Source organism: Hippopotamus amphibius, chromosome 4, assembly GCF_030028045.1.
Source record: "Hippopotamus amphibius kiboko isolate mHipAmp2 chromosome 4, mHipAmp2.hap2, whole genome shotgun sequence".
Lineage (NCBI taxonomy): Eukaryota > Metazoa > Chordata > Mammalia > Artiodactyla > Hippopotamidae > Hippopotamus > Hippopotamus amphibius.
Window position 1 is genome coordinate 73,130,385 of NC_080189.1, and position 137,958 is coordinate 73,268,342.

Sequence of the window (137,958 nt, forward strand, 5' to 3'; positions counted from 1 at the left end):
ACAAATAGCCAACAGAACTGGCTGGGCATAGGATTTTTAGATTGCATTCCTTTTTCTCCCAGTAGTCTATAGATCAGATGGCAATGCTAGCTATTTGTTAGAAACACCCAGGGAGCTAAAAAATACCAGCTCCTTGTGCCACCCCCAGATATTCTGATTTCATTCTTCTGGGATGGAGCCCGGTCTCATCATTTTCGGAAGCTCCCCACCTGATTCTAAAGTGCAGCCAGGGTTGCAATCTTGTGGACGCATTTCTACTGTGATTGTTTTTTGCTGTTGTCATTATTGTACTGGGGTCTAGCGTGGGAGATGAGAAGTCCAATCCCACTCTGATATGCCTGTCTTTGTAATTTACTTGTTCTTTCTATATAGAAGTCTTAGTATGTTCTCTTCGTGCCCAAAATTTGGGGATTTTTACCTTGAGTTTTTCTTATAAATCCTGACTAGAACCTGGAAAGTCCTTTTACTTGGGCTTCCTTTAACTCAGGGAAGTTTTAATTAATTAATGCTTTAACATAATCTCCCCTTTTTTCCTTCTTCTGGAATTCCAGTTTTCTGACAGTTTCCTTAATGTCTTTAACTCTTCCCTCACAATTTTTATCCCAGTGCATTTTACGTTGTGATATTTCCTTCGCTTTTTCTTTTAAGCTACTAATTCAGTAGTCAATAGCAAATATCTTCTCTCTCTGCTGACATGCTGAACCTCTAAACTTGAAGATGGCGTTATTGACATTTCATTAAGTTGCTTTGGCTTGTACTTACATTTCCTTAAATGCTTTGTATCGTTTCTATATTGAAATGTCCAGCAGGTGTGCTGTATCAGGAGCCTGATTGGAGGTTGATCTGTTTTTTTCTCTATTGATGGGCCCCTGTAGGTGAGTTGTAATTTTCTGGATTCTGCTCCTTGCAGCTAAAACCCCGCTGCTGGGGAACACTAAATGCCAGTAGTGCCACAGGAGGTAGCCTCTGTCCACATGGGCTGGCTGTGTTGCAGGTGCCAGGTTGTCCTTCCTTGTGGCTGGACGTCTTTCTGTTCCCTGGTATTCACAGGCCTCTTATCTTCAGGAATAGAAAATTCAACCTACTATTCCAACCACTACTGCACATGAAAAACCAGAGAAACCAAGCACACACAGGTGGACTCAGTTTGGCCTCTTTACCCTCACTCTCACACACACACCCTCATCAAAGCAGGATCATGTTAACTAAGTAAAGGAATCACAGCCTTCAGATGTTCACCATGGGTTCTCTAGCTCTGACTTCTGCCTTTTTTCCCAACTTGGAGCTGCATCTGTCACGGCTCTGAGAGCCCAAGGCTCACACTTTTCACTCTCCACCTGTCTGCTGGTTGCCGCGGCAGCTTGGCATGGGAGGGGTAGGTGGGTTGGAGTTAGAAGTAGAGGAACCAAGATTCATGAAGTCAGTATATTCCCGAGAAGTCTTGCTCTTCGGGTTCTAAACTTTTAAGAAATTGGCATTTGTTTGGCCTCGTCGCCAAATATTTTTCACCCGTGGTTCTCAGTTAAGGGGCTGTTGACTGACATAGGACTTGTTTACCGATTTCCTGTAATGCCACAGTAAGTAGGAGACCTTCTAAGCAAATTTTGTCATAGCTTGCAGGATATAAATTCATTTATATACATCATCAGATATAATTAGTCTGTGGTATGGCCTGTGCATTGATATTGTTTTCAAAGCTTGCCATGCGGTTCTGATATATAACCAGGTTTGAGAACCATCGACATAAATGAAAAAAGGCCCATGTTATTAGATATTTCTACAGCTACTGTTTATAGTAGTGTTTACCAAAGTGAGGTTTGAGAACTGTGTGAATCAGAACACTGGGGGTGGTCTATTTAAAATGCAAATCACTTGGACTCACATAAATGTAATGAATTCTTGGATAGACAGCTTAAAATTGGCATTTTTACCAAACTATTAAGATGAAGCTTATGCAAAACAAAGTTTTTGAGACCCACAATAAAAGATGTGGTTGAATTCCCCGTGAGGATAGAGACCCAGAACATATGAGGTACTTGCTAGTTACAAGTGAAACGCTCCAACTCTGGTTTAAAGTTTCCTCAAGGCCAGGTAGTCCAGATCACCCTCCAATATGTCAATGACATGGCATAAAGAAGTGAGATATTTCCACTAAATAGTTAACCTGGAAGCTCAGTTTAAGATGAGTCTATTATTTCTGCAGCGCCCCTCTCTCTTGTTCCTCACTTATTAATTTGTATTTTGGGAAGGAAAGGAGAGAATGGAAGACTCAAGGGAAGAGGAGAAGAAGGCAGTGCGCTCCAGAGCGCTTTTAGACATGGTTTTGCTGCCGACTGCTCGTTCATGCTTTAGACAGCATAAGCTATGTTACATACAGGTAACAAATTTACCTCAAAATCTCAGGAGCTTCACAAAATCAGTTGGCGTTTCTGGCTCATGGTATATATCCAACACGGATGGGAGGATGGCTATTCTCTACGTATCAGGAACCCAGAAATGACAGACGCTCTGCCATCTTCCCATACAACCACATCAACACAAGTTTTCAGCATTTGCTAGAGGAGGGGAAATAGTGTGGGCAATTTACATCTGATTTACCTGCCTCTCCCCTAAAGTTGTGTGTGTTACTTCCTCTCAAAGTCCCCTGGCCAAAATTAACCACGTGGTCCCAACCTAATTGTGTGGGAAGTTAGATGTTTTCTCATGAGTGCAGAAAGGAAAGAAGAATTGGATATGATGAGCTCCGGTGATCTCTGTCACACAAATATTTATTACGCACATACTATGCGCTAAATACTGGGCCAGGAAATAGGAATTAGCTGTCAGATAAAACAGTTATCTTCCTTCTTTCCTGGAGCTCACGAGACAACGAGGAGGAACTATAGATGTTCCACTTGCATAATATCAAAAGGCAGAGTTGTTAATAAGGCACATGAAATATGAATTTTACCCAGCATCAAACTTTATAAATTATTAGAAAGAAATATCAAAAAAATATGCTACAGCAAATATCTGGCAGACCTAAACCCATCAGATGCATCCTCTTATTTTCTATACTATGATGAGTTTTGGTTTTGGAGTGAAGGGTGCTTACTCTGCATGGCTTGAATTAGCAAAGGGAAGCTTCTTAGTGTCTGTGGTCTCACAGTTTATACGTCTCATCATCTCACAGTCCAGTTCTAGCCATGTGATTAACTTGCATTCATCAGCACAGCTGCTGTTCATAAATCCATAAATTACACATATTTACAACAAACAGATCAGATAGATCAGGTACATTTTGTTAAAAGCATTCCTAGCTCAGTAATCAGGAGCTAGTAAATTTCATCCATTAATATTTGCAAGATGTGGTTGGGATTAAAAGAAAAAACTATCTCAGGCGTTTCCAAAGTGGAAAGAATGTGTCACAGACCCACTGTTAACCTTTTCCTTTTCAGCACCTGATCAAGCAATCAAATAAAAGTAAACCTACTACGGTGGTGAGCACCCCAAGGGAAAGTGCATGCTGCTATAAAGGCAGAAACGACATGTCAGGGAAGTCAGAGGTTTATATGAAAAGTGGTGTTTGAACTGAGAATTGAACAGAGAGTAAGGGTTAACTAGGTGACAGAAGGAGAGTGAGAATTCTCCAGGCAGCGGTAATAATAGCCTGTGGGTTGGGAAGGAGCAGGCTTGCTTGAGTAGCTGAAAGAGGTCCATGAGGCTGGACTGTGAGAAGCAAGATAGAAAACAGGGGGGAAATTATTCCAGTGAGATCTGAAGGGCTCAAACCATGGGCAGGGCAAGATAGATAAGGGATCTTTATTTCAAAAGCAGAGAGAAGCATTGCAGGAGTTTTAATGGGTATGCACAGAGAAAGACAGGAGCATTAGAGGTGAGGAGAATATGGAAATAAGGGGGTGGGTTAGATAACTACTGGAGACATCCTAGCAGAGAGGTGATGGCATCAATTAGGACTGTGTCCTGTAAATAATAGAGTGGTTTGATTCTAGAGATGATTAGGAGGAAAAGTATCCTGAACTGGTGATGGATTGGATATGGTGATCTCACAGAACATTAACAGGGGTAGTAAGATGCATTTGCTTTATTTAATTAGGTGGTTCCCTTAATAATTAATCAAAAAGAAAGTAATAGCTAAGGGAATAAAAAGAGTAGGATGGTTTTCCCATGTACTTTCAAAGCTTTGCCATACCCTCACTTCTAGTTCCCCAGCTGCTGGCTAATGGCTGTGAGATTTGGGGCAAGTTGCTTATTTAATGTGTGCCTCCATTCATTCACCTTTAGAATTAATAACAGCTGCCTACATTAAATAAATCAGTGTATGAAGGTATTTTTCAAACTGTAAAGCAGGTTTATATTTATATATATTTCAATTATATATATATATACCATATAACTATAATATAATACTATAGTATTACTATTAAATATAATGGTTAAATCTCAGTTTTCTGAGCCAAGGCCCTGAAGAAGCTGAGGAAGTGAAGAGTGATGAGGCTCCAGTAATAAACAGAGAAGGGTAAATTCACAGTGGGAAATCTACATAAGGACAAGTAAGGTAATGTCAGGACTGACTGTTTATGTTTTGGAAGGTTTTACTGGAAGTGCATGTGCAGAAAAACTCAATTTTCAAGCAAATAACAATAATCACAGAATTGTCTTGCCAAGAATAAAATCTTAAAGGAGGGGACTTCCAAGTTTTTCCTTCTTTCCCAATTGTAGGTTTTTTTTTTTTTTTTTTTTTTTTTTTTTTAAGGTGTAAGATCTGGAACAGCATTCAGTTTCCTGTAAATTGTGCAGAGCAAGTGTGTGGTGACCTTTTTCCCCCTCAGATTTTGATCTAGTGGATATTCCCATGCAGTCTACAGCAATAAAGACATCTATAGCTGATCCTGAGACTCATGGAAGATGTTAGAGAAAGAAAGATGAGTGTGCCTTGAATGTGTGATATAGGTCTTCAGGAAAGGGTTGGGGAAGGGAACTTATGCATGTTCATTCTTTCATTTCTAAGATGCATTAGTTTTCACTTTTAATAGTTCTGAAACTGGGATGCAGTTTATGACTATTTAGTGCAGTATTTATTACACACATACACCCCCCCCCCGCCAATTAAATCTGATGTTAAATTCTTGCTGCATCTGGCAATGAAGACATTTTTGCAAGGAAATACAATATATTAACTTAGAGTGATCACAATTTTTTTTTAAGAATCTTGCCAGTAAAACAACAAAACAACAAATAATTCTTTTGTAAAAACTGTACCATTTTGGAGGGGATTTTTCAATCTTCATTCATTCATTCATTTATTCACTCAAACTTTAGTAAATGCCTACTATGTGCTGACCCTATCTCAGAAAAACAAGTGCCTATGTTCTGAGAGGGGAGGTGAGAAAGCCGTCTCATGCACAAAGGCCATTCCTCCCAGATAGCCCTGGATTGCCTCTGCCATGTTCCTCTGCCAAGGAATTTCTTTCCATTCCCTCTCATTTTCTCCTCTGGGCCTTTAATTCTCCAGACTTGGCTCATTTTAAAACCAGCTACTGAAGATCACCAAATCTCTTGGAGGAAACTCTTGACCCACTCTTGCCTAAGGTGAGGTGGAGGTCAGTGATTCTGCCCCTCCGCTCAGGAATCATGCCCATTAGGGTGTGTCCTTCTGTAGGAATAAATCTGCTTTCCAGAGGACCCCAAACCAACTACATAGTCATCAGTTTACCCCCACGTGCTTAAGATTAAGTATTCAAGAACGAAATCCATAAAAATTACCTCAGATATAAGGAATAAAGTTTGGTTTCCTCATCATGGCATTTAGGACTCTAAGAACATAGTGTAAAACAATATTCTCAACCCTTCCTTCCACTTGCCTACTCTATAAATCTGTGCAGCCTAGTCAAGCTGGTTTAATGTCTGACTCTGTTTATTACTGCCCAATGCCTTTAATCATTGTATGCTTCTATTTTTTTAAAAATGAAGAATAAAGTAAATTCAGTTCAGTGCACAAACTACTCAATTTTTATCTGATATACATAATGCATGTACACCTGATACCAAGGTACAGAATATTTTCAACACCCAATAAGGCTACCTCATCTGCCCTTCCATTTACCACCATCCTCAGAGAGAATTATTTTCTGATGTGTATTACCATAAGTTAGTTTCCTATATTATGGTTTGACTTAATTATCTAACAAGAATGAGATGATGAAAGGGAAGGGTCACGTGGAAAGGAAAGCATTTTTAGTTCTTTCTGACTGGTTCCCTCTTTCACTAGCCACTCCGTCACATACCAAGAACCATGAGTTGAGCCTCGGTTACCACTTAGCTATTGTGATGTCCCAAATTAATAAATATTGAATCCATTGCTTCACTGTTATCTTCATGTCTTCAATTATCTTCCCAGTAGCGTCTGTGAAATAGGCTGGCCAACCTGTGACCCAGGAAAGAAACGAAATATCACACTGACTTAGAGAGAAAGTATCTTATAAAATGATCTTTATTTCACATGAAGATATAAAAGAATTTTCTATTTTAATAGTATATACTGTGCACTTTTAAATGATACAAACAAGCCTCTAGAATGCTTTTCTGATTTGTGTAACTCTGATAGAGAAGTTCTGGAATGGAGTTCCAGCACGATGCCTCCCAAAATAGTCTTCCATTGAGTCAGTGATCAAGAGACTGAGAATCTAATTGTTCAGTGAGCTATAAATCTACCTACATATATTGTCACTGAGCTTATGTTTCTTTTATTACGTTTAGGGATATGACATGACAATTCATTAAAATCAGATTATTATGTCTATGACACCCTCTGACTGACCTGTATAGTAACACACACACACACACACACAGAGAGAGAGAGAAAGAAATGAGGTAAGTTTGAAAAAAACAATGTTCTCACCAATTTCCTACCAAACTTACCTCATGTCTTTTGACAATACCATTTGGTGACAGCTATGTGTAGGGAACCACACTAAATAAATAGAAAACAACTTCATTCTAAAGTCACTTACAATCTTTGATAGGGAAGATAAAAATATGAAAATGACTACTGCCTAGAGCCATGTCAAGATGAAGATATAGTTCTCCATGAAGAGAGGCTGCAAGTGGAGAGAGCGAAAGTTTAGGACAATGTGCTGGTGGCCCTCAACAAAAGAAATAGGATGTAAGGCCATAAGTTGTGAGTGTGAGAGGCCAAAGAGAGTCATTTTGGCAAAGGTACCAGGGATGTCTAGGTATCCTCAAAACCAAATATCTAGAACTGAAAAGTGTCCAAACTCATAAAGCACCTTCTATATCTACCATCAAATCTATTATCACTGAAGCTCAGAGAAAATAAGAGGTAAGAGCCATAAATGCTGTCAGAAACCTGTGTGGAAATACAAGGAGTCTGATCTCTAGGCTCAACAGACATAGCAGGAAATAATATTCCAAATGTTGCATGACCTTCTTTCCCTTTGGGAAAGAATGTTAGAAATAATACAAATCCTCTTTTCCCTTTGATTGACAGAACAAAACTTAGAAGTCATCCAATCTCAGTTAATATCAAATCAATTCCTATTAATAGAAAAATCCAACTCAGCACTGTATTTTCACTGGCCTGAAAAATGATGCTAAGAACAATCTGGCTAAAATTCGAGTTCAGCTTCTTTGCTTGTCTCTAGGTTGAACAACTGTTAGTCTTGTGATGTCAAGCAAAATTATAATTAAAGCACTAAATAGATTAATCCACACCTACCCCTGATGTCTTAAATGCACATTTAAAATTTATTTTCTAAGTATTTGTCAAAGAAATCTGCATACACATCTATACAACTCATTTCACCTACTGCATGATAAAACGGTTTGTATTTGCTTAGGTGGTTTTTAATTCATAATGGAAGGGGGAAAATGATTTGTCAGTTTTCTCAACCCATCTTTTTATATATTTTGTGGCTATATAACATTTCTAAATGGTTCAGATAAAGAAATGGTATTTTTTGCTCATTTTCCTCTCTTAGATGCTCATTTTATTTTTAATGTTTGAGCCAGTCAACTTAGTCTTACTCAGTGGAATGGAACTCTCTTGCCTTAACTATTTGAGTCAATCCAAAACTGCTTCTTGAGGAAATGTTTATGTTTGCCCATAACCCCTGAGCCTAACTTTATTTGGAAGGGTGGTGATCTTCCTTCCACGTGAAAACTGATAGCTCTTTATTTCACAAGGCACTCCATTTGAATTCTGAGCCACTCTTATTGTTAGAAGTTTGCCTTTATGAAGCTCAAACCAAGAAACAAATCATTGGTCCTTATCTGACATCTGAACATGAACAGAATTAGTTAAATGCCCCTTCCATACACAAATTATATACAAATATAAAACTGTTTAAGAAATCTAAATGAGATGCTTGCTTTTTGTTGTTGTTGTTAGTTTGTTTTGGTTTCATAATGAAAATGTCCAGGGAAAGTAGTTTTCTTTGTAGAGACAGAAGTGCCAGTTGAATGATAATGATAATTTTTTGACTCAAATTTCCCATTTGAACATCTCTTTCCTCCCAACTCTAGCCTTTGCAAATAAATACAAGACAGGATGATTACATTTGAAAAAGTCAACTTCATTCATCAATTATCTAGCAATATAAGTAGTTCACATATTAGAAAATTGGAAATATATGATCAGCCAGGAAGAAAAGATGTGTGACTATAGGATTTTTGAGCAGTTTGTAAAAATTAAGGGAAAAGGCACTTTCCTTTAAACATCTAACTTAAATTTCATTTCTCTGTGAATTTTCCTCCCCCCTCAGTTTTTTTTGTTTTTGTTTTAAACTCCAGTCATCATCGATTTCCCTTTAATGCTTTGCTTGTGTCATGGTCATAGCCCACATCTGTATTTTAGTTCAATGTGTACAAATCTGTCTCCCAGCTAGATAGTGGGCTACTGGAGGACAAGAATGTTAACCATTTATTGTATCCCTTGGGCCTGGAACACTGTGATAGAGCCATAGATATTATCTGACTTGAATTAGAAGTTGAATTAACGCCACTTCCCAAAGACAAGCTGAATAGATTCTATTGATTTGTTCCAAGGTCATGGATGTTGATGGTTTAGAATGAAACTGATTCAGCTTTCCTTGTCTCATCTAGACAGGCTGATTCTATACACACCATTCATGCATTTCATGAAAATATGTTCCTAAGAATATGAAGTTTTCACACTCGCAGTATGTATAATATTTGTATTTTATAGCTTATAATACAGAGTACAATATGGCTTGAGCGAGGGGATATTTTCTATGAAAATTGCTCTCAGATGCATACAACGGGTAGCCACACATTATCTCTATGAGTCATTTTCAACAGAATTCTAAACACAATTATTCATACAATTTTTAGATTCATACAATTTTTCATCATACTTTTTGATTACCTGAATATTTTCTCAAGATTTTTTCCTACTTAGGCAAAGAAACAACTATAAACACTGAAATAAAGCAAGCTGATTCTATTATACTATACTAGTTTAATAATAAGTCAAAAGTTTATTACTAGTTTAATAGTAAATCAAAATGAGCAGACTAATAAAAGAAATATATCCAAAGAGCAAAAGTATGTATTTCTGTGTCAGGTTATACACCAAGTTCACAAAATCTAAGCATAGAACATTGCCACAAGACACTGGTGCCATTGGATGATCAAACATATAGCACTTGACTAGCAAAATCCTGAAGTCATTCTAAAGAAACACATAAGCAAAAAGATATGAGGCACAGACCTGTAGGTCCTGGGTGTTTTACCTATGCCTTTCATCCCTCTGTTGATTAGCAGATTCCCACATTCCCTACCCTTCTGCAGAGAAGTGATATATGCCTACCTCAGGATGTCCACATAGCTGCCAAGTAGACTCAAGGAAACAATTAATGTAGGAATAGATTTCAGTGGTGTCAAACCGTCTCTGTCTTATTGCCCCTCACTATTCCTATTGATTTAAGGACTGAGTCTCAAAAGGACTCAGGATTTTAAGGGACATTAAATACATGAGAAATGTACTGAATTCTGAAGTCTGTAAAGCAGGATGCTTTGAAACTCTGTGTCCAACTAAGTAGCCTTTTATATCTTCTGAGCTTCAATTTCCTAATCAGCAAAATTAAAGAATGGAATTCAATGATTTCATCTAGCTCCTTAAATAATAAGTGGATTGGAATCAACTTCATCTACCTGGCTCCTCCTACACTCTTTAAAGGAATTTTCCATACCTGAAAACAAAGGGACACAGCTATCAGTGAGTGAAACTAAACAATCATCATCCCTATCTCCATCACCATCATCATCATGTGGTTATTGTTACCATGTTTTATGACAACAGAGCAGGTTTCTCTGAGTTCCATTCTCAGTTTCTTGGCGCAGGCAATTTGGTATACCTGGGGGTTACTGTATTTGACCAGTACAAAGGACAAACCTCATCCTTATGACCAAATACTTACATAACCTTAAGTGAAGACTTATTTGTATATTTATCTTTGCTGTATACTTCTGAAAGCAAGCCACCTTTTTAACACCTCTTTTATCACTTAAAACTTAAGATAATGATTACTACATATGTATGATAATAATGATGAAAAATTTAATAATTGGTAATTGGCATTTTATGATATTTCACTCAACTTTCTACATTCGTTTTGCATTCTTTTTCAATTAGAATGCTTTACATGAAGGAAGGCATTCTAGACCTTTTCCCAGGCTTTACTGCTATATGACAGATGCCAAAAAACACTAGAGTACTCTGCAACTCTCTAAAGAGGCCATATAAAATATTAGTGATTCTTTTCTCTGTATTCCTTATAGGAGGTAATCTATCATTGTCACATTTGAGTTTTAACTCAGGTTTTTGTAGTTTTTAACTATATTTTAGATATGAATATAGGAAGTCATATTATAAAGAAGGGTTAAACACAACCCTCTTCCATTACTCCAGCTGTTGAATCAAATGCTGCCAGCTAATGTAATACCTAACATAAATGTGATTTCCTTAGCCATTTATATCAACATTTTTACAGTGACACAAAAGTAACTTTTCAAAAATGCAAATCTGATCATGATGCTGCCTTCCCTAAAACACTTCAGCGGCATTTTACACTTCAGCGTTGAAGTTAAAACTCCTTAGCATGAAATATAAGAATATTTGTTATTTTTCCCCTACATCCCACATTGCTTCTCTTTGTCTTCCAGTGGAGGCTGCAGCTTTCCTAAAAGTACTTGCAGTTTTCAAAACATACCTTACTCCCAATACCCATTCTTGCCTCTATTCATGTTGCTTGGGCTGCCTGAAGGCACCACCTCCACCTCTTCACTTCCCCAACTGAATCAGAGGTTTCACATCCGGAAATGTCAACCATCCAGAATACTGACTAGAATCCAGGATGAAATTTAATAGGTCCTCAAATAAGCTAAAATCAATGTTACAAAGACTAAAGAGAGACCTAACTTAGAGCCTGTTAACTCTAAGTTCAGACAAGAACTATTATCTGGTTTCTATGGTTATAACAGATTAGAAATAGCAACTTGGAAAAAAGAAGTAAGCTGACAGATAAGCCCCAGTTATCAGCAAGAGTTGAAATGTGAAAAGCTGGGCAACAGAAAAGGAAGAGACCAAAAGAGTTTTTAAACTTTTATAAAATGTTAGACTATAGAGCAAGCTGCATCATTCGGAAATAAATTATGTTTAGAGTTTACTTAGTATACACTGGCAGGAAATATAAAATATTTCAGAAAGAATGTGATAAGATGGTTAAAAACCATGAAAGGAATGGTTTGTAAAGAATAAGACTTTATTATCTAAAGAGATTAAACTTATGTGGAATTGCATAATTCTAGATAAGTATAACATTACTTTATTTGGAAGTCTTGACATAACAAAAAATAAGTTGTTCTATAGCGGAAGATCTTAGTGGAAGATTCCAAATTACCAATGATCATATATTTCTTTCTTAATTGTATTGGATTTTGACAATACCTATTCAAAGGAAAAATAAATATTTATATGACATTAATAAGTTTTATCCTTAGCTATACCAATTCATGATATTTGTATTTAAAGAGAGGCATAGGGGCAGGTATCTATAGATGATAGCAGTTCTGGTTTGCATAAGCTATAATCTAAAAACTGTAAATACCTGAGGGGCAAGAAAATCAGGAAAATAGCGACTTTCTAGGTGCTCTGGTAAATTGGAATCCATGCAGTTGTAAGAATGAATTATAACTAAATTGACTGAAGAAAATGATGACTCAGAAGCAGTCCCTGCCCCGTCACAGTTCCCACATAAGATTTGAGAAAAGGGACGTTTGTTTTCATTAATGCACATTTCTGTTAAAAAAGGATCCACAGAATGTCTTGCATTGTATCACAAGAAAAGGAGAAAATGTTCTCAGTAATGAAGGGTCACTTTCTCTCTTAGCATTAACAATGATATCACTACTCATTTCCTTCTGAGCTATAACTGGAAAAGCCCTTTTATTTCACTGCCTATTACCTAGTAGGGGGAAAAGTAAGTTTCCTCTAAGTATTTCCAATTCATGCTCTCCTTTTTGATTTCTCCATTGTGACCTGCTTACATATAACACATTTCTGTGATTTAAGGTTCTTCTTTAATTCTTTTTTTAGCATCCCCCCCAAAAACACCATTTTGTCTACCTTTTGTACACATGAGGAAATATATACATTGAAAGGGAGTGAAAATACATATTCTTGGTAGCAACTTACTATTTCTCTTCCTAAAATAACGAATTTTTTAAAACATTAATTGGGCATTAACATAGCAAACATATCTAGTACATGACTAGAGAATTTATAAGTTCAGAAAATAATCTTCTTATAATAAGTCCTCAGTCAGTAACTTAATATCATCTATGTCTTTTCTACTAATCCCTACAACAATCAGATGTTGAAAGACAGTTGGGAGCCTCATTGCATATGAGAAACACTGAAGTAACTGTAACTGAAGCAAGGCTGTTCAAAATGGAGCCTGAATCTGGGTGGGGAGTCCCCTTTTCAAAACTATGTTGTTCACACAATCCAAATGACATCTGGGAGCAACAGCATCCTTAGACAAATTTCAGCCTTTCGTAAGGTTCTGCTTGAGTGAGAATCCAAAGACTCAAGTTTGATTCCAAGGCCTGCCACTTAACTTTACAAGCTGTGTGACCACAAGGAATTTACTTAACTTCTCTGTTTCAGTATCCTCAATGGTAAAGCACATAAGATAATAGCACCTGCACCTCATTAGTAGGAACTATGCACATTAAGGCACTTCACTTAGTAGAAATGCCTGGCATACAGTTACTGCTTGATAAATTGCTGTTATTTCTATCACTAAGGTGAAAAAAAGGCGGACTTGGTAATATGGAAAATCTGTTGAGGAATCCATTTCATTACCATTAGCTGATAACCTTAGAGAGTACACAATTATATCCTTACTCTCCTTAGCCACATATGGTTTCATTAGGATCATTTCAGGAAGAGGTATGGATATTTTTTATTGTTTTAAGCCAAGGATAACAGAAGAAAATACTTGAGTTCCAGAAATGCTGTCACTAACGGAAGGCTATCAGATGCTTGGGGCCACTCTCTAGCCATTATTCTTCTGAGACCAATGCCACACTAAGAATACAGAGAGAACCATGATGTAAAAACAGAAGTCAGTTATCAGTTCTGTGTAGTTTCCGTTCAGTCAAAAATAGTACTGTTTGTTTGTTCTTCCTTGTAAAAGGCAGCACAAAAAAGAGGATGGAAGAGTTTCAAAGATTTGATTAGTTCTGTGGATTAGTGAGCCAGCTGAAGTGAATAAAATGATTGGTATGGGACTTAAAAAGGAAACACTAACTCCGTTTGGATTCTAAATCAGATTTCTGAGATCACCTAACTTAGCTCAGTGAAAACCCTCTTCATTCAAAATGCTTTTATACAGAATAACATGGGAAATGTGAGTAACTATAAAACAAAACAAAACAAAAACTTAGATGTTGGAAGGATGTGATCAAAGGTGTCAGCAAAGGGAAGTTATGATCCTCACACAAACAAAATGTTAATAAATGTAGTGAAAGAAGTCTGAACATGGGCTGGGGATACAAACACCATACCTCTTTAAATCGGCTGGGTTGCATAAAAGAACCGTGTGTGACTCTGTTCTGCTCAGTGCAGTCTTCTCTCTCAACCAGCTAAAGCCTTGGGTTTTCATTTCAATTATTTGAGATCTGAATCTCCTCTTTATGTTTTCTAAAGAATAACAGTAAAATATTAAATATCACTATTTTGAAATGCTGTTGTTTGTTTTATCAAAAGAGAGTAAAGGGAAAAGTCATGGGAATGTGGATATTTGTAATCCTATGTGCCACACACACAGGCGACCCTTTTTGATTATTTTGCTAAGTACTTTACGTGAGTTATCTTATCAATCCTTACAATAATCCACTAAGGTAGATCTATTTTTTCCTGTTTTACAAATAAGAACATAGTCTCAGAGAAGTTAAGTAATTTGTCAAAATAAACTCAGTACTGTAGGAGGCAGAGGCCAACTCAGATCCACCTGCCTGTGAACCTTTGCTTATTGCAGTTTACCACATTGTACAGTCAGCCAGAGAGACCTTGGATAAACTCTTCCAGGGTCTCATTCCTACAGGGACCTAATGGCTAGCCCTCCAAGAGATGCTGCCTTCCTTCTAGGGGGGAAGGCATTGACCATTCCAGCCAACAATTGTGGGCAGTGTAAGCCTCTTGCGCCAGGCTTACTTCCTTCTTTTGTGAGGGCTGAAAGGTTCTTCTGATTCAACCTAAGAAGCATAAGACCATTGCCTCACTGAGCAGGAGAACAGTAATGAGCATGCAGAAAGATTCCTGGCAGAGAGGATTAAAAAGTAAATAGCATGTTTGGAAAGAGTATTTGAGCTTTAGAACAGAATGGAATTCATACTTTTAAGTGGAGGAATGTAAAATTTGGCACATAAACTTCTTGCTTAAGAAAGAAGTTATCAATCCATGCCCCAAGTTGTAAATAATTAAGCCAGATTCTTCCCGGAACCCAGAGGCTTCCTTATTGGTGATGACAGCACTCAGGACTTTGTTATTCCAGTCTGTTAACTAGCACTGACGATGGCTGGGAAGAGATTAAAATGACAATGGACACTGGAATCATTTTTGTTCCAGTTCAAGCTCCAATGCTGCTGTCTCATCCCCCACCTCCTAGGTTGGTAATGAACCTCACCACCTAGCTCTTCACTGAACAGAGCCTTATGTGAATTCTTAATTACCTCATGTACTTTGTTTTTTATATCTCAATTGCATTCTTAACTCCTCAAGGCCCAGGACCAAGAGCCCAGGTCTTTTCAGTCCTGGGATGTGATGAAATAGTATGAAAGTACTTTAAATGCAATAAGCCAAAATAAAGCATTTGGTATCATAAGCTTTCACAAGCCTACCATCATTCTGAGCAAACTGAATCACAGCATTTTATCACAGCAATGAAAAGAGCTGAGCCCTCTCACATTTGCAAAGCACTGTTCTAAGGGCTAGGCTTGTATTATTTTATTCAGTCCTCACAAGCGCTCTGTAAGGAAGGGATGAGAGTCTCCCCCAGTCTGACCTCAGAACCTACTTCCTTAAAATTTTGCTACTTTGCCTCCTACTGAGAGACTCAGAGCTAGGAAGAATTTCAAGTCTTTGATATACAGATGAAGAGGTAAGACCCAGAGAAAATAACTGTCTTGTTTATGGTTAAACTACTATTAAATGGTAGAACTGAGCTAAAACCTAGTTTTCTGGTCCTAAGATCAGACTTCTTTCACTACAACATACCTCCCTGTGATGGAAGGCAATCCATATACTATGTAATTTGGTTGCAATTTTAATGTTTTCGACGAAAACTGTAGTAATCTCGAAGTTTCTCAGTCCCTGGCATACTCAGTTCACGGCTTTATAAAGGAGTTATCCTTTATAAAGTGGTAATACATAACAACCAATTGTTTTAAAGGTAGCATCCTTACCACTTTATGATGAATGAAAATATATTTTTCAACTACTAAGTGGAGAGGGTAACCAAGAGCGGTGAGTGATTTGAGATTCTGCTTAACGAAGCATTTCAAGCAAGATTCTGCTTGATGAGGAATTCTGCTAGGATTTTTCCTAGCAGAAAAATAGAGGTTTAGGCTTTTCTTTGTTTTTGTTTTAATTTTTAATTTATTTTTACTTCCAAGTATTTCAAACATAAGGTACAGAATATATTGTTCATGCAAGCATCCACATGCAGAAATAACTAGGTTAAACACATAATATGTTGCTACCTATGGGTCAAAGTCCATTTAGAAAAAATTAAATTGCAATATAAACAGCCAATGCCCCATTATTCATCTGTTTCTTCCTCTCTCTAAATGCAATCACTCTTCTGAAATTGCCATGCATTTCCACATGCATGTCTTTTATACTTTTACTATATACATGCATGTAATCATAAATAATATATAATAATTTTATATACATAGAATGTATATGAAGGGCTACATACTTTATGAATCCTTTTTGCCTTACATTCTTTTCTCACTCAACATTATATTTTTGTTTTAGCTTTTAGTTAGAAAGCATTGTCTTTAGGTATATAAATTACATCCTTAGGTGTTCAGGCATATAAGTGCAAGCATAAGATATGATTATAAATTAAAAAAAAACATACTTAAATAGCAGATCCCCATAAGGCAAAGGCTGTTGTATATCTTAAAGTATGTATTTTGTAATCTTTAATGCAGGTGGTATACTTCTACAATAAAGATGAGAAATTAACATAATAAAATTGGAGTGGAGATGTAACAATAACATTATGTAAAGAATCAAGCTGTAAAACATCATGAGAGAATCCTAGGTAAGGGGAACCATCAAGGAGTGTAGAAAATTCTGAGTGCTCTCAGATCCCCGTCCTGCTCAGCCCTTAGGCTTATTGCGCATTCACTGCTTGTGCCTCTCCATGACTCCTGCCCCCACCTGCCTTCAACTCCTGTGCTTACAAAGGCTCTTTCTCTTCCCTCAGCACAGTTGTGAGTTCTAGCCCTGGCAGGAGCAGGAGTTGGCAGTGGAGCCTCCTTCACTTCCTTTCCCTTGAAACCTTGCCACCCTAACCCACCCCCCTGCCCCAAGACCTCTCCTACAAACATCTTCCCTTTAATGACGAATTATTTTATGCTTCTCACTTGTTGCATAAGTCTTGTTTTTAGTCTGAGAAAACTCCTCAAAACACTTTATTCTTCAGGAATGACCTGTCTTTCTGGGTGATGAGCTTTTTACTACTTAAACTGTTGAAATAAAATCTGATGATCAAAGAGTGGGCTTCTTTCAATTTTAAGTTTTCTGATCTGTGCTTCCAATGAGTTACGACATATTTTCTGGGTCAGATGGTTGTAATAATTATGACCAATATGAATATGACTGATATTCACACAAATTGCTTTACCAGTGAATATATCCAGCCATCTTGGAAATCATGGCATTGATCTAGCACCAGACAAGCAGCATAAAGAGAGTATTTTCAATCTATCACTACTACCAAAAGGAAGACCTAATGACAATAACAAGACTTCGAAGTAGGTATTCTCTTAGACTTTTTTCATAAAGTGCTACAAACAGTAAAAAGTGTGTTTTTGTATGGAAAATAAAATTGTTTATATAAATAGCCTATGAAAAACATCAAAAATCTATTGTACTACAGATTTCCATTTAAAAATCGCTGTAGTATGTAGACAGATTGGAATGGGCTGTCCTATAGTATAATCCTATGTAATATATAATCTTAGATAATCCATCCACAGATATGCTTTGATAGTCTATAATTTTATTGGTTAGAGTGTTTTAGGGAGACATATTACATCGAACCTTCTTGCTCCTGAGATTCTTTCCAATTACCTTATCCAATGTGTCAGAAAGTATTTTTTACATCCCAATCGTTAAAATGTTTATTTTTCTTCTAAAGAGAGGAAAAATTGTCAAAGTCATACTTTCATAGTTAATTATAACTGGGCCTTTTTCAAGGTCTTTTCCTGTACAAAGTATTTAGTCACAGAATTATTTCTACTTGAGCACTGTTTAAACATGGTTGTAGCTTTCCTAAGACATTTTTAAACACTGGAATGTTTTGGAAATACAATCTTCCTTATTAATATAAGAGCCCTGACCGTAAACTTGAGTTAATTCTGTTGAGTCAGGACCTACTGATAGATTCCTGAATTTACCCAGAGCTTTAAATGCTGTGTTCCAAGTGCCCTTTTGCCCCCAAGGAATCAAGGAGTGCATTAATGTAGTTGTCACTGTAATATTTAATAAGGAATCTTGTGTAAGATTTTAGAAACTTTCCATTTGAAGGTGTTTTTTGCTTGTAAATAATATCGACACTATCAATATACAAATGGGGCTGAGAAGGCAGGAAAGCTGGTCGATTGTTCTTATTCTGCATTCCCAGCACATAGGAAAATGGAATGTAAGAAGCAGGTAGTCCAGGGAGAATTACTATGTGCAACAGTTGAAATTACTGTCAAATGAGCTTTGAATCTAGCTAAATATAAATATAAAAAAGAACAACTTATGGTTAACACAAGCATGTCTGTTGTTATGCCACAAACCACAGGAGGAACAACAGGGATGAATTGCAGTAATATGGCAACCAGTCTCACTACTTTTCATGTTAGTACGTTGTGTAAATACTTTAAGATAGTAAACATACATTCAAGGCCTTTCTACATGTAAATTCAATGGTTGACCAATTATTTTTTTCTGCTATGTCTACAATTATTTGCTTACATGTCTAGTCCTCCAATGATAGAAAATGACTTCAGAATGGAAGATTTTCTTTGTTTGTGTCCCATGCCCTGCACAGTGCTTTAGACATGATAGACAAGCAATGAACGTTGTCTTCTCAGAACTAGATACCTCATATATTGTTCTAAGAATAATAGGTCTACTTCTATTCTTTTTGACAATAAGAAAAGAAAAGAATAGGAGGAAAAGAGGAGGAGGAGGAAGAGAAAGAAAAATAAGCAGAGGAGACTGACACTAACAAGAGTCATAATTAAAACAAAAAATTTCCATTTAAATTTATTTGGATCATTTCTCCCACATATGGTGCTTGACTTAGCACAAATTAGTGTTCCTTGAATGCTAATTGATAGTTTGGTTGATAACTGTAACCATATGAAGTCATGGTCATGTTCTAGGTGATCTTAGAAGGATTTTCAAAAACTCTTTGCAAGGATTACAAAGTTAGACATAAAAGCTTTCCAAACGTCTCCATGTTTTAAATGTAATGTGCAGAAGAGATCAATCAAGATGGCAGAGTAGGAGGACATGGAACTCGCCTCTCCCCACGAAAACATCAAAAAACCACCTACATGTGGAACAATCCTCACTGAAAACTAATTAGAAGAAGGCAGAAAGACTTCTGCACAACTAAGAAAGATACACACAGAATCAGGTAGGAAGGGAAGTGAAGTGATTAGGTCAGGACCTGTGCCCCTGGGAAGGGAATCAGAGGAAAAGGGAGGTTACAGGGGCAGAGATCCTCCATGGAGGGTGAACAGTTTGAGCCATTTATTGGGTGCCCCAACCCTGGGGTCCTACACAGGGGAGACAAGCCACCTAGGCTGGTTGGCTGGGACTAACAGGAGGGCTATCAGAAGACTGGACTTTGCTTGTGAGGAGCACGTACATGCTATCTTGCTCCCGAGGCAGGATGGAGGGCAGACTGAAGACAGCTCCAGTGGCTGCCCTGGCATGTGTTGGAGCCTGAGCAGAATGAATGGTCCAACCCCATTTATTCCATGTCACAGCACTGCACTGTACCTAGGTTGCCAACATCAGAAAGAGAACTCGTCTGTGGGATGCAGAGGTAACCTGGACGCAGAACAGCATCTGGGTGGGGTGGGGGTGGCAACTGTTGTCACATACTTAGGCAGTGTATCAGAAGCAGCCTGTAATTCTGATGGTGGCCAGTCCACCATAACCCACACCCCAATAAATACTGAGAGACCATGTGGGCCCCATCTGCACTGTGGGGAGACTTCACAACAAGGCGGAGGTGGTGCAGATTGGAGGGAGTGATCAGCTGTGTGGGATAAAGGGGACTCAGACATGAGGCTGAGTCTAAACCAGGTGAGGGCAACCACTGCAAGTGCTTACACAGGTGGCACAATGCAGGCAGCTTGGACCACTGCAGCTGACACACTGTAGCCCACACCCCACCATGAGAGTACCTGCATGGACCCCTCTTGCTTCAACAGTGCTCCTCCCTGGGGCAAGAGTCCCAGTACTGCGAGAGGAGAAAGCGCATACTTAAAGGGAACAGAGCTAAGTCAGATCTGACCCTCAGGGCTTCTGCTCCAGGAACTTGGGATCTGCCCTGCCCCCAGTAGGATGGTTACAGCCACTAAGCAGAGGGGAAGCCCTGCCTCAAACACAGCTCCAGCTCTAGCCACTCTATCTCCAGCCCCACTGCCTACTGAGGTAATGAGTGCAGGCATTATCTGAGGAAAGACATGACTTGCATCCACATCAAATCTAGCTCTCCAACCAAAGGTACTGGGCACAAGCAGTCTCTAAAGGGACACTCCTACATAAGAACCCTCCTTCAAGCTTGCAATGGGTAATGGTTTCACCTAAATTTATGTAGACAGAGAAAGTTAAGCAAAATGAGAAGGCAGAGGGACTGGTCTCAATTTAAAGAGAAAGAGAAAACCCTTGAAAAAACAAACAATGAAACAGAAATAATCAATTTAACACATAAATAATTCAAAACACTAATAATAAGAATGCTAACTGAATTAGGGAAATGAATAGATGGACAAAGTGAGAATTTAATAAGGAACTAGAGAATATAAAAAAGACCTAATCAGAAATGAAGAATTCAGTAACTAAAATAAAAAACATACTAGCAGGAATGAATAGCAGACTAAGTGATACAAAAGAATGCATAAGTGACCTGGAAGTTAGAATAATGGAAATCACCTATCAGAATAGCAAAAAGAAAAAAAATTTAAATAAAAACAGTTTAAGTGATTTTTGGGATAACAACAAGCAAAGCAATATTTGCATCATGGGGGTCCCAGAAGAATAGAGAAAATTGGTGATCAAAGATGTATGTGATGAAATTATGGCTGAAAACTTGCCAAACTTGAAGAAGAAAACAGATATCCAGGTACAGGAAGCACAGACGGTCCTAAATAAGACGAACCTAAACAGACACATACCAAGACATATCACAATTAAAATGGTAAAAGTTAGAGAGAGAATTCTAAAGGCATCAAGAGAAAAACAAAGAGTCATACAAAAGGGAATCCCCAAAGGATATCAGCTGATTTTTCTGCAGAGTATTTGTGGGCCAAAAGGGAGTGACATGATATATTCAAAGTGCTGAAAGGGAGAAACCTGCTACCTAGGATAATCTACACAGCAAGACTATCATTTAGAATAGAAGGAGAGAGAAAGAATTTCTCAGACAAGCAAAAACTAAAGAGTTCATCAATACTAAACCTACCCTAAAAGAAATATTAAAAGATCTTCTCTAAGTGGAAAAGAAGTGATCTATAAGAAAGGGAAAATCCCACTAGGAAAGGCAAGTATAGAGTAAGAGCTGAGGATCAACAACTTAAATAAGCTAGAACAAAGATTAAAAGATGAAAAATTGTAAAACTATAATTATAATAAACAGTTAAGGGATAAGCATGAAGATGTACAATATGACATCAAAAACACAAAACATGGGAAAGCAGAGTAAACAATGTAGCACTTATAGCATATGCTTGAACTTAAATGAGTACTAATATAAAACAAGTAGATATAGGTCAACATATATGAATCTCCTGGTAACCACTAATCAAAAACCTACAACAGATACACAAAAACAAAAGAAATGAACACAAGCGTACTACTAAAGAAAAGAATCAAAACAAAAGGAAGAAACAAAAAGAAAACTGACAGAGAAGAACTACAAAAACAACTGGAATATATGCAATAAAATGGCATAAATACATACCTATTAATAGTTAATTTAGATGTCAATGAACTAAATTGTCCAATCAAAAGACATAGGGTGGCTGATTGGATAAAAAAAAAACAAGACCCATCTATATGCTGCTTACAAGAGACTCACTCCAGAGCTAAAGACACACATAGACTGAAAATGAGATGATGGAAAAAGATATTTCATTTAAACGGAAACAACAAAAAACAGGGTTGGAAATACTCATATAGACAAAATAGATATTAAAATAAAGGCTATAAAAAAAAGACAAAGAAGGGCATTATATAATCGTTAAGGGACCAATACAAGAAGGGAATATTACACTCATTAACATGCAGGAACCTAATACAAGAGCACCTAAATATATAAAGCAAATATTAACAGACATAAAGGGAGAAATTGACAATAATACAATAATAGTAAAGAATTTTAACACCCCACTTACATCAATTGGCAAATTATTCAGACAGAAAATCAATAAGGCAACAGTGGTCTCAAATGCCACAACAGACCAGTTGGACTTAATGTATATCTACAGGACATTCCATCCAAAATCAGCAGAATACACGTTCTTTTCAAACACACATGGCAACTTCTCCAGGACAGATCACAGGCTAGCCCATAAAACAAGTCTTAAGAAATTTAAGAGAATATAAATTATGTCAAGCATTTTTTCCCCAACCACAACAGTATGAAACCAAAAGCAATCACAGAAATAAAAAAAGGGGAAAGCATAAACATGTGGAGGCTAAACAGCATGCTACTAAAAAAACCAATGGGTCAATGAAGAAAGCAAAGAAAAATCAGAAAATACCTTAAGAAAAACAAAAATGAAAACAGAACTTTCCAAAATCTATGGGATTCAGGGAAAGCACATCTAAGAGGGAAGTTTATAGCAATACAAACCTTCCTCAAGAAACAAGAAAAATCTCACATAAACAACCTAACCTACTACCCAAAGGAATTAGAAAAAGAACAAAGCCCAAAGTCAGTAGAAGGAAGGAAATAATAAAGATCAGAGTAAAAATAAATAAAATAGAGACAAAAAAAGAAAGAAAGAAAGAAAGAAAATATCAATGAAACCAAGAGCTGGGTTTTTAAAAGGAAAACAAAATTTATACATCTTTAGCCAGGCTCATCAAGAAGAAAAGTGAGAAGACACAAATAAACAATATTAGAAATAAAAAAGAAGTTACAACCGATATCACAGAGATACAAAAGATCATAAGAGAATACTACAAACAGTTACATGCCAACAAACTGGGCAACCTCAAGGAAAAGAACGAATTTCTAGAAACATACAAGCTTTCAAGACTGAATCAAGAATAGAAAATTTGAACAGAGAGATCACTAGTAGTGAAATTGAATTTGTAATTTAAAAAAACTCTCAGCAAACAGAATTCCAGGACCAAATGGCTTTACAGGGAAATTCTACCAAACATATAAGGAATAGCTAATACCAATCCTTGTTAAACTACTGCAAAAAAATTGAAGAGCACAGAACACTCCCAAATTCATTCTACAAGGCCACCATTATCCCAATACCAAACCCAGACAAAGATTACCAAAAAAAAGAAAATTACAGGCCAATATCTTTCATGAATATAATGCAAAAATCCTTAACAAAATATTAGTAAAATGAATTTAATAATATATTAAAAGGATCAAATATCATGATTAAGTGGGATTTATTCCATGGGTGCAAGGATGGTTCAATATTCACAAATCAATCAATGTGATACAACACATTAACAAAAGGATAAAAATCACACAATCATCTCTTTAGTCACAGAAAAAGCATTTGACAAAATTCAACATCCATGAAGAGATCCTCAACATCACTAATTATTAGAGAAATGCAAATCAAAACAATGATATCAACTTGTACCTTTCACAATGACTATCATCAAAATGTCTACAAATACCAAATGTTGGTGAGGATGTGGAGAAAAGGGAACCCTTGTACACTCTTGGTGGAAATGTAAATTGGCACAGCCACTATGGAAAACAGTATGGAGGTTCCTCAAAAAATTAAAAATAGTGCTACCATATGATCTAGTAATTTAACTCCTATGTATACATCAAAAAGAACAAAAAATGAAAACACTAATTCAAAAAGATACATGCACTCCAATTTTCATAGCAACACTGCTTACAATAGCCAAGATATGGAAGCAATCCAAGTGTCAGTCAACAAACAAATGGATAAAGATGTGGCATATATATTTACACACACACACACACACACACACACACACACACACACACACAGTAGAATATTACTCAGCCATAAAAAGAATGAAATTCTGCCATTTGCAACAACTTGGATGGACCTATAGAGTATTATGCTTAGTGAAATATGTCAAAGACCAATACTGTATGTTATCACTTAATGTGGAACCTAAGAAATAAAACAAACGAATGTGTATAGCAAAGTATAAACAGACTTGCAGATATAAAAAACAAACTAGTGGATGCTGGTGGGGAGAAGGCAGGTAGGATGGGCAAAATAGCGGTATGGGATTAAGAGATACAAACCACTATTTATGAAATAGATAAGTAACAAGGATATATTGTATAGCACAGGGAATTATAGCCATTATAATAACTTGAAATGGATTATAATCTATAGAAATATGGAAGCACTATGCTGTATTCCCTGAAACTAATATAATACTGTAAAGCAACTATGGTTTAATTAATTAATTACTTGAATGTGCAAATGATTATGCCTAATACTGGTCTTTATAAACCAAAATAACCACTTTGACAAATATCCTTCCCATAAACTGCTGAGTAAAGTTGCAGATTTTTTTGATCACTGTATTTTTTTGACTGAATTGAGTTAATAATTCAGTGTTTTGTAGTCAGAGAAACTGACAATTAAGTAACACACTAACAGATATCATTTCAAAGATTATCCACATCAAAGTGGCATGAGTTCTATCAGGTCTGGTACTCAGCCAAAATTGTAATTAGCAAGGTTTGCATTCATTATCTCTCCCTATCAATTTCTGCACCTTGTACTAATTTTGTTTTGCCCTTTTCTCAAGACAGTCTGTCCCCAAGTCAGTGACACATTCTTGGTACTTTCCATGCCTCCCTTCACCTATAAAAATAACCCATGTCCTTTGCTAATATGGATTTAACTATTGTGATTATTTGAGCTATGGTGCAAAATGCCTTAAATGATTGAAAGTGTTATCCTTCCCAGTTGCCATTTTTATTTTTAGCAGTGTCTTTCAGTGTCTTATACCTGGGGTGACCAACTGTCTCAGTCTGCCTGGGACTTTCCTGGTTTCAGCAATGAAAATTCCAGTCTCAGGAAACCCCTCAGTTCCAAGCTTGTTTACCCTAATTGCCCTGTAAGGACTATAAAAAATGACAGCTGGGGAAGACTTTCTAGCTTTTCTCAAATGCAGTTCCTAGTTGGAGATTTTTCTGCCTCTTCTCTCAGATCTCTGTTCAGGATGATGTACTTGACTCCCTCAGGAGTCCAGCATATCTTCTCTTTCCTCCCCACCCACCACACTCTTCAAGACAAATTTCCCAGATTTGCTCGGTGTGCTTTCTCGGTGATCTAAGCCTTCCATTATTTTAGTTTGCTCAATAAAAGACATTTGCCTTCCCAGGCATCTCAGTGTTCCACAAAAAACGGTCCAGATACATGTCATAGTCCTTACCCACAACACTCTGACTGTTGTCTTCACGTTCCCCACCTGTAGAAAGAGCATTCTTTATCTGCAATACTCAGATCCCATAATAACAACAAAGAAAACCCAAGGGAAATCACCTTGAGCAAGGTTCTAAGTCTGTCTTTAAGTATTTATGAAATACATGTTTACACCAATATGTTTCATTAGTTTACACCAATATGTTTCATTAGTTCTAAGCAGAATTTGATGATATGTCTTGCCTGAAGTAAAAGGACAATGTAGTGAAAAGGTCCCAGTTGTTTAGATTTGCCATCTCACTACAATTCTGCTCATTCTGTGGCTCTGGAACATCCATCATTTCTCAGGCATCTATGATTTGCCTGTGATAGAGAAGCAAGGAAGCACAATTTCTAAAAGGCTCATTGTGGGATTGTTTAAAATGCATTCAAACAAAGCAGCTGATTTCACTAAATTAAAAAAAAAAAATGACCAAATCATTTTTTTTTATGGGCTGGATTGTGTCCCTCAAAATGCATATGTCGAACTCCTAATCCCCAGTGATTGGATTTGGTGATAGGGTCTTTCAAAAGGTTATTAAGTTACAATGAAGTCACTAGGGTAAGCTTTAATCCAATATGAGAAAAGATTAGGACACAGACACATATACTGAGATAAAACCATATAAAGACACAGAGAAGATAACTATATATAAGCCAGGAAACAGGCCTAGAACAGATCCTTCCCTAATGGCCCTCAGAAGAAACGAACCCTGCCAAAGCTTTGATCTTGGACTCCTAGCCTCCAGAGCTGGGAGAAAATAAATTTTTGTTGTTTAAGCCACCCATTCTATGGTACTTTGTTATGGCAGCACTAGCAAACTAATAAAATTTTCTAGTAGATAAATACAGAATACAGTAAGTGGTCAAAATGAGCTCTCATTAAAGACAGACTTAGAACCTTGCTCAAGGCAAGAACCCGGGGTGTATGGATTAATTACTTGCATGGGTTTGCAGCTCTTACATCAGAACTTCAACTGTTATCCCCAGGCACACAGTAAACTTCTCAGCAATGCAAATGGAAATAAACAAAGGCTTCTCTAAGAGAATGAAAGGAGGATTTTACATTTTTTTCTTCCAACCTATCAGTGAAACCTCTTGAAAATAGCTTTAGGAATGTAACATCAAGTGCACTCTCATCTTCTCACGAATAACCTTGATCACTCATCTCTTATTTCACCACAACCCACAGCATTCCACTCCACCCTGAAAAACGTAACAATAGCTCCTCCTGAAGAGCATTTCTCCACTCAGACTAAATCATGAGTGTAACTGAACACATATTAAATAGGAACTATGTATTAAGAAAGGAAATGCTTATAGGTTCTTAAAAATGGAAAGGATGAATTGCATAATATGTGAGTTTTATCTTTATAAAGTTGTTCTGTATATAAAACAAGCAAAGAAATACACCACCTTTGTCATTGTATCCCTTTTGTATCATTTTGTCCTATTTTTCACTGATGTCTTAGAATCATCTAATTTACTTTGTTCACACGGCTGCTCTACTTTCCCCTTGGGCAGCATTTAAAGGTTATTACTGATTCAAAAGCGGAGATAAAGATCTCCAATGAAAAGTCAGATGGCTGAGAAAGATAGAAATACCCCTGACCTTGGACTTGCTTTCACAATTTCACTCAGAGAATTGTTCAAAGGATTTTGCCGTGATGTTTTCCAAGGGCAGATGATACCAGCCACTCAATCTTAACTACAGTTATCTCAGTCAGTCACTCTGGGAACTCCTGCTCTATCTCTCTCTCCCAGTCAGCTTCTTTCTGGCAGCCGTTGAGGTGCATTGACTAGGTTACAGGTCCTGCTTGAAAGTGAACAATTAGGAGTAACAGGAGATCTACCCCTGGACCTCCTGGGTCACGTGAACTCACAGTCTTGATGGGGTTTTAGATGGCTCTGTCATCAGCAATTTATAAAGTGGTACATGAAGGGTAGATTGCTGCTGAGGTTTCACTTACTTAACGTTTGATTTAGTGCAGAAGTTTATGGAAGCAGGCCCACTGCTCCGTCTCGTGAGAAGGACTCAGATGACTAGATTCTTGAATTACACTTGAGGGAAAAAATTTTCCTGGTATGGGAAATAGTTCTGAGGTTATCTTACATCACATTTTAAGTGGAAAATTGCTGTTGACGTCCCCAGCATCCACTTCCTCCCAATTCTAGGAACAGATCTCAATTTCACCTGGTGACCAAATGACTCCCAAACCCAGTGGTTTGAATGAGGGGGGGGGGGCATGTCAAGGACTGAGCATGTGACCCAGGGCTGACTAATCAAAGGGCTGCTAGTCACAGCCCTTAGTAACTGGTTGAGGGATGGACACAAAACCTAAATTAGCCTAATCAGAGGGACTCTTCTGATGTTATCGGGAAATACTCAGTATTGCCCTACCTATCAATCAAAGTTCATTCAGAAAACCAGAACCATCAGCAATGATATACAATAAGGATTTATCCTGATGCACATGTGAGAGCTGGTCAAAGTCTTAGCATGGCACTTTCTTCTGTCTCTGGTGCGGAGCCTGAAGTCATAGGTCAGGCTAAGGGAAAGAAAAAATGAACATCTGACTGAGGACTAGAATCAGCGTTTGTCAGTAACTCACACCCTTGTTGGTCCCTCCCTGACTCCAAGCCTGCAACCTTGCTGCTGTGGATAACCTGCAGGACAAATGGTGCTCTGGCTGCAGACTCACAGCCCCTCCACCAGCAAGCTGAGTCAGGAGCTGCAATGGAACCTGACCTGCATCCACCTTCTAAGAGTCACAATGGCTACTGCTCCACAGTGACCTTCCAAATCTTCCATAGATTTCTCTTGTAGCTAACCCTAACCAGAAATATTCAGTCAAGAGAACTCTGAGAAACATAGTTTAGTTTCGCCAAGCTGACACATTACAAAGCCACCACAGCCTGAAACTAGAACATGGAGAAATGTGAGGCTGGAGCTGCTGCAGCCATCTTGCCCGGGGAAGGGAGAACCCAGAGCTGCTGGGCTGCTTTGTGGAGCCCAAGGATGAAACTAATATAATCAAAGTCAGAGAAGGGTGAAAAACAAATAAGCAATTTGATCACACCCTTCAACCCCTGAATCCCGGAATGCCTGAAACCACCCCTGGAGTTTTCAGTTGTGAGAGACAATAAATTCTTTGCTCTTAAGCCAGTTCGAAATAGGTTTTCTGACACCAGCTCCCGAAAGACTGCTAAATGACAATCTTAACATAGGGCTGCTTTGTTTGCTCTAGCTGAAGTTTCTTAATAGTTTTAAGGAACAGTCTTAAGTAGCATTAAATCCATCCTGGAGGAAACCAAGCAACAGTTAATTTGTGTCTTATTATTGATCAGATAAGGAGAATCAAGGAAAGATATTTTCCATTCTTAAAAAGACCAGCAAAAAGAAAAAGTTTCCATTGTCTCTGAATAGTCTCCTTTTATTAGACCATAATCAAAATTTTTCCTATCTCCCCTTCACAATTTCCTTGCTTCCCACCATGATGTAAGGGGACTGAGTGAGCATTGGCTACATATTTTCTGGAGTAAAAATGTGTATTTTTTTCCTATAGAATGGATTTTTCTACTACACTAAGAGAATGTGGCACATAATTCTATTATGCCATTTAACCTAGTAAGTGTAAGGTCAACATTATACCAAACTTATCAATCCCAAATTCTGCTTAAATGACTGACTTTGGTAGAACCAATTTAAGTAAAACGAGTAATATCATCATGGCTAAGTTTGATTTTCAACTACTAATCATATTTATATAAATATGTTAAATGTCTCAGCACATTTCCAGGGTTTAAGTGTCAACTTATACATTAGGAACGTTTTAAATCTGCTTCCAAGCCCAAGAGGAGAGTCTCAAATGTCTCTAAGAACAGAAAAAGAAAGTCATAGATCTTCTTAGTCACCCCCAGAAGAACAATTAAAAAGAAAATTTGGGCAGAGGATGAGATATGAGACATTAATGTCAAAGTGAGGTTGCTCAGCTCATCACCCCCGTCAGATGCACCATTCTTTTAAGTGTGGAGCTCCTCATTGGAAAGAGAACATGTCTACCTTGTTAACAAGTGCTTGTGATCACTCTGCAGTTCTACGAAGCAAGTGAGGCATAGAGATAGCTGTATTGATCACATTAGAAACATTTTTTTCCCAATGGGAAAAATTAAGACATTTAACAAGTGCTGGGGCCAGTAAAAACAAGGCTTTCTCCAAAGATACCCGTATTTTGTAGAAACAAGTGCATATATTTTGCAAAATCATCTTAACACACAATAAATCTCAAACTATTAACCTATTTGTATGCAAATGTGTTTACATTTTAAATGAGATGAAGCGATCTTAATTATTTGAATCAGATTTATAATAAAAATTATTTTTCAAGCTTTTATGAAGTCATTACGTAAAAGTTCACTTTATATATATGAATAGAGCCATTATATAACCTGATTTGGGTTGTTTTTTTGTTTCCAATTTAAAAACTATTTTTTTTGATGGAATGACATAAAAATTTGTTACCTGGAAGTAAGGTTTCCTGGTTAAACAAAGATTCCGTTATTCCTGTAGAGATGAAGGAAATGTCATACTGTGGTCCTCAAAGTGGAGTCCCTGGACCAGAAGCAACTATATCACCTGGGAACTTGTCAGAAATGCAAATTCTCAAGCACCACCCCAGGCCTGCTGAATCAGAAATCTGGGGTGGAGCCCAGAAGTCTGTGCTTCAACAAGCCCTCCAGGTAATTCTGCTACTGCTCAAGTTGAAGAAACTCTGTAGTAGAGGTTGCTTGATCGAAGCCCTTTGCAATGAGATGGGAGCATGTTTGACAGTATGCTTTGGGTAGCTCCTAGTAAAACCATTGCTGGCTTTCTAACTCAGTATTCATAGCCATATTCTAGTTTGTTTTGAATAGTTGGTAGCTTTCAACTATTCAAAATAGTCCATATTGCATAACCAGTTTTAGTAGGCTATGTGAGTAATAAATGAGATAGTATCTGTAAAGTGCTTAGTGTGCTTATGTGTCCTCACACATAGGGGACCTTATTTTGATGTAGATACTTGGTATTCAAATTATTAGCCTTAGTTCACATTCTTTTCCTTCACAGCAAAATAAATATACAAAACCCATAAAATATCCTACTCATCATACATTTATAGACATTTAAGCCTAAGAGGAATTTAGAGATTACCCAGTTCATGCCCCTTGTTTTACAGATGAAAAAACTGAAGCCCAGGGAGGCTAAATGACAGGTCGAAAGTCTCTTAGGAAGTAATAGGAAAAGATTAGAAGCCACAGCCTCAACTCCTAGACTAGCATCTTGTAGAAGAAGCCATTCATTTTGGATTCACTACTACAACAGTAGTGCTTGCTCTGGAATTTTCTCCTTTGTCATTATTAATTATTATCCAATACTAATCTCTCCATCCACACTCCCTCATATACAAACTGATACTTTTATTCAGAATTGCAAAGCTATTAGATTTAAAGCTTTCTGACCTATATAGGCCTAGATATGCATAAAAAGAAAAGGTAAAATATGCATGCAAAAGCCACACATTTCTATAACATTTAGTGAAATATTGAAATATTGTAGTGTATACATAGTCACTTTTTATTTTGTGTTGTGGGCTAGTAAATAAGCATGCAAGAAACCAACTTTCAACAATTATGTTATTCTGAAGAATGTCTTTGGGTTAATGCCACCTCTTTAGAACTTTGGAACTCACTAAATTATACAATAGCACATGAAGGAAACTTCATACAGAAGAGGGGAGAAGAAATATGTATATGTAAAAAGAAAAAAAATCTATTTTAATTAGAAAAGCCTTCAGACATACTTTTTATTGTCCTCCTTTTCCTTTATAGTGCTTCAAATATTCCTTAGACATTAAAAACATTACAGAAAATATAATTTACAATAGCACAGTATGAAAATTCGTTTTGAAACTTCCAATTATGTACAGCATTGTACAATTTTGAATGTATTTTCTTTATTATATTTTCATATAACATATTCAAAGCTATTTAGTAGCAGTAACACTTTTTAGATCAACACCATCCATTAATGTATTCTGATCCTTCCAAAGACCTAGTCATCCCTAAGTTCAAAACTTCATATGGTATTTTCTACGTTAACGGACATGAAAGTGGGCTGTATTCATGACTGGCATGAACAGTTAATGACTCACTATTGCTTGCACCTTATTAATTGGCTTTCATATTAAGGCTTTAACACAAGGAAGTAGAGGATCTGTGGCTTACACGTAAAAATTACTACGTTGTAAGCTGAGCACTGAACAAAAATCTCAGCCTTCTGCATCATTAGGGGAAAAGCTTGAGGAACTGAAAGAACCATCTATGCTTTTTCCAGTTTCGAAATGCTTAAAGAAGTTTTATATTAATGGCTTTTGAGGCTTTTAATGATGTCAAAGATGGGATTTAAATGCCTTATTAATTCCTTTGATTTGCTGCCAAATGTTAAACGCAATTCGTGATTACTGAGCTAATCTTTTCTGGTCATGAAAGTCCATTATAGGAAGAAAAATATAAAATTCAGAAAAGTAGAAATGATTTATAAAAATGTTAGAATATATTTAACAGAACAGAATGTTTGAACATAGGTTTAAAATTCCTCTGAAAGGATATTACAAGATTATAAAATATCTTTGTGTATATTAATATTTAGATCATTGTTTCATCCTTAAATTACAGAGATCATGCTGTTCATTTTTTAAACTCTTCTGAAACTTCCCAACCACAATCACAACACATGATGCGATAAACCTGAAATGATTTATTTAATCTTACTGCCCTAATCAGCTAACAAGATCTCTGCCGTCTCAGATCCTAGAGCCTGGAAAAACCCAGTTATTAATTCCTTATTACCCTTTCCCGAAATTCTCTGGTTTGCTGACATGCTAATAAGATTCCAAGAATGTTCTAAAGAAAGCAAAATCACCACTAAAAATGACTGTGTTCTGAACTTACAAATTGTTTTTTTTTTCTTCTCCCTGAATTCATTTTCAACTAAAATAAATTCTGTCCTTAAATGTGTGTACATAACTCTTTGGGCAGGCTGTCTTCTCTTATCATCAAATATAAATATTAAAAGCCTTAAAGATCTTAAACCCTAATTCAAATCACCTTTGTCAGCATACCAAATACCCCAGGGTGGGTGTATTAAAAGCTCTAAAAAGATTCTGCTCTTACTTTTTAGCCAAATGGACATATTTTATTCAGGATCCCTACATAAAATCCTTATTCAGCTCATCCACATTACCTCTGAGCATATGTCTTTCCTTCCTTCACTCCTTCACCCTTTCCAGCCCTTCATCCTGGCTCCCTGCCTCTCCAGAGTTCTCCTGTCTGGGGGCTGCAGTGCACTGAGGAACTGCCTCCTCCACCCTCCCCAGACCAGAAGCAATGTCTGATCCTCCTTCAGGCTCATCATTTTTTGCCAGGGAAAACTTATCTGAACTCCCTCATCCATATGATGTCCCCCCACACCTATATCTCTTGGCACCTCAGCCTTTCTATTGCAGCTGGTATTGCAGATGCCATTTTAGAATTAACTGTATAATTTTCTATTATCGTCTCTATCACTTCAGCAGTACTGAAGTCAGCGATCATGCTGTATATTCCCCCATTATTAACCTCAAACATCTATGTGTCTGCTGCAGAGTAGGTACACACACTCCATCTGTGAACTGAATGACAATAAATGAATGACTGTCTAAAACACAGAAACATTGGCATGGGGCCAGAGGATTGAACATAGGCGTAAGCACAGACCACTTTTTAATCAACTCTCCAACAGTTAGCATTTATAGTAGCCCAAATATCTATATAATCTTTGTCTTCCAAAAGTTTTATAAAACACTCTGGTATGCACATACACACACATACACATACATGTGTTTACATGAATATGAGCACGCACACACATGGATATCAGTGTTTTGGTATTTAAGACTGCTGCAGTCAACAGGGATAAATCAGGTTTTTAAAAAATAATCCTTGTTTTTAAAAATCTTTGAGAGTTAAAGAACTACTCTGCACTATGATCCTGAAGAAAAAGTCCAAGTTAGGCAGGAATAGTTAGGTCTCAAGATGCTGGAGGAAGGTGGTAAAAATTCCAGTCAGTGGATGCAGATGACAGATTTCTGATAAATCACATTTTCTTTCTGGCAGTCTTTCAAGAGATGGTAGAAAAGAGCAGTAAGCTTCAATTAAAATGAAATTGTTACCATTTCCCTATGAGTTTGAATTTGCATTTTAATTTTTTAAATTATATTCCTATGTGCTATGTGTTCTTAAAAAAACCAGAGCCAGGTTTTGCAAACAGAAAACCCCCTTCACACTGGCTGTATAGCCCTGAGCGTCCTCTCTAGTCCTTAGTTTCTTCATATCAAAAATGGGAATAATGCTAGCAAACACCACTGAGAAATAAAAGAGATCAGTATAGAAAGCCTGCAGCCCTGTGCTTTACCACAGAGTATTGTTTGCTTCTCGTTTCTCCCTACCTGTCTGCTAGCAAAATTCCAGCATTCACTAGAGAGTCTCTAGATTATCTGGGTATCTGTGTGATGTAATTATGCTAGCGGTCACTTGTTTTAACTAAAAGAAATTAAAAATAACTTTGAAAGGGAGAGAGGGTTTTTCTTTCCTTTCTCAATAACAAAGCAACTTAATGTTTGCATTTGTAACATATGCAAAAATACATATTTGATTATAAAACCAACCCTTGGATTTTGTGTTAGGCTGTGCTTTCACCAGGAAAAAATATTTTTTCAAACATGCAAAAAAAAGTAATACTTTTCTGAGATTCTTTCCCTTTCACACACAGACAGACAGACAGACACACACCCTTTATACTCCTTTCTTACTCTACTCCCTCTTTCAAAAAACATACCCTTGAATTCTATACTTCCTCAGAAGTGGAGAATGCAGTTGCTCTCAAAACCTCTAAAGAATTTACTAGTATTAAAGCTCCGGTTAAGTCTCGCCATTGTTTGGTCACAGGGTTTTTCATTCTGTCCAAAGCTGATTGAAGGTCTTGTAACACATCTCTGTAGCTATTTCCATAGTGAGCACTCCAAGAATAGAGGAAATCATAGGCAGGTTTCCACATCATCTATAAAGAAAAAAAAATTAGACTGGAATAGTTTGAAAATAATTCAGAGAGGAAAATAGATGCTTTAAAAAAGAAAGGTTTAAAAGCCTCTTAAGACTTAAAAAGAAAATGGAATACCAATTGCATATATACTTATTTAATATCACAGAAAACATGTTTTAATAACTATAACTCCTCTGGTATGTCCCTGTGTTTCTAAATCTAAAGATTTTAAGATCAATGACCACAAGTAGGGCCTTTTTTTCTTGATCCATCATCTACACATTGCTCACTGTCTTCGTAGGAATATAAGATTCCTTGTGCAACTTTTTTATTGTAACAGATGTTATTGAGATAAACTTTTCACTCTCTGACAGACTTTTAAGGCTAATGTAATAACTCTTTTATTGTTACATGTATCTGTGGTGGTCTTTACCACACCATATATAGCAAGAAGGAGCTGTACAATATATCTAATGCTTTAAGTCATTTTGTTTGAGCAAGACTATAAACAAAGAAAAACGTAGCTTAATGATCAAGTCAATAGGAAAGCAAAAATATACTTCTCTAATTAAAAAATAATTTAATGATACATTTTAATGACCAAAAGAAAGATATTCAATACTTCATTATGCTTTCCCTAAGCACCTACCCATACCAATGACCTCATTGTTTCCATAGAAATAAATGTACGTCAAAGAGAAACCTCACACACAAGGGTATGGAATGGTAACCAAGGCAACCAGGCTCAGAGAGAATAGAGACGAAGACTAACCAAATAAGAAAAATTGTGGAATGCACACACACACACACACACACACATGCACATCCCCACCCACCCAGGTTAAAATACATTTTCTCTAGGAAAACAAAAAAATGAACCCTGCATTTATAATTGGAATATTTGGAATATAAACTTTGTTACTTGCTACTTATCTGGGTTCACTAAACTAATTCATTTGTGATTTTATCACTCTCAAAGTTTAGGAACACAAACTGTTAGCTACATATTAATCATGCAGAGTTGCTAAAATAGAGCTCCATTAACAGTAATATCACATGATGTAGGGCCTTGGGATACAATTCTGACCCTCCACTGATATCCCCATATACTCTACAACCGGAAGTTAAAAGAATGAAAGACCTAAATAAGAAGTTCTTTTGTTTCAATTCCATCTACATAAAAGGCTAGGCATCAGCCTCGAAGGGTAATTTGATGTTATTCTACTGGCAATCCTGGGAAGCCATGAACACCCATATTTTCACGTCTCTAGACAAAGCTCGAGTCTTCAAGGTATCGAATGGAAAATAATTATCAAAGCTAAACCCTATCTATGTGGTCATGATGCAGCAATGGAAATCATCCCATATTTCTGTACATAAGCTTTATCCTCATCAAGCTGATTCATAAAGAACTGTGAATGAGGTGTTCTTTCATCTTTTTTTTCTAAATAGTCACACTGAAACCAAACTTCCCAAAGTGTAGCTCCCACTAATACTCTGCAATGGAAGATGAGTTGAGGCATGTTAATGGAGCCTTTTTGCCATATTCAATCTTGCCTGTCACTGCAAAGATGCAAAAAGCACTAAATGAGTAGATTATTCTGTAGCAGGTCTATCCTAAGTCACTGTAAAAGCTTTGAGACCTGTAATCTATGTTGCATTCATTTAAAATCCCTGATGCTCAACTAGCTGGTACATTATTTTTCAACTTGTCATATATTGTCTCAAATAATAGTGTTTATAGCTAAAGTCTTCTAAGACTTTATTCTAAGCCCCTTAGTGACTGAGTCTGATAAAAAGATGTATTTGAAGATATTTTATGATAAATAGCAACTGAGAGCATTTCAGTACCAAGATAATGGACAGTATCACAGAAAACAGATGTCTCTTAAGAATTGCAAATGGGTAATTTACAGGTTGTGTACTACGATGCAGATTCAAAGTACATACCTTCACTAAATTTCCTGGGTAGAAAAGCTCTGCATCACATATCTTGCTGCAGCACAGTGGATTGCTATGTATAGAAAAGGCCTGAGGCATACTCAATCACGAAGCAGCCCCTTGGTGCTGTGGGAAGCAGGAAATACACCAAGGCGATGTGGGAATTAGAAACTATAGATTCAGAAGTCCAGTGATACATTACCTACTTACTTAGGCAGAGGGCCATATAATCCCCTCAAGTTCGGCAATTTACACTGATAGCAGGACAATATGGCCATCTCTTGCAATTCAACGTGGATAGATTGCTGAGTCCTGGACCCTAATGAGGACTTCTGAAAGTATAAAAAGACTTCCCAGGAGTCCTCTGCTTTAGTCAGAAATACAAGGAGGCATATTGCCTACACTCATTGGAGATCCCCTGGAGCCTAAATTATAAGCTATCTAGAAACAGGTACAGTGATTTTGGGCTAAAAACACTAGGGCAATGATAAACTTCATAATTTGTACTAAAATATGATCACAGTTTGCATCCCATTTTTGTTCCCCTTTGCAGCAAATTAAACCTGAGTATTCCTTCAGTGCAAAATCTGTTCTGCTATATATAACATCATTGGTGGCTCTCAATATAGATGACAGAGAAGCACCACTGTAGTACACACACAATGAAAATATCTGAAATACATTGTTGTTCATTAATTATTTCACTTATTAAATCAAAACTATTGAGCTACTGCTATATGGAATTCTGTTACAAAAAGTAATAAAGTGGTGAATATAGAAGAGCTCTTGTTTTTAGAAGTTTTAAAGCATGGAAGTGAGATAGACGCTTGCACAAACACTGGCACAGTGTATGAATAGACAGGATTTGATAACAAATAATGATTGAGAAAAACTCAAAAATTACTTGCATATTCTAATTCAGTGTAAGAAAAATAAAAAGATAGTTCCATCAACTGAGAAGCACTATGGTAACAGAAAGAAAGATGAGTTTTGATTTCAGAATACTGGGTTCACATCTGATTTCCATTGTGTATTGGATGGGTCAGAGTAAATTTATCAAATTATCTAAGCTTTGAATTTTTTTAATGTATAAAATATGGATAATAATCTCTGTGTCTGTGTCCAAATCATCTCATGAAGTGTCTGGCATATTGTTTGCATTTAATACTGAAATAGGATATAATGGTAAGTGGGTACTTTTTGAGTGAGGGAAAGATAAGCGGTCAGGTTTTAGCCTTCCTGAGTTTGAAGTAAAAGAGCGGCTCTCTCTCTTATTTCCAATTAGAAATTGGAATAGAGAGATGACCTCCAGGGTGCAGGCAAGGGTTTTGCTTCAGTCATGCTAAAATGATGGTGAAAGCATGAAAGTAGAGGAAGATGCCAAGAAAGAAAATAAAGGGATGAAAAAATTTAACTCTTAATTAAGTCTACAATTAGGGACCACAACTAAGAAACAGAAGTAATAAAAGGATGGAGAGAAGCTGGTGTCAGAGTAAAAGAAAAATGAAGCAGATTGCTCCATGTTGCAAAAGCTAAGGACTGAGAATATCCCTCAGAGGACATTCAGTGGTTTGCTGCAGCTGGCTCACACCAGCCTATTGTTCATATGGCCTCCCAATTCCATGTTCAGTGACACCACACTGGAAGGTTAAAATCATCCATGTTGGGAGTTTTTACATCAAGGAAATTGGCAAAAGCTAAAATTAGGGCTTTTTCACCCTTGAAGAACTTGTGACCCATCTACCAGCATGGCACTCGCTGAGGACATCTCTTTTCTGTTACCTCGAACATCAAGTGATATAGAAACATAAAGGAAAACTGAGAAATTTCCAGATTTTGGCAATTAATAGGACTTTGGTAACCCTGAAGGAGGCAGTTTCAAGCAAGTGGTGGAAGGCAGACTGCAGGTATGAGCACGTGCCAAGGAACTGGAAGCTACAGTATAAATGGGCATGTCTGGAATTTGGAAGTTAAAGGAAGAGAGACAAAACTAGAAGTAGAAGCAGTGGCAAATAAAAGTGGGTTTAAAAGGAAAAAACCTGTAAAAAGTAATACTAACTGAAAGGAGAGTTTAGTTTGAATCCTAACTTAACCAGATGGAGAATTTAGGGTTGTTCAGCATTAAACAGGTAGCAAATGTAACATACTCAAGGAGGAAAGTTAACTTTCTTTGGACAGAAAAGACATAAACACAGAAAACATTAAAATAATTATGGAGTTGGGGCATGTAATTAAGGAGGAAAGTGTCAAGAAAAGTTGAGAAGGAATGGGATCAAAAGCATATGTTGTAGTTATGTATTTGATATACTGATGAAAAATACTAAAATTAGGGATCTATGTTTTCCCTCAGTAAGCAAATCTCTGTCAGGCATAGTAAATATAACTTTTTCTATATTGAGATTTGCCTTAACAAGGCCTGATAGAAGTCCAGCTTTCATCAATGCAATAGTCTAATCAGCTGTTTGTTGTCCTTTGTGGTATAGATATACCACATTTGGACTCAAGTTCTTAAATACTTACATTTTTCTTTCTTCAGCATTTTTTTAAGCTCTTTATTGGAAAATAATTGATTTACACTCTTGTATCAGTTTTTCAGGTACACTAAAGTGAATCAGCTGTATTTATACATATATTCCCATATCCCCTCCCTCCTGCGACTCCCTCCCACACTCCCTGTCCTGGCCCTCTAAGGCATCACCCATCATCGATTTGATCTCCCTTTGTTATACAGCAACTTCCCACTAGCTATCTATTTTACAGTTGGTAGTGTATATATGTCTGCTACTCTTTCACTTCTTCCCAGCTTCCCCTTCACCCCCTGCCACCTCAACCCCGTGGGGTTCTTATTCTTGCCCTGTCACTGGTTTCATGAGTACCATTTTTTTTTTTTTAGATTTCTTATATATGGGTTAGCATACAGTATTTGTTTTTCTCTTTCTAGCTTACTTCACTCTGTATGACAGACTCTAGGTCTATCCACCTCATTACATATAGCTCCATTTCAGTCCTTTTTAGGGCTAATATTCCATTGTACATATGTGCCACATCTTCTTTATCCATTCATCTGTGGATAGGCATTTAGGTTGCTTCCATGTTCTGGCTATTGTAAATAGTGCTGCAATGAACATTATGGTCCATGTTTCTTTTTGGATTCTGGTTTTCTCTGGGTATATGCCCAGTAGTGGGATTGCTGGGTCATATGGGAGTTCTATTTTTAGTTTTTTACGGAACCTCCAAACTGTTTTCCATAGTGCCTATACCAACTTACATTCCCACCAACAGTGCAGGAGAATTCCCTTTTCTCCACACCCTCTCCAACATTTATTGTTTCTAGATGTTTTGATAATGGCCATTCTGACCAGTGTGAGATGATACCTCATTGTGGCTTTGACTTGAATTTCTCTAATGATTAGTGATGTTGAGCATCTTTTGATGTGTTTGTTGGCCATCTGTATGTCTTCTTTGGAGAAATGTCTATTTAGGTCTTCTGCCCATTTGTGGATTGGGTTATTTGCTTTTTTGGTATTAAGCTGCATGAGCTGCTTGTATATTGTGGAGATTAATCCTTTGTCAGTTGCTTCATTGGCAAGTATTTTCTCCCATACTGAGGGTTGTCTTCTTGTCTTGCTTATGGTTTCTTTCACTGTGCAAAAGCTTTTAAGTTTCATGAGGTCCCATTTGTTTATTCTTGATTTTATTTCCATGATTCTAGGAGGTGGGTCAAAAAGGATCTTGCTTTGATGGATGTCATAGAGTGTTCTGCCTATGTTTTCCTCTAGGAGTTTGATAGTGTCTGGCCTTACATGTAGGTCTTTAATCCATTTGGAGTTTATTTTTGTGTATGGTGTTAGGAAGTGTTCTAATTTCATTCTTTTACATGTTGCTGTCCAGCTTTCCCAGCACCGCTTATTGAAGAGGCTGTCTTTTTTCTATTGTATATTTGTGCCTCCTTTGTCAAAGATATGGTGCCCACATGTGCGTGGGTTTATCTCTGGGTTCTCTATTCTGTTCCATTGATCTTCCTTTCTATTTTTGTGCCAGTACTGTACTGTCTTGATCACTGTGGCCTTGTAGTATAGTTTGAAGCCTAATTCCACCAACTTCGTTTTTCCTTCTCAAGATTGCTTTGGCTTTTGGGGTCTTTTACTTTTCCATACAAATCGTAAGATTTTCTGTTCTAGAAAAATGCTGTTGGTAATTTGATATGGATTGCATTGAATCTGTAAATTGCTTTGGGTGGTATACCCATTTTCACAATGTTGATTTTTCCAATCCAAGAATATGGTATGTCCCTCCATCTGTTTGTTTCATCTTTGATTTCTTTCATCAGTGTCTTATAGTCTTCTGCATACAGGTCTTTTGCCTCCTTAGGCAGGTTTATTGCTAGGTATTTTATTCTTTTGTTGCAATGGTAAATGGGAGAGTTTCCTTAATTTCTCTTTCTGCTTTTTTGTTGTTAGTATATAGAAATGCAATAGATTTCTGCACATTAGTTTTGTATCCTGCTACTTTACTAAATTCATTGATTAGTGCTGGCAGTTTTCAGGTAGAATCTTTAGGGTTTACTATGCATAATATGATGTCATCTGCAAAGAGTGACAATTTTACTTCTGTTGCAATTTGAATTCCTTTTATTTCATTTTCTTGTCCAATTGCTGTGGCTAAAACTTCCAAAACTATATTGAATAATAATGGTGAGAGTGGGCACCCTTGTCTTGTTCCTGGTCTTAGAGGGAATTCTTTCAGTTTTTCACCATTTAGAACAATGTTGGCTTTTGGTTTCTCATATATGGCATTTATTCTGTTGAGGTAACTTCCTCCTATGTCCATTTTCTGGAGAGTTTTGATCATAAATGGATGTTGAAATTTGTCAAAAGCTTTTTCCACATCTATTGAGATTATCATATGGTTTTTATCCTTCAATTTGTTAATATGGTGTATCACATTGATTGATTTGCATATATTGAAGAATCCTTGCATCCCAGGGATAAACCCCACTTGATCATGGTGTATGATCATTTTAATGTGCTGTTGCATTCTGTTAGCTAGTATTTTGTTAAGTACTTTTGCAACTATACTCATCAGTGATATTGGCCTGTAATTTCTTTTTTTGTGCCATCTTTGCCTGGTTTTGGTATCAGGGTGATGGTGGCCTCGTAGAATGAGTTTGGAGTGTTCCTCCTTCTGCTATATTTTGGAAGAGTTTGAGAAGGATAGGTGTTAGCTCTTCTCTAAATGTTTGACAGAATTCACCTGTGAAGCCACCTGGCCCTGTTGGGAGATTTTAAATCAGTCTCAATTTCTGTACTTGTGATTGGTCTGTTCACATTTTCTGTTTCTTCCTTGTCCAGACTTGGAAGATTGTACTTTTCTAAGAATTTATCCATTTCTTCCATGTTATCCAATTTATTGCCATATAGTTGCTTGTAGTAGTCTCTCATGGTCTTTTGTATTTCTGTGGTGTCCATTGTTACTTCTCCTTTTTCATTTCTAATTCCGTTGATTTGCATCTTCTTTTTTTTCCTGATGAGTCTTGCTAATGGTTTATCAACTTTGTTTATCTTCTCAAAGAACCAGCTTTTAGTTTCATTGATCTTTGCTATTGTTTCCGTCATCTCTTTTTCATTTATTTCTGATCTGATCTTTATGATTTCTTTCCTCCTGCTCACTTTGGGGTTTCTTTGTTCTTCTTTCTCTGATTGTTTTAGGTGTAAGGTGAGGTTGTTTATATGATATTTTTCTTGTTTCTTGAGGTAGGCCTATATTGCTATAAACTTCCCTCTTAGAACTGCTTTTTCTGCATCCCATAGGTTTTGGGTTGTTGTGTTTTCATTGTCATTTGTTTCTAGATATTTTTTGATTCCCTCTTTGATTTGTTCAGTGATTTCTTGGTTGTTTAATAGTGTATTGTTTAGCCTCCATGTGTTTGCATTTTTTACAGTTTTTTCTCTGTAATTGATATCTAGTCTCATGGTGTTGTGATCAGAGAAGATGCTTGATATGACTTCAATTTTCTTGAATTTACCAAGGCTTGATTTGTGACCCAAGATGTGATCTACCTGGAGAATGTTCCATGTGCACTTGAGTAGAAAGTGTATTCTGTCGTTTTTGCATGGAATGTTCTATAAATATCAATTAAGTTGAGATGGTCTAATGTGTCACTGAAAGTTTGTGTGTCCTTATTTATTTTCTGTTTGGATGATCTGTCCATTGATGTAAGTGGGGTGTTCAAGTCTCCTACTATTATTGTGTTACTGTCGATGTCCCCTTTTATGGCTGTTAGCATTTGCCTTATGTGTTGAGGTGCTCCTCTGTTGGGTGCATAGATATTTACAATTGTTATATATTCTTCTTGGATTGATCCCTTGATCATTATGTAGTGTCCTTCCTTGTCTCTTGCAATAGTCTTTACTTTAAAGTCTAGTTTGTCTGATAATGAATATTGCTACTCCAGCTTTCTTTTGACTTCCATTTGCATGGAATATCTTTTTCCATCCCTTGACTTTCAGTCTATATGTGTCCCTTGGTCTGAAGTGGGTTTCTTGTAGGCAGCATATGGAAGGGTCTTGTTTTTGTATCCATTCAGCCAGTCTGTGTCTTTTGGTTGGAGCATTTAATCCATTTACATTTAAGGTGATTATTGACATGTGTGTTCTGATTACCATTTTCTTAATTGTTTTGGGTTTGTTTCTGTAGGTCCTTTTCTTCTCTTGTGTTTCCTACTTAGAAAAGTTCCTTAAGCACTTGTTGTAAGGCTGGTTTGGTGGTGCTGAATTCTCTTAACTTTTGCTTGTCTGGAAAGCTTTTGATTTCTCTGTGGAATCTGAATGAGATTCTTGCTGGTTCGAGTATTCTTGGCTGTAGGTTTTTCTCTCTCAGGACTTTCAGTATATCCTGCCATTCCCTGCTGGCCTGCAGAGTTTCTGCAGAAAGGTCAGCTGTTATCCTTATGGGTTTTCCCTTATATGTTGTTTGTTGCTTTTCTCTTGCTGCTTTTAATATTTTTTCTTTGTATTTAATTTTCATTAGTTTGATTAATATATGCCTTAGTGTATTTCTCCTTGGGTTTATTCTATGTGGGACTCTCTGCACTTCTTGGACTTGATTAATTATTTCCTTTCCCATGTTGGGGAAGTTTTCCACTATAACCTCTTTAAATATTTTCTCAGGCCCTTTCTTTTTTTCTTCTTTTTCTGGGATGCCTATGATTCAAATGTTGATGTGCTTAATGTTGTCACCAAGGTCCTGAGACTATCTTCCATTCTTTTTCTCTTTCCTGCTCTATGGCAGTTATTTCCCCCATTCTGTCTTCCAACTCACTTATTTGTTCTTCTGCCTCAGTTAGTCTGCTGTTTATACCACCTTGAGTATTTTTCACTTCGGTTATTTTGTTGTCCATTACTGTTTGTTTGCTCTTTAGGTCTTCTGAATCCTTATTAACTGTTTCTTGTATTTTCTCCATTTTGTTGTCAAGATTTTGCATCATCTTTACTATCATTACTCTGAATTCTTTTTCAGGCAATTTTCCTATTTCCTCTTCATTTATTTGGTCTTGCGGGGTTTTTTCCTACTCCTTTGCCTGCGTGGTGTTTCTTTGTTTTCTCATTTTGTCTAATTTATAGGATTTGCTGTCTCCTTTCCCTATGCTGCCTAGTAGTATTTCCTCTTGTTTCTGCCCTCTGCCCCCTGTGGTAGGGTTTGTCCAGTGTCTTGAGTAGGCTTCCTGGTGGCGGGGTCTGGTGTCTGCTTTCCGGCGTGTGGCTCTGTGTCTTTTCTCTCTTATGAGCAGGGCTCTGTCAGGTGGTGTGTTTTAGGGTATGTATGAGGTTAATATGGCTTTAGGTAGTCTGTGTGCTGATGGGCATGTTTGTGTTCCTGTCTTGTTTGTAGTTTGGTGTGAGGTGTCCAGCACTGGCCGTTGCAGACAGTTGGATGAGCCGAGTCTTAGACTCTGATACAGGGCTCTGTGAGAGTTCTTTGCAGTTAATCTTCCCTGTGTCTGAGGACTCCCTAGTAGTCTAGCATCCTGGATTCAGTGCTCCCTCCCCAGAGCCTCCTAACTGACTTCTGATGGAGTAGTCCAGACTTCAGAGGTTGCTTGTCCTGGCAATAAAGGGGTTTAAAGAAGACTGTCCAAACCCCAGACTAATGGCAGAGTGTTGAGTCAAACAAATACCAGTTATGTCAGGATCTTTGCAGTCCTTTCTGGTGTCTGAAGTCATCTGCTGGTGTTCAGGTGGTTCTCTTCAGCATTTTTTATTGTCTAAGATCATTATATTTTTCTTATTCAGACAGTAAACATATATTATCACAGGCAAAGACACAAATGGTAACTTGCATACATTAATTAACTATAGACTTTATGAAATTATGTCCAAATATACATACACATTAAGGCCACAAAGGATTCTAAACTTTGTAATAAATTAAAGAGAAAAATGAAATCATTTACTCTGGAAAAGTTTGAATAAAATGAGTAGAATAAATAATTTTCTTTCTGAGATGATCTAAGCTAAGTCCTCTAAAACTGGAAATGAGTTGTGGGCTGCCAAGATCTCTTCCAGGTTTATATTATCTTTTATCTATTCAGTGGTTTAAAAATAGTTCTTCTTTTTGCTCCATGTTATGATTTAAGGGAAGATATGCAGAAACTCTGCACTAATGCTTTGACTAATCAAAAGGAAAGCATGCTCTTGAGGGTTTTTTTTGTTGAATTATTCCTAACCACAAAACAACTTCCATCAGCCTTCTCATCTTTATCACAAATATTTGACACACAGGCATCATTCTTACCCCTTTACTCTTAGATTTTTTATGTTACTTCATGGTGTTTATGGGTTCATCTCTGAATAGGAAGCATGAGGCTGATAAAATCAGAGAGTTATTAATTTCTCATCTATGTGCTTTGATCTCTTTATATGAAGGGAAGCAGCATCAGTAAGCAGTTAATCTATCAAAGCTGAGTAGTTTCCAAACTCCCAGAATTTGTGTAGTAGAAATATGTCTTTGGTTTATCTTGCAGATACTAGAGGACAAATCAAAAGGTAAAGTAATAAGTGAGATGCCAAAAGAAATGAAACAGAATAGAGATAAAAAAATAAAGTTTTCCAAATTTAGAGTGCTTTTTCCCAAAAGCCAATCAGACTCAGTAGATAATGCACTAGATAATGAAATGCAACATGAACAAAAGCAATTCAGATTTGAACATAGCATTCTATGTCTTTTTTTAGCTAGTAAAATATGAATAGTATAAAGAATACAAGTGGTTTTAACTACTTTTGGATAATTACATTTTGCCACATTAAAGGATTAATAATCCACCTACTTTCCTCATAAAACTATTGGAGCAATGTTTCATTTTAAGTACAATTATCTGAAGGAGTATCCAGGCAAATTTGCTTCATTAATGATTATTATATGCATTTTATCTTCGGTGCATCATTTACAACATCCAGGTGGACCTTTCATCACCTGTAATTGGTACATACATAAATATTATTGAAGATGAGGTTGCCATTATCTTCAGAAAAGAAGGAAGACTAACACATTGGAGGATTTCCTTAGAAAGAAGAGGACGGTACTTCAACTTGGTTAAAACGTAACATAAGATTCTCTTGGAAAAGTCTCTTTGGGCACAGCCAGCTGTGTTTGCTCTAGAAATAACTGCTTGAAACTTCAGGGGTTAAGCATGAGCCACAGGAAGATAGTGGACCCATCCTTTGCTACTACATCAAAACAGTCTAACATCTTAGGAAAACCTGCTGGTCAAACTATTCTCACCAATTCCTAATTAGGAAAAGAATCCAGGTCACCTGGCTATAAAGACGAGGCCATCTGACTAAAGTAGTGCCACAAATTTATTTCAATATTAAAGTTTTAATAAATGCTAATTTGTCTTATAATTAGCTGGGCTTTGGTTTTCTGAAATTTCTTATAGTTTATGATCCCTAGTAATAAGCCTTGATAAAGGAAAATCTAAAATCTAATTGAAATATTAGTGTCTCTAAATACATTTTTAAATATCTTTGTAATATTTAACAATACAATTATTACTTCTATATGATTTTCAGTGTGGTAATCAGATATATAATGTAGAATTAAACCGAATATCATAGGAATATAATGTATCACCCCATGTATTACACTCTGATATCTTTTTTTATTCCATCATCTCAAAAAATGAAGTATGTATAAATACAGCTGATTCACTTTGGTGTACCTCAAAAACTGGTACAAGAGTGTAAAGCAAATATATTCCAATAAAGAGCTTTAAAAAAAAAGATTATAGCACCAGCATCATCGTACTGTACAAAATAAATGATAATCTAAATATTATGTCACTGTGCCAGATCTCTTACAAGCAATGAAGATTTGAGAAATTATTCTATACATTTTACCACTGGTAGATGAATTTTCATATAATACTTTTCCCTTTTCTAAGAAATTATAAATACATTTCTTATTGTAAAAGAACAGCAAACCATAGATTTAAGTACCAAGGCTAGAACTGAGCCAGACAATGCCACATCCTTGTGAGCAGAATCCAGGAGTTACAGTGAGTCAGAAAACCAGAAAACTGTAAAAGTTGAAGGACATTCCTTTTACTTTTTACAAGAGATATTGTCCAAGGAAAATTAAATGTTGTTAAACCAGTAAGAAAAAGCTGATCAGCCAGGATTTTATTTCTTGTTTTTTCCATGCATTAGCATTCTGCCAGTTTCTCAGAAGAGAAGGCTTAAAATCGTTGCTAACTTTCCCCTTACCTACATTCTTTCTATAGTTACTCTCGGCCATGTTACTAAAAAGTCAGTATACTTTATTGCGTTTTCCAAAATCACTCAGTGTCACACAGTTGTCAAGTTCACCTCTTCCTCTTATACAAAATAAATAATAATAAGATAACATATATTTAGCTATTAGAATGTGCAAAGCATTGTCCCAAATATTTCACATATATGATCTCACTTAATCCTCCAAACATCTGATGAATAGGATAGTATTATTTGCCTCATTTTACAAAAAAAAAAAAAAAAGATTCCTAAAAAAAGTCATATAACTTGTCCAAGGTCTTAAGGCTAATAGACGGTAGAGCTGGAGCAGAAATCCAGACAAGGAATCTTAACCTCTGCTCTGGCAGTCATTCAAGACTCTCCAAAAATATATATATATCCAACCATATCTCCCCCAAATTATTAAGACGAACTCTCTCCTCAAGCCCACATATTCTCCTCAGTGGTCTCTAGAAGTCATTATATCCAGAAGTACTGAAGTCCTCTTTCAGTCCTCTTCAATTACTCAAATATTAGCCATCCTTCAGGATTAGGATATACCCTCTGACAGCTCCTGCCTCTTTGATCTTCTGTTTTTAGTTAACTCTGAAAGAATTTATCATCAGTAGAGCACAGTGACTATAACTGTGAGTAAAACAAACCTGGATTTAAATCCTAGTTCTGTCAATTAATGACCATATAATTCTGGAGAGCTTACACAAATGCATTCACTCTCAGTTTGCATATCTATAAAAAGAGGATGGCTCTAATGTTTTCCTTACAGTTTGTTAAAGTAAATGAGATATTGTAGAAAATGCTCATAATGATTAGATGACACACAGTAAATATGCAATAAATTGCAACAACTATATCATTCTCATCATTAGTTATAACAGTTCAAATATTAATAGTTCACCCCAATTTCCATGCCAAATGAAACTTGGCTTTGAGAGAAAAAAATCATATTTTTCATTCTGTTTGTGTTTGTTTTAGCTCCTAGGTTCCAATGCTGAGAACTGATAATCCCAGAAAACAAGTTAACTGTACGGATGAATTAAATACTGAAAGCAGGCATACAGAGGCAAGATTCTAACAAGTAGAATAACTCCATATAGAATTTTTATTCACCCATAAAAATACAAATAAAATTAGCTGTTTGAGGATTACCTACCTTCTCATTTTTAATCTAGACTTAGAATAAAGTGCTCTGAACACTACAGCTGCCAGTCAGAGAATGAGAAAGGGAAAAGATTGTAGTTAGAAGATAAAACAGAGAATTAGATCCTCACTGATTAAATGGAGAGGGCAAGAAGACATGAATATATCTTGCCAGTTCCAGTGAGCAGTTTCTGAGATAAAATATATATATACATATTATAACTAGGAATGTTGACTTCATTGGGCTTTCATTGGGAGGATGGCACATTCTGATACGTTAGATAAGAAATCAGCCTCAACAGGTTTATTGGTGCCTGTTGAGGTGGAGGTGGAGCACAGTGGGTGTTGGTAGAAGGTAATTTAAAAGGGAAAGTGAACCTTTAGTGTCCTTGGTAAATAAATGTCCATATTGAATAAGATAGAAAGATCATAATCTTTATTGTTAGGGAGGGGACCAAGGTGAGAGAGTTGTTAGGGAAATTATTGTCATATATGGTAATAATGTCCAGAAGGTTAAGTAAAGAGTACATAATTTTGGTGTGTGACTATCTTGGCCCTGAAATCCCCAGCATTTCCATTTGTAAAATACAATTGTTTTTAAAATGGGCTATTTTTCTAATATTTTATTGAATCCTATTTTTTTTAATTAAAGCTCAGAAAAACTCCAATAAATTTTTATAACTTTCACAGGTAAATCTTGGCAAGAGTTAACATCTTTGTATAGCATAAGTATGTTTTTTCCCAAAAGAAATACTCTGAAAAACATTTTTTGTTTATAATCATTTTCCAAGTTTTATAATTTTGGTTTTATGTAGGAATTGCAATGTCATTAGAAAAGTTGAGAAACTTTTCTTAAAACTTTACTTAGGGAGATGGTTAATTTAAAAGTGCTGTTCTCAGAAGTCTCCAGAGAGAGGCTTTTTTCATCTTGGAAAAGAATAAGAAGTGGCCAAAAGTAATCAAGAAAAATCTGATAGACATACTATTACTAATCCATTCTTTAATTGACTGAGGCTTGATAAAGATGTTGAGGCAAATTTTGATAGTATCATAACATGAATTGTAAACAGAAAAAAGAAAAAGTGAAATGAGTTGCTTAAACTCCCCGTCCTAACCATAACTCCCAGCTCCACCACTCAGCCACTATATTGGATTGTGCAATGGTTAAAGGACTCCAAAGTCAAAGGCCTGTGCTCCAAACTTGGTTCTATTACTTGCTAGCTATGCATGTTTGAGCAAGTTACTTAGCCTCCCAACAGTTTAGATAACATTAGTATCTGCCCCACAAGTTTTTGAAATGTTACTGGAATAGTGCCTAGCACAGAGTAAGTGCCAGATAACTGTTAGATAAAATAAAGATAAAACAAAGGAAAAAGGGAGAAGTTGAAAAGCAAGGAAAGTAAGTGAAAAGAACCTGATTGTAGGCATTGGCACACATAGGAGGAAATTTCTAAATGTATGCCCACTGAGGAAGTGAGATAAATGGAATAAAAGCAGCATGGGAACCACAAGAACTTGTTATCTCCCTTCCCCAATTTCAATTTCCTCCCTCTGCACACCATAGCCAGAACTAATATAAATATGTTTTGAAATCAGCTCCTTAACTTGTAAATTGATCATATTTAAGAATCATCTCCTTCCTAGGAGAAAAATATTGTACAGTTATTTTTTTCAGAGAGATGGAAATCAGCATACATTTACCCTTTACTTTACATGGCCTAAAAGGTAAAGATTCTCATAGATTATCTGGAACAGCTTCAGGCCAATATGCCATGAATTATTTCCTAAACATTTAACAATATGCATCAAAGTGATGACTGTTTGTGTTAACCACAATAAAATGAAAAAAAAAATAGCCCCTAGAAAGACACATAGGGGCTTTCCTTTCTGCTTCTGAGTATTTATCAGCCTCAGGCATAGACTTAGTCATTTGTGATTCAGGCTGTGCAAAAGTAAATAAAGGAAAAGTAGGCTGTTTATTGGCCTCCATGAAGATTTGGGGGAGGACAAACTGTAAACAACCACAGTTAGAGAGAAGTTGGATACTTAACAAAACTCTTTGATAAATAACACTTCAATAAACGACTCTAAATAAAACCTTGTTGAAAACAGAGCTTATTAAGAAAAAAAAATAAGTCCTGATTTCAATTAGACAACTTTTTTAAAAGATTTTTTTTAGAGTCATTTTAGGTTCACAGCACAACTGAGAGGAAGGCACAGAGATTTGCTGTTTATCCCCTGCCCCGACACGCGCACAGCCTTCCCCATTATCAACATCCTTCACCATAGTGGCATATTTAGCACAATTGATGAATCTACACTGATGTACCATCATCACTCAAAGTCCACAGTTTATTTTAGGGTTGACTCCCAGTGTTGTACATTCTATGGGTTTGAATAGATATAAAATTATATGTATCCATCATTATGGTATCATATTGAGTATTCCTCTGTGCTCTGCTTATTTATCCCTCCCTCCCAACCCTGGCAACCACTGATCTTTTTACTCTCTCCATAGGTTTGACTTTTCCAGAATGTCATATATTTGGAATGATACAGTATATAGCCTTTTCAGATTGGGTTCTTTTGCTTAGTAATGTGCTTTCAAGTTTCCTTCATGTCTTCAGACGTAGAGAACAAATGTATGGATACCAGGGGGAAAGGGATGAGGTGGGAGGAATTGGGAGATTGGGGTTGACACATATACAGTATTGATACTATGTAAAAAATAGACAACTAATGAGAACACACTGTATAGCACAGGGAACTCTACTTAATGCACTGTGTTAACCTAAGTGGGAAGGAAATCAAAAAAAGAGGGGAGATATATATATATATATAGCTGATTCATTTTGCTGTATATTAGAAACTAACACATTTCAATAAAAATTAATTAAAAAAAATAAGGTTTCTCCAAGTCTTTTCATGGCTTGATAGCTTATTTCTTTCTAGTGGTGAATAACATTCCATTGTCACACAAGATTCCAATGTACCACTGTTTATTTATCCATTCACCTACTGAAGGACATCTTCGTTTCTTCCAGGTTTTAGTAATTATAAAGTTGCTATAAACATTCATGTGCAGGTTTTTGTGTAGACAAAAGTTTTCAATTCTTTTGGGTAAATACCAAGGAGCATTATTGATGGATCATATACCAAGAGTTATGTTTCATTTGCTAGAAACAGCCAAGGTGTTCCAAAGTGACTGTATATTCCCACCAGCAATGAATGAGGGCTCATGTTATTCCATATCCTTAATGGTATTTGGTGTGGTCAATGCTCTGGATTTTGACCACTGTAATAGGTCTGTATTGTATCTCTATTACACAATATTTTTAGTCAGTTAACTAAAATATCAGAGTAGCATATCACATACAATACTGTTCCTTTTTTATCCCTTAAATGTTTCTCATCTTTAGCTCATTCAATCAAAAGTGATCTGTAGGTTGTAATGCCCTTCTTAGTGTATGGAGATAAATGTAGTTTATGCAGAGGGAATATGGCTTCGCCTCTAGCTGGTCCTGGCTAAAGAGTCTTGTTTAGATAGTCAGGTTTCAGGAGCCCAGAGCCAGCCTGCTGAGACTTCCACTGTAGCTGCTAGAATTCCACTGACTTGATTTGATTCTTGACCCTTCATGGAAAAGTTGTCTTGTCCTGCACACCCAGCTGGTGTAGTTACTTCAAAGTAAGAAAACTTTCTCAAGAAATTAATACCCAGTTCTATGCTCAAAAAGGAAGTAGAGAATACAGCTTCTGCCTCCTATCAAGTCATCATCTAAGTAGAGAGATAATCTTTCCTTAAATGAAATATCTCACATGTTTACACTCATGTGAGAGAAAGATACAGAACATTTTATATATACTCATCATTGGAATATTTTTATTTAAGTCAATAAATACTGACCCATTTCTTTATGGTAAATAGAGAAAATATTTATCTAACTTACAGCTAATAGTATGCCTTTGTTTTAATATTAATAAAAAATTTGCATTTTAAATATTTACTTTGTTCTACACGCTGTCATTCTGTATTTGCTGTCTATAGTTATTGTATGCAAAATTGTGAAGGAGATAATGCTCATAGATATCTCTAGCTATCATGACCAAGGACCCCACACCATCTACTTTCTGAATGCTTTTTGTCACCAAACATTATTTACCACCAATGGCTAAGTCTGTGCCTGAGGCTGATAAATACTTATCATTATGTTCTTTTTCCTTGTCCTCACTGGGTCCCAACTCTTCCTTTCAAAGTTTATCTGTTCTCTGCCTCAAGTTCTTATAGCTCTACATACTAACTGCTTATCTAATTAGGTCAATTTATTTGATAAAAGGCCATATAAATATGCAATCGAATAGGAGAAATATCAATATATTTTAAAGGTTCTTAATACCTTTAAAGAATGATGTGTATATTTCAGGTAATATCAGTGGTTATAGGTGAAGTGACTTCAGTTAGCGGATCCTCTAGGACACTCTCTCAATCAATCCATATATATGCAGTGCACTCTTGGTTGCATTTGATTTACTTGGTCTGCAGTTTTTCACTATTTAGACAATCAGAAATCTTACCTCTACAGCAATATCTCCAGCTTTTCCTTGGTGAGGAATTTCATATGCCTCCATCTGTCGCTTTGTGAGTCGTACTAACTTTTCAGCTAGCTCCCTCCAGCCTTTTCCAAGCTTGACAGCTGAGGTCAAAATAGCAGCCTCTTGGACGAGATGTGCTACTAACCCTTGGCAATCAATCTTCAGCAGAGCCTGTAGCAACAATTGCATGTCATAATTAAAAGCAACTAATTTGAGATTTTTCTATAAATTAAATTCGTCATTACATATTCTGGAATCTGGCATCCTTGTTTTCACCACACATATATATGAATTTTCTAAAATTCAAAGAGTTGATTTACTTTTAAGCAAATCCAACAAGCAAAGTACAGAGGACACAGCTAGACCAAAATTAGGGGAGATTTAGGACTAACTCATTCACTAATTATAGGGCCTTGGGTAACACATTTAACTAATATGTTTCTTAATATCCTTAATTACAAAAGGAGGAAGTTGAATTATCCACTTCCAAATATTCCCTGAGGTTCTAGCAGTTAATAATTTATCAACCCAGGGATGATTATTCACTATACAAACAGTAATTTCTTTACCAGAGAACTGGCTACAGAATTTCTATTGAGTGAGCACACAGTTGCTGATAAACATTATTATATTTTTTATCAAAATGTGATTTAAAACTTCCCAGAATCATCTGTATTGCATAAAAATGAGACCCTCCAACAACCTTGAACAAAGCTATTGATATTTATGACTTTAAAAAAAATTAACTCTCTCCCTTCACCACCAATGTCATTATGCTAAATTTAAATCACAGGGTATCAAATATAAAACACTTAGGTTTCAACAATGCAAAATGGAAAACGTTCAGACTCTTTCTTTCTTCCTTAATTAAGCATCTGAGCTTTGTCAGTCAAGCATGTTACAAACAAGTCTATGAGTTTCTCTTTTGCCCTGAATATATTTTTAAAGTATGAGATTAGATTTATCTACATCTGTTTTCTGTTCAAATAAAAATGTTTGATAGCTCCTCATCATTTAATGGCACTTAAAAGCTTTATCTATATTATGAAACAATAAAAAAATGAATGACCAAGTAAGGCAACTATTAAAGTCCACAGAGTGGTCATTCTCACGGAAGCATTAGGAGAACTACCCATGGTCTCTATACCTAGACTATATTTATCCATAAATTTGTGGTGAGGAGTTATAACCTGAGAGAGAAGCAGCGCTGAGCCAGCAGGCCCCTGAAGGTGCTTTTAGTAAACTGTGCAGTGGGTTTAGCTTATCCTAGTTCCTTGTTTTAAGGAAAAGAAATTTGCACTTAGAGTTATAAAACCTGAGTTTAAAATCCAACTTCACATTTACTCCTAAAGTATAGGACTTACAATAAATCAAAAAATGTCTCTATTTAATGATTTTTAAAATGGATATGATGGTAATACTACCCCATCTAAGCTCCTATAATCAATATGAAAATTGAATTAGATGCTGAAGTGTTTACAGTTTCAAGTTCCAAATTACATAAGGACAGTCAGTCTTAATGTGTAGAGATGAATAAGGGGTTTATAACCCACATTCTTTATAAGCTCTTTTCCAGCTGCCCCAAGCTGGAATCCCAAGTACACAATCCAAGAAAAAGTACACTTACTACACAAATATAGTTTCAAGAGGTAGCCACTATACAATATGCTTCATCATCTTGTCAGATAGCCAGGCCTTAGCTCTTTCCATTCAGAAATTCAGAAGCCTCCACTGAGTCACAGTATGCAATTTTAGGAATTTCATAATTAAAAACTCCCTTGAATGAGCTCTCCACCAGCACTGTCTAGTTAGTTACCAAAGCTACTCAGTTACCACACACCAACATAGATCAGATGTAACCAGGCTTAGAACTTTCAGACCATCTGGCCAATATAAACTTTTTGCCACTAAGAGAAACAAGAAAGCAATTTTCAATTGAAACTCATGGGTCCAAGCTGAACATGAGCTATGAGAGGTAATGAGCTATTGCAAAATGCATGTGCAGCTTCAACCAGGTAGATCCAACAATGATTGTATGTGGCCCAGATTAGAAGAGAATGTAGCATACCATCATAAAACCACCTACTTAACAACTGGATATTGGGCTTTAAAAATTCACCCCTCTCCGTATCACTGTAGAATCATAAAAATAATTGAAGAAGAGGGATTGTTTTATATATATAGTTCTTTATTATATAAATTATTGTTAACATCACAGAATAAATTCCTCTCCCAAAATTTCTCTCCCCCTTTTGCACTTTGATTAAAACTTTGGTTCTCTACATGAACCTGCCTCATCTACATGAACCACTCATCTCTTACAGGGCACCAGCTTTGCACAGTTATAATGATATTTAGTACACACCAACACACATACTCAAACAAATATTTTTACACACACACACACACACACACTGTTAATAATTCTGTTTCAGGAAAACATAGTGGTTTTAGGTGTGGTTTTGGAACCAAAAAATTTTCAAATCCCATCTCTGATACTAACTGTCAGATCTTGGGCAAGTCGCCTAACCTCCCAAGACTCAGTTTCCTCTATTTGAAGGTGAAGATACTAACTAGACTTACCCCACATAGTGGTTAAAATGGCTAAATGAGAGAGCATGTATAGAGTATTAGGCAGAGTGCCAAACACATAGAGAACCCTAGAGGAGTGGTATATATCATTATTATTATTTATACAGTCTCTTTTTAGCCATTTTTACAAATACGCTCTTGATTTTTTTTTTACTTTTATAAAATACCGAATTTCCACATTTAAGGCAAAACAGTTCTTCATCTTTTTTATAGCTCTCTGCTGAGCCTTACACTGGGGTGAATGTTACATTGGAAAAAAAAAAAAAGGATTCTGAGAGTCCTATTAAAACATGAAGATTAAGAAGAGAATTAACAATATCATTTTTGTGTTACAAGGCACTGCACACAGAAGATGAATATTAAATTGCTAAAGTTAAGGACACTGGTGATATGTCTAAAAAACACTAAAAAGTGAACCTATAGCAATGGCCAAGTTAACTAGTTTTGTTTCAGTTTGCTCTTATTTACTTTCATGTAATTGGAACTTCTCTGATATTTTAAGAGCTATCTAAATATTTGAGAGAGGAACAGAAGGGATCTCTTAACTGTTATGTTCTAGCACAAACAGAATCTTTAATCTTCCATTAAAGGATGATCCTAGGGGGTCTAGTTTCTGGGAAAATCACAACTGAATGTCAAATCTAAGAAACTAGTTATATGATCTTGTAGGCAAAGCTCTATATTTGCCGTAAAGTAACTTCAATTTACTTGAGACTGCTGAGAATTTTGTAACTACTCTCATATGTTTCCTCACAAATACTGCCAAGTTAATAAAGTTCTCTATGGTAAATAAATACTGTGATCAAGAAATACTCACCACAGTAAGTTCATAAAGAAACTTTCTGGTATTTCGATCTGTATGACAATCTTCCTTTAACTTCTTTACAACACAAGAAACTTTTTCTGATTCTTTGTCTGCTTGTATTCGATCCAAATCTTCCAGTGCCAGATGTGAGTACCCCAGGACATCAGCTAAAACTTTCCAATCATGAACTTTTTCTGACACCAAGGTCAATACCACTGAGTAGATGTAAGTCAGTTTTTTAAGAGGCAGGGTAATTTGTTCAAGAAGATTCCTGGTTGTGAAGATATTATCTGACATAGACATTACTTGTTCCTTTGCAATCACCTTGATATTTTTGCAATGTAAAAGTCCAATCTTACCTCTCAGGACTCCCACATACCATTCTTTCACTTTGGACTGTCCAATGGCTTTTATTTTACCTTCCCCAAGAAGAGCTACTGTGTCCCCTTTGAAATATTCAAGTAAGTAGTCAATTTTGCTTTGTCTTAGCACTGTCTTCAGGGTTACCCCAAAGTTGGTAAAGTTCAATTTTTTGTCTTGAAATGTAGGATGTTTAACATACACTGTTGGTAATAAAGGAGCAGATTTCATTTCCTTCTCCTGAAAATCACCTGGCAGATTTGAGAGCCTTTTTAGGTTTGGGGCTGGATCAGGTGTTGTAATAAAGAACTGTGTAACTGGTCTACCATTGGGAGGCTCTATCTGAACACGGAAAACAAATAAGTGCATTTCTCTGGAGTCAACTAAAGAGAATAAAAATTGTTGATGAACTACTTGACCTGATTGCAACTGCTTTTGTTTAATTTCTTTTTGTTTTCCTTCGGCCTTTACTTCAAAATCACAATCACATGAAAAGACAGAAATACTTAAATCTTGTAGCTTTTCAAGTAAGAAGGAGTGCTTCCCCCAGAGCTGAAACACAACTGGAGATGTGTTGTGTTTTCTATCCTTCTTAATATCAGAGATTGTAAGCTTTCCTGGCAAATAACTATGTCCACAAACTGTGAAAATAGCAGTGAAACTGGGATGGATATATTTGGGCCCATATATTCCAATTGAGATGCTTTTGTGGATATAATTCCAAATGGTGGCAGCCGGTGACTGAGTACTTTTAGTTTGTGCAGCAACCACTAGATACATCACATGACTCAAGTCTACTAGCTTGACCTGGATGGTGTCTTTATAAATGTAGCAGTTGTTTAATATTTTGAAAGGGCCTTCTTTACCCAAGCTGTGTAAACACACCATTTCTGTCATGACTTGGCTGAAAGGATCCTTTTTCACTTCAGCCCCGATTTTCATCTCTAGCAAAATGGCTTCCATTGTGTTAAGGTTACTTAACATGATTTCCAACAGTGGGCTCACAGTGCATGAAAGATCATGGTTAAGCATTTGTGGAGGATCTAGAAAAGCCCTTAGAGATACCTCTTGGAATTCTCCCACAGCTACGTGGCCTTGGGGCACATGAACAGTGATATCTGATTCAGGTAATTGTACTGACCCTCCTTGGTGGTTTAATTTACAAACTATTGTAGTCTCTGCAATTTGTGTTTGGGACCATCCAGGACTCTGACTAATTGTATTCAAATCTAAGCAGGAGCGGGCCAGTTGTCGTTGACTTAACCAAGCCATTTTATAAGCCTCTCGATCATTTTGAAGCCATTCTAAGTCTTGTTCTAAGATCTGGTCAGAGTTATGTATATCCTGATGGGCATGTGCTGTGTCATCTAAAATGTCCAGAAGTTCTGAAACACTTTTAGATCTTCCAGATTTCCTTGAGGAAGACTGCCTAAGCAATTGATGCACGTGAAGTTCATCACCAGAGGAATCAAAAGAATTTCCAGTTTTTATTTCTCGGAAAAAAAGAAAAGGATCTTCCTTCAAGATGGAAATATTATCTCTCTTCTGGTTATTTCTTAGCTGAGTTATGTCATCCAAAAATGGATTAGACGCAGACAGTTCATTCCAGAATGGGTTCGTAGCACTGGAAGCATTATTGCCATGAAGTGGAAAATCATCTGGCCATTCGAGAGGCAAACCTGGGTCTGGACATTCTTGTTATTTAAGCAAAAACAAAGCAAAACAAAGATGAAGTGGCCTTCTAAGACACAACCAAGATTAATTTTTATTATAGCTTAAAAACTCAAGAGTTTTTATTTGCTTATAATTACTACAAAATTAATGCTAAATTTGGTCAAATTTTCATGCTGTAAGGAAAGAGAAATTGTTCTACTGAGTTACTTTGACCGTATGAAATGTTACTTTATCTTAAGACATTATGATTCATAAACAAATAAATGTTTAAAATTTAGATAATGATCATTTAACACATCTTTTTGAAAATGACCCAGACAACTTACACCTGTGCCTTGTTTTATATTTAATTTTCATGAGAGAATTCCTCTGAACAAACAGAATAATTTAGTCAATTGTCCAGATTTTTCTAAACATTGAATGGTTGGTCTCATTACATCTAGATTGTTTATTTAATGTTTTTCTTTTCTGATAATATTCAATATATGAAAAATATCAAATACATCTGTGAACAGCTAAAATATTTTTTTAAAAAATAATATGCAAACTAAAAAATCATGCATTTCTTAGATTATTTTCTGACAACTCTGTATTGATAAATTTTAACAACGTTGAATTTTTTCCATAAAAAATGAACATTTCATGAAAATAAACATTGAAAAAATAGACCACCAGTATATTTACTACTTGAAGGAATTCACTGAGCTTTTTCAAGTTTAAAATGGTAAAGAAAAGGCTTATTACCACTATAAAATGGAAACACGTGGTTACTTTGGAAAGTCCATATTTTAAGAATCAACAACACATTAAAATACTTATATGTCAACTATAATGAATTGCTATATATCTCAAAAATACTGAAGTTTTTTTATGTTTAGAGCAACTTATACTCGGTCATTTTGCAATAAATTTGATAATGATTCTGTGGACGTTGTGAAGCTGATGTTACTTTAGAGAAAATGAAAGCTAAAATAGAAAAATGAGTTCAAGTAAGCTTTCAGACATTTTTGTTTAGTATATAGAGAACTATACACTGATTGAAATGTATTGATTGAATACAATTGAAATGAGTTTTAAGTGACATATATTAAAAATCAGAAGACACATTTTGAAAAATAAATGTTGCATTTCTTTTATTTTTATACTTTTCTTCAAATCCAGTACCATCAAACTCTCTTAAAGCTTACTTTTCCTCTGAGAATCTGCTCAATTCTTTTATACTAGATTTATTAGCTCTCTCCAACCTTCAGAGATCTCTTTAACCCCCAAATTCATTATATTTACTGCATATACCACTCATTTAATAATGAATTTTTGCCTCTTCATAAGTTATTGTAATCTGTTGGTTGTCTATTTTATTTTTATCTTTTTAATGATAGTGTAAGTATTTCTACGATAAAGTTGGAATTTTACAATTCTTTTCATATTTTCTAGCACTTTTCAGAGGCAGTCCTCCAATAATTAGTGGTGATAGATGAAAAAAATTACAATAATTATAAATTCCTGTACCTGTAATATTGCAATTTTTTGAGGATTTTCGGGCTTCCATGTCAAACAAATTTCCTTCAGACCTACTTTGTGAAATTCCTCCAGACCAAAAATGGGTTTTTTAACTGGTTAACATTATTCCACCTACAAAATAAGTATAATATATATGTGTGTAAATATATATATATATATATTACTTGTAAGAATACATAAACAGGTTGGCATAGAAACCAAACTCAAAGTAATCCACATTTTTAAATAGAAAACTGTATATAAAAATACTCTACATAAGTCCTCTACTTCTCATAGGATGCTGGACTAGATATCCTGAAACAGATATTAGTACTCCGTTGAAAAACACTCAGATCCTGGATTAATACCAACAAGTAAACCTAGAAATGCATTAGTGATCCCATAAAAAAAGTAATAATGAAAGGATAACAAAAAGAATAGTAAGTTGAAACTTCAATTAATAGGCATTTCTTGTTTAGTGATTGGAAGACTAAAAATCACAAAACTAGAAATTCTCCCCAAATCCTTCTATACATTCAAAGCAGTTCAAGAAAAATCACATATTATGTATATGTGTTTGTAACTTAGGCTACTTTAAAAATTCTGTGGAAAAGCAGAGGGCTATTCAAGACAATCCAGAAGAACATGATAGAAGTGATGTGTGCTGCCAGATATCAGTATTTCTTATAAGTACGTGCTAAGTAAGATAATGCGGATTTGGAACAGAAATAGACTAAGGACACAAATACCCCTAGAAATAGATCCAGCTTCACACAAAAACTTAATATATGACAGAGTTAGCCAGGCAGAGCAGTGTGTAAATAGATTACTCAATAAAGAGTGATGGTACAATTGGTTGTCCATGCTGAAAAAAACTACATTGGTCATACACAAAAATCTATTCTAAGAAATTTAAAGACCAAAAAGCAAAACTTAAAAATAGAGTCTAAGGAATTATCTTTAGGCTTTCTGGAAATACAGAATTTCTCAAGCAAAGCACAAACACAAAATGCAAACCTTAAAAAAAAAGAATGAGAAATCCTATATATCAAAGGACATTCTTTACAAAATGTAAAACCACAAGCCAAAAACTGGGAGAAGATATTTTCATCATATATGACTGAAGAAGAAAAAAGAATTAGATTCCAAAGTACATTGAAGACTCCTACAAATCAATCAGCAAAACAAAAACGTTACAGAAAAATTTGAAAAGAGATCTGAATAAGCATTTCTCATAAAAAGTAAGCACTAATGATCTCTAAATATATTAAAAGATCCTCAATTTATCAGTAATCAGGGAAATGCTAAAAGATACCACATAAGATACAATGACCAACCATCAGATTTGCAAAAGTTTTAAAATCTGGCAACACTAATTATTGGCAGAGACAAGAAACAAAGGGAACTTTTATACACACCTAGTGAAAGTGTCAATAAGTACAACCACTTAGAAATCACTCTGGTATTATCTAGGAAAGATGCTTACAGCCTAGTACCCAGCAATTTCAATTCTAGTTATTTGTTCTAGTAAAACCTTACATATGTACATCAGAAGATATATATAAGAATTTTCATTACATATTTACAAAAAGTCGGAATCAAACAAAATATCCTTTGCCATATTAATGGATAAATTGTGGTGTTTTAATACAATGGAGTATCATGCAACTATGAAAACAGATGAATTACAAGTAAAAGTATCTAGGGAAGAGGAATCAAGATGGCAGACTGGGGGATGTAGAATTTGCCTCTCCTCACAATTACATCAAGAATACATCTACAGAGAAGAATCAAGATGGCGGAGTAGGAGGACGTGCACTCACTCCCTCTTGCAAGAGCACCAGAATTACAACTAACTGCTGAACAATCATTGACAGAAAGACACTGGAACTCACCAAAAAAACCCACTCCACATCCAGAGACAAAGGAGAATCTGCAATGAGACAGTAGGAGGGGTGCAACTGTGTTAAAATCAAATCCCATAAATGCTGGGTGGGTGACTCACAAGCTGGAGAACAGTTATACTGCAGAAGTCCTGAGGGTTCTGAGCCCCACGTCAGGCTTCCTAACCTGGGGGTCCAGCAATGGGAGAAGGAATCCTCAGAGAATCAGACTTTGAAAGCCAGTGGGATTTGATTGCAGGACCTCCACAGGACTGCGGAAAATAGAGACTCCACTCTTGGAGGACACATAAAAAAGTGTGCTCACCAGGACCCCAGGGGGAAGGAGCAGTGACCCCATAGGAGACTGAAACAGACTTACCTGCTGGTGTTGGAGGGTTGGCTGCAGAGGTGGGGGGCAGCTGTGACTCACCAAGGAGACAGGGGCACTGGCGGCAGGGGTTCTGAGAAGTGCTCATTGGCATGAGCCCTCCCAGAGTCCACCAGTAGCCCCACCAAAGAGCCTGTAAGCTCCAGTGCTGGGGAGCCTCAGGCCAAAGGACCACCAGGGTGGGAACACAGCCCCACCCATAGGCAGACAAGCAGATTAAAGCGTCACTGAGCTCCACCCACCAAATCAGATTAAAGTTTTACTGAGCTCTGCTCACCCAGCCCAACCCACCATCAGTCCCTCCCATCAGGAAGCACCCACAAGCCTCCTAGACAGCTTCCTCCACAAGAGGGCAGACAGCAGAATCAAGCAGTATCAGCACCATTTCATCTTGTGGAACTGAAATTCACAGCCACAGAAAGACAGAGAAAATGAAAAGGCAAAAGACTTTGTACCAGTTGAAGGGACAAGAAAAAACACCAGAAAGACAACTAAATGAAGAGGAGATAGGCACTCTTCCAGAAAAAGAATTCAGAATAATGATGATGAAGATGATCCATGACTTTGAAAAAAGACTGGATGCAAAGATGGAAAAGTTGCAAGAAAAGTTTACCAAAGACTTAGAAGAATTAAAGAACAAACAAACAGAAATATGCAACGTGATAACTGAAATGAAAAATACACTAGAAGGAAACAATAGCAGATTAACTGAGGCAGAAGGGCAAAAAAGTGACCTGGAAGACAGAATGGTGATAATCATTAATGCGGAAAAGAATAAGGAAGAAAGAATGAAAAGAACTGTAGACAGCCTAAGAGACCTCTGGGACAATGTTAAATGCACCAACATTCGCATTATAGGGGTCCCAGAAGGAAAAGAGAGAGAGAAAGGACCCGAGAAAATACTGGAAGAGATTATACTTGAAAACTTCCCTAACATGGGAAAGGAAATAGCTACCCAAGTCCAGGAAGCACAGAGAGTCCCAGGCAGGATAAAGCCAAGGAGAAACATGCCAAGACATATAGTAATCAAATTGACAAAAATTAAAGACAGAGAAAAGTTGTTAAAAGCAACAAGTGAAAAATGACAACATACAGGGGAACTCCCATCAGGTTAACAGCTGATTGCTCAGCAGAAACTCTGCAAGCCAGAAGGGAGTGGCATGATATATTTCAAGTGATGAAAGGGAAGAACCTACAACCAAGAATAATCTACCCAGCAAGGATCTCATTCAGATTCAATATAGAAATCAAAAGCTTTACAGACAAGCAACAGCTAAGAGAATTCAGAACCACCAAACCAGCCCTGCAACAAATGCTAAAGGAACTTGCCTAAGTGGGAAACATAAGAGAAGAAAAGGACCTACAGAAACAAAAACAAAACAATTAAGAAAATGGTAATAGGAATATACATCTTGATAATTACCTTGAATGTAAATGGACTAAATGCACCAAGCAAAAGACAAAGACTGGCTGAATGGATACAAAAACAAGACCCATTTATATGCTGTCTCCAAGAGACCCACTTCAGACCTAGGGACACATACAGACTGAAAGTGAGAGGATGGAAAAAGATATTCCATGCAAATGGAAATCAAAAGAAAGCTGGAGTAGCAATACTCATATCAGATAAAATAGACTTTAAAATAAAAAGTGTTGCAAGAGACAAGAAAGGACACTATATAAAGATCAAGGGATCAATCCAAGAAGAAGAGATAACAATTATAAATACCTATTCACCCAATATAGGAGCACCTCAATACAAAGGCAAATGCTAACAACTATGAAAGAGGAAATTGACAGTAACACAGTAATAGTGGGGGATTTTAACACCCCGCTTACACCAATAGACAGATCATCCACACAGAAAATTAATAAGGAAACACAAGCTTTAAATGACACAATAAATCAGCTGGATTTAATAGATATCTATAGGACATTACATCCAAAAACAGCAGATTACACATTCTTCTCAAGTGCACACTGAACATTCTCCAGGATAGATCACATTTTCAGTCATAAATCAAGCCTTGGTAAACTCAAGAAAACTGAAATCGTATCAAGCATCTTTTCTGACCATAATGCTATGAGATTAGAAAACAATTACAGAAAAAAAACTGTAAAAAGCACAAACACATGGAGGCTAAACAATATGCTACTAAATAACAAATGGATCACTGAAGAAATCAGAGAGGAAATCAAAAAATACCTAGAGACAAACGACAATGAAAACACAATGATCCAAAACCTATGGGATGCAGCAAAGGCAGTTCTAAGAGGGAAGTTTATAGCAATACAATCCTACCTTAAGAAACAAGAAAAATCCTAAATAAACAATCTAAACTTACATCAAAAGAAGCTAGAGAAAGAAGAGCAAACAAAACACAAAGTTGGTAGATGGAGAGAAATCATACAGATCAGAGCAGAAATAAATGAAATAGAAACAAAGAAACAAATAGCAAAAATCAATAAAACTAAAAGCTGGTTCTTTGAGAAGATAAATAAAATTGATAAACCTCTAGCAAGACTCATCAAGAAAAAGAGGGAGAGGACTCAAATCAATAAAATTAGAAAGGAAACAGGAGAAGTTACAACGGACACTGCAGAAATAAAAAGCACCATAAGACATTACTACAAGCCAACTACATGGCAATAAAATGGACAACCTGGATGAAATGGACAGATTCTTAGAAAGGTATAAGCTTCCAAGACTGAATCAGGAAGAAATAGAAAATATGAACAGACCAATCACAAGTAATGAAATTGAAACTGGGATTAAAAATCTCCCAACAAACAAAAGTCCAGGACCAGATGGATTCACAGGTGAATTTTATCAAACATTTAGAGAAGAGTTAACACCCATCCTTCTCAAACTCTTGCAAAACATTGCAGAAGAAGGAACACTCCCAAACACATTTTATGAAGCCACCATCACCCTGATACCAAAACCAGACAAAGATACTACAAAAAAAGAAAACTACAGATCAATATCATTGATGAATTTAGATGCAAAAATCCTCAACAAAATACTAGCCAACAGAATCCAACAATACATTAAAAGGATCATACACCATGATCAAGTGGGGTTTATCCTCGGAATGCAAGGTTTCTTCAGTATACACATATCAATCAATGTGATACACCATATTAACAAACTGAAGGATAAAAACCACATGATCACCTCAATGATGTGGAAAAAGCTTTTGACAAAATTCAACACCCACTTATGATAGAAACTCTCCAGAAGGTTGGCATAGAGGGAACCTACCTCAACATAAAAAAGGCCATATATGACAAACCCACAGAAAACATCATTCTCAATGTTGAAAAACTGAAAGCATTCCCTCTAAGATCAGGAACAAGACAAGGATGTCCACTGTCACCACTACTATTCAACATAGTTTTGGAAGTCCTTGCCACAGGAATCAGAGAAGGAAAACAAATAAAAGGAATCCAAATTGGAAAAGAAGAAGTAAAACTGTCACCGTTCGCAGATGACATGGCACTATACATAGAAAATCCTAAAGATGCCACCAGGAAACTACTTGAGCTAATCAATGAATTTGGTAAAGTTGCAGGATACAAAATTAACACACAAAAATCTCTTGCATTTCTATACAGTAACAATGAAAGATCAGAAAAAGAAATTAAGGAAACAATCTCATTCACCATTGCAACAAAAAGAATAAAATACCTAGGAATAAACCTAAACAAGGAGGTAAAAGACCTGCACTCAGAAAATTATAAGACACTAATGAAAGAAGTCAAAGGAGACACAAACAGATGGAGGGACATACCATGTTCTTGGATTGGAAGAATCAACATTGTGAAAATGACCATACCACCCAAAGCAATTTACAGATTCAATGCAATCCTGATCAAATTACCAATGGCATTTTTCACAGAACTAGAACAAGAAATTTTACGATTTGTATGGAAACACAAAAGACCCCGAATAGCGAAAGCAATCTTGAGAAGGAAAGACAGAGTTGGTGGAATCAGGCTTTCTGACTTCAGGCTATACTACAAGGCTACAGTGATCAAGACAGTATGGTACTGGCACAAAAACAGAAATATAGACCAGTGGAACAGGATAGAAAGCCCAGAGATAAACTACAGTCAACTAATCTATGACAAAGGAGGCAAGGATATACAATGGAGAAAAGGCAGCCTTTTCAATAAGTTTTGCTGGGAAAACTGCACAGCTGCATGTAAAAGAATGAAATTAGAACACTTCCTAACACCATACACAAAAATAAACTCCAAATGGATTAAAGACCTAAATGTAAGGCCAGACACTATAAAACTCCTAGAGGAAAACATAGGAAGAACACGCTTCAACATAAATCACAGCAAGATCTTTTTTGATCCACCCCCAGAGTAATGGAAATAAAAACAAAAATAAATAAGTGGGACCTAATGAAACTCCACAGATTCTGCACAGCAAAGGAAACTATAAGCAAGATGAAAAGACAACCCTCAGAATGGGAAAAAATATTTGCAAATGAATCAACAGACAAAGGATTTATCTCCAAAATATATAAACAGTTTATCCGGGTCAATACCAAAAAAACAAACAACCCAATGAAAAAATGGACAGAAGACCTAAATAGGCACTTCTCCAAAGAAGACATACAGACAGCCAAGAGGCACATGAAAAGCTGCTCAATATCACTAATTCTTAGAGAAATGCAAATCAAAACTACAATGAGGTATCACCCCACACTGGTTAGAATTGGCATCATCAGAAAATCTACAAACAGTAAATGCTGGAGAGGGTGCGGACAAAAGGGAATGCTTTTCCACTGCTGGTGGGAATGTAAATTGATACAGCCACTATGGAGAACAGTATGGAGGCTCCTTGTAAAACTAAAAATAGAACTACCATATGACCCAGCAATCCCACTACTCGGCATGTACCCTTAGAACACCATAATTCAAAAAGACACATGCACTCCAGTGTTCATTGCAGCACTATTTACAATAGCCAGGACATGGAAGCAACCTAAATGTCCATCATCAGATGAATGGATAAAGAAGATATGGTACATATATACAATGGAATATTACTCAGCTGTAAAAAGCAATGAAACCAGGACATTTTTAGAGACATGAATGGACCCAGAGACTGTCATACAGAGTGAAGTGTGTCAGAAAGAGAAAAACAATATCATATATTAACACATATATGCGGACTATAGAAAAATGGTACAAATCAACCGGTTTGCAAGGCAGAAATAGAGACCCAGATATAGAGAACAAACATATGGACACCAAGTGGGCAAAGTGGGGATGGTTGGGGGGGAATGAATTGGGAGATTGGGATACCAAATTGTACACTCTACATATATGCAATTTATTGTAAAAAATTAAAAATTAAAAAGAAAAAAAGAATACATCTACAAATGGAACAATTCTCACAGAGCACCTGCTGAACACTAGCAGAAGATCTTGGACACCTAAAAGGAAAAGAAACATCTCCATGCAACTGGGTAGGACAAGAGAAAGAAAAGAAAAGAAAAGAAAAGAGGAAACAGGAAGGGACCAGCACCTCTGGTGGGAAACTGAAAGTGAGGAGAGGTTCCAGGACACAGAAAAGTCCATTCATGGCAGGGAAATCAACTGGGGCAGAAAGGGACTTTCATGGGATCAGAGGGAAATCCAGCAACCTGTCTGTGGAAGGCAGGACAAAGTAACAACTGTGCACATGGTCTGTGCCACTGCCCCATGCACCCCAGCCCGAGTTGTGTGTCTCCTGGTATGGAGGGGGCTGGGTGTTGGAAAGTGGGGTTTGGAGAATGTGCCCAGGGATGGGACAGCTGCTGGCTGTGAAGAGACAGCCTAAGGAGATAGGAATAAGGAGCTCCACAACTGGGAAAGTATTCCAAAGAAGCCCAGTGCACTACAGAAGCAAGGCACCATTGCTTACTGGCACAAAAGGGGTGGGGCTGCCACTGCATCCCCTTCCCCACCTGCGGTCCCCTAGCCTCCATGGGCACAGGGAGGGGTACCCATCTGAGCAAGCTTGCCCACCCCTCAAGCCAAGCCTTCCTCCACCCACACAGGCTCCAGAGTCCTGAGCTCTTTGCAGGCTCTGGGGTCCTGAGTGCCACCACTGTCAAAGCCTCCTTGAACTGTGCATGGGGTCCAAGCCAAAGTCTCCTCCAGGATCAGCCCTGGGCACCCCATCCTGAGACACAAAGCTGCCAATGCTGGCAGGGATTGAGTGCTAAAGTGTGGGGTTAGGAGAGTGGATCTGGGGAGAGGACTGCTATTGGCTGAGCAAAGACAACTTGAGGGGATGGGAGCTTTTTGTTTTTAATTTTGTTTCATTCCATTGTTGTTGCTTTTTGCTTTTTCAAATTATTTTTATTTTTTACCTATTTTTATTTTCTTTATGGCTTTTTGGGTTTTTTTTGTTTTACATTTTTTAATATGCACTTTTAATTTTTCTATTTTTACTTTACTTTTTTGTAGTTTTCTGTTTTTTCCTTGTTCCTATGTGGGTTTTTTTTTTTTTTTTTGATAATTTTTTGTGTTTGTTTAATGTTTTCTTTGTTTCATTTAGCTTGCTTTTTGTTTTTTGTTCTGTTTTTTGCTTCTTGTTTTTGCCAGTTTTATTTTTATTGCTTTTGTTTTGAGGATCTTTTGTTTGTTAGGTTGATCTCTTGATTTTTTTCTTCTTTTTTCTTTTTCATTTGGTTTTGCTTTTATCACTTGTCTTGGGTTTTGTTTGTTTTCTTTTCCTCTTTTCTTCTTCTTTTTTTTTTTTTTTCTTTTCTGGCCATGCCACATGACTTGTGGGGTCTTGGTTCCCCAGTCAGGGGTTGGGCCTGAACCTCCAGAGGGAAGAGCACCAAGTGCAAGAAGCTGGAACGCCAGAGAATACCCGGCCCCAGGGAATATTAATCAGTGTGACCTCTCCAGAAGGTCTCCATGTTGACACAAAGACCTGCTCCACCAAACTGCCTGCAGGCCCCACATGAAGGAAACAGCAAAATAAGAACACAGTCCCACCCATAAGTAGACAGGCTACCTAAAGTCATACTAAACTCACAGACACCCTCACACACACCACCTGACATGGCCCTGTCCATCAGAAGGACAAGACTCAGCTCCACCTACCAGAGTGTAGGCACCAGTCCATCCCACCAGGAAGCCTCTACAAGCCCCTGAACCAACGTCACCCACTGGGGGCAGACACCAGAAGCAAGAGGAACTATGACTCTGAAGCCTGCAGAAAGGAAACTACAAACACATTAAGTGAGACAAATGAGATGACAGAGAAATATGTCATAGATAAAGAAGCAAGGTAAAAATCCACAAGACCAAATAAAGGAATAGGAAATAGGTAATCTACCTGAAAAAGAATTCAGAGTAATGATTGTAAAGATGAGCCAAGATCTCAGAAACAGAATGGAGGCATGGATTGAGAAGATACAAGAAATATTTAACAAGGACCTAAAAGAGCTAAAAAAGAAAAAAAAGAGTGATGAACAATACAATAACTGTAATGAAAAACACACTGGAAGGAATCAATAGCAGAATCACTGAGGCAGAAGAACAAATAAGAGAGCTGGAAGATATAATGCTGGATCTAGAAACAATAAATGCTGTAGAGGGTGTGGAGAAAAAGGAACCCTTCTGCTCTGTTGGTGGGAATGTAAATTGGTACAGCCACTATGGAAAACACTACGGAGGTTCCTTGAAAAATTAAAAATAGAATGACCATATGACCTAGCAGTCCCACTCCTGGGCATATACCCTGAGAAAACCATAATCCAAAAAGAAACATGGACCACAACGTTCATTGCAGCACTATTTACAATAGCCAGGACATGGAAGCAACACAAATGCCCATCAACAGATGAATGGATAAAGAAGATGTGGCACATATATACAAAGGAATATTACTCAGTCATAAAAAGGAATGAAACTGAGTTATTTATAGTGAAATGGATGGACCTAGAGTCTGTCATACAGAGTGCAGTAAGCCAGAAGGAGAAAAATAAATACTGTATGCTAACTCATATATATGGAATCTAAAAAAATGGTTATGATGAACTATGTGACAGGGCAACAATAAAGATGCAGCTGTAGAGAACAGACTTGAGGACGTGGGATGGGGGCAAAGGGGAAGCTGGGATGAAGTGAGAGAGTAGCATTGACATATATACACTACCAACTGTAAAACAGATAGCTAGTGGGAAGCTGCTGCATAACACAGGGAAATCAACTTGATGATTGGTGATGACTTAGAGGGGTGGGATAGGGACAGTGGGAAGGAGCCACAGGAGGAAGGGGATATGGGGATATATGTATAAATACAGATGATTCACTTTGTTGTACAGCAGAAACTGGCACAATAGTATAAAGCAATGATACTCCAATAAAGAGCTTAAAAAGAAAAAGATAGAATGGTGGAAAAAACTGCCACATAGCAGAATAAAGAAAAAAGAATGAAAATAAATGAGGACAGTCTCAGAGACTTCCGGGACAACAGTAAACACACCAACATTTGAATTATAGGGGTCCCAAAAGAAGAATAGAAAGAGAAAGGGTCTGAGAAAATATTTGAAGAGATTAGAGTTGAAAATTTCCCTAACATAAGAAAGGAAATAGTCACTCAAGTTTGAGAAGCACAGAGTCCCATACAGGATAATCCCAAGGAGAAACATGCTGAGACACATATTAAACTAACAAAAATTAAATATAAAGAAAAAATATTAAAAGCAGAAAGGGAAAAGCAACAAATAAAATACAAGGGAATCCCCATAAGGTTATCAGCTGATTTTTCAGCAGAAACTCTGCAGAAGGGAGGGGCAAGATATATTCAAAATGATGAAAGGGAAAAACCTACAACCAAGATTACTCTACCCAGCAAGGAACTCATTCAGATTTGATGGAGAAATCAAAAGCTTTATAGACAAGCAAAAGCTAAGAATATTCAGCACCACCAAATCAGCTTTGCAACAAATGCTAAAGGAACTTCTCTAGGAGAGAAATACAAGAGAAGAAAAAGATCTACAAAAACAAACCAAAATAATTCAGAGAATGGTAATAGGAACATACATATCGATAATTATTTTAAATGTAAATGGATTAAATGCTCCAACCAAAAGATACAGACTGGCTGAATGGATACAAAAGCAAGACTGATATACATATATATATACTGTTTATGAGAGACCCATTTCAGACCTAGGGACACATACAGACTGAACATGAGGAGATGAAAAAATATATATTCCATGCAAATGGAAATCAAAAGAAAGCTGGAGTAGCAATACTCATATCAGATAAAATAGACTTTAAAATAAAAAATGTTACACGAGACAGGAAGGAGACTACATAATGATCAAGGGATCATTTCAAGAAGAAGATATAACAATTGTAAATACATATGCTCCTAACCTAGGAGCACCTCAATACACAAAGCAAATGCTAACAGCCATTAAAGGGGAAATTGACAGTAACACAATAATACTGGGGGATTTTAACACTCCAGTCACACAAAGGGACAGATCATCCAGATGGAAAATTAATAAGGAAACAGAGCCTTAAATGATACATTAGAACAGACTTAGTTGATAATTATAGGATATTCCATCCAAAAGCAGCAGAATACACTTTCTTCTCAAGTGCACATGGAATATTCTCTAGGATACATCACATCTTGGGTCACAAATAAAGCCTTGGTAAATTTAAGAAAATTGAAATCATAGCAAGCATCTTTTCCAACCACAGCACTATGAGATTAGAAATAAATTACAGAAAAAAACTGCAAAAAACACAAACACATGGAGGCTAAACCATACACTACTAAATAACCAATGGATCACTGAAGAAATCAAAGAGGAATTAAAAAAAAAAAACTAGAAACAAATGACAATGAAAACATGACACCCCCAAACTTTAGGGATGCAGCAAAAGCAGTTCTAAGAGGCAAGTTTATAGCAATAAAATCCCACCTCAAGAATTTTTCAAATAAGAAATAGCTCAAATAAACAACCTAATCTTACATCTAAAGCAAGCAGAGAAAGAAGAACAAATGAAACCCAAAGTTAGTAGAAGGAAAAAAATCATAAAGATCACAGCAGAAATAAATGAAATAGAAATGAAGAAAACAATAGCAAAGATCAATAAAACTAAGAGCTTGTTCTTTGAGATAAACAAAATTGAGAAACCTTTCACCAGACTCATCAAGAAAAAAAGGGAGAGGACTCAAATCAATAAAAATAGAAATGAAAAAGGAGAAGTTACAATCGACACTGAAGAAATACAAAGGATCATAAGAGACTACTACAAGAAACTATATGCCCCTCAAAAATGGACAACCTGGAAGAAATGGACAAATTCTTAGGAAAGGTACAATCTTCTAAGACTAAACCAGGCATAAATAGAAAATATAAACAGACCAATCACAAGTAATGAAATTGAAACTGATTAAAAATCTTCCAGCAAACAAAAGTCCAGGACCAGATGGCTTCACAGGTGAATTCTATCAAACATTTAGAGAAGAGCTAACACCTATCCTTCTCAATCTCTTCCAAAAAATTGCAGAGAGGGGAACAATCCAAACCTCATTCTATGATGCCACCATCACCCTGATACCAAAACCAGACAAAGATGTCACAAAAAAGAAAATTACAAGCCACCACTGAGGAACAAAGACGCAAAAAGCCTCAACAAAATACTAGCAAAGAGAATCCAACACATTAAAAGGGTCATACACCACGATCAAGTGGAATTTATCCCAGGGATAAAGGATACTTCAGTATACACAAATCAATCAATGTGATATACCATATTAACAAATTGAAGAATAAAAAGCATATGATCATCTCAATAGATGCAGAAAAAGCTTTTGACAAAATTCAACACCCATTTATGATGAAAACTCTCCAGAGAGTGGGCATAGAAGGAAACTACCTCAACATAATAAAAGCCATATATGACAAACCAAAAGCCAACATCATTCTAAATGGTGAAAAACTGAAAGAATTCCCTCTAAGAACAGGAACAAGACAAAGGTGCCCACTCTCACCATTATTATTCAACATAGTTTTGGAAGTTTTAGCCACAGAAATCAGGGAAGAAAAGGAAATAAAAGGAATCCAAATTGGAAAAGAAGAATTAAAATTGCTGCTTTTTGCAGATGACATGATATTATACTTAGAAAACTAAAGAAGCTACCAGAAAACTGCTGGCACTAATCAATGAATTTAGTAAAGTAGGATACAAGATTAATGCACAGAAATCTCTTGCATTCCTAAACACTAACAATGAAAAAGCAGAAAAAGAAATTAAGGAAACACTCCCATTTACCACTGCAATAAAAAGAATAAAATACCTAGGAATAAACCTACCTAAGGAGGCAAAAGACCTGTATGCAGAAGACTATAAGACATTGATGAAAGAAATCAAAGATGATACAATCAGATGGAGAGATATACCATGTTTTTGGATTGGAAGAATCAACATTGTGAAAATGAGTATACTACCCAAAGCAATCTACAGATAAACTGCAATCCCTAACTAATTACCAATGGCATTTTTTCACAGAACTAAAACAAGAAATTTTACAATTTTTATGGAAATGCAAAAGAGCCTGAATAGCCAAAGCAATCTTGAGAAGGAAAAATGGAGCTGGAGGAATCAGGCGCCCTGACTTTAGACTATACTACAAGGCTACAGTGATCAAGACAGTATTGTACTGGCACAAAAACAGAAATATAAATCAATGTAACAGGATAGAGACCCCAGAGATAAACCCACGCACATATGGGCACCTTATCTTTGACAAAGGAGGCAAGAATATACAATGGAAAAAAGACAGCCTCTTCAATAAGTGGTGCTGGGAAAACTGGACAGCTACATGTAAAAGAATGAAATTAAAACACTTCCTAACACCATACACAAAAATAAACTCAAAATGGGTTAAAGATCTAAATGTAAGGCCAGACAGTATAAAACTCTTACAGGAAAACATACAAAGAACACTCTATGACATAAGTCAAAGCAAGATCCTTTTTGACCCACCTCCTAGAATAATGGAAATAAAAACAAAAATGAATAAATGGGACCTAATAAAACTTAAAAGCTTTTATACAGCAAAAGAAATCATAAACAAGACAAAAAGACAACCCTCAGAATGGGAGAAAATATTTGCCAATGAAGCAACGGACAAAGGATTAATCTGCAAAATATACAAGCAGCTCATGCATTTCAATATAAAAAAAACAAACAACCGAATCCAAAAATGGGGGAAAGATCTAAATAGACATTTCTCCAAAGAAGACATACAGATGGCTTACAAACACATGAAAAGATGCTCAATATCGCTAACCATTAGAGAAATGCAAATTCAAGTCACAATGAGGTATCACCTCACACCAGTCAGAATGGCCACCATCAAAAAATCTAGAAACGATAAATGCTGGAAAGGGTGCGGAGAAAAGGGAACCCTCCTGCACTGTTGGTGGGAACATAAATTGATACAGACACTATGGAGAAGAGTAGGGAGGTTCCTTAAAAAACTAAAAATAGAACTACCATATGACCCAGCAATCTCACTCCTGGGCATATACCCTGAGAAAGCCATAATTCAAAAAGATACATGTACCACAATATTCACTGCTGTACTATTTACAATAGCCAGGACATGGAAGCAACCCAAATGCTCATCAACAGATGAGTAGATAAAGAAGATGTGGCACATATATACAATGGAATATTTCTCAGCTATAAAAAGGAATGAGAAGGAGCTATATGTAATGAGGTGGATAGACCTAGAGTCTGTCATACAGAGTGAAGTAGGCCAGAAAGAGAAAAACAAATACTGTATGCTAACACATATATATGGAATCCAAAAAAAAAAAAAAAAAAGAAACAGGACAAGAATAAAGATGGAGATGTAACAAGTGGTCTTGAGGACACAGTGGGGAAGGGGAAGCTGGGATGAAGTGAAAGAGTAGCATAGACATATATATACTACGAAATGTAAAATGGATAGCTAGTGGGAAGCAGCTGCTCAACATAGGGAGATTGACTTGATGCTTGGTGATGACCTAGAGTGGTGGGGTAGGGAGGAGAGGAGGGAGGCTCAAGAGGGAAGGGATATGGGGATATATGTGTAAATATAGCCATTTCATTTTTGTTGTACAGTGGAAACTGCACAACACTGTAAAACAATTATACTCCAATAAATATTTGAGGGGAAAAAAAAGACCTGACAGGGAAAATATCAGCAGTCACTTTTCCTAAGAAAAAAATGGCTTTATAACATTCTCCAGGGAGGGCAGCAGAGACCCTGGTGCATTAAGCATTAGTAATGGACAATAATCTCTATGATCCCTTGCAATTGTAGTGACTCAAAACATTCTATCATCTTGTTAATATTACCATGTCAAGATTTCCATCATGTCCTTTTTATCTTATCACCCTTCCATCGCTGGCAGAGCTGAAGTTTGCGAAAATTACAATAATTGTGCAGGATAACATCATATTAGCAAGCACAAATCAGAAACAGAAAGACAGTATACTGGAAATTGTTTTATGTTCAGCTTAATGATGTAGCCAAGAAACCTTCTCCAAAACCTTAGTTTGGGAAGGGAAAGTGTAAAGGACTCTAAACAAATATACAAAAGGAATATTTCAGGTCTGAAAAATAATAAAACATATCTATCATAAAAACTATTGCTACATTCCTAGTGTCATGCATGAATTTTCTCACTTATAATTTGCAAGAGCTCTAGAAAGTTGATTCTAAATGGAGGGAAATTGGGCTTAAGGAGTATATTCACCCAAGATTACATAGGTACTAAACAGGAGAACCATTGTTTGAACTTAGGGATAAACAATTCTAGAGAACAAGCCTTTGAACCCTACACTATACTTCCTACCCGTGGGTCACATCTTCCCTTCCAGAGGAAGTGAGATTTGAGAATATGCCCTGGCTTGTTTCTAGAGAGTAGCATAAGCCACAATCTTGACCCCAGAAGATGGTCACCAAGTTCACAGAAGTGCCCCCCGCAAGAATAGTGTATGATCCATGCAGTCACACACTGTCCCATTCTCAGAGGGCCTCATACTTGGTCTAATGCTCTGCTGTTGCCATCTTGAAATACTTCCTATGTTTGAATAAGGGGTCACATATTTTCATTTTGCACTGGGCACTGCAAATTATGTAGCAGTCTTGGCTCATGGAGTTGGCAACCCTTAGCCTTCAGACCTAAGGGAAGTGACTGCAATTACAAGTGACCATGAAGGAAAGATAAAAGCATTATTTTAGAGAAAGAATGCTCATTTTGCAGATGGTAAAACTGAGCCTGCAGACAGGTTAAATGAATTGCCCAAGGTAACAGGTTCATCACTGGTAGGTGCAAAAATCAAACTCTTATCTCCTGATTTGAACTCCATAAGAAGGATGGCATGAGAATAGTTCTAGCCATTTCCATGAATTCTATAAGAACAACAAATGAGATCTTTTAAAATTCTGATGCTATATAATGTCAAAAGTAACAATGGCTTAGATTTTAAGACTTTGAAGCAAAAAATGATAAAAAAGTTTAACTCAATAATAGTGAAATAAAGTGGTCCCCAGCCTCACACATCATACCTCCTACCAAACAAGGACTTTTTAGATAGGACATTTGGCCAAGGCAAGAGAAAATCACGTCCTTGGCAAGGTTGGTTCTACTCACCCTGAGCTTATCTAATTCTTGCAACATCTTGCAACATCTACTCACAGAGTAGAACTATGTAATCAACATTCAAAAAATGGTAAAAAACCTTTCAAAAGTTCAGAGGCTATTCCATGGAGATAGAAGTATTTAAGAGAGTGTTATAGACTTCTGATAAATATTCATTATAAATCATCAATCTTTTAATATTGACCTAAGCATATATACTTGATGATCAATAGACATTTGTTTTATTAATTTGAAGTCCCTTCAGTATGTTCATTTTAAGAATGGATTTTGTGTGTGTGTGTGTGGATGCATAGACACATACACACATGCACACTTTTCTTTGGTTTAAAAAAGAATTTGAAAATGCTTACAAACACTCAAATAGCACAATGCATTTAACCAACAAGTAAGTGTATGTTATTCTCCAGTAAAAAAGTAAAAAAAGAAAAGTAAGTAAATAAATTAGGGTGATACTTGCAGAGAGTTGGTAGGAAAATAAAAATAATTTTACAAACATCATGCTGTAAATTCCAGTATATTGCTAGCAACAGACCAAAAATCCACTTTCTCAAAGAGACTGCAATAAGGAAAACATTACTGGTTACAAGCTACACAGCGAGCATATGATACAAACCACTTAACAGGAGCACCAACATCGCCAGCAGTGATAAGGAGCTTGCAACTTCTGGGAACTACATCCTTCACCCGTCCTTTACCATATGTTCAACACTGAGTATCTGTCACAGAACTCTTTCTTAATATGTGCTAATGGCATCTCACCCAGGGGCAATTCTGTCTAAATGAATGGAGAGCAGTGGTTCCAGCTAAGCAGCTGCTTCCCTATCCTAACAGAAGAAAACATTAGGTTACAAAAGGACAGCATAGATCATCAGGTCCAGTAAAGCCCACCCTACTGAGTTTCTCTCAACTGAGTTTCTGTTTCCATATTTCAACCCACATGGATTTATATGTCCTAGCTCTTTATGGGGATCCAAAAAAGCACTTTCCTTTGATCCAAACAATCAGCTAAGCTAAAGATGAGTCATTCTCTCTTGTGAAATTAAGAGGAGTAGCTAAATTGTAGACCCGAACAGAAGATCACTCTACCTCTGTATATTGCAGTTATGACACGGGCTAAAATTTTCCTGAGATGACAGTGGTGTTAATGTTTCTGCACAGAAACATATGGGTACTAACTTTCTAAGCCATAGAGCAAGGTTAGTACTTTCACTGTGGAAAACATTTAATGAAGGTGCTATCCAATGCCTGCTGTTGCCATGTAATATTCCTAGTGCTGTCTCTCAAGGTTAACTTTAAGTAATATATGTTCCTAGCAAACCTTGGAAGATGAATTAGCCACAAAACTTTTTTTTAATGTGCACATGCACACACACATACACAAACATACTCTTTCTTGATTTACAAAGAATTTGAGAATGCTTACAAATACTCAAATAACATAATTCACTTAAACAACAAGTGTACATTATTCTTCAGTAGAAAACTTAAAAAACAAGCAACTGAATAAATTAGAGTGACACTTGCAGAGAGCTGGTAGGTAACTGAACAAGTTTAATTGTTGCATGAGTTGCTGGATATGACTTTGGCTGTATAATAGTGACCTTAAGCCATTTCTTTCCTTCCTTCCTTCCTTCCTTCCTTCCTTCCCTTCTTTATCTTTCTTCTTCTTCTTCTTTCTTTCTTTCTTTTTTTCTTTCTTTCTTTCTTTCTTTCTTTCTTTCTTTCTTTCTTTCTTTCTTTCTTTCTTTTTTTCTTTCTTCCTTTCTTTCTTTCTTTCTTTCTTTCTTTCTTTCTTTCTTTCTTTCTTTCTTTCTCTCTCTCTCTCTCTCTCTCTCTCTTTCTTTCTTTCTTTCTTTCTTTCTTTCTCTCTTTCTTTCTTTCTCTCTCTCTCTCTTCCTTCCTTCCTTTTTCTTTCTCTCCTTCCTTCCTTCCTTCCTTCCTTCCTTCCTTCCTTCCTTCCTTCCTTCCTTCCTTTCTTTCTTCTTTTTTTGCATTCTTCAATGCAAGAGAAGTCTCTTGGCTTGTATCTTTCAAAAGGTACAGAGGTTTGATTTACACTGTGACCAAGGAAGTTGAACTTGTAGGTTTCTGACTTGCACAGCCCTTTCCAGGGCCCTGAGACTAATTCTGTATTTGTTTTCTTATAAGCTTTATACCCTGCAAAACTCCACCACCTTATAGAATACTTGACATCATGAGCTCTCACTGGTTTTCCACTATCAGCAGAGTTTGTTTGTTTGCTTTTCTTATGTGTAAATGCAATTGCCAAAGTACAAAGAATTCAGGCTTTGGAGTTAGAATTCTCTTGTATCGGACCGCTGGGTATAAACTTGGGAATGTTACTAAACACTCTGTGATTCTGTTTATCATCTGTAAAAAATGAAGAATAATATTATTATTATTGCTGCTATTGTTATTGCTATTAATGAGCCCATATTCTTCACAGTGCTGCTTTAATAGTCAAATGAAGTACTGTATAAAAAGTGGCAGGGCAACTAGAGAAAGCCCACACACAGCAACGAAGACCCAACGCAGCCAAAAAAAAAGAGAGAGAGTCCACGTGCCACAATTAAGAAGCCCACAAGCTGCAATGAAGATCCCATATGCCACAACTAAGACTGGTGCAGCCAAAATAAATAAAAAAGTAAATAAATAACTAAATAAATAATTTTTTTTAAGTGGCAGGACCAGGTGATTCTCTTTCTCTTCCTTTGGTCACTCATTCCTATTATTTCTCTGCATACAGAAATAATTTCTCCAACTGGGCCCATTCCAGAAGCTTCTCCTATCACTCAGATGGCTTGAGACCCTGAACTCACTCCCTAAGGGAAAAATCTATTGTTGATCACTTGTGTCTTGGGACCCCATCTCTTATCCATCATCCTTCACAGAATATTTTAACAGGTATCTGCATTACTCCTGCCAAAAAGAGTGCCAGGCTCATGACAACAGAGGAACTGGGATGCAGTAGAAAGAATACAGGGCTTGAATTTAGATAGATATGGGTTCAAAGCAAAGCTTACAAATGGATTCACTGGTCTGAGCATCATTTTCTCAACAATAGAGTATAAAAATATTTACTTTAAATAGTTCTTTTAATGGTATATGAATTATATCTCAATAAAGCTGTCTTTTAAAAAGTTGTAAAGATTAAACTAAATACCATAAATCCCCAATTAACCCCAATCACTGCTGAAAATGACAGTTCTTATTTATTTTTTCACATCTGTACCAATTCTGTTGGTTTCAGCACCAGTGCTGAGTGGCAACTCACAAAGATACTTACGAAATACTGGAAAAGGGGAAGCAGAAAAAGTACTATGGAAGTTTAATTGCTGTTTTAGCATGATTGATTATTCAACCTGATAATGCTCTTTCTACCTAAGGAGGGTAATTGAAAAATTACTGTATGTTTTAAACTAGATTTTATCAGTCCTTTTGCAACAAAATCTAATGTTTTACAGCCCACACTTACCCCACTGCTGCTGGACTGAATTAATTATAAGATTCCCCATATTCTTTGCAGGAGAAAAACACCCTCTGACAAACATTTTGTGTACACCCACAGTCTTCTTGAATTTGCACTTAGAACACTGCTGTAAATCATTTACATATCTAAGTTTACCTTCTTGACAGATTCAGTAGGAATGTTCAGTTGCTGTTAAATGATAACACTGTTCATGCACTAATAATTGAGAAGTAGCACTCAGATGAAGTTTGGTAGAACTGATAAGATTACAGAAAGGAGTACTAATTAGGCCACATCATCTAGTATATAAAGCAGGAGTTTCCCTTAAATTCTCAACAATTTATCACATCTAATTTTTAATGTTTCAGGGACTCCCAGTGTTTTTATTCATCAATTTTGTAAACTGAGTATTGTGCGCAAAGTATGAACTGTTTATCAAAACACAAACTTGAAAATACTAATATGTGTTCATATGTGCCTATGTACAGTCAGATTGGTAAGTAGATGGATGGATAGATAGATAGAGCAGATAGACAGATATAGTCATATATGTGTACATACATATATTATTTAGTGGAACAAGAAATATGTTTGTTATTGGTAACGCTTCACTCTTCTCTGAACACTGGAAACTAGGTCATTTCCTTTCTGAGAGACAATTAAATCTTCAAAATGTCACTTAGTTGAAGATAATATCAAGTGACGATGGAATGTAAAAGAATTCTAAAGAAAGAAGCTAAGAGAGACCAAAATTTTCCTGTGTAAGAAAGGAAACCAACCCGGGGCGGGGGGGGGGGGTGGGGGGGGGGTTGGGTTGGGACTGCAAGTGACTGCAGCCTAAAAGGCAGAAGGGAAATAAGAAGATGTAACTAATGAGAATATTTTCAGTGAAAACACCGAGGGCCTTGCATTGTCAACCCTATTTCTAGTTGTCCCATACACTTTTCTTGGCCATGCCTCATGGCTTGTGGGATCTTAGTTCCCCGACCAGGGATTGACCCCTCCAACACTGGCAGTGAGAGCACAGAGTCCTAACCACTGGACCCCCCAGGGAATTCCCTCCCATACACTCTTTAGAAATAGCCATATTATTTACTGATGTAAAATAAGCATATAGTGAATCACTAATAAATGGTGTTGAGTCCTACTTGAAGGCATGAATAACAGGAAAACACAGCTGCCCAAATGAACATATGGGTTATAAGAAGGGAGACCAACTATTTATCTGGGTTTGCCCAGGACTGTCCTGTTTTGAAACTAAAATCTATTTTTCACGTGTTACATTCTAATAGAAACATCAAATTAAATACAAAGGAAACCATCCAGAATGGGATGCATAGAATTGTCCATCATCGTCCTTTTTATTTCATTAAATCAGCCTGAAAAATTGAACCCTCTCACTTCGCCCAAAAGAACTTCGAATCTTTCCAGAAGGATCTCGTCCTTTCTCTTCCCCTACATTTCCCCTTTCATTCAAAGCAGATGGAATACTCGAGGTAGAGGTCTGTGTTTCCCTCTACTGAGACCCTCACTGCTCTGTGGGAGCTGGAGGGTTCCTTGCGTTCAGATGGGGAAACAAGGAGTCTAAGAGTTGTGGCCACAGCACCACCTGGTGCCAGGTCGGGGTCCTCCCGGGCTGCTGTTCTGGAGCTTTGTGTTGGTCTTGCTTCCAGCTCTCTGATGGGTTGCCCTAACTAGTTTAATGTAAAATAGTAGTTCTCAACCATTCTTCTGCATCATCAACCATGGAACTTTAAAGACTGATGCCCAAAACCTATCTCAAGAGCCTGGGGTGGAACCCAGGTATCATTATTTTTATAAAAATGTCCCAGGAGGTTCTGATGCACAATGAACATAGAGAGCCACTAAGTCATAATTAAAGGTGATGAGAATATATTTGTTTCACTCTGTTTTGTTTTAGACAAACATATTACTGGACATCATAAAATATAGGCAGCTCAAGATGCCCATCCCTACAAGGAGAACCTAGGGCAAAAAACATTTATTGGGATGTTGTGAGAGACATGGGATTTCAAGGTGATAAAGGTAAAATGTAGGACTCTCTCTTTCCTGTGAGTGGCATGGCACTTCCTGTTATAGCCCAGGGATCACTTCTAAGACCAGCTCTGCTTTAGAATTTTTTTTAATTAATTAATTTATTTATTGGCTATGTTGGGTCTTTGTTGCTGCACATGGGCTTTCTCTAGTTGCAGTGAGCAGGGGCTACTCTTCATTGTGGTGTGTGGGCTCCTCATTGCAGTGGCTTTTCTTGTTGCAGAGCATGGGCTCTATGCACGTGGGCTTCAGTAGTTGTGGCTCATGGGCTCAACAGTTGTGGCTCATGGGCTCTAGAGTGCAGGCTCAATAATTGTGGCACACAGGCTTTGTTGCTCCACAGCATGTGGGGTCTTCCTGGAGTAGGGATCGAACCAGTGTCCCCTGCATTGGCAGGCAGATTCTTAACCACTGCACCACTTAGGAAGTCCCTCTGCTTTAGAATTTAAGGACAAATACTCTCTCCCTCAGCATGCTTTGTTGGGGTTTATGTATCCCTCTTTTCTTTCTCTTAGAATTAAAAGATCTAGAAGGAGACACTGTTGGATACTAAGATAGTATAAAACCCTATTTTTAGTATAAGCCTTGGTTATGGTAGGCCAAAAGAGTTTTGTTATGCTCCAGGTAGCATTTTCTAGCTTACCACATACATACACACACACATACACACATGCATACATACATACATACACACACAGGTATATCCCAAAAGAACACCTGCCTGGTTAACATTTCCCAATAAAAGCTTCCCAGTTTGTAATATACAAACTTTACATAACATGTGAATCTCTCATTATGACATATTGGCAGTGTCTCTCTAGGAAAATATATGTTTATTTTCCCTAAACTCAAAGGAATATTTTTAGCTAAATAATATTTGAGAAAACCTACAGTTTCATTTCAAATTCAACCAGTAAAACATCAGAATCATAAACAGTCATTGCAAAGTCAAGATAGTATAAGTAAAGGGGATATGAATTTTTAAGCTATTGGCACTAAGCAACAATTTTTATACAGCTATATTAACTGCACGGTATTGTGTGCTTATGTGTTTGTTTTAGTAGCTTTTTGTTATATTCGTAGGAAAGAAGTTCAGGGTTTTGGGTGATATATAATGCATTGTCATTTTTCCCATTTAAAAATTTGGAAATATACAAACACAAGGTCTGAAATTAAAGAACAAATTACTAACATTATGTGTGAAATTCCTCTGTCCCTTTGTATTAGATGAAGTTTTTAAACTATATTGTTCAAGTATACTCTATCCTTAAAGTTATTTTACACCTGTTTGATTTATAAGTTTCTGCTGGAGATGTAATAAAGTTTCTAACCATGTTTCTGAAATTGTCAAATTTTCTTGTAATTTGGTCAATTTTTGCTTCGTAAAGCTAAGGGCTTTATTGTAAAGACTGTGTGTAAGTTTGTAGGTTTTCTTAATGGACTTTCTCTTTTTCTCTAATGTTTCTCTTTATCCCTATAAATGTTTTTTGACCTAAATTATATTTTATGTGATATTAATACTGCCATACCAACATACTTTTCATTACTGTATTTTACAATTTTAACGTATATTTTTTACAGTTTGAAATCTCTGAAATGAAAACACGTATGCAATTGATGTCAGAGTTTAGATGGCTATGTTTCTGTTTTCTGATATTACATAAAATAAGGGTGTGTCTTAAAATGGGATGGTGTCTTATATTCAAAGAAATTAAGTATTTATCTGACATCTTTTTCTATCTCTTTATTTCAACTCTTTTGGTTGGTTATTAGGTATGCTACTATAAACATCAAATAGCTGGATTTTTAAAAATTCACATTGATTGTTATTCTCTGTCTTTAAATAGTTGAGTTCTATCATTTTACAATCACTTAAAAAGTCATGATTTTTACTTATTTCTACCACCTCATGTTGTATTTCACTTATTTGCTTTTTACTTATTTCTCTTTCTTTTATTGGATTGATAAAATTTTCAATACTCCCTTTTGTTCCCTATTCCAGGTTTCTAAAGATAAATCAAGTTTATCTTCAGCATCCTGGTGAGACTGGAGGAGGAGTTTCATTCCTCTCTAAGAAGTAAAAAGCTGAACCTGAATCACTAAGAAATTGTTATTTTTACAGAGGTCTATAATTTGCTATTATAAGAATAAGAGACTGAAAAATTGCTCTTTAAAATTCTACCAATATCCCAGCCACTTATGTATTGTAAGCTTTTTATAAGACTATATAAAAACATATATTATTCTAAAATATGACTACATAAAAACATTTATTATTCTAAAATATGTCTTCTGATATTCAAACAATAACTAAAATGAGCATTCCATTTAACTCAACCAAAGAGACAAAGTAACTAAAAATGACATGTAACCATGGAAGAGAGACAAGAAAATAAGGAAGCTCCTTAGGATTAGGTTGGATGTCCAAGCTAAAAATGAGATGGCACTTACAAAATTTATGGAGGAAAACAGAAACACTTCTTTGATTAGATTTTAATCTATGAAGAAAACTTAAGAATATCAGATCTGCTTAGTTACAAAGGGAAGAAGGTGAAAACAGAGAACAAAGTAAAAAAATTTACTTCTAATATTTTAAAATAATTGTGAATAAAATATGATAATGGAAAATAAACTGAAAATAAGAGAAATCTAGCAGAAGTAGGAAAGAGGTTGCCTAATGTAGGTTAACTTAAATTTTCAGTAACTAATAATAGCTAACAATTACTAAGCATACTCTGTGCCAGGCAGTGTTATCTCCTCTAACCCACATAACAGGTAGGTGATATTATTATCTCCATTTTGCGGTGAGGGAAACTGAGATATGCAGAGATTAGTTTACTTACCTAATATCACACAGCTAGGAAGTAAAAGACTCAGGCGCCAAAGCCCAAGAATCTTGCTCTGGAGACCACCCTCTCAATGAATACATGCAGAGTAATCTGTGGGAATGTCCCTGAAGACCCTAATGTAGATGGCCTTGTGTAGCTCCCCTGAAGGAACAACTGCAAGAATTGCTACCACATGGCCAGAGCTCCTGTTACATCCATAAGGGCATTCCATTTCAGTAAAGACGTAACGAAGAATCGTTGGTTTCTCAGGTTTTTTTCTTCCTAAATACTCAATGTTGCCTCTTCATAACCCCTTGTAATCTAAAAGCATCTTTGATTCTTATAAACTCAAAGGGACCTACTAACTGAGATGTTTTTGGGTTTTCTAATATAAATAAGATGAGGTATTTACCAACAACATTCTAAATGGCTCTGGAAACTTTCAACATAAAAAAATTGGTCCATAAATATAAATATTTAATCCCATACTAAGTAATTAAAAATTAGAATAAATTATTACCTTAATCAACAAAACAATAGGCCATGTGAATTTATGGCTCTGGTCAGGATGGCGCGCCATAAAAAATGTAGCATCATGCTGAAAAGTGGGTAAAATAATAAAATAAAAGGAGCCCAAAATACTGAATATGTAAGATCAATCTATTATATTTAATTCACTGGAAAAGTTTTTAAAATACTATGTGGAAACTTTGAGAGTATTCACTTGAAGGAATTAAAATGTCTAAGGACTGGTTTAAAGCATTTGGATGATTCTGTTTTAAAAAAAGGAAGAATGAAGTTATAAAAATTCCTTAGGGGATCTAAATAATAATTTAAAAAATCATTCATAAAGACATTCATCACCACACAATTTTAATGCCAAAGTAAATTAGTATAAATATCCTGTAATGTAGACAAAAATTGAATGGATTATGAAATATCCCTTCATTAGAATATTATGCAGTCATTAAAGATAATCTTGATGGAGGTATGTAGCAGCATGAAGTATGCTTATAAGACTGTGTGGAAATGAAAAAACTTAAACATGGTACAAAATGATGAAAAATCACTGAGAGAAACAAGACTGGGATATTCAAAGACTGACATATTCAAAAATACTACCAGTACATGTGTTTAAGTGGTAAGAATCTTGAGACTGATTTTCATTTTTCTTTTCTATAATTTCCAAATTTCAATAGGTACATGTTACTTGATTATGAAAATATTATTTTACTTAGAGAGGATAGTAGTGATTAAATCATAGCTAATTTCTAAGGAGGGATATGTTTAAAGAAAAAACAGAGTGAAGAGGAAACCACAATCAGAACAAGGAAAAACTCTTAAAATTGATATGAACTCTAATATGAATTAATATTTCGTGGCAATCCTTTGATTCCAACAATCATTTCACCCTACATGACAGCAACCTACCGATTCTATCACTTTTTCACTGCCTCTCATCCATCTCCCCTTCAAATCTCTCTTCCTCTATTCACAGCTTAAATGACAAGAATGGTCATAACAACTGTCTTCCTGCCTGCCCCCTTAACTCTCCAAATATTCTACAAGTTTCTTCTGCTAACTAGTGGAACCATACCTTGGTAAAATCCAACACTCCACCTACTAATTATAATCCAGAAAGCTGCTTGTAGCTGAAGAAAAGCACACAAACTATCAAAACCTGGCAATAGCTTCCTTTCTCAACCAAGTAAAAGCCAAAGTCATATGACCTATATGACCCTAGTCCAAAACACTGGACCCCATAACCTGTGTGAGGTCATCCTCTATACCCTCTCCTTCCTCACATAACTCCAGCCACACTGGCCTTACTTGTTGTTCTTCAAACACACCAGGTACATTCCTGCCTCATGGCCTTTATGCTTGTTTTTTTTTTTACCTAAAACACTGTTTCCCCAGATAACTGTGGTGACTTCCTCAGCATCTTTAGATATTTACTGAAATGTCAGCTTATAAATGACACCTTCCCTGGCCTCCCTATTTAAAATTAGTAATTCAACATGCATTCCTTGTTGCAATGTTTACCTTCTTTTTCTCCATACCACTTATAACTTCTAATATACAATATATATGACTAATTTATTTTTTATGTCCTATTTTCCCTACACTAGAATATAAGCACCATAGAGTGAAGATTTACTTCTTTGCCTATTTTGTTCACTATTGTATCCCTAGAACCTAGATCAGTTTCTAGCATAGTAGATACTCAGTAAAAGATGCAGTGAAATGAAATGAATGAACTTCCACTTGAGGACTGAAAAAATAAAGAGCTGGATTAACAGACCAATAGTTATGTGCAACAAATCAATGGGAATCTGTGAGGGTTTTCTGAGTGGTGAGTAAAGCTGGCATATAGGTAGCTTACATGAATGGTTTTCATGAAAGAAATGCCCACAATAGTGTGAAAGCTCTGGGAAGACTGACCAAGAAATAGCATGAGTTCCACTATTTATTTGTTCCAGACCAAAATGAGAGAAGTTGCCTACTAATATGAGATGGGAGAAAGAGATAGAGACAAATAATCAGACACACACAAACACAAACGGAGACAGGAAGAGAGAGATCCGGGAACGTATACGAGACTCTGATTTCTAACCTTCTACCTTCTAATATGTTATTATCTATGCTACATGTGAGGATTTAAGTGCCTCATCGTAAATGAGTAGACCAGTCACAAATACTTCCACTTTCCTAAATTATCTTAAGATCTGTGCCTCTGACAACTAGTAAACATCTGGATTCTTATTAGTCTTTACACCCATCCTAAGACCTCATTCTGTGAAGATCTATGTTATTCTTGACCTAGCGTGGTAATCAATTTCAAGCATTTGCTCTCCAATCTTACAAAGATAGTCACATGAAACGATATTCCAAATAAGCCCCAACTGACTTTAATAAATAAACTGTTAGTGTGACTGAGGCCAGTCTTTTGTATTCCAAAGTAACTTAATCCTAAAAGAAGAACACCTATGATGTGGAATAACTATAAATATGGTACTCTGAAGATAGAAAGATAATTATTCAATTTGATGTTTGATAACCAAGTACCAGACTTAAGATGGTAAAAAATAAATCAGGACTATATGTTTGTTCAAATAAATGCATACTATTTCATTTTTGTCTTATGAATATCAAAGATAATCATGTTCATGCCAAATTAAATGTTTAATTGTGAATAGTTTTCCACAGCTTTCTTTATTCAAAACATTTTGATTCTACTACTTTAATTATTATTTAATATTTGTATCATATTTAAGGCCATAAATTAGCTAATAAATTGTTACTGGATCTTGACATTAAACAAAAATTTTTTTCTCAATACGAATTTTTCAGAACTGATAAATGAATATAAGAATCAAGGCATAACAAATAAACATTCCTCACTGTTGATTCTTTTTTTTAAAAAAGGAATTGGCAGTACCTTTTTCCATTCCCACAACCTGCATGGATAATTCTAAACATTAAAACTCTGGAGCAGTTCACAGCTTCAAAACAGCAACAAAGCCAAAATCTGTTAGTTTTTGTCAAACCAAGAAACATGGAAAGATTTTCAATGCAAGCTTTTTTTCTAATAATAACACTTTCATTTTTGAGAGGCTGCCTGTGAACTGTTAATGACAGAACAATCAGTGGACCTATTCCTGTAACTTCTGCTGTTATAAAATTCAATTTGACACTGACAAGAAAAATGAGTATTACTCCCAATGTTTGCTTTCTGCTTTATGAAAAGACAGTATTTCCTTGCAAATACAACTGGTACTGTGACACAAAGCCCAAAAACATGGGAGGGTATTAAAAACTTGGAAAACAAAGCACCAATATTTTATGAATGGCTTGCTCACGTTTCTGTTGTATCAGCTGCACTGATCTAAACATTTTCCCTTAGTATTTTATCCATGTCTGCAAATGACTAGCAGTAACACAGCTCCTACTGTATCACTCAGGGTCTAGTAAGGAAAACAGAAACCACATGAGGTCTTTCAAGCAGAGGGGAGTAGAATTCTGAAAGAGCAAAAAACTGGAACTAATCTAGATACTGACACCTTCAGTAAGGAGGAGCTTCTATCCTCAGGGCCAAGGAAACAAAAGGGAGGATGAGGTGGTAAAACCCAGGTGCCCACTTGCTAATGCATTTGTGTGGTGCCTCAAGAGATCCTGGAAACTCCAAGCAGGGCCCCCTGTATCAGTACTTGGACCACAAATAAGATCCTGGCTGAAAAAATAACTGGGCCCCATGTAACTGGTGCTGGAACTGCTGATGAGATACCACTCAGCTGGAGCTGAGGTTACCAAAGGTCTCTGTTGCACATCCTGGTGCTGGTATAGCCAAGGAGTGCACCAAAAGGCAAGTGTTAGAATTAAGGAAGAACTCTGTACTATGGTACTGAAGTGACCAGAGGATGCTTGGAGTTCATGGCTTTTTGTTGCTGCAGATGGAGGTCCAGAAGCTGAAAACAGGAAGTGAGTCACTTTCCCCCTCCTTCATTTCTCAGTCTCTTGCCAGAACCTCCCATTGGCAAGACCTAACTGGAATCTTGCTGGCAATAAAAACCTGGAAAGGCAATCTATGGGGTATCAGAAACCTGTAACACATAGAAAATCAGAGAAAGACAGAAATGGAGGCTAAGGGCAAATAGGCAAATGGCTCACACATCCTATCTTCTATGCCAAGTTTTCTGTAGTATTTATTTAACATGACTATACCTAAATTTGCTAATGACAATTTGGCATCTCATTTTTATCATCTTATTAAAGGAATTAAATAAATAAGAACAAAAGAAATGGAAGACAAGGATATAATATATGTAATATGTAACATATAACTGTAAACTAGTGACCTTATTTAAGCCGGCTACTGAAGTAATTCTGAGTTTTAAACATTATTAAAGGCACATTTAATAGATTTTCACAAATTACAAAATCTCTCTTTCCTTATTGTCATAAAGCCATGTTAATGTTCTACTTAAACCTTCATAATTCTGTTGACATTCCAATATATGATGTTTTTGAGCAGGTAATTTATGCAAGAAGTACACAATCAAGAAAAATTTATTACCCTGTGGTAAAGATGACCCCCAATTCAGTTATTTGCTATCCTCTCACTGAGATTGCACTTGAATACAGATGGGCCTTAGGGATTTGCTTCACTAATAGAGTGCGAGAAAAGCTTTGTTTTGAGATTTCCAAGTCTAGATCACAAAAAAGTCATGGAGGCTCTGTCCAACGCTCTTTGAAAACTTGCTCTGGGTGAAACCGGCTGCCATGTCAGAAGTCTGACTGCCCGGAGGCTGCTATGCTGGAGAGACTATATATAGGTGCTCTGATCAACAGTCCCAGCTGAGCCTCAACTACTAGTCATATCTGCAAAGTACCAGAGGAGAATACGAATCCTTCAAGAACCCTCCAGACCAGCCCATCTGCAAGCATAGAGGCACAATCTATACCATGAAGGGCAGAAAACTGCCCAGCCAATCCTACCTAAATGTCTCAGCTACCAAATTGTGAAATATAATAAAATGCATGTTTTGGGCCACTAAGTTTTGGTAGTTTATTGTATAGCAAGAGATGATGAAACATGGTCTTTCTGGTAAGCAAAACAATGTACACTAAAGCAAATTATCCATGTTAAACGTAGCCAGGTTATTAAAGTACTAAAGTAATTAAATTACAAACAGTACTGACAAAGTTTCAGGGATGAAGTATTTCAGATATTACTGATGGAACTGAAATTATTACAGTGTCTGAGGGAACCACTTTCACAATGTGAAGCTGTTACAAGTTGAGCTTGTGGCCCCTCACTGTGATGAGTCCCTTCAAGGCACTGGGAGGGACCCTAACAATTTATGTCTGTAATTCTGTATTCTTTTTCTCAAAAGATCCCCTTTCCCCAAGTTATATAAATTTCAGGCCCCACAGAATAGAGTCTGTCCTTGGAGAATACACATCAATAATCATACTACTCTTTTAGGCCTTGTGAGTAATTTGTATCTTCCCCAAGAAAATAATTCAAAAGGAAGAGAGACAGCTATGTTTATAAAACTCTATCACAGCATTCTATGTAATAGAAAAATAAACTGAAAATAACCCAAATGTTCTTTAATACATGAATAATTGAATACATTATAAGCTATCAACTTGAAGCATGATGTCCTCCTATAATAAAATAGTTGCAGTCTCTAACAACATGAGAAATTGTTTATAGTATGTCTACGTGAAAAAGCTAATCTTGAAAGTTTATATAAACTATGATTGCAAGTATAAAAAATGTATATATTACAGATAAAAATTGGAAAGAAATTTGGAGAAGTGAAAACACAGTTATGTTGGGGTGATGGTCATAAGATACAACTTTGTCTTCAATTTCTTTTATTGCCATTTCTCTTCTACGTTGTATCCCATTACAGTCATTGGTAAGTGATGTAAGCTCTCTCAGAGATCAGCTTCTGAGGTTTTATGAGATATCTTGTAAAATATGAAGCTAAACTAAGGGAATTACTGTAATGCCCAAAGCTAGGGAAAGCAGGCCGGGTTGTGGAGGGCCACTTCTCACTTCTTGCAAAATGTGATGTGGAAAAAACAAACATGTCATTAAGAAGGTAAACTCAGACTCTTGGGGAAGTTTGACTTCTTTCTATTCCCTTTTCACCTCATGAACGGCAAAGTAAAACCTTTAGGAGCCAGAAATCAAAAAGCTAACACTGTTCTTCATCCCTGTATCCGCCATCTTTACACAAATAGGGATGTGCCTGCACACACAAATACACGTAGAAACACACACACATACACCCCTTCAAGTAGATATATTTAAAGAGAACATTGGCTATTGTAATGATTTTTTTTTTTTTTTTTGATATTGTGGAAGATCTGGAGGCTAGTTCTGGGTTTGTGACCAGTTGGTTACATGACCTACAGTGACTCCTTGCTAGCCGAGAGCTTCGTGTCTCCCTCTGCAAAATGAGGGGATCTTCATGAGGTGATCATCAAGACCTCATATCTGACTGGTCACAAATGAAATAGGATCCATTTTAAAACCAGGGAACTTGGGAAGCCATGCTGTTCTGAGGGGTTTTATCTCTTTTTTATATCATAATTTTAGATCATAGAATTCTTTCTGGATGATACAGTTTTAGGTGATACAATTTTAGGTGATAGAAAGAACTGAAAAGGAAGCCAGGTTCTGACACACAGCTCGGTGGTGACAGAGGCAAGGAACCCAGCTTTTCTTCTCTTCTCCAAACTTGGAAAGTACAGCCAAGGGACGGCCCCCTTCCATGTTCTTTCTTCTTAGTTTTCATCAGAGATAAACACAAGGAGAAACATTTTAATCTGGTCCCCTGTAGAGGTATAAAGAGCCTCTTAAAGCTCACACCTGAGTCACTCAGGTGCTGGCTGAAAGCCAGCTCAACCTGTGGGCTCCTCTGGCTGAGGTCCAGCGGACAGCTACGAAAGCAAGATCATGTCGGGAACTTTATTTTCACATAAAACATCATTTCACTGTATTCACAAACAATAAGGAATGTCTGCTTTTTAGATACGGTCTCACAATGTGAATTTAAAATTGCCTACCACGTAGTTTCCATTAAAAGCCATACCAATCCTAGAAGAGGGTATATGAACCCTTCACAGCACACAATTCTCCTAGGCTTATCCCTAAATCAATTTCAATCAGAAAGCAGCTTTAAAAGTAAAGCTTATTATTCCAGCCTGTTATCAAAATGGACTTTACAGAGTGATGGCTCATATTTCTTGGTTTTTACTCCTGGTAAGGATGAGATGTGACCATATATAAAATTTCTCTATATTTTTATAAAACTGTAATCAGGGAACTTACCCAATATGTTTCATATAAAGCCATGTATGACAAATTATTCTCAGATTTGGGGGATGGGAAAAGTTTCTTCCTCCAAATTTTAATCTTTTCTCTTGTTAAAAGACTAGTATCCCCTCACACTTTGGGTTTTACCTTGGCTACTAGGGAAGGTTAGACTGGATTTTTGTGCATTTAAAATAGCTTCCCACTTCCCTGGTTTTTTGTTTGTTTGTTTAATATAATTAATGTCTTTGCCCAACCCACTATACCTTGTCATTATTGTATCAGGCTTAGCTTTTATTGTGAATGGTTTTCAATTTTATTATATATGTACTTTTTTGTGATTAAGTTGGAGAAAGGTAGTATATAAATATATAACGTGTGTTGGTATATGTATATGTGTGCTATATGCAATAGATATTAATGTTAATTGTCACAGAAAATATATCTTTAGAAATGAAGGACTTTAGCAATAATTTAATTCAATGGTTTCAAACATAATTCTCTCATGCATGGAGGAACAATTTCTTCAAATGAAATATTGTGAAAAACTTAAAAATTACAGCTGGAAAGTAAATAATAAAAGCAAAGTTCATCTGGTTGACAGGTAAGGGGAGAATAGCCTACCAGCCTCACCTTGCAAGCCACCACTTTCACTGCAATGGGGAGCTCTGGAGTCACTCCACAGAACTTACAGTTTCCCATGGCACATATTTGAAAACTCTTAATTAAATTCAGTTGTCTCCTTTTATAAATATGGAAACTGAGGCTCTGAAATAGTGACTTATCTAAAAACACTTACCGAGATGGTAACCAGGACAACATCAGTTCTCAGGTTCCCTGATTGCCAGATGTTTATGTTTGTCACAACAGAAAGGTCAATCTCAATATGGGCTTACCATTAAAATTGTGGTATTTGAAAAGCATTGAGTAATCCTGAATTTTGTTAAAAATTAAAGAGAGTATAAGATTTTCTTAAATTCAACAAGGCAGCAAACATTATTTTCTGTCTTTTCTCCTCTTCCTAGGCCCACCCAGAGGGGGATAGGCCTCTCTTCTTTTCAGGTTTACTTTCAACTGGTTCTGTGCCTTGCCTGTTCCCTACGTGAAACGAACAGATCTAAATTTTTTGACCCTCTGAGTGAAAATCATGTGCCTCTGCATTTTTGGTGTATTAAATAACCATAGCTAAGATAAAGATTCTGTGCAATCTTAGTGACAACTTATTTTTGTTTCTTGGACATTTAAAAATGTTGACCTGACCGATTTTTCACATAATACATATCAAATTCTTTTGTCTGTTAGTAAACTCTGTACAAGTCCTTGTGTAACCACTATCAATAAACTGAGGACTGAATAAACTTGGGAGCATGATTTATTTTACAAATGCCTCTAGACAAAAACTAAGAAAGTAGAATATAACTGCATGATGCACAAAGATTTCAGACAAACTTTAAATATATGATGTAAAGTTTTAAAAAGCCATATTTGAGCTACAAAGTTCAAAGTTATTATTCTTCACACTCAACTTCAGATGGAACAAAAAGTTTGAATCAAATTTTGATCCTCTCATAATAGACTCAACATTATGGCTTTTAGGAGAAATGCTTCCAAAGCTATCATTTATTGTTTGTTTTCATTTCTATTCCTTACAATATATAGGCTTACTTTGTCCACTAGAATATGTGGGTGATTTCATTTATAGAAATATTTACTTAATAAAAACCATTTCAACATAAACAATTTCAAGGATCATATAAAGAAAACAACACTCTCTAGTGCTGAAACCCTGAAACACAAAAGTCATGAGAGCTGACTCATCCATGTAGGGAAGGAAATAAGAGGAAGTTCTTGAGTTTGGGTTCTCAAGCAAAGAAACCTCAAGAAGACTACATGCCTCTGGATGTCCCGGAGAGCACAGGAAACCTGGGGCATAGAGGAAAGTGGTGGGGAGAGAAGCAAGCCATTGCCAAAAAGATATAGATCAAAGCAATGTTTGATCCCTTTTCATGAGTGATGGGAAAAACCTAGCACTAATTAAACTAGTGCCTGGGTAAAGTCCCAGGGACTTTTCTGAACCAGAATTAAGTACTGGATCCAAAGGCAGCTTGGGAGATGAAGAGGGATAAAGAGCCAAGTGTATCCTGCTAGTTCAGGGTATAAACAATGAACAAAGCCAAAGGCTTTGTTCCTGGGCAGCCAAGGAATCAGTTTAATGGATGTTGGTCTTCTAGTGGGCCAGAGGGGATAAAAGGGAATCAGTTGGCCAAGGTAAACATTTAAGGCTTATCCAGACAAGTGAACATTTTGTCTAGGCTCCACCCTTTGATTATTCAATCATGACTTGATAAGCTCCTGAAGTCAGCACCTGGTCCAAGCCTCCGTTCTGGAGTTCTCCATTCAGATCTCAGCCTCATTTTTAATCTCTTCAGTTCCTTTCTAATGAAGCAATATTTTTATAAGGGTTACTAATTTATAAGTCAAATTACATTTATATTATCCAAATTATTCAATCAGAACAATAAATCCCACACACCCCAAGCAGCTTTGATATAGAACAAATCCTTCAAGCGAGAGACAAAATAGAATTGAGAAATAATAATCTGAATTGGCAAAACAATGACGAGTTCATGAAAAAGAGAGATCTACCGAAATCCTTTGTCCATAGAAGTATGATGCTGAGACTGTGCAGGGAGAGGCTTTTCTAAATTATTAAAGATTATAAAATACTTTAAAAAATGCAAAGATTATAAAATACTTTATAAATACTAAATCCTATGTGAGTTATTTTGGTGGCAGTAAAAAGGGAGGCTGGTAATAATACTAATTTGAATTTATGGAGGGCCTATCATCTTAGACACTTGTGCATTTGAAAGTCAGTTCATTAATCCTCAGGACTATCTTAGCAGAAAAGTAGCCAATGTTACTAGCTCCTTTTGCAGATAAGAAATTGAGACAGACAGATTACGTGGCTTATATAATGCTTGCGCAAGGAAGCTGGGAGTAGAAGGGAAAATCATTAGCTACAAAGGTGGGAATGTGGTCCACAGATAAAGAGTTGGCAGATTTGACTTTCTCCTGTTCAGGCACATTTAAAAAAAATAATAATAATAGGCACCATCCCAGCCAAAGCCATCTGGGCAAAAGGAAATTACAAAATAAACCTGGGAGTATGTGGCAGACTGTTGGAGGCAGCAGCTCAACCCAGGACATACCAGTGAAGTTACAGGTAAAGGACTTGGCCTGCCTTGCTCAGCACGATGGACACTCTGGCATCCTCTTGGCCTATGCTCTAGCACCATCCTCCCCCACCACACCCTCCAACAACAAGAAGATCATCGCATAAACATGAGGAAACTGCACAACAGTGTAAAGCAATTAAAACTCCAATAAAGAGCTAAAAAACAAAAACTATGAGGAAACAATCACTTCAAAACCATGCTCTGAAATAAGTATTAGAATGAAGAAATAAGTACAATTGCTCAAATTAAGTAAGAAGCACACAGCAACAACAGAGAACTTATGAGACGCAAACACCAAAAATAAAAGAACTCACAGAGGCGAGTCAAGACTACATAAAATGTCATTCAAAAGTAATATTACAGGAGAAAAGGGAACCCTCCTGCACTGTTGGTGGGAATGTAAATTGGTACAGCCATTATGGAAAACAGCATGGAGGTTCCTTAAAAAATTAAAAATAGAACGACCATATGACCCAGCAATCCCACTATTGGGCATATACCCTGAGAAAACCATAATTCAAAAAGATACATGTATCACAATGCTCATTGCAGCACTATTTACAATAGCCAGGACATGCAAGCAACCTAAATGTCCATAGACAGATGAATGGATAAAAAAGATGTGGCACATATATACAATGGAATATTACTCAGCCATAAAAAGGAACGAAATTGAGCTATTTGTAGTGAAATGGATGGACCTAGAGTCTGTCATACAGAGTGAAGTAAGTCAGAAACAGAAAGACAAATACTGTATGCTAATGCATATATATATGGAATCTAGAAAAATGGTACTGATGAACCTAGTGGAAGGGCAGGAATAGAGATGCAGACATAGAGAACAGACTTGAGGACACCTGGGAGGCAGGGGAGAGGAAGCTGAGATGTAGTGAGAAAGCAGCATTGACATATAAATACTACCAACTATAAAACAGATGGCTAGTGGGAAGCTGCTACAGAGCATAGGGATATCAGCTGGATGCTTTGTGAAGACCTAAAAGAGTGGGATAGGCAGGTTGGGAGGGAGGCTCTAGAGGGAGGGGATATGGGGATATATGTATACATATAGCTGATTCACTTTGTTGTACAGCAGAAACTGGCACAACAGTGTAAAGCAATTATACTTCAATAAAGTTAAAAAAAAAAACCACCTTAAAAAAAAAGTAATACTATGGAATCCACTTTCAATTCTTACCAGCTTCTTTTAATAAAAAATAAACTATTTTTATTTTAAAATAATTTTATTATATTAAAAATGTTTAAAATAACTTTAGAAATGAATAAAACTAAATGTACTATAAAATTAAGATGAAAATTGTGAATTAAACATATTTTCATAAAGGAAAAAGGCCTTGCGAACAGTTTTAAAGCAGCTGTGAGTTAACCACATCCTACAATTATTAGCAAGATAGAGAACAAAGGAAAACAAGTGGCTATATAATTTTCTATGCATATACACACACATTCATTTAAAAGATTACTAGAAACAGAGAGCTACAGATAAACATAACAGTTTCTCCCAGTAATAAACACTACTAAGTTACATTTCCAAATAATAATAATAAAAACTGAAGAAAATTATGACATCCAAGAAAATAACAGATTACTGAGAGACCTCTGGTATCAACATTCTCAACCAACTTACTGATCATAACAACAAATTCTGGAAGAGAAAGTAAGCTGCTGTCAAATTGCAACAGGCAAGAGTGCATAGGTTAATTATAAGGAATTTCAGCTTCAGAAAACGGCCAAACTCAACTCAAGACATGAGAGATGAAGCAATGTATCAATAATTACATAAGAGGGGAGCTGAAGCAATGCTCTCAGCCATCAGCACCTAGCTTCCTTTTTGCTTGAACCAAGAGGAATATTCTCATAGTTAGGCTCCTAAGACATCCCTTGCCATCCTAGACTAGAAACATGGGTGTCATCCAATACTGGATGTTTATAAAAGCCAGGCAATATTTTCATGCCTATCCCCTGCTTCCAGGCAGAGTGGATATGCAGTGAGAACACTGGGTACTGCACGCTGACCAGCATCCATTCTGATAGGTCAGTGTCCACGCCATATCCACTGTTGAGTATTTTTCATATTACTCTGCATCTAGGAAAGTGTCAGCCTAAGTCTAAACAGGTAGTTGTTCATCTCTCTTTTTTAAAGTCTTCAAAGATGGCTGGGTATTATGTGGCAGGATGAATTTCTATTTTTATGTTTCTTTATTAAAAAATATACATTGTAAAGGGAAAGAAATGGCACTATATCACCTGAATTGATGAATCAAATATAAAGACAACCTCTGGGTTAGACCCAGAGGAAGGTGGACACAGTCTGCAGTTATAAAAACAGAGAGGGATGAAAGTAACAGGATCATGAAATACAAGAGGACAGGAGAAGTCCTTCAGCCTGTGTGCCCCATGGTATCATGTAGGGTTTATGAAATGGGTTCTGGAGTTTGAGCTATCTGGGTTCACATGCCAGCTCCACACTGGAGATTGTAGGGAGAAGAAGGGTAAAGAGCACTTCAGGTAAAAGGAATATGATATACAGGACATGGAAACAAGAGTGAGCATGGCTCATTCAGGAAGCAACAAGTGGTTCAGGAAAGCTGGGCTGTAGCAGTGGGGTAGGGTCAGCGATAGGAAGACTGGGGAATTGGCAAGAGGAAAGGATGAAGAGACCTGCCTGGTCCTGAATGGCCTTGTGAGATATCCTGAGAAACTTGAACTTTAGCCTAAAAGAAAGGAGACACAGGAGTTTAAAATAAGGGAATGATGTGATCCAATTTATGATTTACATTTTAGAAAGATGGAAAGCAAAAGGTGGAGCAGAACTAGAGACAAGGAGAGGTGCCAGTGGCCTGAACTAGGAAGGCAGTCTGGTCATGAGAATGGAGAGAAGCGGACAGAGCCCAACTCATTCCTTGTCTTCCATTCCTGAGCTCCCTAAGGATTCCAAGTCATTCTCTGAGGACACACAACTAAGAAGAAACCCCTTAGCCCGTGCTTCAGTGGGACCTCTGTGGCCTCCTATAAGGGAAGGGGGGAGGTGTTCATTCTTATTTACTGCTGATTATCTTTTTTTTTTTTTTTTTGCAATTTGCTCCTGTATTTTCTTTCTCCAATAAAACAGTTATAGCCACACACCATTAGATGTTTAGTGTGAAACAATGGTTTTATTATGAATTTCATATTTTTGTGTAAAAACAATAGAAAGTAAATCTGGTCTTAAAACAATCTATGCATAACCAACTCACTGAGTAATTTTTTAGAGAACCATACAAAAGTGAGGGGAAAATATAGATAATTGCAGTCATTTAGTACTTCGCTATTGTTACTAAAACCTTTCTCATTCATTAAAACAGTCTTTTAGTTGAATCTATGTCTGTGAATAAATGTTATGGGTTGTAAAATAGGAGGTATTAGAAACTAGAAACACGATTGTGCTTCCCACACATCCAGTAACGACACACAGATGAGCAGAGCTTCCTTCCCTTAGGGATTTCTATATTTTAGAATATTCCCTGCTGTATTTTGAAAGTAGAGTGGAGCCAATTTTATATCTTCTAGCCTTGAGGGTCAACCAATGTGGTTTAGAAGAAAGAACATGGGACCTGGAATCAAAGGGCTTGATCAAGATTCTACACCTCTCTGATCTTGGATTTTCATATCTATTAAGTGGGAACAATAGCTATACCTTTTCCCCTGTGTTTTGTGAGAATTAGACGGTTTAATGTCTGTGATAAGGACCAAAAATTCTGTGATTTGGGGAATGTTCTATATCTGCTTTGTCAAGTCAGGTAGTCCAATAGTTACATGTAGCTACTGAACATTTGAAATAAGGCTAGTGCAACTGAGAAACTAAATTTTTCATTTTAGCTAATTTAATTAATTTAAATTTTAAAAGAAAAATTACCATACTGGATTACCATACTGGAAATGCTCTTCATACTCTCTCTACAGTAGAATTTTAGTCTCAGTTATTCTTACTGCAAATTAATTAACTCTACTCCACTCTAGAAATTCATAGATATATTGTCCTTGTTTAAAAATGAGAGTTTCCCTTACATATAGGCAAAGGTACATATGTAACCATTTTAAACAATTTTGAGATGAATCAGAATGCAATTGTATTTTTGTCCACTACTTTCCTTTTAAAAATGTATTCATTGGGGGTAGTTTTTCCCAATACCACTGATGAAAATTCCCCAGTTGGTCCCATGTATCTTCTGGTCACTTTTAGATTTAAAGAAAATTCTGTGGTTATTTAAAGTTGCAAAATGCAGTTTTGATTCATGAATTAGAATGCCCCATCCAACATTTCCATAACCACACCAACATTCCAGTGTAAGACAGATCTCCCTGCCCTTGTCCCTACAAGTCTACAGCCTTCTGGAGAGGGGGTACTGTGCACATTTTCTCTTTTCCTACCTCACCTCCTCCGTCACTCAACTTGCAAGCTCCTGTTACTGAAAACTCCAATATTGGAGAATAGGGAAGAAAAGGGAGAAATAAAGCAGAACATTTTTACTCTACTGGTATGATTGAAAGATGGTTTTGCCTCTGCAATGTTTATAAAATGTATGTGTAGGGTGTGTGGGTGTGCACATGTACATGAGTGATCTTTGGGGAATCTTCAGAAGCTTATGACTGCACTGCCTGTGAAGTGAGCAATGCATCTAATTCTGTTAGCTATGCCCCCCTCAGCTCTGGTTTCCTAGCAGGAAAACACATCAAGCTTTCCAAGAGTACACAACAAAGCTACTTGCTCTAAGTTTGAGGTAAAAAAGGACCATATCTCATTTCTACCTCTCTACACTAGGTTAACTTTTCAAAAATCATTCTCACAGAATCCTCTCAGTGCATTTTCTCCCTTTATTTTTCTTTATAACCTGGAGATGGGTGAGGAGTCAAGAATTGTGAAAATATTCCCAAATTGGGATTTTAGTCAGATACCTCTTTTTGATATCTGAAACCAATTATCTTAGAATCTTGGCCATTTTTTCTAATTTAACATCCTTGATCACTGCAGCTGTGTTAACAGTAGCCCAAGACCAGAAATTACATAGAAATCATCAATACAAGACCAGTAAAAATCTTTGGCTTATCCATAACCATTGTTGTAAAAAATAATGTGGTCTCTTCATATGCAATGTTATGGGTCAATCACTGAAATATATTAAGTAAAAAAAGAGAGGGCACTAGACATTCCATATGTTTAGAATATTTCTTACTGGAAAGAGTCAGAAGAAACTGAAAGCTGCCATGCTGTACTTCTGAGAAGAGGATTCACAGACCAAAACTCCGAAACCTGGAGTTTTGACTTACTTTACATTCTATATGCTTTGATATTATTTAGATTTTTTGTTTGGTAAGAATTACTTTACATTTTTTCTTTAATATCTTTATAAATAGATTTGGATACATATTAAGGCCTCTATTCATTGTTTAATTTTTTAAACATTATTTTCGAGTCTTTCTATTTGGCACAAAGTTTCCAACATCTTTTTTCAGCCCTGACATCCTGACACAGTCGTGTCTACATTCAAGTGAAATGCCCTTCCCAAATAATTGACCAGATCACTTATAATATTTGGAAACTTGAATGAAACACCACAGACAGAATAAATGAGTCTATATTTTTCAATAAATAGGTGAGCTATAACAAACATGCTTTCTTTTTTCTCCCATGAGAATACAGAAAAATAGGCTGGATTATAGGCATAACATAAAAATACATTCATACTGTAAATTTGTAATCTACATGTAAATACTGAGAAATTAACCTTTAAAACTGGAAAATGATGTTTGATTCTTGATATTCAAAAACAAGTAATATTTTATTGAATTTTCAGTTTATTAAAATCATCCAAAAAGAGAAGAGTCTATTAAGCAAAGGCTGTTCACTCCGCTTGAGGCTTGCTACTTTTCAAGTAGCAAAGGATAAAGAGGCTCCTCCTAGCACCCTAGTCTGAGGGTCTAGAATTATATTTATGCTATAGGTATCAAGGAGAAAGCTTCAGGAAAAAAAAAGTTTGATATATGAAGTGATACGTAAATTTAAAAAATTTATTTTCTTTTAAACGTCAAAAAAGTGGGAAGGGAAACCCACCTGAAGTTTTACTCTGATAAATTTTCATGAGGTAAAAGCTGGCTAGTTTCTAGTAATGCTAAGCTTGGTCACAGAATATTTCCTGTAACTTCAGTCAGAAGGAGAAATTGAAAGCCATGACACAGAATTAAACAAAGTTAAGTATTTAGTGCCATACAAAAGAAAAAAGAAATTAAGAAGGAAGAAAAACTAGAAGACTACATATACCACAGAATAAAATGCTGTTTTATGAAAGACTAAATTCAGTTGTAAAATATCTTCAAGCAATTTTCTTTATCCCCAAAACCATCTTGATGTATCTCCCACCATGGTCCCCCTCTTCTCACCACACTCTCCAGCCTGGGTTAGGCTTCTCTATCCTGTGCAACCCCCTGCCTTATTTCTCACATAGTATTATCAATTTTATATATATACTTGTCACTTTTTCTATCGCTACATCCCCAGCACTAAGCAAAGCACACGCAGAATTAATGTTTACTGAATAAATGAATAATGCCACTCACCTCACAGTGACTTACACTGATTCCTCACTACTTTCAGAATAAAGTGCACAATCTTTAGGCTGATATTTGAAAATACTTCATAATTAGAGGCAACCTATCCTTCCAATCTTATTCCCTTCATATTTTGCCCCCAATTCCCCAAATACTAGATCACCAAGAACACCCATCTATGGGGAGAGATGGTATCTTTCTTGTTCACTGCTGTGTCCCACAATTTAGCTCAGTGCCTCACACATAGATGTTCAGAAATTATTTTCTCAGTTAATGACTGGATAAATTAACTTTACCAAATATATCTTGTACTTTCCACTTTCTCATAGTTTCTAAACAGCTACTCTCTTTATTTTTGCCTCTTTAACTTCCTTTCTCTCATCTCCAAGACTCAGTAAAGTTTGATCACCTATGAGAATCATTTCCAATTTTCCTAGGCAAAATTAAATTCTCCCCAGTACAAATACAGACTTATTGACACTTCTAATCACATCATTATGCTCTTTTGATGTTATTTAAATATTAACCAGATTTTAAACTTTTGAAAGTTAAGGACTATGATACTTTGATGTTTCTTTTCCCAGTCTGTTCCCACCTACCCTTTATCACTTGTCTTAGCTGGAATAGACTGAGTAGATACAAATTCCACCATCTCTACTTACTCTTGACACAATATTTCTGTAAATCAGTTTCTTCATCTCTAAAATTGGCATAATATCATTATCTTATCCCCAAATTAAGATATTTTAATTAAAGGGCTTAGGACAGTACTTGGTACATGTTAAGCATTCAATTGGTGTTAGCAGGTGTTATCAATATTATTATCATTATTAATACAAAAGTAATGTCTGTTAAATGGAAAAGTTAGTCAATCTCTCACACCATAGGCTGAGAAACAAGGAAGTTCATTTGAGATAAAATTTTGCACATATTTTAGAGATTACAGTGCTACAAACTTCTGCTACTCAGAAGTCTCCAAGATGCCACAAGTGTCTGGTTTCAGTTACACCTGGAAAGATTATTTAATTAGAACATTCCAGATAAACAAGTTTCTTGAGATCAGGGAGAAACAGGAAATCCCATTCATTTTGTTTGTGAATAAAATATGGTATAAATATTTTAGAAGACAATTTATCAGTATCTCATAAATTTGAAGATACATATGCTATGGCTCAGCAAATCTATGAAATATTCATTAGAATAATTCTTACATTTGTATACAAGTGTCATATGTATTATTTATAATGCTACTTATGATAGTGAAATACCATACAGCTATGAAAACTAATAAACTGTGCTACAATAATAGACATGGATTAATCTCAAAAGTACAAGGTTGAAAGAAAAGTGCTAGTTGCAGATGAACACTGTATACTCTAGTGTTTATATAAAAATTTTTAAACATTAAAACAATGTTATATAATATTTATGGATATGTTCACATAGCAGTGGAAAGAATAAAATATAAAAATAAAAGCAGATAAAAGAATAAAAGCATACAATGAAGAGAAAATCTACAAAGACAAGAAAGTAGTGACTGCTGAGGTGGGAAAAGGAGAAACTGAAGCAGGTAGAGCACTTCATTTTTTTTAAATTTCTAAGATCTTATTTGTTAAGCTGGAAGGTGAGTGTGCAAGTCTTCGTGATATCTATCTATCTTTAAATAGAAATCTACTATGTGTTGTATTTTTTAGGAAAAGTTCCAAATTAAGTGCTCTTCCCAATGGAAACAGAAGATACAAAACTCCCTCCTACCATTCCTGGAAAGTAAACCCAGTGGCCATTCGCCTAGATAGAGATGAAGATGTTTTTGTTTATTCCCAGGAAGGACCCTACAAAGACGTGTCGTCTCTGAGCAAGGTGGTGGCTATAGAAACCAAAAGAGAACCTCCAAGACAAAAAATCTTGAAAGCAAACAGTCAACTTACTCTTCCTTCCCCTTTCTATCCTAGGACACCTGGAAATTCTCTTTCTTTAGCATTCCTCTGAATGAGGCAGGAGTAAGAACAGAACTAAGTTTCATTTTTCTGAGGGAGGTGCTTGCTTGCTCTCTTTGCTTCTCTGGCCAACTCTGATGGCTCTCCAGAATTCCAATTCCACATGATTAACAACGCAGTTTCCCTGAAATACAAAGGATCATTTCCCCACAAGAACTAACTCTCTCTTTTGCCTCAGTGTTACTGTTATTCTCTCAGGCCACCAAGCTTAAAAACTCAAAAGCATCTTGGCGGCCATCATTTTATTATTATTGTTGTTGCTGTCGTCGTCGTTGTTGTTGTTATCTTTGTTATTGATGGACTTTCCCATCCCTCTCTTCCATTTTCATTCCTAGCAGCTGTTATTTATTCATGCTCAGATCATTAAAACCTATTTCCAAAGTGCTCTCTCTGCATTCATGTTCCCCGTGCCCCAACCTACCCATATGCCATTCCTTGGATGATTTTTCTAAAGCACAGCTTTCAACGTGTTGTCCCTGGCTCAGCACCCTTGAGGAACTCCACCATCTAGAAGCCGATGTGCAAATCCCTTCAAAGCTTCCACAATCAAACTCATTCCAGCATCATCACACAAAGCCTCCTAGGATACCCTCTGTAGAATGCTCAATATCCATCCTTTCCAGCTATACATAAAACTAACCCATTTTCACTTTCTGATTTTTGTACTTGGCATTGCCTCTACTTCAGTGTTTCCCAAACTTCAGGCATTCTGGTACCTCTTCATGATTTTTCCATTACCAGGTACCATCTGAATTATTTTTTATTTAATATTTTCTGTAAATCCACTCTCATTTTAGTTCAGCTAATTCTTTTAAAAACACATTTCTGTCAGCACCATAGGTGAAAAACAGCAGTATCTATTGTAATAAATAGGCAATAGCTATAAAAATAAATGTTATTCTAAAAGTAATTAAATTATGACTAAATACTTTTTGCCTGCTAAAATCACTGAGCCTTTTACTTACTCTATTTATTGTTCTAAAGGAGGATTAAACAAGTGTTAAAAGAATTTTAAAGTCATATCAACAACAATAAAATTTTGTCCTTGAAGAACTGAGAGTAATTTTTAAAATACAGTAACTTTCTCACAGTAACTCAATGTTATTGACTGTCCAGTCCACATGTTGCCTAGAATCATATCATCCATATAAAACTTGAGAAATGCTGCTCTAGATGAGATATTCTCCTCATCTTTTTTCTGATGATTTTAACTCTGTACATCCTTCCAGGTCTGGCTAAAGATAAAGCTCTACCACTTCCCAGAGTACCCTCTTGGTATTTCGTACACCATGATCTCCCTTTCCTCTGACATTCTGGATATGCGTTTCTTCTATGCTTTGGGAAGTCACTCCACTTTGCTTTTGACTGACTCACATACAAGTTTTCAAATTTACCTTTTTCTGGTTTCCAATGATTACAGTTCAAGCAAAGATTTATGAAAGCTTCTCTAATCTTATGATATTGAGCATCATATACTCTAAGCAGTAGGAATTAACCTACAGAGAAGGTCAGGAGTGACTTGAGTGATTGATGAATTAGCACTTCCTGCCTTTAGCTATTTATGAGTATACATCTCTATAGACCAGGATCCCCTCAAGGGCTATGCCTCAGTCAATCTTTACCCCCAAAGCTCAGCCCAGTGGGAGGACATTATAGGATTGCTAGACATAATTGTTAAGTGAATAAATGAGAGTAGACTATAGATGGTATTCAACAGCAAAAACTTTTATATGCTACCCTGGACTTCCCGGCATAGTTTCTGAGAGAGTTTACATTTAAATGTATATCACAGGCAAAACTTTGCACACTTGCCACAAATACTAGTTGCTATCACCTTCAGCTATCACCAAATACCACAGTGGACATTTAGTTTTAATAGACAGTTAGGCATTGGTGATCTTTCAAGAAAAGATTTTCCAAAAATTCAACAATGACATGCTTTCAAGTTTAAAATCAATTTAATTTCAAATGTCTTTTGTCCCCCAAATTAGCTAATACGTTTTAAGATAGGATGGTGTTTAACAGATTCTGTCTTAATAGTCTTTATTATCTCTAAGACAGACACATAAAATTATCTGTTTATAAATTAGCTCTAGGGAAGGTGAGAACACCAAAATAAATAATACATTTAAGCTGTATCTAAAGTTTTCAAGTAAGTTGTAACCAAATTATGACTTCACAATTCCTACATTCTGTAAAGTAACTATGAAATCATATTAAAAATCTCTTATGAACTAGAGATAATCACATAATTAAGTTACGGAGGGTATAAAAGCATCTCCACAAGTGTGGAGACACCTTTTAAAGTATAGCCAAAATGCATTATTCTCTCTGCTACTTACTGTTATGTAAGAACCAGACACTAACATAGGTGATCCAATATCAATCCTAAAATTAGACCCACTGAAAATGGATCTAGACATCTTTTAGGGAGTCAAAGACACCTTAATAAATAGGAGGTACCAGAATTTTCACTACATGCTCTTTGATCTTTTTTTTTAAATTGTGGTAAAAACACATAACGTAAAATTAACACCTCAACAATTTGTAAGTGTACAGTACAACAGTATTAAGTATATTTACATTATTGTGCAACCGATCTTTAGAACATTTTCAAATTGCAAAACTGAAACTCTTTTACCCACTAAACATTTCCTATTTCCCCCTTCCCCCAGTCCCTGGCAACCACCATTCTACTTTCTGTTTCTATGAATTTGACTACTCTTAATACCTCATATAAGTGGAATCCTACAGTAAATTATCTCTTTGTTCTGTTTTTGAAGCTTAATTGAAAGTTAATTAGGAAGAAACCAAGTTCATCCTCCAGCAGCTACTGTCTAAGCATCTATTTAATACTATGTATTATGCTAATTTCATTCTATTAATCCAGTGAGGTAGGTTTCATACCCACTTTACAAACGTGGAAATGGGCTCAACAAGGTGAAACATTTTGCCAAAGTCCACACATCTAATAAAAAGTGGGGCCACTGAATCCAACTTTTTCTGACTTCAATGCCCAGTCTTTTCAACACACCTGCTGCCTTTTGAAAATTTCAACACACCTGGTGTCTCTTAAAAATTTCAGAGGATTTCAACTATCTACATATTTGAAGCAAGTCAGAGTGGGGTTCTGATGTTGTTTACATTTGACTTTGAATGTTGCATGTTTTACTCTTTTTATAAATTATTTCATTTATGCCATGTCTCAAACTATTAGTCTATTCTATGTTTTGAAATTTATTCTAAACCCTGTTCCACAAACCCATAGAATATCAATTACCCTCCCTTTTTCCTTCCCAAGGAGGGCTTCGGAAGGAACAGTTTGTTCAGTTGTTCTGGAAATGACACAATTTCCTATTTATATCATATATCAAAAGTGAAAAGGATATAATTTTTAAAAACAGCACTTACAGTTGTGGAAATGAATCCCAGCCTCTTCAGTTCAGGAACATTATTTGGTAGAGTGAATGGAAGTCATTCTACAAAAACCAAAGACTTTGCAAATGTGCCTTGCTCTGTATGTGGTGCCTCAACTACTGCTTACCGAGCCACCTGGGACTGGGAGTCCTCCTGGTGTGGCTCCAGACTGCCTAACCGGAAACTCTAAAAGGCATTAGAACTACAATACCCACAATTCAAATTCCACACCTGAAACCAGGAGAAGATGGTGGATTGCTGCAGTTTCACCCTAGGAAGCAAACAGTAAACATGTATGTTATCAGGTGGGTATATCTAAGAACAATTTGTAAATATGAAACTATTTCTATAAAAGGAAACAAAAAAAGGTTTGATGTTTGCCGAGGAGTAAGAAGGCACCCTCAGTGTTGGCAAGAAGTAAAAAATCTTTATGCAAACAAATCCTCATGAAGCCGTGGAACTTGCCCCACCAGATTCTCTTTCAGTGATTCAGAGCTGAGGATGTCTCACTACCTTGTGGAATAGGTGAATGAGGACTTTCCAGGTGAGGCCTGAAAGCCTTTAGTTCCTCCTGTATCAACACTGTGATTATAGGTGCTAAGGATATAATGGAGACATTTTACCCTTGATTTTCCAAATGCCCTGGGTTTCTTTAGATGTACTTTTTTAAATGCAAGCAAGATAAAATTTTTATTGATATTTTTTTCCATTTTCCTTTCCATTCCCTGATTTTGTGTTTTCCTTCTGTACATTCCAGCATCACTTATGATTGATCAAAATTCAAAAACAAGGAAATTGGAAGGCAAAATAGAAAAAAGAAATTTTAAAACTTGGGTAAAATTAAAGATGCAATCATTGTTTCACTTCTTTGCAACATTGGGAATAGAAAGTGTTAAAAACAAACAAAAACTAAGAAATGTGTTTTCTCCATTTGCTCATACAGCATCTGTCTCTAGCCTTTTATTTCTCATTAGAAACAGCCCATAAAATGGATATAGACAAGTTCTGGTCTGGACCCAAGAACCTAATGGAAGGATTCAGCTAAAGTAAGCAGATGGCAAGAATGGTGACAAAAGAGAAATTTCTTCTCCATTTTCTGTACTTTTTCTCCCTACTCCCTACATGCCTCCCCACTAAGGAACACAGCCTTCATATGGTCCAACCTACTTGATCCACCCAGAGCTCTTTTGAAGTTCCCCCTTGGGTCATTCCACAATTCAATGTGAGTCATTCTATTTTCCTGGGTCACAGGTCCCACAACCTCCTGACCAGAAGAAACTAACTCGCCCTTACGTCATTTATATTACTTCCAAAACAAATGGCTCTCCATTTCCTTAAACCCTATAGATTTTGTTCTCCATGCTGTTTCTTCTCTCTGAAATATTATTTGCCCACCTTAAAATGTTCAGGTCCTTCCTTTCTTTCAAAGCTCAATGAAAAAACATTCTTCTCCAAGAAGCCCTCCCCAGTCTGCCCCAATCTGAATTATTCTCTCTCTCCTAACACATTCAATATATTATCTAGTCCTCTCATAACAGATTTTATACCTTGTTTCACTGTGTGTGTGTATGTATATGTGGTCTTACCTTCTAATTTGAAGGCAAGATCTTATTTTATTCCCACTTACTAACTCAGTAATTTACATGTAAATATTTCTGATAAACAACCAATGAATGAAATCCTTGAGATATTAATTCTAAACTGGATGTTAATACCATCTTTATCTCTCCCAGGAAATAGCTGCATTTAAAGAACTCTCTAAATACGTGGAAGGAATACAGTTATCAGAATGCCCCTGTGGTCCAGTCTGGTGTAGCTTCCACAACCTTTATTTGCAGAATGGTAAGGTACTAAGTCTATGAATTGAACTCCTGTCAGTACCTGAAATGAATGTTTTCCTGGATCAGAACTAATTGTTTTACCAGGTCTGCCTCATGCTATACACTTGGCTTGCTAACAAGTTCCCAAGCACTGGCCCTCAGTCCCATCACTGCATCTTGGAGACCTGGCCCTACCGCCATCTACAATTTTTGATCATCACCTCCAGCATTTCTGGCTCTCCTTCCCTACAATCTAATCTCCTGGTCCTGAAGTCGAAACTCTGCCCTTTAGACTTCTTTAAATAATTCTTAATCACTGATCTCTCCCACCAAGAAAGGGAATTCTCTCAATAGTTGTTAGTTCCTCACATGTCTGCTGCTATGGGATTCTCCCAGTCCTTACACATTCTACTATGTCGTCTAGCTGTCAGCCACTGTGGAGGAAGTGAACCTTCTAGATACTGTTGACACACAATGAGATTTCTGTGGATCATCAGACGCAAAGGCAAGCTAATGAAAGTGACTGTCGTCAGGGAAGTCTTCCCAACTCCCCTCCAACATATCGTAAGGAATGTTAGCCCCTTATCCTGCCTGTGTGCATACAATTTAAACTATCTAAAAGTGGGCATGGAGTTCATCCTCAATACACAGTTCAGGGTTGCTTCCTTAAGAAAGTCTTTTCTGACCCCTTTACCCAATTCTTAACCCCTGATGTGTTTCTTGCACTGATTTACACAAATGTCTGATTGTGCTGATATTCTGTTCGTGCTAAACCAAGATGTTTGCATTTCTCCCCTGAACTCATGATCACTTGCAGCCATGAGATTTATTGTACCTAAAAAATAAGTAGAACAGGGACATCTGTTGTTTCCTGATAGATAGTAAAAGGGTATGGAAAGCCAGCCCTTTTTACCCCAGTGTGTGGGAAGAAGAAAGCCGGAGGGTGAATGGAACTCTGAGGAGGCTTCACTTGAAACATACTGGGAGGTACTGAAAAGTGAAATATATCAGGTGCAGGGCCACCATGTTCAGTCACACAACTGACACCATTATATTATTTGTCCAGTCAGGAAAGCTAATCCCACATTCTTCATTGTGGGAATATGAAGGTGCCAAGGGGGCAATTGGACCTGCAGATGCTAGGGGTTGGGACAAAGAGTCTATATTATGCTTTTGTGACTCAAGAAAAATGGTAAGAATCATACATCAATGGATATCATACTTGTAAAACATTCCAAAGAGACCTGTTGGTCAAGCACTAGAGTCAAACCAAACTCCTCCATAGCAGGTGACTAACCAGGACCCAGATGGCGTCACATGGCTTCAGACCTCCTTCTTTTCCCCATACCATAACATTATGTCTGTCTTCCTACATGCACTTAGGTACCATCCTAAAGAGAAACTGGAGGAGGAGGAGGAGAAACTGCAAGACTGAGAATATTTTTAAAAAGTCACCCAAAAGACTATTTAAGCTAAAAGAGACTGTGATGTATTAAACTATGAGTTTAAAATCTATTGCACTCCATCCACATTCTGATAGTGACAACCAACATGGACGCTAAAATGCCAGTGATTCACTGTCCCAGCCCGCCTGGTAGATAGGGAGAAGCAAAGCACTTAGGGTGGCTAATCAGACACAGTTATCTGGTACCTGAAATTAGGAACTGGAGACACAAAGCAGCAGGGACAGAAGAGAATCCACTCTTGAGGTGAACAGCGGCAACTGTGCAAAGAGCGTCCTGCTTTGGATTTGTCTGTCGGAGCCATGGAGAGTAGAGCCTAGGACTCTTGGTAATGGTCCTGCAAACTGTGGTTTCTAGGGCTTAGCAGAAACAACTAATTGACCAAGCAGCATTATCTTGGCTGCTGCTTTAGCTTCACAAGCCATGTGTCTGATTCTCTAGCTCTCTCATCAATTGTGGGACTGGAGTTTGGTGTGTGGCTCTTTGATTTACATCAGCCAAAGTCATTTGCTAATGCTTGGAACTAAGAACACTGACTGATTTACATCTAATGTAGTTCTTACCTCACTGTAACAGATATCACCTCTGCCTACCCCACTTTATTTAGATTCCATCCAATCAACGACTGGATCTTATTTAATCCCTAAATATCCAGAAGCTCCCCAGTGCCTGGCAGTAGTACATATTTGTTAACCTAAATTGAACTGACCAGTAAAATGAGGAAGATTTGCTTAAAGTTCTTCTAACTTAAAATTTTTCTGACCACATGGAAGCTGTCAATTGCTCATTGATGCAGAGGTAATTTGTTTCTCCTAATGCTACATCTGATTTAGATTTTAGACTTTACTCCCTCTCTGTGTCTGCTAGGGAGCAGAGCTAGTAACTCTCTGTACCCATAGGGGGAAATCAAACACAAAAAGTGGTTTAATAATTGAAAGGGGATTTTCTTGGTATCCTTTAATGACCTATGTTAAATGTCACTCATGTTTGGTCCCTATAGTACAAATATACCAGAAAGAGTGATAGGAAACAGCCATATTCCCCACATGATCAGATTTTTCCCCATGTGAGGCTGTCTTGGAAAGAGAAAGGCCACATTTGCAAGCTTATAAGAAAGTTCCCCCTGGAGTTTTTTCTCTGTCCTGTTTCAGTATGCACTGACTCTTGGACCCCTGGGCTGCCTGTGACATCTGTTTTATGGGTCACTTTGTCCCTGAGTCATGATCATACTGTAACTTTCCAAAAACAGTTAACACTGTGCCATTTACCAGTTAATTTCAGTGAGTATCTCAAATCATAGTAAACTGTTAGGGCCAAAGCTAATTTAGGTCAGATTGATCCTAATTTCCTCAGATTAAGAAAGTGAGCCAAGTTGTTCTTACAATTTCATATTTTCCTTCATTACATCTTTCTGGTTCCTTACTCAACCATAAGGTGAATCATCCATAATTGACCCCCTCCAAGCTGTAGTTTAGAATTTCATTGCTGTTTTCTTTTACTTGTTGCTTTCAGGATAGCGCATAAGGGAATATGTGCCAACTCTTCGCATGGTCGTAAGATGTTTCCATGCTGCCCTTTTGCTACTAATCAACAACTGAGAACCCTTGTGCAGTTTTTGCTGGAACATCCATGGATTACTTGCCTCACGACAGTAACCTACACAGTTGTCCGTTTGTTGACCCCTCTGTATTATTACTGGTACAATTGCCATTTTCCTACCAAGATCACTCTAGACAAATCTTCAGCTGTCTGTACACCATCTTCCCTGAAACTTATGTGATTTTCCAGAAAATTTCCTAGGTATACATTTAAAAAATTTTGCATAAGAAGACACAAAACATTTTTTATGGTAACATCCATTCACATACTGCTATGTGCTGTGGACACCATTATTGGAATTTTTCAGGAATAATTTTTCTGTCAATTTGAAACTCTATAAGAAAGAAGCAGTATATTTCATATCCTGCCTCTTATTTTTTATATTTCTGTTAAATTTTCAACCACAGCAAGCTCTATTCTCTAACTTGGGGTTAAGAGAGTGAACTCCATGGAGACAGACAGGTTTACCTACCAAACACAAAATCCCGATGTTCTCTTGCATAGAAGAAAAGGAGTGCCCTAAGTCACCCATCCACCCATCCATCCCTGTAAGGATCTCCTTTGGGATGTCAGAACCTATATGAAGTTGGCTGCTTTTATTTCCACACATTCTCCTGGTGCTGACAAATTCATTCTGAGTGTATTTGTTTTCAATTGCTGCTTTAACAAAGTACCCCAAAATGGCTTAATCCACAAAAAATTTATTATTGTACAGTTCTGGAAGTCAGGAAGCTGACACGGGTCTCACTGGGCTGAAATCAAGGTGTCAGTAGAACCACATGCCTTTTGGGACACTCTGGGGAGAGTCTGTTTCCTTGCCTTTTTCAACTTTTAGAGGCCATCCACATTCCTTAGCTCAGATCCCCTTCCTCTGTCTTCAAGGTCAGCAACAGCAGGTGGAATCCTCTTAAGTCACATCTTTCTGCTTCTGTTGTGCACATCTCGCCCCTCAACCTCCGCCACCACCTCTCTCTCTCTTTCTCTCTCTCTCACAGCTGGGAAAGCCTCTCCACAAAGGACTACTGATTACACTGGGACCACCTAGGTAACCTGGGATAATCTACCCCCATCTCAAAGTAAAGGCCCTTAACCACATCTGCACAGCCGTCTTTACCATGTCAGGTAATATATTCACAGATTCCAGGGATTAGGGTGTGAATATCTTAGAGAGGCCATTATTCTGGCTGTCACACCATGTAACCACCTCAGGAAATTCTCTGTATAGTATTGTAGGGATAGAACTGGGTCCTGTACAAGCTTCCCATTGGAGTTGAGAGAAAATCTTTTTATTTGCACAAAGAACCAGTGTTAGGAGAAGATGTGTGATTGAAGAGGCATATAAAAAGGCCCTGGTTCCCCCAAACATAACCTGCTTTTGTACTGTCGCCCATTATTTCATTATGAGACCCATGATTCAGTTCTAAAAGCAGTTTGCTCTTAAGAGTGATTAAATTATGTTAACTAAATATGACCATACTAAAGTGAAAATACACGTTAGAGGGGTTCTCATTGTAAAGATTCGGCAACCAACATTTTAGAAAGGGTAAGTTTATGAAATGGGCAGAGTGGGGGAAGGATAAGGATAGCACTAGAGTAGGAGTTGGCCTGTATCAGAGAGACCATATGAAGTACCTCTCACACCCACGTGAAAAAGGAGTGCCTCTCTCTTCTCATGAAAGAACCTAGCCACAGATATAATTTTTTATGCCTTATAACATATGACTCTACTGCCCTGGTTGACCACAGATGATTGATCCCAGATGACAGCTAAAAATTGATGTCCAAACCAATGTTGGCCATAAGCAATCTAGACCAGGGTTTTTCATACTATATGTTTGACCTGTTTGTAGGCCATGAATCAATTCATCAGTATTTTTAAGTGAAATAGAATAAATGGAGAAGGAACAGAACAGAATGGATGGAATGGAATGAATAAAATAAGATAGACTAGACTAGAATAGAGTGTATCAAAGTACATGAAATGAAAAATGGCCAGTTCTGTTTCCATGAAGTATTCATTTCAGTGTGTATGTGAATGTGTGTATGTTTGAGTGTCGGGTCAAATGGAAAATGTTTTCTTTATGTGGGCAAATTTGAAAGCTACAGAGTTAAATAGTGGTCTTATGAGGTATTCCAACATGAGATAGGGTTTTTTTAAATATATATATTGAGTAGTAAATAACTAATTAACCAATCATATTATCTGTCTTATGGCATGAAAATGAAAAACTTCAAATAAAGTTAGTTACAGGCTCTGGAGTGTTGCAAAACCAAGATAAACACCTTGACAAGACGGAAAATAAAAACCACAAACTAGTCAAAAGCTTGAGTAATATGCAGAGACCGTGGGAGTAAGAGAGCAGCAGGGTGGAAGGTTGGTGATTGGCAGTGACGGTAGAAACAGACAAAGAAATAGAGTAAGATAAAGAGAAGAATGGCAGAATCAGAGTTCGGAAGTATTAGACATTTATAAGGGCAAGGCAAGCTGTTAGTCATTCTTACATTCAACAAATACTTACTGAGTGCTTACTATGCACCATGGACTATTCTAAGACCAGGCAATATCATAAGGTCTACTGAGAGAAGAAGATAAACACAAATCCATGCCTTCACAGACCCTACATTGTAGTGGATATGTACTAAGCGTTACATCCTAAACCATGTTTGAGTTCTTCCTGGTTGTACAAATGTCACAGTGACTTCCTGTGTTTCTTCCCTTTACTCTCTATCCTTTCAACACACCCTCTTCATTGTATTTCTTGCAACATGAAAGATCCTAATTAATGTGGCCTGAATTAGAAGTTAATTACTTGGAGTTTTGCTTAGGACTGGTTCTGAATGTACACAGGTCTCATTCCAAAGAGGTGAGGTAAGAGCTGTTCTTGCAGATATTACTGGGACCAAATAAAATGAGGTAAATTAAATATAAAGGTTTTATCACTGTTTCTTGTTTACTCATTACAGAATTATTTATTTACTTATTTATTCATTCATTTATTTTTATTCCAAAAAATTACTCTTTTTGTAAAGAGCCAAGAATTACTTGCCTAACTCTGTTAGTAGTTCTCAAGGCATTTTCTTCCTACCTTTTCAAGAAAATTTCAGCATCAATCATCTCTTATTTTCCTCTGTATTTTCTTTCATATTCTATATCTTCCTCTCATCAGAATCTTTCCTATCCACATATCTCTCAAATCTCCCCCATTTTATAAAAACAACAAATTTTTACATCTCCCTCAAGCACCCATGATAACCTTTCCTCCCCACCACTGACATGTTTTCAACAATCTCTATATATAAACTTGCTGTCAGTTTCCTTATCTTCTTAGTCTTCAACCCTTTCTATTCTGACTTTTGCTTCCACTAAGCTTCCCTTATGGCCATTTTTCTAAATCCAATGAATTTTTTTTAACTGTTCAAGTTTCTTGATCTTTCAGCAGATTTTAACACTCATATCATTCAGAATGGTCTAAATGATGCTGCAATAAAAAACAACTCTAATCCCTCAGACTCACCATAACAAAGGTCTCTTTCTTGCTCACTCTGCCTGTCCATTGAAGGTTAGCTGGAGGGCTTTGCTCAACTGAAACACTCAGGGACTTAGACCTTCAGAGCACCCTCTATTTTGAACACTGCCTGCTGTCCTGACAGAGGGAGACCTCTGGCGAACTTCACACAGGCAATTATAGACTGCCCAGAATTAACACACATTATTTTTGCTTATAACTTTTCAGCCAAAACTAAATGCACCCACACAATTGAGCCAGGAAGGAGAGCCATCTACCATGTGTCTGTAGACAGAGAGCTGGAAAAATTTGATGAGTTGGATACAATTGCTACAGTGAGGTTCACTGATCCTTCCTTGGAACTTATTCTCCCTTGGCATGTGAGAGACTGAACTTTTTTGATGCCTTTCCTCTCTCTCTCTCTAGCTGCTCTTCTTCTGTCTTTGCAGACTCATTCTCCTCTACTCAGCTCATTCTAGCAGCTTATCTCTTTCCCCAGGCAATCTCATCTTTGCCACTGTTTCTATTACCTCCTATACATTAACAATTTAAAATTTATATCAGTCCTCTCCTCTGAGCCCTAAACCCAGATATCCAGCTCTCCATTCTTCTTCATTTCTACCCATGAATCTCAATCCAAAACAAAATCATAAATTCGACCCTTGATGGTTTCTTTGCCTGTGTTTCTCACCTTAGGAAGTGGCACCATGTGCAGTTCAATTTTGAAAGCCCAAATCCCAAGACAGATCCTCTGCTTCATTCACTCCATATCTAATTCATCACCAGCTCTTGTCAGATGTACCTCCTCCAGGTAATTCATCTCGTATCCCTCTTTCCATGTTCACTGTCACTACCCTACTCCAACCCACCCACTTCCCCTGCCTAGAATAAAACAATAGCCTAATTGGCATCTTTTTATCCACATTTGATGTTCTTCAATCCATTCTTTACATTGACAATGAAATGGTTTTTCCAAAATGTAAATATAATACTCCCACCTTAAAATTAGATAGCTTTCCCTGACTCTCAGGGTAAAGCTGAAATCCCTATTTGGCCAGTGAGGCCCTCCATGGTCTCTTCCTATCTGTCCACTCTCACAATGTATTACTTTTAATGAGTTGCTCTGCTCCAGAGATTTCTTTTAATTCCTAGATTTCCCAAGTTTTCTCCCATCAAAGTGTCTTGCATATTTCCTTTAACTGGAATATTCTCCCCCCTCTTTCCCTTTAGATCGCGGCTGTCCACAGGAAAGCCTTCCTTTAAGCATCTATGTAAAGTTTTTAATTCCATAATAATTTTTGTAAATAATTCACACTCATTGTTCCAATAAGCTCCTGGAGGCCAAGGCCTGTGCTTTGTTTCTTCACTGTTATCTTCCCAGCTGTTAGCATGCTGTCTGGGATATAGCAGATGTTTGCTAAATATAGTTGGAATGTATGACTGAATGGCAAATTTTATATTCCTTTTGTATACTAGAGTTTAGTGGAAACAAAATTTGTATCTTTGTTTAAAATTGCTCCAGAAAAGAAAGAGAGTGAGTTGGGTCCTTATCACTATGGAAACTTATAAAGAAATATTTTTTAGAACTGGATGAAGCTTTTGCTAAAATGTACTTTTTTATGAGATTATTTGTGATAACCTCATTAACAAAAGAGGCACAGTTGTTCATCTTTTCCCAATTATATCTCACGGACATTCTCTTAACATGATACTTAGAGTAGAGACTATATACATATCCAGATGGCATTGCTAAAAAAGAAGAATTAGCTGGAACACTATTACAGTGATTTCCCCTCTTTTCACTTCAGAAGAAATTTATAAATTTCCAAAGCCAGAGTTTAAAGTCATGGATGCCATATTAAATAAATACAGGTCTACAGATTTCACTGAATTTCTGGGAAATGAAATTAACTAGTCAGCCTCCACCCCCACAGAAGTGATTAAGGCAATATGTCACTCAAATTCCAAGCTGATAATTTTAGGTATCCATCCTAAGTACTAATGCTGTCAGTAAGAAGGAAATAATTTATCCAGTTTGAACAAATACTAACCCTTTTAAGTTACTAAGTTTCCTCTGGTGGAATTTTAAATGCTGTTCAACAAATATGTTTCTTCTCACCCAAAGGGTATAATTTGCATTCGAAATAGAGTAATGAATTTCTCAGAAATGGACTAGGCATCAGAAATTTTACATTTTTAAGATTCAAATCTATGTTTAAAATCCATGCGTAATCAATAGACATTTAAAAACGAGCATGATTAAAAGAATATCAGTATATGTAAGAAAGACAAATATCAAATATGTTTGAGACTAAAATCAGAGAGCTATTATTTACATTGATTACTGTGTGCAATTAAATTATTCTGAACTTACCTTAGCACTTAGAGCATTAATTTCTTGGAGACACCCAATTAGTAAATTTTGGTGCTATTATAAGAATATTATTTGCTTCTGTTATCCTATACCTATAAAATAGATATTATCTAAATTTATAAAATAGATTTGTTCCTATTCCATTTATCTTTGCAGAAGAATAAGAGTTTACTAATTTTCTGGGAAAGGCCTGCTGAACAAGACTTTAATGATGCTTGAGTCATTCATGGGTATCATTAGAAACACACAAGAGTGAGGTCTGAAAAGAGATTCTTGGCATTGAAGAGTTACTTAGAATTTTTCAAGTTCAAGACTACCTTTAATTTGAAAATTCACACAACATTACTTATTCATATAACACACAACAATGTGTCAGGCACTGCAACAAACTGAGAAATAAAGGATTTAAGTGTATATTCTTAGTGGATGAACCAGGATGGATCCTGGGTCTCTGAGCTCATTATTCAGTGTTCTTCCCACTTTACCAAGATGATAATCTTCTCTCTGGAATCATCAATGTTCCAATACTCTGAAAACTGTAATACTTCATAGTTTTAAATAAGTATTTTGTATAAGTGGTTGAAAGTAACCATTTCTTAAAAGGGAAAGAATGATTTTCAAAAAAGTATTTGAGGATCAAAAACACTTTAGGGAAATGCTTTAGGATTCCAGAGAAAATATTAACGGAGAAAAGTCCCTTGCAAATTCACTGATGAGTAGATGAAGGTAAAAGTTCTGAAATACAAAAGAGTTCTGGGACTCATATGGATACATTTACTTGTATTTCCAAAAGGTAAACCACATAATGTAAAAGAATGTTTCTAGCCAATTTAATAGGCTTAGGAGGATAGTTTGTGGTGACACCACACAACTTCCTTTTATATTCATGTTGCTGATCTTGATTTGCCTATCAGTTTCTCTCCTGGCCAACTTTTCCAACATCATTGATAATCTGAGAGTATCAGAGAAATAAAGATTTGAAAATGATTTCCAAAGAATCTTTCTACACATAATCTCTTTGGGGGAGGTATAGGGGTAGCACTGGGGAGTTGACAGATCACTGTTTGAATACACTAAAAGTCTTGCTATTTTTTAATAATTAAACACTGTAGAGAAAATGACTACTGTCTCACACAAAAGTCAGAAACATCTATCCTAATTCTGTCATGGGATTGCTCCAGGAGAATGAAAATGCAGACATTCCCTGATTAAAGAATGACCCATTGGGTGATGGAGTGATCCTTCTCTATAATAATTTTCCATCTTTCCTTTCCCAAATGAACACTGACCCCAGGGCTTTTACATTGCCCTAGAAAGGAAACTCTCCTTATATAAAACCAGAGAAATTAACATATCATTAGTAGCTAGTGGCTTCTTTTAACATTGTATTTCCATGCCCCTAAATGTTAAGGGGACTTTTGTGAGCTGGTCTAAGAACCTAACCACTATTTCAAACATTGTTTCTTTGAGAAGCTGCAATCCATTTCAAAAAATTGACTCACATATAGTTGACAGGGATTTTTTAAGTGTACATGATTTAAACCTTAGAATGATATAAATAATAACAATGAAGTATGAGGGTGATTTGAGAGACTAAGTAGCATTTCCAACCATTCTTCACAAGGTTGTGGAATTTTGCAATTTTACTGCAGTAGATAAAACACTGACATGGGAATCTAAAAGCTTGCATTCATGCCCCAGCTCTTCCATTTACTAAGTTATATGACTTGATCCAAGACACTTAACCTGAGTCACATTTCCTCAGCTGGCAATGGGTGTAATTTCTGTCCCACCACATCTCAGGGTTTGAGGCAGCATAGAGCAGTTGCATGACATGAACTTCAAAGTAAGACAAATGTTGGTTTGGATTTCACCTCTACCACTTACCATGTTAGAGAATTTCTCTGAAACTCAGCTTCTTACCTTTCAGGATTTGGGGGAGGATTCAAAATAATATGTGCCTAATAAATTCTGGGCCAATGAATAATTGCTGTGATTATAAGAGATGTGGAAGGTGCTTGCAAATTATGGATTGTTGCCTAATATAAAGTATTATATTGTTACACATATTAATATGTATGGCCATTATGCAATTAGGATCACAGCTTGAAATCATATTGTATACCAAACTTGAAGCTTGTCTGTCATCTGTCTTCCTAACTAGAATGGTTGAATATAGGCCATGTGAAGTTGGGAGTTTTGTCTAACCTGATTATGATTTTATTCCCAGTCCTTACAATGGTATTTGGCACATAGTTAGGCATTCAGTAATCTAACAACACTTATGTAGCATCCATGTGCCAGACATCTCATATTCATAACAACCATGTGATCTAGATTCTATTATTAACCACAAATTACAGATAAGGCATTGATCACTCACACAGCCTCTTTCCCAAGGACCACCAGAACCCAAGAAAACTGCTGGGGCTATTGCTAAATCTAGGAATTAAAAATCACACTTCATAGGTTGTATTTTGGCTTCACTATGCTATGGGTTCACTCACCTTTGACTTTTTCATATTCTCTACTCAAATAGCCTTGATAGTCTTTGACCTCAAAGTCAGTTTATGACTAGAAGAGCTATGAAACAGCTGTGTAGCGTTATAGAATACCAGCCTTCTCAAACTTAATTTCCTTAATAATACTTGTCTTTTCTAATTTATAGGTTTGTGTTGTGTCAGTATGAAATAATGTGTGAAGAATTATAAATTGCTATGCAAATATTAAACACTGTCTTTGCTGTTCTGATACAACTAAAGAGGTGACATGGCATGGTGGTTAAAGGCGGAGTGCTAGCACAACATGACCTGGTTTGAATCCTGGCCCATGACCCACGTGATCTATGACCTTCCTGTGCTCTCATCTCAAAAGTGATGGCAATAGTACCTATATCATCAGGATTTTGCAAGGGTTAACTTTAACACATGTAAAGTTCCTACAACAGTGTCTGACGTGATGACAATGTCTTAATAAATGTTAGTGATTATTATTCCTGAAAATTGACAATAAGGATTATTGAAATATAAATATATGTAAGGTTTTCTTCCCTCCCTAATAAATTGTTTCATTCTGAAAACTCTTCCTGATCTGCTTTGCCTTTATTCATCACCTGAGTATGAATGTCTTTTTTCACTTACAAATAACTCTTAATAGTCCCAATTTTGAATATTCATGAAGGATCCTAAAGGGTCTCAAATACATAATAATTTGTCATTTTTCTAAGTCCTGTATCTGGCTCCTGTGTTCTGTACAGTACCCAGATGCTCAGGTGAGAGTGAACCTACTGGCCTAGTGAGTTTTCATCTCAATCCAGTTCTTTGTTTTTTGCCACTCTTCACACAACTCATCATCCTTATTCAAGTTTATTAAAACTTTCCATTGCAGTTTAATGCATTTGGTGTGTGTGGCAGGGTGGGGGAAGGATAGAGACTTGGATTACATGCTAAATTGATATTTATAAATTTGATTTTTCTAAAAAACCTTGGAATCTGTTACTAGTGAATGTCAGCAGTCAACTTTATCTGCAGAGTAACAACATATTTTAGGTCTGGATTTGTATTTCCAACTACTTCCAGGAATTTTACCTAGATGTTTATTGGGAAATGTAGCAGCATTATTATAAAATTAACTTTTTCCTCAAAAATGTGTCCTCGAGGAAGAAAGATGGTGGTGAAGTAGAAGGATGTGGAATGCATCCCTCTCCACAGATGCATCAGGAATACAACAAAAGACACAATAATTCCCACAGAGGATCAGCTGAACACCAGCAAATGACCTCGGACACCAGAAAGGACTGCAAAGATCCCGACATAACTGGGTAGGACAGAGGGGGGACAAAAAAGGAGAAAGAGGAGGAGAAGAAAGGAAAGGGACGGGTCCCACACCCTGGGGAGGGGGGATCTGAAACAGAGGGGAGATTGCCAAATTCAGGGAAATGGCCTTTATCTGACGGGAAACCCCTTCTCCAAAGGGGAATTTCCCTGGGCCAGAAGGGAGGCATTTGGGACTGTTCAAAGAGGGTGAAGCAGCTGAGCTGTGGCAGACAGGAAAGAGGGAGAAACACGTGGAGGGTCTGCACCATGGCTTAGCATGTCCAGACTGAGACATCAGTTCACAGCTGAACAGGGGGTCTGGGGGCTGCAACGTGGGAACTGGAGAACTGATTCAGGGTGAGAAACATTGTTGGCAGTGAGGAGACAGACTGAGAGGACAGGGGGGAAGAAATCCACAGCGGAGAGTGCCTATCGTGGAAAGGGGGGCAGCCATGGCAGTGGCTAGATACTGCTGACTCACAAGTAGAGGGGAGGAGCCGCGGGTGTAGCCTCCCTCTCGACATCTGCGTCGGACAAAGGAAGGATCCCTCTGGGCCTGGCTAATGCACTCAGGGATAACAAGGACCCTATGGCAGGGCTAGCCTAGTGTGCCTGCTGCCGAGAGCCAAAAGCCCACAGAGTGACCCAGCTCTGGAGACATTCTGTTTACACCTGAGCCACCGGTGTCCCTCTGCAACAGGCACCACCATGGCTGACTGAGCTGCTGTGACCCAGGCAGGGTGCCACTGCTCACTCACTCCCAGGGGAAGGAGCCACTATTGTACCCTCTCTCTCCCTACACACCGGCACTTACAGATGAACAATAAAGGAAGCGCTGCTGGTTGTAGAGTAATACATAAAAACCAAGGCAGATAGACGGACACTTACAGCTGAGACCAAAAGGAAACAGAAATATTAGTATTAATTCTATTGATCTGGTCCATTCTGGGGTCAGTTTTAGTTTTTTTTTTTTTTTTAATTAATTACAATCTTAGTCTTAAGGGAGCTATATGTTTTATAACATATTTTTTATTCTATTTTTATTTTTAGCCTTTTTATATGTTTCTATGTCTAGCTAAGTTTTTTGTAGTGCTGACTGTATCTCTCCTACCTTCTTTTCATCTCTATCTTTTATACATTTCTATTTCTTTCATTTTCTTTTCACATTTCCAGTCACACTACACTCTTCTGTTGCCCTGTCTTCTATCCTTTTTTAGTTTCTTTAATCTTAATATACTTATAAGCAATATTATTGGTCTGCTCTGTTTCCTTGCTTTATTCTCCAGATGACACACTGCTTTGGTTTTTATTATTAGGTTTTGTCTTTATCTTAGTTCTAAGTATAATTGTATGATTTCATTCTGAGAATCTTCAGTCTGTCTGGTGGTACTCTTGCTCTTAATTATATTTGATCCTAGATGTCAAAATCTCCCTTGATGTGTGTTTGTGTGTGGGTTATATATATATATTTTTTTTGGTTTTGAATTTCTGTTGGTTTTCTCTTTGATTGTCTGAGGGCATACTGGGGTTCTTCTGTCAGATTTTTCTAGTGCCTTATGTTCTATTGGATTCAGTATTTGTGTGTCTTATACATTTATGTGTATCCTTGACTTAGTATTTGTTTGACTCAACACTCTGCCATTAGTCTGGGGCTTGGACAGTCTTATTTAAACCACTTTATTGCTGGGACAAGCAACCTCTGAGGTCTGGACTACTCCATCAGAGGTCAAGTAGGAGGTTCTGGGGAGGGAGCACTGAAACCAGGATGCTAGACTACTAGGGAGTCCTCAGACACAGAGAAGATTAACTGCAGAGAACTCTCACAGAGCCCTGTATCAGAGTCTAAGACTCGGCTCATCCAACTGTCTGCAACGGCCAGTGCTGGACACCTCACACCAAACTACAAACAAGGCAGGAACACAAACCCACCCATCAGCACACAGACTACCTAAAGCCATATTAACCTCATACATACCCTAAAACAAACCACTTGACATGGCACTGCTCATAAGAGAGAAAAGACACAGAGCCACACGCCGGAAAGCAGACACCAGACCCTCCCACCAGGAACCCTACTTGACACTGGACAAACACCACCACAGGGGGCAGAGGGCAGAAACAAGAGAAATTACTACTGGGCAGCATAGGGAAAGGAGACAGCAAATCCTATAAATTAGACAAAATGAAAAAACAAAGAAACACCATGCAGGCAAAGGAGTAGGAAAAAAAACCCTTAAGACCAAATAAATGAAGAGGAAATAGGAAACTTGCCTGAAAAAGAATTCAGAGTAATGATAGTAAAGATGATGCAAAATCTTGACAACAAAATGGAGAAAATACAAGAAACAGTTAATAAGGATTCAGAAGACCTAAAGAGCAAACAAACAGTAATGGACAACAAAATAACTGAAGTGAAAAATACTCAAGGTGGTATAAACAGCAGACTAACTGAGGCAGAAGAATGAATAAGTGAGTTGGAAGACAGAATGGGGGAAATAACTGCCTTAGAGCAGGAAAGAGAAAAAGAAATAAAAAGAATGGAAGACAGTCTCAGGACCTTGGTGACAACATTAAGCACATCAACATTTGAATCATAGGCATCCCAGAAAAAGAAGAAAAAAAGAAAGGGCCTGAGAAAATATTTAAAGAGGTTATAGTGGAAAACTTCCCCAACATGGGAAAGGAAATAGTTAATCAAGTCCAAGAAGTGCAGAGAGTCCCACATAGAATAAACCCAAGGAGAAATACACCAAGGCATATATTAATCAAACTAATGAAAATTAAATACAAAGAAAAAATATTAAAAGCAGCAAGAGAAAAGCAACAAATAACATATAAGGGAAAACCCATAAGGATAACAGCTGACCTTTCTGCAGAAACTCTGCAGGCCAGCAGGGAATGGCAGGATATACTGAAAGTCCTGAGAGAGAAAAACCTACAGCCAAGAATACTCGAACCAGCAAGAATCTCATTCAGATTCCACAGAGAAATCAAAAGCTTTCCAGACAAGCAAAAGTTAAGAGAACTCAGCACCACCAAACCAGCCTTACAACAAGTGCTTAAGGAACTTTTCTAAGTAGGAAACACAAGAGAAGAAAAGGACCTACAGAAACAAACCCAAAACAATTAAGAAAATGGTAATCAGAACACACATGTCAATAATCACCTTAAATGTAAATGGATTAAATGCTCCAACCAAAAGACACAGACTGGCTGAATGGATACAAAAACAAGACCCTTCCATATGCTGCCTACAAGAAACCCACTTCAGACCAAGGGACACATATAGACTGAAAGTCAAGGGATGGAAAAAGATATTCCATGCAAATGGAAGTCAAAAGAAAGCTGGAGTAGCAATATTCATTATCAGACAAACTAGACTTTAAAGTAAAGACTATTGCAAGAGACAAGGAAGGACACTACATAATGATCAAGGGATCAATCCAAGAAGAATATATAACAATTGTAAATATCTATGCACCCAACAGAGGAGCACCTCAACACATAAGGCAAATGCTAACAGCCATAAAAGGGGACATCGACAGTAACACAATAATAGTAGGAGACTTGAACACCCCACTTACATCAATGGACAGATCATCCAAACAGAAAATAAATAAGGACACACAAACTTTCAGTGACACATTAGACCATCTCAACTTAATTGATATTTATAGAACATTCCATGCAAAAACGACAGAATACACTTTCTACTCAAGTGCACATGGAACATTCTCCAGGTAGATCACATCTTGGGTCACAAATCAAGCCTTGGTAAATTCAAGAAAATTGAAGTCATATCAAGCATCTTCTCTGATCACAACACCATGAGACTAGATATCAATTACAGGGAAAAAACTGTAAAAAATGCAAACACATGGAGGCTAAACAATACACTATTAAACAACCAAGAAATCACTGAACAAATCAAAGAGGGAATCAAAAAATATCTAGAAACAAATGACAATGAAAACACAACAACCCAAAACCTATGGGATGCAGAAAAAGCAGTTCTAAGAGGGAAGTTTATAGCAATACAGGCCTACCTCAAGAAACAAGAAAAATATCATATAAACAACCTCACCTTACACCTAAAACAATCAGAGAAAGAAGAACAAAGAAACCCCAAAGTGAGCAGGAGGAAAGAAATCATAAAGATCAGATCAGAAATAAATGAAAAAGAGATGACGGAAACAATAGCAAAGATCAATGAAACTAAAAGCTGGTTCTTTGAGAAGATAAACAAAGTTGATAAACCATTAGCCAGACTCATCAGCAAAAAAAGGGAGAAGACGCAAATTGATAGAATGAGAATTGAAAAAGGAGAGGCAACAACTGGCACTGCAGAAATACAAAAGATCATGAGAGACTACTACAAGCAACTATATGGCAATGAATTGGATAACATGGAAGAAATGGATAAATTCTTAGAAAAGTAATATCTTCCAAAACTGAACCAGGAAGAAATAGAAAATATGAACAGACCAATCACAAGTATGGAAATGGAGATTGTAATTAAAAATCTCCAAACAAACAAAAGCTCAGGGCCAGATGGCTGCACAAGTGAATTCCATCAAACATTTAGAGAAGAGCTAATACCTCTCCTTCTCAATTTCTTCCAAAATATAGCAGAAGGAGGAACACTACCAAACTCATTCTATGAGGCCACCATCACCCTGATACCAAAACCAGGCAAAAATGTCACAAAAAAAGAAAATTACAGGGCAATATCACTGATGAATATAGATGCAAAAATCTGCAACAAAATACTAGCTAACAGAATCCAACAACACATTAAAAATATCATACACCACGATCAGGTGGGGTTTATCCCTGGGATGCAAGGATTCTTCAATATGTGATATATCATATCAACAAATTGAGGGATAAAAACTATATGATCATCTCAGTAGATGTGGAAGAAGCTGTTGACAAAATTCAACATCCATTTATGATAAAAGCTATCCAGAAAATGGGCATAGAAGGAAATTACCTCAACATAATAAAAGCCATATATGAAAAACCAAAAGCCAACATCATTCTAAATAGTGAAAAACTGAAAGCATTGCCTCTAAGAACAGGAACAAGACAAGGGTGTCCACTCTCACCATTATTATTCAACATAGTTTTGGAAGTTTTAGCCACAGCAATCAGAGAAGAAAAAGAAATAAAAGGAATACAAATTGGAAAGAAGAAGTAAAATTGTCACTCTTTGCAGTACATAGATATTGTACATAGAAAACCCTAAAGACTCTACCAGAAAACTGCTAGCACTAATTGATGAGTTTAGTAAAGTAGCAGGATACAAAATTCATGCACAGAAATCTCTTGCATTCCTATACACTAACAACGGAAGAGCAGAAAGAGAAATTAAGGAAACTCTCCCATTTACCACTGCAACAAAAAGAATAAAATACCTAGGAATAAACCTGCCTAAGGAGGCAAAAGGCCAAAGACCTGTATGCAGAAAACTATAAGACACTGATGAAAGAAATCAATGACAACACAAACAGATGGAGAGACATACCATGTTCTTGGATTGGAAGAATCAACATTGTGAAAATGACTGTACTACCTAAAGCAATTTACAGATTCAATGCAATCCCGATCAAATTACCAATGGCATTTTTCACAGAACTAGAGCAAGAAATCTTACGATTTGTATGGAAATGCAAAGACCCTGAATAGCCAAATCAATCTTGAGAAGGAAAGATGGAGTTGGTGGAATTAGGCTTCCTGACTTCAAACTATACTACAAGGCCACAGTGATCCAGACAGTATGGTACTGGCACAAAAACAGAAAGGAAGATCAATGGAACAGAATAGAGATATCAGAGGTAAACCGAAGCACATATGGGCAGCTTATCTTTGACAAAGGAGGCATGAATATACAATGGAAAAAAGACAGCCTCTTCAATAAGTGGTGCTCGGAAAATTGGACAGCTACACGTCAAAGAATGAAATTAGAACACTTCCTAACACCATACATAAAAATAAACTCCAAATGGATTAAAGACCTACATGTAAGGCCAGACACTATCAAACTCCTAGAGGAAAACATAGGCAGAACACTCTATGACATCCATCAAAGCAAGATCTTTTTTGACCCACCTCCTAGAATCATGGAAATAAAATCAAGAACAAATGGGACCTAATGAAACTTAAAAGCTTTTGCACAGTGAAAGAAAGCATAAAGAAGACAAGAAGACAACCCTCAGAATGGGAGAAGATACTTGCCAACGAAGCAACAGACAAAGATTAATCTCCAAAATATACAAGCAGCTCATACAGCTTAATACCAAAAAAGCAAATAACCCAATCCACAAATGGGCAGAAGACCTAAATAGACATTTCTCCAAAGAAGACATACAGATGGCCAACAAACACATCAAAAGATGCTCAACATCACTAATCATTAGAGAAATGCAAGTCAAAGCCACAATGAGGTATCACCTCACACCAGTAAGAATGGCCATCATCAAAACATCTAGAAACAATAAATGTTGGAGAGGGTGTGGAGAAAAGGGAACTCTCCTGCACTGTTGGTGGGTATGTAAGCTGGTATAGCCACTATGGAAAACAGTTTGGAGGTTCCTTCAAAAACTACAAATAGAACTATCATAGGATCCAGTAATCCCACTCCTGGTCATATACACAGAGAAAAACATAATCCAAAAAGAAACATGTACCATAATGTTCATTGCAGCACTATTTACAATAGCTGGGACATGGAAGCAACCTAAATGCACATCAACAGATGAATGGACAAAGAAGATGTGGCATATATATATACAATGGAATATTACTCAGCCCTAAAAAGGACTGAAATGGAGCTATATGTAATGAGATGGATAGACCTAGAGTCTGTCATACAGAGTGAAGTAAGCCAGAAAGAGAAAAACAAATACTGTATGCTAACTCGTTTATAAGGAATCTAAAAAAACCAAAACAAACCCCAAAAAAACGTACTGATAAACCCAGTGACAGGGCAAGAATAAGGATGCAGATGCAGAGAATGGACTGGAGGACACGGGCTTGTGTGGACAGGGGGCGAAGGGGAAGCTGGGACAATGTGAGAGAGTAGCATAGACATATATACACTACCAAGTGTAAAATAGATAGCTAGGGGGAAGTTGCTGTATAATAAAGGGAGATCAACTCGTTGATGGGTAATGCCTTAGAGGGCCAGGACAGGGAGAGCAGGAGGGAGTCACAGGAGGGAGGGAATATGGGGATATATGTATAAATACAGCTGATTCACTTTGGTGTACCTCAAAAGCTGGTACAAGAGTGTAAAGCAATTATATTCCAGTAAAGAGCTTAAAAAGAAATGTGTCCTCCTTTCCATCTTCTGTCTTGGTAAGTGATATCATCATTCACTGTGCTGTGTGGCTACCACCTGAACATCTACATTGACTCCTCTTTCTCACTCCACATGCAAAGTTTTTCAAGTCCTCTTGATTCTGTCCCCAAAATATATCTGGTATTTATCCTTCAGTTTCCAGTCCCTCTCTTTCTTAGATTAGGTTCTTATGGCTACATGTTGATTGTTGCAATTAGTCACCTAAGCAGGCTACCTGCTTCCAACATCGTACAATCTCATTATATCACCTTCCTACTCAAAACCTTTGACAGGTCCCTTCATCCTAGAATATAATGCCAAAGTTCCTTCTTAGCACGGCATCCAGGGCCCTTCACAATCTGAATCAGCATATACTTTCAGCTCATCTATACCAACCCCGTCATGCACTCACCTCTCCAGTCATATGGGACCCTTTATTCTTCGCATGCAAGTTAGCATTTGTTCACATACCTTTGCTTTCTCTTAGTTTGCTCTGCCTTTCTTGCCCATCTTTATTTATTCTTCAAAATCTCTATTCGTCATTCAAAAAAATGTCCTTCTCAAGGAAGCCAGCCTGACATTTCTTTCCTTCCTTTTTTAGGAATACGGTCCTGGATCTTCTGTGTTTCCATGGCAACAGAAGAGGCATTACTATTGATACACTGTTTTAAACTTGCTGTTAAAATATTTATGTTTATTAAGCTAAATTACCAGCTTATTATGAAAGAAATGGTATTTCTTGCCTCTAGTCCCTCGGTCCCTAGAAAACAGTATCTAAGACACTACTAACTTACTAACATTTTATTGGGGAACATAATCCCAGAAAAGCAAGGGTGGAGAAGAATGTGAAGTGATGCAGGAAAAGACTGAAGCAAATGGTAGGTGATTTGCTGCTAAACTGACCACATGGAACCACAGTTGTTCAGACCAGGCCATCTAGAAAAGAAGGGTAAGCAACTTATCTATTTATTCTTCCCTTCTTCTCTCTTTGATTAACCAAGAGTCACCCCACAGGGAATAACGCCTATCTCTCTGAAGTGTGTTGCCCAGCCCCTTTGGGCAGCCACTAGACAAACCTGAGCCTCCGTGGGACCAGTAAGATCTGATCTAGGTACTAGAGATGAGCTATAATAGTTCCCTTTAGTCCAGTTCTCATTTCATCTCAAGAGAGGCAGAGCTAGCTCATTTTAGTCAGAAATGAGGTTATAACTGATGGCCTTGATGACCATAGTAAAGGTATAAGCCATCAGAGGACAGGTGATGCCAAGCAAATCTAGGTGGTAGGGACACATATACTAGGTCCAGTGCACTTCTCTTTGTGTCCTGGTACAGAGCACAGTTAATGTGTAATGTGTTTCCTATATGGGGAATAGCATGGTCATCATCTTCACCATTATCAAATGTAACCTGAGGCAAAGCCAGCTTTCTTACATTTCACTTGGGAGTACAACTGCAAGGCAGTAAAACACTAAGTGCCAAATACCACATGAAGCCCTTCACTTTCTTCATATGAATCTGTTATTTTGATCCTCCCAATATTCTATAAGACAAGTATTTCTTACATCTTTATCTTATAGGTGAAGAAATGGAGCCAGCGAATTTCTCATCAAAGGTCACACAAGTAGTAAGTTCTAGAGTCAAGATTCTATCCTAGGTAGCCTAACCCCAGAGTCTTAGCTTTCCCAAACGTGCTGTACAGTTTCCCCAAATATTCTCTAATATCTGTGCTCAACTCTGTTTTGAAGAAGAAAGGCAGAACTAAGCTGGAGATGAGCATAGCTGGCGTCATTGTTCACTTCAAAAATACACAGTTACTGGGACTTCCCTGGCCGTCCAGTGGTTAAGTAACCAAGTTTCCACTGCAGGGGGCATGGGTACGATCCCTGGTAGGGGAACTAAGATCCTACATGCCCTGTGGCATGGCCAAAAATTTAAAAAAAAATACACAATTACCCTCGCAACCTCCTCTACAATGCCTGCAATAACGTAGAACTTCACAACCACCCTCAAATTCACTGTGGTGCATACTTGCTGGGACAATTTACAGTCACCAGAATTCACCACTACAGAGTTCAACTATTCTTCACTCAGATTAAGAGGGGACAAACAACTGATCAAAGTTACTTCTTCAGATATCAAAAGTTTTGGAGTGTCTGTGGGTTGACTCGCTGTTGAAGTCACAACTGGCTGTTTACCTCTTACTGAGAAGGAGCGTGGAATGCACTCTGCTTGTGGGTTGGTTTGTCACATATAATTTCTGTGGTGATCAGGTATCGGCTAACTGCCTTTCTCCTCACAGAACGGCTGCTGTGATGCCCCCACGTAAGCCCCTGACCTGTCTGCAGGGGAGGAGTGTATGAAGTTGCTCACGAAGTATTTACTCAGCCAAGGAATCTGATTGCTGTCGTATTTTAGGGAAGCATATTTAATCTCAAAAATATTGTCTAGAAGAAGCCATTTGGTGTATCTGAAACCTGATTATAGCCCTGTTTGATTTACAGAATGTACTTCTCTTCGCAGTCTCAGTGAATTCTAATTTCCACCCCTTAAATTACATAGTAAAAAATTTGCCAAGCCACTATCTGAGACCTAATTTTGCCCTTTCCAGTAGTACAAATGTTTCAGTGTATGTAAGAAACACAAAGTGTTGCAGATGGAATGGAATAAAACTTTTAAAATATGTAGTAGCATGTTTATGAGACAAGACAAGATAGTAAAAGGCTGGATACAAATCCCAGTTACTAAACGACTGCATAAATTTAAGACCTATCGCATTCCTGGCTTCCCTTGAAAGATAGCCACAGAATGATAAATTGAGAAGGCACAGAATTTTCATGAAATGCTTACTCTTTAAGCCACATTCTATGCGTCCTCCTGGCCTAATAGTTGAACTTTGAATCAGACGGATGTCAGTTAGAATCCAGACTTCAGCCCTGACTGGTAGCTGAGAACAAATTCACAATCTCTCTAAGCCTCATTTGACACATCTGTAAAATGGAAGTAATAAAATTCTCTACTTTATAGAGCCTTTGTGAAGGTTAAATGACTAATACTTATAAAGAACTTAGCATGTCTGAATCAAAGGTTTTTGACAATTGTCACGTATATAGATATCAGGGATTCCTTGAAAATACACATTAACTTTGATTTTTATGCCTACTACAATATCTCTGTATTTTTCCTCTCTCAATAATATTTAAGATCTTAATGACAAGGAACTGAATGTCAACTGAATGAATATGAATAAATAATATTTTAAAGAAATCACTAGCATCTTATTGAAAATAAAAATTTTAACATCAACACAGAAATGGTTGTTGAAGTTCTGAAAATTCAAGGGATCTCTGAATTAGAATGTTTTAAATCTTCAGCCTTAGAAAATCCTAGACTTAATGGGGAGGAGAAAGAGAAGGAAAAGCCCACTAAGAAGAAAAATAAGGAAGGTTGCAGAGCTTTTGAAAAGATAGAAGAGAGCGGCATGGGGATTTGAAGACACGAGAGATTTTCAAAAGAAAGTTTCCTTCATCCATTTAGATAGATATTCAATGAGTGTGTAATAGATGCAAGACTCTAGAAAAACAAGGTGATAAAACATGTCTCTGCTGTTAAGTGAATCTCAATACCATAACAGGGTTATTATAGTAGAAATTCATGGAAGGAAGGGGAGTATGAGGAGAGAGCACCTCCCTCTGCTTGGCAAGGAGATAGCAGTCAAAGCAGCCTCAACAAAGGAAGCAGGTAACAGGCTGTTGGTGGCTGCTTCTCTTTTCATCTCTGGCTCCATACAGCACCACCAGGGGAGTCTCACAGGTTTATGTGAACATATAGCCCATAGTAGCAAATTTTGTCCACACCCTTCAAAGAAATCTTCCCCTGGTCACCCCTCACACCAAGTACCCACACCAGCAGCAGCAAAATGCACTTTAGGAGATAGCTCAAAGAAGTGCACAAGCACACTTCTTTCTGTACAAGCCTTAGAATCAGGCTTGGGCTTCAATTTGGCAATGAATTCCAGAATCCTGGGTTCCTGCATAAGGGGGTGTCATGGGTGCTACCTGGTCCATCCCTATGGCCTTGGAGATTCTATGGCCAGTAGGATGAAGCATGGCTGGAAGAGGACCAGAATATGGGGTCCGGGGCAGAGGACACTTCTACCTGAGTCTAAAGGCAGGATGGATTGCAGGGGGAACTCCAGAATTTGTATGTTGTCATCTTGAAACCCTACGGAAATAAAAGTAAGAAATCTTGCACCCCATTCACTCATTGTGGGCAAAAGTCACCTTAGCCGAGAGGAATGTGGTCTACCATTTAACTTAATCTGGTTGTATGCTGCACCCTGGGCAAGCGGTGTGAACCCCACAGTCTGAGAAGGGAGGAGTAGAGGGTGCTAGGTGAGATAAGGTGAAAGGATGATGAAGGGCAATGACTTACATCTGTACTACAGAGGGACATGAAGCCAGGTTCCAGGGTGTTATGGAGGGGAGAGCAAGAAGGAATTGGAATATATGAAGCAGCACATGGAAGTCTGGCCGTGAAAGAAATGAAAAATATAACTATAGCAAAAAAACAGGGGTAAGGTCTGATGATAGCTTTTCCAGACAGAGAAAATCTGTGCATGTTTAAATGTAGAAGGGAGCTTCAAACTTTAATGTACGTATAAGGCTTGCTGTTAAAATGAAGAATCTGATTTAGCAGGTCTGGGGTGAGGCTTGAAATTCTGCATTTCAAACAAGCTCCCAAGCGATGCTGCAGGTTTGTGGACTTCACCTTGAGAAGCAAAAATACAGAGAATTAGGTATCAGGAAAATAATGAGGTTAAATGTGTGCCAAAAAAAAAAGGAAAGATGAAGACTAGAGATTCCCAGACAGTGCTCTCCTTTGGCCCCCTATATTAAGCCATTTTCCCAGCAGAGAGACACAAGGCAGTATTGTGGAGTAATTTGGGGACATTTCAACGATCATTGAAGAATACTTGAAGAATATTCTGACCAGAGACTTATCTAGTATAAGAATGAAGCAGGAAAGTTGAGCCTGTTACCCTATTGTTCTTCCTATGCCCGTGCTCAGTAAAAACGTGGCATTTGTGTGTGTGTGTGTGTGTGTGTGTATACCCATGCATGTGTGTGTGCATGAGGGCATGTGTGCACATTGTGTGTGTGTATGTTGGATTCTTTTGACAACCTAGCCGCTGACCACAGAGTTTCAGTCACATTGTTAGTGGTTCCTTCCTGACTTAATTTTTCATCAGTCGTATAAATAATGAAACTGAGTGAATTAGGGCTTCACAATGTCTTATTTCTACAACTCAGAGATCTGAAAAACATACAAATTTGCCAAGTAATGAGGTGTCAGCCCCTTAGGGTGACAATACTAAAAAGTACCTCATTAAAATAAGGAAGTAATCATCAGCGAAAATTTATTTCTTTAAGTTTTGAACTCAAACAAAAATTATCATTTTTTTTCCATAGATACTGACCTCAGCAATGACTAAACATCAAGCGGGTGTTGTAATGACAAACGGTTTCAATAAAGCCTTTTAATTAAAGTTTGAAAATGCTTTTTTTTATAACAAATCTACCATCCTCATTGTCTCAATTTACAGTTGGAAAATAACATATTTTTGCAAGTATAGAATGTGTATCCTAAGATTTTTACCTTGATATATTATTCTATGGAGAATAATTAGATATTAATATAATATCCAGAGATACTATAATTATATATTATAAGTATATATAATTATAATTATATGTTACAATATTATTATATTAATATAATATTTCTCTGGAAATATAATTTGTCCTTTAGTATCTTGAAGACCTGCTAAAATTTGAGTAGAATTTTTTCCCTCTGGCCTCCTCATGGCTCTTTAGTCCATTTAATGCTCATCTCACTGTCTTGGAAAGTATAACAGAAATCATAAGAATGTCTCTGAAAAACTGGTTTTCTTGGCTCTGCAAGTAACAAGGTTTTTTAAAAATTCTATATTAAGTCACTAAATCCCCCTCCTCCTATTTCTCCTACTTCCCATATTAAGTCTTTCATTTCCTTTGTCTGGACTTCTTTCTGACTGACTTTTTCCATGATTGTCTCCACTTCAACTTTCCATCCCAATTTATACGTCACCTTTTCATAGAGGTTTTCTTAATAAAGTAGGACATTCGATTATTCTCTCTCACAGCACCCTGCTTAATCCCTTCATAGCAGTAATCATAATTTGTCTGTATTTGTTTACATGATTATTTTCTGTCTCCCCTTTAGAATGCCTAGTGCTTAAGCTCAGGTAGATATTCTCCCTTGTTTTGGGTTGTAAGTCAGAACCAAGCAGTATATTGCATACAGTTTACTCTCATACTTTGTATTAAATGATTACAAGAAAGAAAGAAAGAAAATTCCATAAGTTCTTTTAAAGCAGGAATTCTCTCTTCAATTTCTATAAATCTCAGCTTCATAGCTCCATGCTTGATACAGCATGGGTGCTCCACAAATACTGGTTAAGTGAACACTGGTGCTCAGAGAGGTGTCTGCAAATGTGAATAATTTCACTCTTAGCAACCACAGGAGACAGAAGAAGAAGCAGGGACCAGAAAGTCATGCTATAAAGCCTGTGTAGCCACCAACCACAAGTACCCTTTTGATTTTGGTTGATATTTGTAAGGCTTTTCCCTGGTCTTTCCAAACATACCCTACAAATGCCTCACCGAGAGTACTTGGCTAAAAAACTCCTACAGCAAAAAAATTATCTAATTTTCTCCAAGGTTTCTGTTTGTATCAACATGTGCTATTATGTTCAACAACTTCCCTGTTGTGCTTATGGGGATCACCCTCAGGAAGAGTAGACAGATACTTAGAAAACCCATGATCTTTCACCACACTGGATTACTTTCCTTCTGATTGTGACCAATGACCACCCTCAGACATTTTGTGCCTCATGCCATGTAGTTCATTTTTTTTCCACGTTTCACTTAGAACCTGATCCATGTGTTTATTTATCAGAATAAAAGACTCACACAGATAGCTTGTGTTTAAGGGTTGAGGTCATAAGTCCAATTGCCAGGGTCCCTGTCTGACTCCCCTGATAACGTGTGACCTTGAGTAAGATATTTAACCTCTTGTGGACTCCTACTTATAACATGAACATAATAATATTTAATTCATGGAGTGTTTCTTTTCAATAATGAAATAATTCATGTAAAGTGCTTTGTATATGTACTGTACCAGGAAGTTATTAGTGACTAGTACTTTTTAGTGCCTGGAATATAGTAAGGGCTTGATTTTAGCTGAATATTAGCTATTATCTTTATCAACTTGATATTTGTCTTTCAGTTGTAGAGGAAGCCTCTCAGATATTTGAAAAAAGTAGATGGGAAACAAATTTGC

The 137,958-nt window shown here is 36.8% G+C and overlaps 1 protein-coding gene and 1 long non-coding RNA gene across 5 annotated transcripts; one reads left to right on the top strand and one right to left on the bottom strand.

The window, feature by feature from the left end:
* Positions 1-31,438: 31,438 nt before the first annotated feature.
* MACC1 (MET transcriptional regulator MACC1) lies at positions 31,439-108,801 on the bottom strand. Of its 3 annotated transcripts, XR_009053307.1 has the most exons (6): positions 108,654-108,801; positions 60,248-60,370; positions 56,717-58,758; positions 53,290-53,478; positions 36,800-36,916; positions 34,735-34,867 (listed from the first exon to the last, which is right to left on the bottom strand). XR_009053307.1 is itself a non-coding variant. In XM_057732952.1 (5 exons), the coding sequence occupies exons 2-5, from the start codon at positions 60,285-60,287 to the stop codon at positions 34,655-34,657; spliced, it is 2,484 nt and encodes an 827-aa protein (XP_057588935.1). In that variant the 5' UTR covers positions 60,288-60,370; positions 62,134-62,158; the 3' UTR covers positions 31,439-34,654. The 3 variants fall into 3 exon arrangements, 2 of the variants coding, with proteins under 2 accessions (XP_057588935.1, XP_057588934.1); XM_057732952.1 differs by lacking the exons at positions 36,800-36,916; positions 108,654-108,801 and adding an exon at positions 62,134-62,158 and having other exon boundaries at positions 31,439-34,867; XM_057732951.1 differs by lacking the exon at positions 36,800-36,916 and having other exon boundaries at positions 31,440-34,867.
* A 95-nt stretch (positions 108,802-108,896) lies between these two features.
* On the top strand, positions 108,897-118,182 carry LOC130851672 (uncharacterized). 2 transcript variants are annotated; one of them, XR_009053245.1, is made up of 5 exons: positions 108,897-108,964; positions 109,634-109,705; positions 110,393-110,501; positions 113,455-113,640; positions 117,744-118,182. It is a non-coding gene; the product is annotated as an uncharacterized LOC130851672 (long non-coding RNA). The 2 variants fall into 2 exon arrangements; XR_009053246.1 differs by lacking the exon at positions 113,455-113,640 and having other exon boundaries at positions 108,906-108,964; positions 109,616-109,705.
* Positions 118,183-137,958: the final 19,776 nt, after the last annotated feature.

Bases quoted from the DNA above. Each gene is read 5' to 3' on its own strand.
- MACC1 (XM_057732952.1), bottom strand. From the start codon at position 60,287: ATGGAAGCCCGAAAATCCTCAAAAAATTGCAATATTACAG. The intron at 58,759-60,247 runs GTACAGGAATTT...TTAAATAACAAG, and splicing joins AAAAAATTGCAATATTACAG to AATGTCCAGACCCAGGTTTG. The intron at 53,479-56,716 runs GTGAGTATTTCT...TTGTTGCTACAG, and splicing joins TTCTTTATGAACTTACTGTG to GCTCTGCTGAAGATTGATTG.